Below are 103,805 nucleotides of genomic sequence, written 5' to 3'. Positions count from 1 at the left end.
GGGACCTATCATGCAAAATGCACTTTGATGTCTTTTATACATAAATGTGTCCCCGGTGCGTCGGGGAACTCGCGCAGCGTCAGAAAATAAAACCCTCTTTTCCTCCGTACCCAAATCTTTTAAAAACGGGTGTACAACGAGCGGATACAGATTTCCATCCGCTGTGACGTCATAGCGGCGGCGGACCCACAGAAAATTGCAATCAGAAACAATGCCTGACGTGTTTTGGACGTAATCTCGTCTTTGTTTACATTAGCTAGCCTCGCTAACACTCAGAGCTAACCTGTACTGTAGAGCACGTGTTTAAAAAGCAGGAAATAAAAAGAACTCACCTTGTGATAAACCTGCAAGAGAAAAAGCATTTGAGCTCCATACTATTTCAGAAATAATCCTTGACGTGGTTTAAACAGGATGGCGTTTTATCACAGCAGAATTTAACTTTATCTCCGGTAGAATTCTGATCAGGCATTAGCTCCGCCTCCTCTTCTTTCTTTTTTTCAAGCTAAGGACCCAAAATCCGCGTTTCTCTAATACCCCTTTCACACCAACGCGGTTCCAGGGCCGGTTCGGAGCTGGAGCTTGAAAAGCACCGGTTTTTCCTGTTCACACCGCAGCGGGGCCGCCTCTAAGCTCCGGAATCCGGTTCGTTTCGAGCACCAAAAAGTTGTCCGTCTAGAAGCAAGAACCGCATACGTCACGCTTACGTCGGAGGGGGGCGAGATTAACCTGAGCTAACAGTTAAGGCGAGTACGGCAAATAAAAGTTGTAACAAGCAGTAGTGCTGAGCAAAGTGACTAGAACGCAACCACACACTTGAAAAAAAAAACACGCTTTATAAAGTCAGGCAACACTAACCAGGCTTCTTGTGATTCTGTTTATTTGTACCTTACTTTGACCATCCGTTCGCTGTTATTGATCATTGTGGAGAGCAGGCAGACGTTTTGTTTTGTATTATAGCATGCTATCGGATGGAATCAATACATGGGCTGCACAGGTTGTCATGTCCGACTATCACAAGTAGAATCATAATGAAAAATACGCCGGTAAAATGTGCCTGTAGAAAACGGCTTATTCCACAATAGGATAGCAACAAGTAGTCAAGTTATAGTCAGTTTAACTTCGGTTGCTATGCTAACATCACCCATTTTATATCAGAGACACTTTCATAACAGCGTTGTGATGCCAAACAGCGTCAATTCAGACTGACACACATTCACTTATGGGGAATTGGGGATATGTATCAGCTGCTTGTGTGACAGTCAGACAGTGAACCACGGCACTCTGGAGAAAAGTATAAGGTTGGAGAAGTCGTTATTTAATTTAATCTGGCTTCGTATGATTAAAAGCAACACGATCATCGACCCGACGCAGTCCCCGGCCCGTTGTTGTTGTGAGCTCCGTTGGGGAGAAAATCAGCGACGTAAACTGTGACGTCATGCAGCGGCAGCACCAGTCGGGCTCTGAGCGGTGTGAACAGAGCGGGAGCTGAACCGAAGAACCGGTCCTGAACCAGAAAAGCTCTAGCACGGAGCTAGAACGGGAAAAGCCTTGGTGTGAAAGGGGTATTACAGGGCTGCAAAAGAGGGGTTTGAGCAGTATGAGGCCTCCTTCACACGGGAACGTTTGCGTTTATGCACAGTATGCATATTCAAAAAAGTCTTCCGTTCACATGCATTCGTTTAATTTAACGTGTCTGTTCAAACGAGACCGCTGGAAACGCTGTAGTACATATGCCGGGACTGTAAGTGGCGCTGTAACTTCCGCCAAAATACACCAAAAGCAGCGAAGAAGAGCAGCAATGTTGCCATGGCTACCCTTCTGTTTATGCCCCGCGGTGTATTTAGCAACATGTAGTTCATGTAATTCTCCATGTCCACTTGTTGCTGATGGTTGTGGTAGAGGAGCTGTAGATCTTGCACTAATATCTGTAGCATGGTCAGTAGCAGTAGCACTAGCAGTAGCTACTGACAGGAGGAAGTGTGTGTGGCGATTGCTGGTATTCAGCGGGATATAGTAATTTCCTCAGCATATGGATAAATGCAACGGGGAAGTTAACTGAAAGAAACCGAATCTGTGGATATTGCATCGACCGACCAAGAAGCACGTCTCCGTGGAGAGGACGCGCTCAGAAAGAGAGATATTCTCTACAAACACCGGGTGAGATCGCTCCTCTGGGACACGCCGGTCCTCTGCCTACAAACATTTCTCTTTTTGCCGCCGACGGGCGCAGGAGCAATGAACAATAATGGCCTGGATTAGGCAGTAAAGACAAGTTTGGTGTATCGCAGAGCAGACTGTTTAATTTTGTTTGTGTTGTTTGGCTGGAAAATTGTCAATATAATGGATCAATGCATGAAATCTGACTCTGTTTATTTTGTTTAAGGAGTATATTGGGCGTTAACAATTCTGGTTTGCCTTTTATAATATTATTTCATTCAAGAACCCCTTGTGCGTTTAATTAACACAGCTATTTTTGATAGTTGCTACAGCAGTGAGCAGGAGAGGTGGGGCTATCGTTATTTTTTCAGGAAATATTCGTATAGAGGTGATTACACGGACTCGGTTGACCCCCAGAGCGTTTCGTTTGCAAATCTATCCACCTTGGGACCCGTTATCGTTTGTGGGGTCAGTTTCTATCGGCCTCGTGTAAATAATAGGGCTATACGCACGCGAAACTATGCAGATACAAGCAGTTTTCTCCTCGTGTAAACGGCGCCTGAGGCATGGCTACAATGGGTGATCTGTTTGGTATTTTAAAAAAAAAACGTCACAGACATGTTTTTTTTGGCCCTACAATATATGTTTCAAATATAGTCCCCGACCAGACCTAAACAAATATGGAGTGTGGACTTCTACTTGGAGAGGTCCCAGTTCACCTCCTGCCCTGCCGTGGTGCCCTTGAGCAAGGCACCGGACACCCCCCTTCCCCCCTCACTCCCATTGCTCCCCGGGTGCTGAACAATAGCTGCCCACTGCTCCTAGTACTAGACTCCTGGTACTAGGATGGGTTAAAAGCAGAGGCCACATTTCACTGTGTGTGCTGTGTGCTGTGTGCTCTGCATGTGTGACCATTAAAGAGGGTTTCATCCCTCCCAATTCTATTCTAATTCTTCTAGCATGATAGGTCCACTTTAAAGGGTGGTAGCCCCTTTTTGCTGGAACAATTGGGCACACATTAAAAGCAGTATTTTATGACTTGAAACAAATGTATCAGTTTGCACAACAGCTTATTTCAAATGTCAGTCGTGTACATTTCTATACAGTCAGCTGGCTATATATACCTCAACAGTAAATATCACTACACAAAGAGAGGATGTGAGTAAAACCTTTATTGACTTGAGAGGGATGAATAATTAAAAGGTGGTGAGCCAGGCCTCCTTCACCTGGTTCGGGGGCTTTGCCATCAAAGGCCCTCTCTATATGTGAAAGACAGGTTGCTGGAATTCACCTGTTGCTCCCCCCCTTCCTCCCTTTACCCCTCCCCCTGCTGTGCATACACCCTTGATCTGTGTGGGAATTGCATCCCACTGTGATCACATGACAATGGCTGTATTGTCCAGCTCATCTTATCTGCTCCATGGGCCTGCCTCTCATCCCGCCCCCCCACTTCTTCCTCATAACCTTTTTTTATTCAAGATGTTAATCTCAATCTTGCATATATCTCAAGCTCATATCAAACATGCACAGGAACCCTGAAATAATATTACCAATAGGAGCTGTAGTGAGAACCCAAATGATCCAAATCATTCTCACTGGACATTTTAGATTTACTTGACCCTGCATGCCCGCTCCAATACATCCTATTTTGAACTTGTGTGAATAGAGAAGCTCATTGTCTGGAGAATTATTGCCAAACCATTGTTGATGTTTCTGTTAAGGCTAGTGGGAAAACTCAAGAAAACCAACAGCCAAAGCTAAAGAAGGGGCATGTTCCCAAAGATGCCAGGGAAAAATGTGAACTGTTCCTAAAGGCTGAGGGCTAGATCATCAGACCAATTCAAGGAACGACAAGATAACCATGATATATATGTCCTCCTTCACACTACCAGATGCCACGACCTAAAACACACTGAGCTTTTCCAGTAGTTGAGAGCCTTTCGGACAATGTCATTAAATTAGTGAAATGTAAACTCCAGACAATTTCTGGATTTGACTATCCTAATATTGTCCTGAGTACATTGCTTCAGTTTGTTTTCCCTCAGTCTCTAGTTTATAAGAAAAAGAAAAAGAGGCCTGACGAAGGAACTGGCCACATTCCTGCAGTGTGGCCGTGAAACTTTAATGCTGCTGGAGTGCAGTCAGGTGATCGAGAGAAGAGCTCTCCTTTTAACATAACCGCTAGAGTGTAACCACTTAAGGCCCTCCTCCAGCCACTCCACCCATCTCCTCAGCTCCCTCCCACCTGAAACCTAAGGAGAAACCTGAGTTCAGGCATCTGTGTTTGTTTGCTGGGAGAGAAGGGGGCAGGGAGCACATGATTGAGAGTAAATAAAAAAAGAGAGAGAGGGATCAGGGAAAGGTGAAGGGCCCTTATCAATGAGTGTACAACCACTCTCACTTCTTCTTTGCTTTTCCCACCAGAAATCTGCATTTAAAACCCATGACGCTGAAGCCTCTGATAAGTGGATTGACACCAGCCACTAAATGGCCGCTCAGTTTTTTACAATTACAACAATGCTTCAGGCTTTAAGAGCAAGGTTTATCCCTCAACATTGATTCAGCAGTCATTGCAAAGTGCTTCTATGACGTCTAAAACAACAGGCTGGACTTTGTTGCTTATCAATAAGTCAAAGACTATCATGTGCTGGAAACAGATATCACTACACAGTCACTGTGGTTTTCCAGAATACTTGCAGCACCTCACAGCAAAGGAGGGTTGCTATGTAGATTCTAGTCCTACATTTGATGTGCCTTTTCAAATCGACGGTGGTTGTGGTAGAACTGAAACATTGAAGACAGATGCAAAAAAAAGAAGTCATTTTGGACAGTCCCCCCCCTTTAGGGAAAAAGTAAGTATATTTCAGAATCTAGGCCAGACTGATTGGTTCAAAAGTTTCCCAAATGTAATGGTGGCCGGCCGGGTGCCGCCCCACCTCTTCCCACATTCTAGATTGTCATTAAAAAATACTTACATTTTAATTAATTTTATACTTTTTAAATTATTAACAAGGTACATATTATATAGTTGGTGTCAATAAAATGTATAATCACAGTGTTTATACATGTAGGGCCGGAGTGTAAGCAAAAACAAAATAGTGTGGTGGGTTGACATAATTCACTCACGGAACTATGGGTGGGGGTATTGTTCCGCACGTACATTTTAGTTTACAGGAACTTCCGTTTTCCGGTCAGTCAGTTTCCCCGGGCTTGAGTTTGTTTACATGCTGTTCCATGTTGAATAAAATACCAGCTTTGTATTTTTACACACCGCCTCGGACTCCCGTCTCTCGGAACTTCAATGGCGATCAATATGGAGAAGGAAAATTCAGTTAAATCACTCAAAGAAACCCCTTTTAATGGGAGGACACTGGAGGGAAAACTAAGAGTCAAAAAGCTTGGTCCTGATCAGCCCGACATCGCCATTAGGCAGGAGTCAACGGACAGACGTAAGCATTTTAATCGCTGTTTCTCAAAGAGCTGGTTTATCAAAAAGGCTTGGCTAACTGGCTGTAGCGACACCAGCACTTTATTTTGCTTCCCCTGCCTCCTTTTCCGGACTTCTAGATCAGACGTAGCATGGACTCAGAAAGGTGTTAATGACTTAAAACACCTATCAGAGAAAGCAAAAAAGCATGAACAAAGTAAAATCCACATGGAAAATGCTATGCAACTAGCCATGTTTGGAAGAGTAAACATAGCTGTCCAACTCGACGAAGACTACAGGATAGGCATCCGTAGACATAACGAGGAGGTGGACAAAAACCGGCACATCCTTTCTAAAATAATAGACTGTGTCAAGTTCTGTGGTGCCTTTGAGCTTGCCCTGCGTGGACATGACGAGAGTGAAAGCTCAGAAAATCCTGATATTTTTAGAGGGTTGGTGGATTTTGTTGCATCACTGGATGTGGTTCTAAAAGAGCATCTGCAGACTGCCACTGTGTTTAAGGGAACATCTAAGACAATACAAAATGAACTCCTTGACTGTATGCTATCAGTTTTGAGAGAGTGCATTTTGGAAGAAATCAGGAGTGCAGACTTTGTCTCCATCCAGGTTGATGAAACAATGGACATTTCCACTCAGTGTCAACTCGTCCTTGTGATCCGTTACATTGACAAAGCCCATGATGTGCAAGAGAGGTTTTTCGAGTTTATATTTCTCCAGAGTGCCACAGCTGATTCCATCGCCACCGCACTTCTGGATAGGTTGAGCTCCATTCTCCCTGATGACCAGAAGAGCAAGCTCATTTCCCAGGCATATGATGGTGCAAGTGTCATGAGAGGAACCACAGGTGGTGTGCAGAAGAAGGTTCAAGACGTCTATGTGAATGCACACTATGTCCACTGCTATGCTCACCAACTAAACCTCATCATGCAGCAGGTGACATCTCACATCACCAGAGTGAGACAGTTCTTCTCTGACCTGGGTGGAATCTCTGGTTTCTTTGCTAGATCTCCCAAGAGAACCAACGTGCTCGATAAAGTGGTGGCCCACAGACTCCCAAGAGCATGCACGGTGAGATGGAACTTCCACAGCTGTACTGTGAAGACTGTGTTTGAGCACAAAGATGACCTCCTCCAGTGTTTTGAAACCATCAGGGACTCCGGCGAATTTGATCCTAACACTACGAGAGAAGCTGGAGGCTTTGTGAGAATACTGGAGGATGATACCTTCCGCTTCTTCCTGGAACTGTTCCATCGCATCATGCCACATGTGGATGTTCTCTACAACCAGCTCCAGAAGCGGACCGTCAACTCAGTCTTTGTTCAGGGAATCATGCAGGAGTTCACGGACAACGTTAAAAAGATCAGGTAAATTAATATGTATGTTGTGCTGTTTAATATTCCAGAAATGGTGTAATGTCGATGCTGGAACAACATTATTATGTACAATTTCAATTTTTTTACCTGTCAACTAAAGCTATAACTTTTCTCTTCAGAGATTCCTTCCCTACTTTCTGTGGAGAATACAGCAGCTGTGCATCTCAGCAGCAGCTGGGCAAGAAACGGCGCACACTGGGCCCAGGTGAACTTCAGATGCTCGCTACAGAGGTGAGATAGAAGCTAAATGTGTGGTCTTTTACATTGTTTTCATTTGTATTAGTGCTGCATTGTGCAGAAAAGACATTACACACCTTAAAGTAGGTCCTTTTAATACATTTTCTAACTTACTAATGCAAGATGAAACTACAGAGGTGGGACAAATGAAGTGTCCCCTTTCATAAATTATTTAAAATCTCTACAAAAAAGGCCTGAGTCCAACAGTTAGAATGAAAAACAAACATAGCTAGATGTAACAAAATGACATACAGCCTAAGAGACAGTCACAGACATCACTTAATCAATTGCAAGTTGAATTTAATTGCATTCTTTGTCATGTCAGTTTAAATACTACAATACACTCACAGTATACAAAACATCAGCAACTAACGGCCATAGCATTTTATTCACATCATTATCACACTCGTCAAACTATTTAGTTAGCCCTGGTGCTCAGAAGCTTCTGCATTTGATTTGCTTCTCCACTCTTTTATTCAGGTTTTTCCTTTAATTAGTCTTTTGTACAAATCTCAGTTATATAAAAAAAAACTATATATACTTACCAGTGGTGGTTCTAGACCAATTTGACTGGGGGGGGCCAGGCTGGGGCCAGTTATTTTCTGAGAGGGGCACAATAAATGCAGGACGAAAAAGTCAAAGACAGTATGAAGTAATTGCGCATAAGAAAACAATGCAATACAGTTATTGGTACACATATTTATTTCAGATACTTATAGTTACAGTTTTTACGCTCTAATGGGTCCGACTAGAATGACAAATAACGTTAGTTCCGCCTATTCCGTCAGCCAAGAAACAGTTTAATCATACACTTTTCATTTTCAGGGGGGTCCAAAGTCAGTGTTACAGGGGCACTGGCTCCCCCCTAGAACCGACCCTGATACTTAGCAATCTTGTACATAGTTTACTATACGATATATAAATCCTGAATCTACCAGTATTTACAGCTAAGGTGACCTAATGTTCAAGATATATCGACAGTGCCAGAAACAAGCACTGAAACAACTGTCACTTTTAGAGTGACACTATGGTCATTTGCATGGTTCCTATCAAATGTATGCATTGATCAAATCGTTTTTACAGATTATATTTTGGTATGGTACAACTTGATATATTGTAATATTGACATTTCCATATTGCACTAAATTGGTGCTTTCATTTTGTAGGTCTGTGACACTATCTTGGGCCATACCAAACAGCGGTTCTCCTTCACCAAGCACCTGATCAGTGCTACACTGCTGCAGGGAGACAAATTCCAGCAGTACAACCGCCATTTTCCTGAAGAAGCACTGGACACCACGGTGGAGGCTTACCCACTGCTGAACCAGAGCAAGCTGAAAAACGAACTGTCACTCATCTACAGCAACGATGAGTTTAAGAACTGCAGGGGTGCTGTGGCTCTGTACCAGCTCTTCAAGCAGAACAATCTTCAGGACACCTTTTCAGAGACTGTGGCACTGCTGAAGATCCAGATCACCACTCCCATGACCACGGATGAATCTGAGAGGTGCTTCTCAACACTGAAGAGAATCAAGACCTTCCTCAGGAACACAATGTCCAAGGATCGTCTCAATGCCTTGGCCATGCTTTCTATGGAGAGAAAACTTGTGAAAGACATCCCTGACTTCAACCACAGAGTCATGGACAAATTTGCGTCCCTCAAGGGCAAAATCTATGTACAGAAAATAGGTGCAGTTTTGGTATAGTCCCACCTGGAAAAAGATGCACCAGCCGCCAATGTTCACAATAGTCTCTTTGAGTGAAAAGTCTCGTCATCTATTGGATAGATTTGTACACGCATTCATTTACCATTCAGGATTCATTGCTTAAAGGTCCCATGTCAGGCTAATATGTCCTCAGTGAAATCTTAATTCCTCTGTAGTATTCTTATATCTCAGACAATACCAAGTAGTGAGAGATAGAGGAAGAAAGAAAATGTCAAAGCCTTCTATGCTGTAGGCTTAGCGGTTCCATGTAAAGGAACAGGAAGCAACTCTTGGGTTTCATGTTTCAAGGAATTGACATTGCTCTTTTTACTCTATTCAAAACCACACCATGATCCAAAGAGTGCTATGTTAAATGACAGTGTCTTTACTATGTCAAATTGTACGACTTTAAAAGGCACTGTGTTCCCTTGCCAGTCAGGTATAGAGCTTGTCGAGACTTGGCACAGCCTAGCAACAGGAACAACTCCATTAATCACACTTTTGTACAGAAGTTGTATAACCATGATCAATTAAACTATAAACATCCTTTCATTTATTGTATTATTATGTACAGTAAAGCCATCATGGAATGCATCATCACTTCTGGGACGCTCCTTCAACACACTACATGCGGAACATAAGTCTCCGATAAAGAAATGTAACATTTACCATTCTCATGCACACTTAATCCTGTAATTCAGATAAGGCATTGTCTAATGTTGTTAACCACTATGACTCCAAACAAACCTGTGCCCCTCTCTTCATTTCCAGTATTGGTTGAGGTGAATATGGTAAACACTCAATAGTTTACTTGTAGATATCACCATGAAACCTAACCTAATTTTGATGGAACACCCCTAAAAGATATGTCTTGTACATTTCCATACATTTTGAAAAAGTCCCCAAGTTGATTACTTACATTGTTCTGAAATGTAAATATGCAAATGAGTAGGGGGTCATAAAGGTGGCAGTGGCAGAACACATAGATATAGTTACATGCCACCTTAACCCTCTTTTGCCAAATTGAAAAAGAGTCTATCTATCCACACAGAGAGCTGGCTGCTATTCAAGCACACACTGGGCAAAAGGTCAATAGTTTATCACACTGATAGAAACAAGTGGCATCCACAAAACAGTCTTTTAAAGCATGCTGAGCTTATGCAACCCCAATGTAATCTGTTGAAGGTACAGCAAGCTGAAGGAGCCAGCCTGTGCAGACTGTGAGTTTGGGAGATCCTTTCGCCTGGCAACACCCAGCTGTGCCACTAATCCTCTGGTTTAAAGAGGAACAGACAGACAGAGAGACACACACACACACACACACACACACACACACACACTTGTTGCTAGTGTTGCTTGTTCTTACATTAATAGCCAGTACCGTCATGGTTTTCCAAGAAAGACACAAAGTTCTATGAAAATCAACTTCCCCTCCTTAACCAATACACACATGTTTAGATGTCCTGTCTGTGGGTGAGTGGGAGTCCAATAACTAATATCACAATCAATGTCACCTCTTAATATGACACCAAACACTTCATTTTGCACAGAGCACTGTTAGGGTAGTTTACAATTTGCAGTATATTCATATATAGAGCTGTGGTGTAATTCAGTGTCAGAGCTTAAAGGGATATACTGTTTTATAGTTAAGCTAACCTTTTCATCTATCAGAATTGTACCTGTGGAAGAAACCTTTTAATCGTTTATTTGAACCGGGACAGTGCACATCGATGAACACTTTAAAACAAAACAATGCTTACAAGCGTAAATGAGCCGGATTTTTAGCTTTAAGCTCATTTCCATCCGCAGTCCCCTCACATACAACACACAAGAACATGACATTTATATACATGGCTTATGTGAGTATGTGAGGAGGCTGTGCTTTGCTGAGTTTTTATTAGCACGTCCTTCTATATCAGCCGAGAGCAAGGGCGACATTTGCGAAATGAACACAGAGACCAGGATCAAATAAGAGACACAGGAAGGTGGGAGCGGAGGAGAAAGGATGAAAGAGAGGAGAAGGGGATAGCCGGCAAATCTGCACATCCGGAGAGTAATATGTCAAAGGAAACAAGAGTCATGCATGCATGGGACTCTGTGTTCCTCTGTGTGGAATATTGAAAACAACAGCGGTTAGATACACTGTGTGACTGAAAGCTCTACGTTTCATACACATTTTCACATATAGAAACCCATGTTAAAGTGTGATAAGAAGTCATTTAGTAACTTTTCCTCCATACTCAGTCTATAATTACTTCGACCAGTGGTTTGAAGGAGCAAAGTGAAATGATAAGGATCCTCATATCTGTACCAATGTTTCACATAGTTTCATATTTTTGGGAGCCTGCTCCACTATCCCTTAATCTTGATATAGTGCCCAGGGATCCCCACATCCTGCCTAACTGTTGCTATAATTAGCATGCAGCAAGGATACATGCTAAGTTTAGCACAAAACCTGTTCTATATCAGTTGAACAGAGGACAACTTAGTCCGACACATCTATTTAGGACTCTAGCCACAGCATGCCACATTAAGACAATTAAGAATGGGATTAAGATGCTAGATACAGCTTGTTCCTGTGATTCTGAAGGCAATAAGGAGCCTAATCTCTAAAGAAGTGGTGTGACTTTTTGAGAACTGCACCTATTCCCATATTATTATAAGTGAGGAATGAGCCAGGCTTGCTGTTACACTCTGCTTCCAGGCTTTTTGATAAACTATGCTAATCGCCTATAGTCTAAAATGATCACAAATGTAAGAAATGTGTGTGCACTCCATTGATGTGATTGTTTCCAACACACCTGTATTATTGGCCACATTGAATTATTTTTTCAAATGCCATGGGGCCTGCAGATGAGATTTATAGAAGTTTGTTTTGAGATTTAATGTGAAAATATGACAAATGTGACAAGTACGGAAGAATATTAGTGCCAGGCATTTGCTTTTTGAGAGTAAAGTTACAATTATGAAAAATACATTCCTTAAATTCAGCTCCCCATTATGTCATTTTATTTGCAACTCTAGCTGTTCATAATTCTATGATACTTTTGTTTCCAATTTTCTGTCTCACTTTATTTTTGCCCTTCTGTGGCGGGAGGGAACTTTGAGACGTGGCCTAGTAGAACAAAAACAATTTAAATAATTTCTGACAAGCATTGGGAATATTGTATACATCGATTTCTTCATTTGCTAAGAAATTGACCTCAACAAAATGAACACAAGGTTTTTGATATATTATTGTTCACTCAATAATTGAATAGTCTGAGAACATGGTGATACAGGAGGTGTAATGTTTACCATGTTAATAATTAGCTTATCTGCTCTTAACACAGAGAAAAGCTTAGACGAATGGGAGTGTAAGTAGTTGAGTAGGTATTTGGTCATAAAACAAAGTGAAAAGATAATAAGTATCCCTTCTTGCATATCTTTAATAGCCACCTTTAGATAAACAAACACAGCAGCGTGTCACAGATTGAACACAATGTCCCTGCACTTAAAATACAATGCATGATGTAAAACAGTGATAGTAAGCTTTGTTGTAATTATTTGAATGGTTGCTGAAACTCCATCGGAAATGTCCCAAAAAGGCATCTTACACGCGGAGAATGTTCACTAAAGTTACACTTTTAGTCCACAGTTCTCTTCATACAGCTGAAGTCCGCTCTCGTTTGGACCTCCCAGTATCATTCCTGCTGCAGTCACTGATGGAGGGGAACCCAACCCTCTGCTCCATCCATTGGGCCACACTGAGCAGCTTCCGGTCTTGGAGGGCAGGGCCTATGAGCTGTAAACCAATGGGAAGGCCCCGTCTTGATAAAGCAGTTGGCACAGAAACAGCAGGGAGACCTGGGGTGAAGAAAGAGGTTAGTTTGTAGCGTGATAAAAGGCGGAACATAATTTAAACTCACTCAAAGGTACACTTTAGTCTTCGCCAAAATAATCATGTGTTTCAGATAATAACAAAGAAAAGAGAGAACTGAAATACTCGTTTGCCTTTTTAAAGGGGGCCTATTATGCTCATTTACAGGTTAATTGTTTCCTTTTGCGCCTCTACTGTGACATGTTTACTTCCTTTAATGTTCAAAAAGCTCTTTGTTTTCTCCCTCTGCCTGAAATCAGAACCCAGTCTGCTCTGATTGGTCAACCGCCTACAGATGTTTAGCCTACCGTTATCATGTACATTGTGTTGGAGGTACATAGTTACATAGTGATGGCGTTTCAGGCCCAAAAACCTATATAACACACTACAGGAAAGGGGAAACCCCAAAAAGCACAATAGGGCCAATTTAAACTTCCCTATAAATGATGTGGTTATAATTTATGAGATTAACTAAACTGAAGTGGGTTTTTTAGAGAAAAAATGTTTTTCGGTGTGTGGGAGTATCCATGAATGCATCCTCCCACACTTCCTATGCGTGCTTGAACAGTTCTTCCTGAAGGCCTTGCTGCCTACCTGCCATGTTGACAGGCTGGGTAAAGACGTCTTCCTGCGTGCTGCGTGTGCGGTTGTCTTCCTGTGTGAAGTCAGAGTAGCGGGCCGCATCAGTCAGAGTGGTGGGCGTCAGCAGCACGTCGACACCAGAGCTGAAGACATGCTTAAAGTCTTCTGCGATCAGCCGCCGCACTTGCTGAGCCTTCACAAAGTAGTGCTCGTAGTTCCTGGCAAAATGAGAGTGAGGAGGAGGGAGACAGTTAGTTCTTGATGTTTCAGAAACATTACAGCTCCAGCATACAATATGAAAAAGAGGCCAAAGAGAAAAAGGTTAAATAAAGGTGCAACTGCACTTACTGTTTGAGCAGGAAGTAGTTCCCAGACAGTATCCTTCCTCTCACTACATCGTTAAAGCCCTCATGTCGGCTCGAGGCGTACATGGCCTCCGTCGAGCTATCCACCTCGCTGCGATGGCCTGAAAGGAGAGCCATTTCATAATGTTAGATAGTCAAAGAGATTCCCTGTGTAATCTGAAAGTTAGGTGGCAACTAATGTGAAATGGTCCTCACAAGGGGTGGGTGATATATGTCATATAGTAGATGTATTGCGTCTTGTTCTAAGTGGGATTTAGTAAATTACTATTACATTCAGACAATTCTTTAATTGTCACTTTGTTTTTAAGATACTGGCATGAGATTTGGTTTGGTTTTTCAAAATAAAAGCAACCTTTCAATTAACAGGGTTAGGGTTACACAGTATAAACAGCTGTGTTTTTTGTTTGTTGAAAAAACATGGAAATAAGAAGATATTGCAGCAATGCCTAAAAAAGTTGAGATATGATCTATATGCCATTTCCCCAAGCACTGGTGCACAATGCACAGTTTATATATTGTACTCGGGTTCATACCGTATTCTAGGCCGTCGAAGCGGGCCATGTTAGACGCCACCTCAGTGGTACACAGGACGTGGTAGCACACGATGGAGTACTGGGTGTGGGGGAGAGATACTTGCTTCACCCGCGCCCCCGCCCTCTCAAACATGTCAGCAACACGACTCCACTGTGCTACAGTCTCCTCAGACAGCCCGGGGGCGTGGTACTCCTGACATACGTGAAGAGACAGGAGAGAAAAGCAGCTTTAGAAAATCCATGCATTTGTGTTCACAGATATTTTTTAACCACTTACAAATATCTTAAGCTACACATACAGTTCAAAGAATCTGTCTTGATGATAATGCTGCTAAGACACATACAGTTCAAGTACAGGTCATGGCTTACCTCTAGGTCTTTGACTATTCCAGTTCATTCTAAGGAGAAGATGATTTTAATACGGAGCTAAACTCACCTTAGGAATGCCGACACAGAGGTTCTTGACATCAAATTGTTCTGGTAGCTCTGTCAGTGATGAGGGGGCAGGAATTGTTGTTGAGTCTTTAATATCAAGGCCTTGGAGGATTCCTGTGTGACGTAGTAAAACCAAGGTTAGGTTCATCATTAGATCGCAGTATGAAAAAGAACAATGAATTATACAATGCTGAGGTGCTATATTTTATTATTTGCAATGTCACATATTATTTATATTACATGGTTAGAAGAACTGGAAATGTGGAATCACCATCTTTAAGAGCAAGACATGTTTTTATGTACAGTAGGCCTGGATGAGGTTCATCAAAAGGTTCCTACCTAAGACGATGGCTGCGTCACTCACACTGCGGGTGATGATACCGGGGACGTCCATGGAGTTGACCAGGGGGATGAGACCGTGTCTGGACAGCAGACCATAGGTGGGCTTCAGGGCTACAACACCACACAGTGCCCCAGGGTTACGAGTAGAACCACCTGTGTCTGAACCCAATGCCCTGTACAGTAAAAGTTAATTGTATTCTGTTGTTGAACTTGTTTTCTTTGTAACAGTTATGCAACTCGTAAATATGTTCCCTCACAGATAGCTGGTGAGTGAGGCCACAGCTGCAGCACTTCCTCCTGAACTTCCTCCTGTGATGACCCAGTCAGAGTCTGGTGTTGCCTCTGTCTGCTCTCTGTAGGACGCAGAATAGCTCCAGGGGTTCCTCACCGGACCGAAAGCCCCGTCAGTACTGCCCGCACTGTAAGACAAAGAAACCAATCGATAAATAAATAGGAAAACTGCCAACCAGTTATCAAAAATGTCTCTTTCTGTATGTGTAAAAATCCGTAAAACAGCTTCATCAAGCTATTTATAAAATAATATGGTGTTTGGAAATATCCATTACTGACAGTGAGTACTGAGCCTTTGATAACAATGCCCTTACCCCATAGCAAACTCATCCATGTTGACTTTCCCCATGAGAACAGCCCCTTGGTCAAAAAGTTTCTGGACCACTGTAGCATTGAAGGGTGGAGTGTAGTCTGAAGCACAGGTAACATAATGTTATTTTTCTGGAAAAATGAGACATAATGTATTAAATCATACTATTATACTATCCAAACTTGAAATAAGTCAATTAAGTCTGTAGTGTGTTTCTGTATACTACATAAGCAAGAATGTATGGGTATGAGACCTTAGCCTACTGCACATACTCAATAGCCCCACAATGTATTGCGTCTTGGCCATCAGTCATGTGATATTTTGAGCAAGGCTCGCTTTCACTTTATTACATTTTGATATTTTATCAGGCAATAAAGTAAAACTGTATATTCCCAGAATGTTGTCATTTTTTATCTAAATAACACCTGTTGGTTAAATAATACCAATAGTTGTTAATTTAGTATTTAGTATTCAGTGCATTTTATTAAGTATATAGTGTGCAGTATGCAGAAGGTTTAGGATGCACAGACCTTTAAGCATCCTGGATGCACATGTAGTCTTGATATTTTCTGTGCAGAAGTTATCCTTGACTGCAAAGGGGATTCCATCCAGAGGACCTCTGGGGGTACCTGAAGGAAAAACAAGATCAGTGACCCCAATGCCTTCACTAAGAATGTATAGAAATGCACGCTCGTGTTTCCACACCTTGCAGCAGTCTAGTTTCTGCTTCTTGAGCCTGCTTCAGCGCCAGCTCCTCAGTCACAGTGATGTAGGCATTAAGATGTTGTGTTTTCTTAATGCGGTTCAGACACTTCCTACAAAGCTCTGTTGGGGAGATTCTTCCCTCCCTGAGCGCCAAAGACACCTGGAGAACAATGATGAAGAACAAGTTATGGAATGTGACTCGTTAATTTTACTTAATTTACCATTTTGAGAATAAACACTTTGGGTTGTCAGCTTAGGAATAGCACATTATAGCTCCATTCTATTCAGGTGTCCAAAATTACAAAACAAAGGTCCATAATTATGATGTTACCCAATATTTATTTGAAAAGCCTCACCTTGAAACGTTAAATGTTAAGGTTTATATATTAGTTATAACCCAATCATATATTAATAATAAATAACAATCTGAAACAGACTCTTTTCAGTTCAGGGCTAAACATAAAGATATTTCTTGACAAACTTTATAAAATCAAGACAGGTATCTATACATTCTTAAGTTAATACATTCATAAAATGTTGTAAGGACCAACAATATGTTTAGGCATTTATTAAGTACATTTTCACACATTTTACATTGTTTCACTTCAAGCTGGGTTGATTTGACAGTACACAACGACCAATATGTAATTAACTGTTAAATGCTCTAAACAGACATGGAGAACAGTGAATAGTCGTACTAACCTCCCTTATTGTCAGGCTGAGCATTTTTATTGTATTTGTATGGCAACCTTTCAAAAAGAATTAACAACCTTCGTACAGTGTGGAGCCCCTGCAGGCTGCCATGTTTGTTTGACTAATAAACCTCTAACATCGCTTTCTGTGATTGGACAGCTGTGAGGAAGTCGCTCTCTGATTGGTGGAGAGGCTTTGGAAGACACCGGTAGTAGAAGTGGCATGTTAAGGAAAGCAGAGGACGTTGGTTTGAATTCATCACAATGGAATTGGCTTGACATGTTTATTAAAGAAGGAAATGTTTATATTTAGTTGGCTTGTAAAGGACTTCAATAACGTTACGTGGGTTACTGTAATTTAGCATAGTACCGCTAACGCTACAGCTAGAGTGGATCCTGTATGTAACAGGGAGGTAATTATAGCTGCACTATTTTATTTAATATTTAAGAGTTTGAAATGAGTTCTGTGAGACACTTAATGTACAGTAGGTGGTTGTTTCACTGCAGTACATCACCGAGTGTGAACACATCAGTTTGCTGGCATGGCAGGCAGAAAAGACTGTTCAGTACTACCAAAAGAAGAATGACTATTATGCCTGCCTGGGTTATTGATAAATATGGAGGCAATGATGTGTTGCGGTTCACTAAAAATGCCAGTTTCCCCGTCATCACATACCCCAATGAGGTTATTATCAGAGTGAATGCAGCAGGACTGAACCCTATTGATGTCGGCATGAGAGGTGAGTGACAGCATGTGTGCATCTTCACAATGGGAACAGATTTTAAGTGTTGGGATAATCACAATGATGTTTGTAACGTTTTTTGGAAGCAATACTTAAAAGTGAGGATACAGAGTGTGAGGTTGATGTTTCCTGTGGTTATGATGATAAAATGCATCATGCATCCCGTCATTCTTCTCCCACAAAGCCAGTGTCAGCACTAAGGAGGTGGTGGTTTGGTGCAGGGCTGCAAAGAGAGGGGCAAATGCAATAGCATGTATTGTGGGCGCTCAGTACAAATTAAAGTTTGAGCAGCTTCAGTGCATATTGGAAGGTGTTAATTGGTTGCTGTCTAATATGCATGTGTTCAGTATAGGTATGACTAAATATGACACTTTTCTTACCTGATATCTGTCTTAGCTGCCAAAGCACATTTTTTAAATTGCATATTCAGTAACAAAAAACTAAATCCTAGACTTTTTGATACTGTAGCCGAACTCAAAAACAAACCTCCACTTGTTATTATCTAAGAGGTTTATGGCCACATGTGAAAATTAATTTGAGATCTCTGAGAAACTTTTTTAATCCTTTAAAACTAAATTCACTTTGGTCAGATCTCAAAAATGTTTTTAACTTGTGGCCCTTAACCTCTTCCGTAATTATCCTATGGCCAATGATATATTATATAATCGGCAGGTTTATATTGAAAATAATTCTTAGTTGAAATTAATTTGATAAAATAATCAGCAGTTTAAAATATTTGTTAGCAGCTGCTCAAACTGAATAATCACTTTATTTTAGTTTCCTTGTTAGTTACATTAAGCAACCAAAAGGTCAACATTTCAACATCAAGTTTTCTTTCAAACTTTGTGTTGTTGTTCCAGTGAATGTTCTCAAAATGGTCTCTAATCAGAAACTCCCTGTCAGGTGGCTATGGTGCTTCAAGCCTGTCCATGAAGAGAGACCCTCTGAATTTGAAGCAGAGTGGCATGGAGTTCCCTATCATCCTGGGAAGAGACGTGTCAGGGGTCATCATGGAGTGCGGCCTGGATGTGAAGTACTTCACAGAATGGGACGAGGTAAATGAGGGAGATGTGACCACCTGATACACAGGCAGCCCGCATGTATAAGGAAACAACATGTTCCCGCACACAGTGAGTCATGTATGAATAAAGTATGAGGTAGGGTTGTAGTCATGATGCTGTAAACAAAAACATGTAGCTGCCTTAATAGTGCACAAAAACACCTTGCTTAAACACAGATGATGAATCCTGAAATCGGAGGTAGATACACAATGGTGCCAGCAGCTGGTGGTGTAATAGTGTGAGGCTGCTTTCAAGCAGAGCATCATCATCATCACATTGGAATAACCTACTTCATGCTCTCCTGGCCGCAGTGAACTCTGTCACAACGATCCTTCTACCCAGATTATGCACCGTCATGACATGACTCGCATCTCAGCCCTTTGCAGTAGAAGAGGGTTGTGCAGGAAGATCAGATACTATTTGTCTTATTTAACCAGAGTTGCTAACTGATGGATAACACTGATGATATTATTAAGGAGGATATGCTTACTTTCAGTGCTTTATTTTTCTCATACTGTCTGTGCTGCAGCACCTCTTTTCACCCTCTGTCTGAAACCAGAGCCCAGTCTGCTCTGATTGGTTAGCTGGCCGGCTCTGTTGTGATTGGTCAACCACTTAGAGATGCCCCGGGCCTTAGCCTATCACGTAGAATGTGTTGGAGGACGCTAGCCAATAGAAGCACAGGTGTTACCTAGTGATGTTATTAATTTACAGATGTAAACAAAGGAGTCCAATGGAGGCGTTTCAGTCCCGGGGGGGGTGGGAGAGAAACTCCCTCTGGAGGGAACTTTGGGATTTTAGGCTTTGCAGACCATTTACATGCACAAAAACCTATAGCACACTACAGGAGAGGGAAACAAAGCATAATAGGGCCCATTTAAGAAACAACGCATTGTAGAGTTAAAACTAAATCATTTTTTGATAAATCCGCTGACAAAACTGGTTATTAGTAGTTTGAGCACTTCCTGAAGTCATATTCTGCTTTTTGTGACCACAGAGAGTGACCTACTCTATGACATAAGATGTGCTACTTTTAATTTGATACTCATCTAACCAAAGAAGAACTAACTATAGAAATGCAGACGCACATTTGTTTATGTCAGTTTAATGGGTGTCATGTCGCTGTGTGTCTCCTTCAGGTGTGGGCAGCCATCCCTCCATGGAAGCAGGGCAGCCTGGCTGAGTTTGTGGTGCTGAGTGCCAACGAGGTATACTTCATCAATGTTGTTGGCGCGACAGCAAGTCTATCTCCGTGAGAGATCTCAATGCCTCGGGTATCAGTTCTGGGTTAAGAGTTTCCTCTTTTCTTTGTGGTTTGTGTCAGTCGCCCACTAACAGTTTCGACACCCTCATACGAAAAATGTGTTGTTTTTTCCTTTTAAATTGATTAACCCAGATTTGAGGTTTTTATTTTTTATATATATCTGTTGTAATTTATTGTCTTTTATTGTGATTGTAGTAATGTGTTTTTATTACATGTACAGCACTTTGGCTCGACCAAAAATCGCTTTTAAATGTGCTTTATAAATAAAACTTGATTTGATTAGATTTGAGGTATTTACGTGCACTAAAACCTATAACACAATACAGGAAGGGGAAACTCCAAAAAGCTTAAAAGGGCCCCTTTTAAATGTGATGATCTGGTAAATACTGTGCGTTGGTGATGGCATTCAGATGTTATTTCATAATGACTCAGGACGTGTACTGCTGAAAGGTGATACCCTTTATTACTGCTTTTATTATTTAGAGATGCAAAATATGAATTTTCTTTTTGAGCCGATACCAATTAACGATAATTAGCTGCTTCTCATTGGAAGTACCGATAAGATAAGTGTACATCTTTACATGGTAGATTAAACTCATGCTGCCTCTGAAACTAAAACAGTCCACACTGTTTGCTCGTAAATATGCTGAACTTGTAGCGTACATTTGTGTAATGCAAACCATCTTTGAAGGTGCATACCCCCCCCTACAGTATTGGACTGTTAGGGATTCTGCACACGTCAATGAAAGCATTGTGGCTTTATATTACTGGCTATATTTAATTTAATTATCGGAATAATACATGATAATATAGATTTCCCATTATCTGCCAGATACATTTTGTGAATCCCTAACTCTTGTGTGTTGTGTTCAGATATCCCGCAAACCAAAGTTACTGAGCCACAGAGAGGCAGCAGCCATTCCCTATGTGGCAGCGACGTCCTGGTCTGCACTGGTCAACACGGGGGGGCTCAGCAAGGACAACTGTGCCAAGAAGCGGTGAGGGAGACACACTCACAATGTCCACTCGCTGTTAATCCCTGTCCGCCCCAAAGAAGCTCTCTGTCTTTGATCTGAATCATTATTTCTCTCAGCGCTCCTCCTAAGCTCCCTCGCTCCGTAACGAGCCTCCAGGTGACGAGCCATTGTTCTCCGGCAGCGGCTCACTGCTGCGAACTTGACACGCTGAAGCCGTGAAGTGTATTTGACATGAATCCTAATGTGGGAGACTGTGCAGCAAAAGTGCGTAAACATTGTTGAATGTGTGCTTTTCCTCTTCCCCGCAGGATATTGATCCTTGGAGGATCCGGGGGAGTGGGAACATTTGCTATACAGGTACGGAGGAGGAGGAGGATGATGATGATGATAGCGGAGATGTGAAGTGGACTCGTATCCTGGGAGATATTACACTTAAAATCATATGCAAAATTATTTTTTTTACTTTATTGACTTGACATTTTATTAGGCACTGGTTTTAATATTACTTCTTTATACACTTTATTTTTTTACTCTTCTTCTTCTTTTTTTATGAATATTATATTAATATAGGTCAACTGATTTTACTTAATTGATCTTACTCCTATTGTTATTTTATTTTGCACTGATATTGTTTCCCATACACTACTCTATTGTGTTTTCTTATTCCTATATTGTTGTATTTCTTGAGCAATCTCTTTCCTTTGTAATCAAATAAAGTCCTGTCTTACCTTACCATAGAAAGATAATTCATTATGTAGCATTTTTTAAGTGCCTCAAGCTCAAAACAGCCTGCACTAAATACAACCATATAATCATTCTCTGTGACAATAGCGTAAAAATAGACATCATCAAATAAACAGGGGTGTAATAAAAAGTCTGCCTGGCCTGTCAGGTTTCAGACTGTGCCCCACACCTTGCTTGGTGACCTGAATACTCTATCTCACATTACACAGACGTTGATCTCATTAATGAAACATTGTGAGTCTCTCTCAAACACTGGCTAGCATTCTGCTCTCTACAGTAACCTAAACATGTATTTGTTTTTACCGTTAGATAAAGGATACAAACTCAATCTGATCCTATCGTTTGTGTCCAGATGCTGAAGGCTTGGGGCGCCCATGTGACTGTGACCTGCTCCCAGAATGCAGAGCGTTTTGTGAGGGACCTGGGGGCGGACCATGTGGTTGACTACACCTCCGGGCCTGTTGAGAAGCCACTCAGTGAACTGGAGAAGTACAAAATCCCAAACGAACAACTACAGATATCTATGTCGGTTTTGAATGGGAGTTGGTGCGTGAATGTATCAATGACTTGCCCTTGTTACCGAGACAACCCTGCCCCTCTAGCTACAGTTGACTCATAAGATAAGATTATTGATCCCAATTTGGGAAATGTTTGCGTTGCAGCAGCATAAAAGACAAGGCATTGCACATAAGTAGAAATGTAAATGGTAGAAATAAACAATTCTAAAATGTAAAGATCTCAAAATAGAAATAAAACGGCATTAAAAAAGTTAAAATATACAAGTTTAAATACCAATTTACAGTAAACAAAATAAAAAGCAGCGAGGGAGCTCTTCAATTTTCGGACAAACTTGTCGTCTGTCTTGCACACCTCCAAACTCCTTTTGTTTCGTATGCCTAACCACTGCATGTATCTTTACCCTTTTCTCTTGTTTTTTACCTCAAGATTCGACCTCATCCTGGATACTGTCGGGGGGGACACAGAGCGTTGGGCGCTGACCCTGCTTAAGCCTTGGAGTGGCGCCAAGTATGTGACCCTTGTGACGCCGTTCCTCCAGAACACTGACTTACTGGGCATCGCTGACGGCATGATGCAGACTGCTGCCACGGTGGCCACCAAGGCCCTCAAGGTAATCCTGGTAGATAACAAAGATGCAGCTTGATAAGTTATATATGTATTGGAAATGCACTGGTTGTGCCCTTAAATGCAATTGATCCAATTGCAAAATGTTAATCACATTGGCATATGCGACAGAATGTTGCTAAACGATATGTTGCTTTTTGTATCATCTTGTTACCGTTGATTTGTACCTATGGAGTGCTTCATGGATGACATGTTTTTGTATGCCAAAAACATGTCATCCATGTTTCCCCTTTTCCATTGGCTTTTGGATTACTGAAGGAACAATAAACTCTGTGGCAGACAAACGTTTATGAAAATGAAACCTTTTCCCTGCAATCTTAACAAATGAACTCGACTTTAATGATTTTCAAGCATAAATGTAATCACTCAAAGGAAAAATATATTTTTAGTGTCTAAATGAATTACATCATGGTCGCAATGCTTCAACTTTAACACCCTGAGTCGATGAGTTTCCTCATGTTTGCCCTGATTGCTTTGTCGTCTCATTTAGCCACTTGTGTTAAAATCTCTCAGGCGTCTGTTAACGACAGACCTTATTTAAAGCGTCTAACCAAAATCCAGTTTGAAACTCATTGACTTAGAACCGAGTGTGCCGAAATACTGACACATTTCCAGGTTTAAGGACTCATTACTGCAGTACTCTTTTTCTTCCCATTTTAACGTGTCAGGATATCAGGATTTCGGTTAAACATTTTGCAAACTACGATCAGCTTCCTTGGTCTAAAAATGTCCCTGCAGTAACAGACATCAGAAGATTGAGTTAAGTTAGGCTGTGTTTACGTGCACTACATGGCCAAATGTATGTGTTCATCTTAACAAAGTATGTTGACACGTAGATTATATCCATAGGTGCTTGCTGAACATCTCCTTTCAAAACCATCGGCTGCAAAATCATTTGTATTTGTGCATGGGGGAATTGTTGCACCCTATGTCCCTGTTTGCTGTTGCAATAAGAAATCTTTTTATGGGCACTAAGGGGCCCGGACTGAAGGTCATTTCGCTAACGGAAACTATACCATATTACCATGACTAAGAAAAGACAATGACGAGACAGGACCGTCGTCATTAGACACTTAATTGACATGCAATATTTTTGAGAACATTTTAAATTTGTATTTTTGAAGGAAACAAATGATATTTCTTTCTCTACCAGGTCTACACTGGCAGCACAGTCAGGAGGACTGTAACTAACTGCTTAGCGTGCATTTAGCAACAAAAGCAACAAAGCTTAGGAGAAAGACAAAGTCATATTTATGTTTTATATCTTTGGTGTAATATTTGTGTTCCTTTTTAAAAGGAAGCAGCCCAAAAAGATGACATATATCTTTAAAGTCCTCATGCAATGAACATGTAGATTCTTGTGAGTGGCTTTGTACCTGACAACATATGTTGATTAAAAAGAAATTAGACAAAAACAGAGTTGTTTTTTTTAGATTATCTAATCACAAAATCAAGTAAAACTGTGAAAGACTTCCTCTCAAATAAGATGCTCTCATCGGCCATGATGCAGACTTGTGATATATTTACTATTGCTACAGGTTATTTCACGTATCTGATATTATCTTCCCCGAAATAGAACATCATCATTAGTACATTTGCATTATGTAAAAAATACATGTGGTTTTACTGTCAGGGCAACTTTAGAACATAAGCTTAATTCCCCCCCCCACACACACACACACACACACTCCCTGGAGATCAGTACATCCTGTCAGAGAGTTGTGTGCACCATGCACAGAGCCGGCTTGGTGCAGCTGTGGCTGATGTGTGCATGACACCACCTCTTCTGACTCCAGGCACTAACCACTAACTAACTTCCTTCTTGGTTCAAGGTCTGGTTACACCCAGAGCCAAATGTGTGTTGCTTTATTATCCTGTTGAGGTGTTTAGAATGATGTTTTACATGAATGGCGTTTAGAATAAGTAATTAGATGTTTTGTTTCTAGAAGTTCTGAAAAAGTTCTGGAGATGGAATTGACTGTCTGGGAGTTAAATACGTTTGTAATAAGTGAACATGATGCAATTTCCTTTCCGTTCAGTACCAAGGAAATGTGCTTTGACACATATCTATATGCAGACAGGATGTGTGGTGGAAGAAATCTGTTGAGTATATCAAGCTATTTATTCAAGAAATCATCAATGTGACGCAGATATTGGCACCTGGGAAAGAGAAACAGCATTATCAACACCATATATGATTGACAACAGACACAATTAATAATTTTGTTGAACTGCTTTCATAAATATTTTATATTAAAAGTGGATCAAACCTTTCACAGTAACGGGCACTGGGATATGTCCATTGATACCTTCATGGGAACCTCACTTTACTCACATTTGTGTTTCTAAATGGCCTACCAACCCACACACTGTGAAATATCTCCGTCGGTTTTTCTTAGGTCAGAAAGAATTAGCTTCAACAAGACATTCAGATTTGAGAGAGTTAAGAGAAGACATCTTAAATAAAGTTATTTTAAAATAGTAAAATAATCTTAATCCTCAGAAGATGATAGTGGTTCATCATCATTGCGTTCCTCCAGACTTAATTTCACCTGCAGTTCATTTCCCTAAGCGTGAATAGTCAATACTACTCTAATAGTCTTTGGCACTTCTAATACCATCTTGTCCTATCGCCTACAGATTCATTTTCAGAACCGAGATCAGACTATGCTGCCTGAGTAAGATTTCACATGAACTTTAAACTTAAGGGGAATGTGGAAGGGGCTTTATAAGAGACAGGGACAGCCCCAGAGAAACTTGCCCTTCTCTTCTGTTTTCCTGTTAGCCTTCTGAAGGGAACAGAAGAGGTGCAGAAGGACTTGAAACAGTCTATACTGGTACATCTTAGGATGGGGGTGTTTGATGCTTGTGAAACAATACTATTTAAAAGTAGAAATGAAACTTAAGTAGCAACTGCATATTTGTATACTGTAGTTCTATTTCTTCACTTCCTTTTCAGCATATAAAGAAAGTGCCACATTATTTTCAGATCCTGAACTATTTCCTTCCTGACTCTACTGTGTGTGTCACCTGACAGTCTCATGTAGTGTGACGCCTTAGAAAATGCTATCTCCACTCCACTTCTGTAGAAATAGAAACAAAATGAACAGCCGTACCGCCCACATTAGCCCGCTGGATCCTGAACTGCCTGGTGCTTCAGACAATGTGATATAAGACTGTGAGAGGTGCTCTCCCACAGGGAGGATCTAGTTAACAGCAGCAGTGTCTCTCATTAGCTCTTGTCTTTTTCAGAGTCATACATTTTAAATTAGCCTGAAGTAAACACGTTCATTACTACTTCATTACTTGAACTTCCTGAACACACACACACACACACACACACACACACACACACACACACACACACACACACACACACACACACACACACACACACACACACACACACACACACACACACACACACACACATACACACACACACACACACATACATACAGTATTACACATGTATGTCATGGCTTGGTGCATACACACTTCCCTTTTTTATAATTTAATTGTTTTAATGCTCTTAAGACTTACCCACCCAAATGATAGGTCTCACTTCTGTACACTATTTTATTCTAACACTTATACTTGTGAACCCTTTGCCTCAAGTAAGCTCTACTGTCACTCACAGAAGAACACATCCTCTATTCAGCATTAAATCTGACCGAAGTCAGAAATAAAACTAAAATATGCACATTACCATCATACCAACAGTCTATAGTCTCACCAGATCAAGTGAATTAAAAAAAAAGGAAAGTAAATTATATTTATGAAGACAAATTAGATATTCCAGTCGCAAGGGCTAATGGTTTGTCCTTTATTACAGGACCTAGCAGCACTGAGATCAGCTAGAATGCTGGGAATTAGGAAATCAGTCAATCAAGTAGTATCTCAGCTTCAGACTTGACTTTGGTGCACTGCCATTATCACCAGTAATGTTTCTGCTGTGCTCAGTTCAACAGGATTTAACAATGCTCTATGCCTTTGCTCTCCTTCTGTTTTCTTGTAGCACCTCGTCAAAGGGGTTCACTACCGCTGGGGGTTCTTTGCCCCTAGTGGTCCTGCACTGGATGAAATCAGTGAAATGGTGGATGCAGGACAGGTACATTACCACCTTTTTGTTCTCAAAACTTTTCAGGGATGATAACAAACTGACATGTGTGTTTATAATTATATATTAAATGTAAAAACAAATGTGGAAAGTTCACTCCTTTTGAACTAGAGCATCACAGTTACAGTCACAGCAGCAGGATATATGACCCCTCCCTTCCTCTCCCTTCTCTCTTCAGATCCGGGCAGTGGTGGAGGAGACTTTCAGTTTTTCCCAGGTTCCTCATGCCTTTGAGAAGATGGAGAAAGGCCACGCTCGAGGGAAGACTGTGGTCCAGATCAGCGAAGAGGACTCGTAGCACCGACTCTTGGAGGAATGCTTTGCTGTACTGCTCTACATTTGTGTGGATGACTGTTTTGAAATGAGATAGCTAATATAACAAACTGAGTGTCACAGAAACAAGTTATTAAAATCTTTTATTTTCTAAAAAAGACAAAAGAAAGAAAACGGCATTCTTATTTTCATGTGCGACAGCTTTCTCTCATACATTCACATATTTACAGCAGTGGGCAGCATAGTTGTTGCAGTTCTGCTTTGAAATCTCATCTCAAATATATACACTTGATGCTTATGTACAACTTGATGCAGTAGGGTACAGCTTGTGAAAAGTCCTAACAAGATATCCAAACTCTACAATAGATCTTTTTTAATCTACATTAATACAAAAAGAATACATCTTTGGAGTGTAGTGTGCACGTCAGACTTCACAATGCAGCTCTCAATATACACTATACATTCATATATGCAGACATTATGATCAGAAATAAGACAAAGGAACCAGTAGAAATGTACCATAAAGTAAAGAGAGGTGTGCAGCATTGAACCAGGGCTGAGTCCTCTATAAGCAGTGAAAACAGAGATGTGTGTGCATGGAGTCTTTGGTCTATAGTGTTGTAAATCTAGTGGCAAAGAAATATGTCATATTTGTACACAACTCAATCATTCACTCTACTCTAAGAACATAGTTATATTGTTGATCCAGTCAATGGTTCCCCTCAACAGTCAGAACTCCACACAAAGGTGCAATGATTGATCCGATGCTCCCTCTCTGTGGAGTGGGCCCCACGACGGAGCTGCATCACAGGGTTCGGTGTGAGTGGAGGCTCATCAGATCACAGGATGTCCAAGGTCCACCTTTGGTTCATTTCTCTTTCCTCACATATGTTCAGGACCACCAGGTTCTTGTCATACTGATGTCCACCTAAGACGATAAAACACAAGTCAGTGTGTTTGCACTGTAAACATTTCTGTTGACACAAACTGGTAAGTGGATCATTAAGGGGAGTCACAGGGGAATAAACATCCCCGTGAAACCACCTGTTTTCTGAAAGTTTATTTAAATATGCAAATAACTGGGTGAATTTAGGAGATTTCTACATAGACAAGAAGAGACACGTTCACCAAGTCCACCAACAACAGCGGGTTGCATGGTCTGGTTGGTGTCTAGGTTACATTTCGGCAAACTATATGGTGAATTCTCATTATATTTTTGACATACTATCTTGTAACTTTTTCATGATACTTTGAAAATACTATGAATATTTTAGGTATAGTATGTTGAACATTTTAGTATGTCGAATAAATAAAAAACATGATGGTATAGTAACTATACTCTTTGCAAACATTCAACATACTATACTGTGTAATGTTGTCTTTTCTGAAAAGTTTGACATACTATACTATGACTTTTTTTACTGACCATATTTGTTGACATCTTATACTAACCTCCTTTGGTTTTTATCAACATGTCATAAAAAAATGTCATAGCATAACTGCTATGACATTTTTAGACATACTTTACTATGACTTGTTTCATATATTTTGATATTGTGTTCAATCAATGCACCTCTTCAATACACCAGCAGATGGAGCTGTTGATTTAGGGTTAGGGTCATTGAATTGACTGTAAATCACCTACTTGAACCTTTTTAAATCATTCCTAAAATGTACCTGGACAAATACATGTTTGAAGTTAAGACAAAGCTGTCTGACCTTTGACCTCCAGCACCAGCTGAGGTTTCAGGACGCAGTGCACCAGACCATCAGGGCTGATGTTCCACAGGTGGTTGCCGTTGCCTCGCACCGGGGTGACACACAGCCTGCTGCCCTCCATCACAATAGTGCCTGAGGTCTCCAGGAAACAGTCCTCCACCAGCTGCAGACAGAGAGGCAGGTGAGGATGGATACACATGAATAAAAAACATTTCATTTCAAGTCATTCATTTTGTGTACATGCAAAGAAAAACCTACAATAAGCTACAATCCACTTCTGCTTTTGCTACACAATCCCCTATTTGCAAATGTGATTTTAGAGAGTATTTAAAATCTCTATTTGAATAAGCAATGATAGACAGATAATGTTTTGAGATAAATGTTTAAAGTAAGAACAGTAGCAAAAGCAAAACAAATAAAACATGCAATGTAAAGAAATCCTGGAGGTCTAAACTATAAACACTCCTCATCGTCCCATTGGTTAACTTTCCAACAAACTGCATCCAAACCTGTTGCTAAGTGTGAGATATCCTGTTGACTACCAGACACAACGGAAATAAAAACATCAATTCTTTGGCGGAGACCAATGGAATGAAGTCTCGTGGGAATACATGTTCGTTCCTGCTTTGCATATTGTCCTGATCACACCCATGTTTTCAGAAGATGAACACAACTGTGGCAGAAGGAAGAGGAAGTCCTCACCTTTTAAGTGTTTGTGTAACTATTCATGATTTTAAAATGTTTTTTTTTGTGGAAGTGTGAAAACAGAAACGTTTAACCACAAAACATGTTACTTTTGTTATCTTTTTTCTATATAATGCAATACACACATGCTATATGCAGATTAAAACGCATTGTAAGTGTTTTTATCATTTCTGTACATACATGGGCGCCTTTAAAAATGCTACCAAATATTCAATACAGCCATATTTTAAAATACTAAAACCGTTACTACATAAAACTCTTTGTGTTTCCAATAATATTTAGGGATCATATGTAGCTCATATACTGAAGATAATCAGGCCATAGGTAGTTTCCAGAGGGGGCGTGGTCAGTGTTACAGCTTTATATTGTGTGGTGGGGGTCTGATGTACCTTGCAGCTCATCTGCCCGCCCCGATAGAGCCAGACCTGCTCCAGCCCCCCCGTCTCCTCCACAGCCTGAACCCTCATCAGCTTGATGTCGTCCAGAGTCCCCGTCAGAGACAGCACACTTCCTGTCTCCCTGTTCCTCAGACGGAAGTACATCTGCTTCTGTTGGGGGGGAACATGCAACAACCCAGGGTCACATTTGGTTTATGTAAGACGCCAACAACACGTGTTTTATTCATCTGACTTGACTAATGTGACAATGTGTTTATTTGGTATTTTATGTTCCATACAATACATCCATCAGACTCTAACTTGATGTACAACACTAAGGACAACAACTTTTTTTGATATGATATATAATTATATCAAGGTTACAAGAGTTTTAAAGGTTCAATTGTTATTTTTTATTTATATTTTACTATCAGAGTGTGTTTTGTATGTGCATTCGATTAATTTAGCCTCAGATTATTTTATAAGGGCTTGCTACATGTAGAAGCTACATAAATACAAACATGCATATTTGGAAAAATGTGCAGCAATGTCCAGAATGTTTAATGTGTCATATGTTGAGCAATTGCAGCACAATCTAATAGAATGTCAAGTCATTTATTTTGTTCCAAGTAAGAAAAGTTGACGGAAATTCATGCCGTCTCTTTTTTCAGTATATTGTAGCTAGAGAAAATCTAAAGCTGAAAAACAATTCACCTTGTTTTTATTTGAATGTGTCTTGATTTAAATAAAGGATATTGTTTTTATTTAGTTGCAGTCTACTAACATATTTTGTAAAGCTTTTTTTCCATTTAGTTTGAGTTTGCTGTAATAACCCTGGCTCATATCCCTCCTTCCATACCTGGACTAATGGCCGCAGGGATCCGATTTGCTGCATGCCTCTGGACTTCCATAAATCCAGCACCTCACTCGGCTGCAGAAGAAGCTGTCGACCCCGGAAGTTACTGCCTTCATACAACACCCACCTAGAGAGAGGACAGCCATCGGTGTTAGTTCAGACTCACACATGTGCAGAGAAAGCATGGCACAATGTATTACAAATAAATCACAAATGAACAGTCTTTACATTCCCCCTGTGCTTCCTGATCTACAGCTGTGACATACACCTTGTGGCTTCCTCACATCCTTGATATGTTTACTGCTCCTAATGAGAACTCTAAAAGCTAAGCTAACACCATTTAAGGGAATTTCATGAGTGCTTGTTAAACCTCTCTGAGAAATGAACATTTCAATGTTTTTTCCACTGAACCCTTTTGTGCTCCTCTGCGTTAGAGCATGGGGCGGTATTTAAGGACATGTCAATCAAGTTTATAACAGCTGACTTTGATTGCTTGGGATGCGGTTACTGATTTGTTTCCATCTAGATGACTGACTGTCTCTTTATAAAAACAGAAAAGATAATAGAAGACATTTTAAACATTGACATACATTCCTCCCTCCACCACCAGGGAGCGTGTGCGTGTGTCCAGGCCGGCCTGTTGCAGGTTCAAAGCTTCATGACTCAGGACCACCCTGCGACCCCTGCAGCCCACCTTACTGAACAGCACGATGGAGGGCAGAGAAAACTCCTAAGCAAGGAAGAGAAGAAGATATGTTCATGTATTATTAGTCTAGTCCACAATGATTTACAAATAGTTTTGAATATAAGCAGATACTCACATGTCCCGTGGTCTGTATGGAGCGGACGGTGCAGTCTGAGGACAGGAAGCCCATGGCCTCTGCGTTGGGGTATTCTCCCTCCTCCAACACATACATGTTCTCTGTGAACTGAGCTCCTTCATATAACACCCAGCTGACACAGAGAGACAAACAGTATAGTGAGTATAAGTACACACTTATTATTGTTCTTCAATTGTGACAATAACTCTGCACCATTCAAATCAATTGTTGTAAAACACTGTACATTTATACATTCTAAAGCCTCGTTTGCAAACAGTGTTGGTCGTAAGGAAACACATTTCCTTACAGCTGTGTTTTGCTGTGGACTGGGATATGTGCCTGTAGCATTAGCAAGTCAGATAAAGGACATACAAACCAGCTTGTGGTTTCTTTTAACTATACAATTACACAGTTTGACTCCCAACCTAGTCAAGAAACTATATTGAATCAAGTGCACACAATCTGCCTAAAATAACCTGCAGAAGTGTTGCATATGAGATCATATAGGTTCCTATAGGAATAAATGGACTTCCTGTTCAATTTTCTTTTTTTTTAACGTGTATTAGCGTTTTCTTTCATATCCAACCATTTCATAACCATGTTGAGACGAAAGATGAAACTTGGGTCCCTCAAATGTTGCTCATTGTATTCACTTTGTTTGGAAAGGGCTTGTTAGTTGTCCAATAAGAGAGAGATTCATGTGCAACTTAAACTGAAGGAAAGGTTTTTATCTGGCAAAAGAAAAGTTTTTTATTTGGCGCTAAATAAATAAAAGGGTTTTCCTCAGCCAAGTCCAAATCTCTTACACCCAGAGTGTCCCTGACAGCTCTGGGGGGGGGGGTGTCTGGTTCAGTTCAGCGGTGCCTACCTGCCAGCCAGCACCCTACAGGACCTGGGGGTGAAGTCCTCATCCAGAGCCGCTGTGCTGTCCTCCAGAGACACCAGCCTGCCCTGGAAGTCTGCCTCAGAAAACAGCTGCACCTGTGACACATTGAGAAACACAATTGAGCAACTTAGCCCGAACAGAAAAATGAGCTAATCTGTTATTATAAAGTCTCAGATGAGGGGATGATACCTTGAATTTAGTCGTTCCCATCAGTGGGTCCTATAAAACCGACAGGAAGGAGTTATTAACACAAGCTTTTCACTCACACAGTCCTTATTAAAACAGCTGAACCCAACACTACCCCCCATGTGAAATTAGCCACATCCTGTCGTTAACTGATCCACCACATGATTCCTTACATGGAAGACCGGCTGGATGGAGGAGATCTTGGGGTTCTGGGCCCCCCAGTCCTCAGGGCCTGCGTAGAGGCCCCTCTCCAGGACGTAGAGCTCTCCACTGAAGCCGGGCTGCTCAAAGCACACCCACCTGCAGGGACACAAACACAACATCTCAAATAACTCTGCCTTCATTAGCTCTCTGTTGGACTTATTCAATGATATACTATGCTACATTTCATATATATAAAACATGTGATACTCTCCTATACTGCTGTGCTATTCTATATTACCTTATTCTACATAGTTGCAAATATTAATCGATTAGTTGTCATCCTTTCAAAGAAATTGGAACTATTTTGATAATCGATTATTGGTTTGAGTAATACAAAAAAATATCTGGACATGTAAAGAGAATTGTTTTCAAAGTTGCCTAACACAATAAGAGGGAAACCAAATAATGTGCTCAAAATTCATCCAAATTAAAACAAACTTCCTTCAGTTATTGTGATTACTCTTGTGTATATCTTATTTTCTTTATTTTCTTGTTTTATTTCTATATTAACTATACTTAATGATGTGTCTTTGGACTGCTGTAACACTCTACCTTTCCAATCTAGGGATCATTAATCTTTTTCCTGTCTTATCGTATTGGAGACAGGTGAGACTGTCTCCTCGTAATCTGCCTGTCTCTCTGAATAAATCACTGACTTGGACTGAAGGCTGCCGTCATAAAAACATAAAGTCCTTTCTTCTAAGAGGTTGTAAAACGAATCAGCGGGCGCAAAGCAAACAGCAGAACATTATAAAAGATGTTGATAAAGATTTAACAAATCCACTCGGGTCAAATGTGACAAAAAGCTGCTCCCTAAAAATTGGTTTCAAATATATTATTCACTTAAAATGTGTATATAACCCATTGTGAAATGTTTAGGTACTGATTTAAAAAACGGTGCAGTATGTGCTGTGCCTGAATCAAGTCTCTTTGCTGAAACTTAAAATAAGCTTGTAATTTATATATATTTTTGGCACTCTACTTATTCATATCAGTGTAAATCCTTGCCCTCGAGAGATTGTTATCCTTTGTCAACCACACCCTATCAATTACTCAAATGGATCAGGTTAAAATATTATTCCTAATGATATCCTCCAGTGTGTGTTTGTTTGTGCCTACAGTGACAGAGTGCTGAGTCACGTATGGAAGGTAAGAGGAACACGCCCAAACACTGTGAGGGCGCGGAGTCTAACTATTTCCCTCCTTTTTTATGACTTCTTACTATGGGAGTTTTCCTTCTTTACTTACACTCCACCCATGACGTTGGCAGACTGTGTTTTGCAACCATGGGCGACGTCCTGCATGTTGGGGACAGGTCCCAGCAAGTCCACATTGAGCCCTCGTGCATCAAAGTGCCGGTCCATGAACAGTTTGACGTGAGGGGAGAGGTAATCCTAGGGAACACAATACAGGGAAATGATAAGAAAGGGAACTTTTTCTACTTCTCTCATTTCAAGTCTTTCAGGTTTCCAGTTCATTAAGAATCAACAGGGGCAGAGCGGGAACTGATGAAATGACCAGTGCACTGTGAAAGGTGGATCAATGCAGAAACACCCCAGCAATGAGAAGGAAACAAGATCTTGCAGATGAATGTTTGTATTATATTACAGGTGACACTTACTGTGCACACAGGCCGAAGTGACAGGAGCCCATCCTCAGACCCCCCCCAGTCACTGCAGTGAGGATACTCCCCCTCCTCCAGGATGTACTGCTGCCCCTCAAAGTCCGCCTCTAGATAACCCACCCAGCTGCAAGGACAGAACGGAAATAATTCACAAAAAGTTCACAATTTCTTTCAGCAATCATCTGAAAGTTTACTTTTTTTTTTAAAGAAGAAACTGAGAATATCTACCTAGACAAGTGGTCGGATTACTATCAACGTTTACCATGAATCCTATTATTAGCTTATTGACATGTTTTAATGCTTTGAAGATATCAAACTTTAAAGGGGTGTGGCTTAGCACATAAATAGGCTAAGTCAATCATTACAGAATTGGCAAAATATGTTTCATAACTGATACTATGTGTGACTCTGCACTGTGTATGACCTTGCAGCTGCCTCTTCTTGTGATAGCAGGAGGCAGGGCATTTCAGGTTGTTGATATTTATGAGAAGACACATACTTCTCCTAAATATCTCATTTCTATGAGGCGTGAAGGAAGTACGTGGCGCTTTCCAGAAGACGTCACAGATGACCCCGACACCTTTCCGACACCTGCTGATGATATTAGCCCCACCTCGATTTACGACTTTGTTGTTATCTCCGTATTTTGGACTATATAAGCCTGATGTTTTTTGCTGCTCCGTTGAGCAACCCATGTGTGTGAGTTAACCCATATCCTTTGTATGTGATTTGTGTGTGAGTTAACCCATATCCTTTGTATGTGATTTAACTCTGCTCCTTCTTGCAAGAATAAATTAGAACCTGATTATTGATTCTCAACCTGGTGTCGAGTGATATTTTCCTAACATAATAGTGTTCAACTATTTTGAAACGGCTCCATACGGGGTGCAAACAGTTCCAAAGTGGTGTAGCTCTGGAGCCAATTTAGCCATGAAGCAATGAAAGTGTGTCCAAACATAATAAACTCAGACAGATACTTACAAACCACCAAGTATCTTTATAGAACCCACTGCAGACAGGGTCTTCTTTTTCTCGTCTGGTTTGCCCGTTTTCTCCTCTTCCAGTTCTTCTTGCAAGTTGTACACATCACCCTCAACCTCTATGCACTCTCCGTCAAAGTTGGGCTTCTCAAACACTAAGGCCTGGGGAAAGAAGGAGAAAAAGGAGATGAGAGGTCATTGTAAAGACAGGCCATGGATGTGTATCTGTCTACAGAGTTTGTTCCCCTAGTGTATGGTTTGGCTCATTTCTGTCCTAAAGTATAATGAAAATCATTCTTCAAGTTACAGTGACATCCAGCCTACAATGGAAGCTCTGGCAGGCAATTGGAAAAAAAGTTTTGCAAGGATCCTATGTGAAATAAAGCATTGTTGCAAAAAGAGGTTGAAGTGCACCAATCTATGCACTCTTAATAAAACGTACATATATTGTGTGTCTACAAGTAATGTAATATTACATATATTTTGGCAAGAAAACATGTAATACTTTAATCCTATTTATAACAAGTGGTAGTGGTGCATGTCAGCCTCTTTCTGCCACCACTTTCTGTTCCCCAGCCTGTTTCATAGATTACAAATAAGGAAGGAACTTAATGGATTTATTAGACTTGGTCAAAATTGATCACCAATATCTATATTTTTTGCATTTCGTAGAATACATGAAATACACACACAAAAAAAACAGTTTAGACCGAGTCTTTATTTCTTTGAGTATTGCGTTTGAGCTGTATGTAGGACATTTAGTGTATATTTCCTTTGGGAACAAACACTTTTAGTGGAACCAAGAACGGAATCTAGTTGTTTTCAATGGTTCCAGGGTTAGACAAATACATAAATGAAAAGCTGCTATTGGGTAACTTCTTTCTTAACATGGAAAATAATTAAAAGCTTTGCAGTCAGCTCCCCTAAATATTTCAACTATTATTTTTTATAATGAATTGTTTAGTTTAGAACTGAATTTTCCCTGCTTGTCAACCATTCGTTTCCTCTTAAAAACATTTAATAACTAATGGTTAAAAAAAGGAACATCTAAGACTAGGTGTTGGCACTTCCGTGGTGTCTGTAAACAGCAGATATTTATAGATGAAACAAATGTAACACACCTTTATTTCATGAGGATGCTCCACCTTTATCGCTCCCTGTCATGAAGAGATACACATACATGTCAGACCAAGGCAACTTACAAAAGGACATTATAGTGGAAACACATATTCTATACTTCATATACTGTACCATGCGGAGGGGTCTGAGCGAGCCGATGAAGGGCTGAGGGAAGCCCCAGGTCTCTGGGCAGGGATACTCCCCCACCTGCAGCACTCCCACAAACCCTTCAAACCCTGGATCAGTGTACACCAACCAGCTGGAGACACAGACACAGCATGAACAAGGGGAAAGGGAGGGAAGGGAACTTTCCACTGAGGGCATTTCCCTTCGCAGTGCTCTGAACAGGCAAATCTGTATTATCATATTACACATGAGTAAAAGGACTAAATACTGTACTTCACCTCTAATCTAGTAGAACTATGAAAGTAAGATAACCATCAATCATGAGCAAGAGTTACAACTATGCTTAAAGAATGGCAAGCTCTAGCCTGCAGTGTGCATACCTTCATAGACAGAGTTTGATTTAAAACTACCACACCAACAATGAAACTGAAATATGTTTCCAAAATGCAAAAACCACATTTACATAGACTCCTTGTTACTTTAAATGAGTCGGTTGAACTTACACTCCAGAATGAACCTTAATGGAGCCAGTGGTCTGCGGCATACTGTACGAGCCAATCTCCACAGTCTCGTCATAGTAAGAGGTCATCCTCCCCATCCCATTGACCTCAGGATACAGGTCAATATGGGGAATGCTATAGTCCTGTAAACACAACATAAAAATAAAATATTGTGCATTTGAATTGTATCAGTGCCCATGCATTTAAAAAGAAGCCAGACTTTTCTATTGGTACATTTAAATATAAGAAATCCACATAAAATACAAATATATAGTTAGATCACAAACGGTCTGCTAAAAAAATAAAATACAATACTTACCAATAAATTATTGAGGTACAATATTCAGGACTTTTTTTTAACAAATTCCACAGGGATCATACGTGATTGGAAACAACATAACAGAACAAACAGTTACAATAACAGTATGGAAACAGTGTGAGAGGTTAACGTACTCTAACTGCCAGTCGAATAGAGCCTATGACCATAGGTGCTGTTGGTACAGGCTCACCCATTGCATCTAGTGTGGTCGGGGTCCCTTCCTCTGCCCACATATTCACTATGTGCTCCGTAGGACCTTCCTCCAGGGCGATGATACGACCCTGGAAGCCAGGTTTCTCATAGAGCAGCCAGCTAATGAAAAAGAGAGTTACATTGTCAGTAATCTTGCAGTTTATGGAAGGAGACATTTTACACCTGTAGATCACTCTGTTAGGTAGATGTTTATAAGAACAAGTACCAACATAGACTAAAATATATATCAAATACACTTACCATCCTCTGATGACTCTGACTGAGATGACAGGGGACAGCTTCATCGTGGTGGCATCCTCTACATCACAGTACAGTTCAAACTGCTGCCCTCCAAATTGGTCTTGCTCATGTACGACAATCTGGATTCAAATAGACATTTCATTAGAACATGTAGCAGCAAGCACCATAATATTGACTCAAAACTCTAGGAAAAAAGCAAGTAAATAACATGTAATCATACCTTTCCAGGCCTTTTGTGGAACCCTCTTACTGCAGGTGTCTGAAAGAAAATGTAATCATTTCATCATGAACTTAAACTTAAACTTCAATTGTTATCTTTTTCAGAGCTGAATTATATGTATATATTTATCCCCAAGTGTTGATTTGAATTTTTTAGCAAACTTTGTCTAACATTTATCCACTACTTCTAGCTATGCATTTCATTTTGTTAACCATATTCAATAATGCTTACACGACATTTTTTAAACCAAATGGTAAATTATTTGTTGTCATATAAGTAGAGCCGCACTATAATCTATCCCTGGCAACTGCAGAAATAAAAACCCTTAAGGTACAAGTGTGTTGGAATCATTGAGGGAGAGAATTGAACACATGCCGTGCAGTAAGTAATACACAGACACATGTTTTGCATAGTCTTGCTTTGTTTGCATATAAATGCAAATATGTTGTGACGTGACAGTTCAGCTTTAGCTGATCTTGGCAAATAACCCCTGCCAGATGAGGCCATCCTGCTTTGTCCTGTCTTTACTTGCAATTCATTCAGAACTTTGTTGCAACAGCACCACAAAACAAAAGAACAGGATATGAGACTGAGTCATATTACCATGGAAACAAACTTGAAGAGAGAAAGCTTCTGTTAGGGCATAGCTCAAAACCCATTCAGGCTGTGGGCCACTATACCTTTTTTCTTTCAAAGTTGAATAAAAGGAAAAATGACCTGTATTATAAAAGATCATCATTTAAAGGATTTAAACTCCTACCTTAGGCTTAGGTTTAGTTAGTCCATTCAGGGAAGTCTGCTGGCTGTTCTCGCTGGTTGGAGGCAGTTCTGCGGGGCCCTTCAGGCTCTCTTCGACATTTGGTACTTCTATTGGGGTCTGGTCCATTGTCGCACCCTTAGGACCTAGTTCAGTTTTAGTCATATGTGTAGAGCCGCTGGAGGCCTCAGACTCTGATTTGTTCTTCTTGAGGTACTTCTCTAAATGAACAGGCTGCTTTAACTCTGAGAATGACGGGAGAGCAGGAGGAGGTGGAGAGGAGGGATTGACTGCTGACTCACTAACTGCACCTATACCACCACCCACAAGTGGGCCTTGGTCTCTACCTTTCACACCCTTCTTATCTGCAGGCAGAGGTGAATCAAACACTCCTTTCTTTCCAAGCCAGAGCAGGTCCTGTTGTGGAGTAGAAAGCGTGCTATTTGTGTCAGAGGCAACTTCCTCTTTGGCCTTCCTGGAGGGCCGAGGGGAATTCATTAAGCTGGAGAGGATGGACATCCTCCCAAGTCGTGACGTCAGCTTCCCTGTCTCTTGTCCATTGTTATTTCCCTCTTCTTGTCCATTTTCAGTATTATCCCCCTCTTTGACTCCATCTTTGCCTTCCACCTCGTCAAGTGAATTCAGTTGGCCTCTAGATGTGTGATTGGCATTATCCTGTTCTCGTTCCAGAAACCGCCGTTCCCTACTAGCTGCTTTCTGTTTCATCACCATAGATAATAGGGGAGGGTCCTTAAAACTTGCGCCATTTTTCCCTAGGCCGAACTGGAATTGCTCTGGATCAAATGGTTCAAAATTGTCCTCAATGATAGGCGACAAACCAAGAGGTGGAGACGGGGACTTTTTAGGAATATGCCTCTTGGGAGGCAGTGAGAAAGGAATGCTGCCCTCCTTAATGCTCCTGATTAACTCGTCATAGTCATCAGGATCAAGAGATTCATCCTCACTTGCCGAGGCCTTTAGTCTTCTTTTATGTGCCTTCTTCTGCTTCGGATGCTCTAAATCTAACCAAGTAGATGGAGATTCCTTCTTTAGCTGGGGACTTTGAGATGTTGCGGGTGCTTCCGCTGTGGCAGCAAGAGACAAACTGCCGTTGAGTGATGGGCTTGCAGGCTTCTGTGGATCATTGAGGTTTCTGGTTTTCTCTTTTTCTGAAGTCTGCTGCTCCCGTTTGAAACCACTGCCTGTTTTAGTTTTTTCTTTGGTGTCTTCATCCTTCTTCTGAGTATCAGTGCTATAACGTCCCGTCTCTGGAACAACAGTGAGCTTGTCTTTTTGTTCTGCACCACTTATTTTGCTAGATGCATCTTTCACAGAAATGCTTTCTGACTCTTGGTGAGCATCTAACTTTGATGCCTTCTGCTGATTTTCCTGCTTTGTTACTTTATTTGATATTTCAACGCCTTCTTTCCTTTCTTTCATTTTCTTTTGTTTCTCATCATTCTTGTTGGCTGCTTTAAAATCTGTGGATTGACCAGTGACATTCTCTGGTTTATTAATCCTTAAAGGTTCATCTCTGACAACTGAGGGCTTCTGCTCCTTTTCTGTGCTATCTTCAAAGTTAGCATTCTCAATAACAATCTCATTCACCAAACTCGTCATTGGTAAATCCTTTGTTTCAGTCTTTTCTTTAGTTCCTTCTACCCTCTGAGTTTTAGTGCATTCATCCTTCAGTTCTTGAATTTGGCCTTCTGATTTCTTCTCTTGCGCTTTTTTTTTCAGGTCAGCCTTTGGGCATTTGCTTGTATCTGCTTTGGTAATGTTCTGATGTTGAACTTCAACAATTACAGACTTCTGATCCTGTTGGTTGCTAACTTCATGGTTAACTTCCGAATTCACCGTCTCATTCAGCAAACCCTCTACTGATGTCCCCATTGTTTCAGTATTCTCTTTAGCTCCACCAGCACTTTGGGTTTTTGTGCTTACAACCTTTGGATCTTGAATTTTTCTTTCTGATTTCTTCTCTGGCGTTTCTGCTTTCATCACTTCCTGTTTCGCATCAGTACTTGGAGGCTTGGATTCTGTCGATTTGCTTGTATCTGGTTTGGTTATGTCCTCATGACGATCTTCAACAATTACAGACTTCTGATCCTGTTGGTTGCTAACTTCACTGCTAGCGTTCACAGTTGACGTCTCACTCACCAAGCTCTTTACTGATGAATCCTTTGTTTCAGTCTTCTCTTTAGCTACACTAGCACTCAACGTTTTTGTGCTTGCAAGCTTTGGTTCTTGAGTTTGGTTTTCTGATTTCTTCTTTGGTGCTTCTGATTTTTGCACTTCCTGTATCACGTCAGTACTTGGAGGTTTGGATACTGTTGATTTATTTGTATCTGGTTTGGTTATGTCCTCATGTTGATCTTTAGCAATTACAGTCTTCTGATCCTTTGTTGATGAATCCTTTGTTTCAGTCTTCTTTTTAGCTCCCTCAACACTCTGACTTTTGGTGGTTGCAACCTTTAGTTCTTGACTGTTGCTTTCTGATACCTTTGGAGTTTCTAATGTCTTTGCTACCTTACCTCCGACACTCTTGACTGATGAATCTTTTGTTTCTGTCTTTCCTTTGATACCAGATGCACTTTGAGTTTCAGTGCCTACAACCTTTAGATCTTTCATTCGGCTTTCTGATTTCTTCTCTGGAGCTTCTGTTTGTACCGCTTCCTGTTTCAGGTCAGCCTTGGGGCAATTGGATTCTGTCGATTTGCTGGTATCGGGTTTGGTTATGTCCTCATGTTGATTTTTAACAATTACATTCTTCTGATCCTGCTGGTTGATAACTTCAAAGTTAGCGTTTGCAGTTGATGTCTTACTCACCAAGTTCTTTCCTGATGAATCCATTGTTTCAGTCTTCTCTTTAGGTCCACCAGCGCTCAAGGTTTTTGTGCTTACAACCTTTGGATCTTGAATTTGTCCTCCTGATTTCTTTTCTGGCGTTTCTGCTTTCATCACTTCCTGTTTCGCATCAGTACTTGGAGTTTTGGATACTGTTGATTTATTGGTATCTGGTTTGGTTATTTCCTCATGATGATCTTCAACAATTACAGACTTCTGATCCTGTTGGTTGCTAACTTCACTGCTAGCGTTCACAGTTGACGTCTCACTCACCAAACTCTTTACTGATGAATCCTTTGTTTCAGTCTTCTCTTTAGCTACACTAGCACTCAACGTTGTTGTGCTTGCAAGCTTTGGTTCTTGAGTTTGGTTTTCTGATTTCTTCTTTGGTGCTTCTGATTTTTGCACTTCCTGTATCACGTCAGTACTTGGAGGTTTGGATACTGTTGATTTATTTGTATCTGGTTTGGTTATGTCCTCATGTTGATCTTTAGCAATTACAGTCTTCTGATCCTGTCGCTTGCTAACGTCATAGTTAGCATTCCCAGTTGACGTCTCATTCACCAAAAGCTTTGTTGATGAATCCTTTGTTTCAGTCTTCTTTTTAGCTCCCTCAACACTCTGACTTTTGGGGCTTACAACCTTTAGTTCTTGACTTTGGCTTTCTGATACCTTTGGAGTTTCTAATGTCTTTGCTACCTTACCTCCGACACTCTTGACTGATGAATCTTTTGTTTCTGTCTTTCCTTTGATACCAGATGCACTTTGAGTTTCAGTGCCTACAACCTTTAGATCTTTCATTCGGCTTTCTGATTTCTTCTCTGGAGCTTCTGTTTGTACCACTTCCTGTTTCAGGTCAGCCTTGGGGCAATTGGATTCTGTCGATTTGCTGGTATCGGGTTTGGTTATGTCCTCATGTTGATTTTTAACAATTACATTCTTCTGATCCTGCTGGTTGATAACTTCAAAGTTAGCGTTTGCAGTTGACGTCTTACTCACCAAGTTCTTTACTGATGAATCCATTGTTTCAGTCTTCTCTTTAGGTCCACCAGCACTCAAGGTTTTTGTGCTTACAACCTTTGGATCTTGAATTTGTCCTCCTGATTTCTTCTCTGGCGTTTCTGCTTTCATCACTTCCTGTTTCGCATCAGTACTTGGAGTTTTGGATACTGTTGATTTATTGGTATCTGGTTTGGTTATTTCCTCATGATGATCTTCAACAATTACAGACTTCTGATCCTGTTGGTTGCTAACTTCACTGCTAGCTTTCACAGTTGACGTCTCACTCACCAAGCTCTTTCCTGATGAATCCTTTGTTTCAGTCTTCTCTTTAGCTACACTATCACTCAACGTTTTTGTGCTTGCAAGCTTTGGTTCTTGAGTTTGGTTTTCTGATTTCTTCTTTGGTGCTTCTGATTTTTGCACTTCCTGTATCACGTCAGTACTTGGAGGTTTGGATACTGTTGATTTATTTGTATCTGGTTTGGTTATGTCCTCATGTTGATCTTCAACAATTACAGTCTTCTGATCCTTTGTTGATGAATCCTTTGTTTCAGTCTTCTTTTTAGCTCCCTCAACACTCTGACTTTTGGTGGTTGCAACCTTTAGTTCTTGACTGTTGCTTTCTGATACCTTTGGAGTTTCTAATGTCTTTGCTACCTCACCTCCGACACTCTTGACTGATGAATCTTTTGTTTCTGTCTTTCCTTTGATACCAGATGCACTTTGAGTTTCAGTGCCTACAACCTTCAGATCTTTAATTCGGTTTTCTGATTTCTTCTCTGGAGCTTCTGATTGTACCGCTTCTGCTTCCTGTTTCAGGTCAGTTTTTGTACAATCTTCATTGTACATAGGTCGGAGTTCTTGAGTTGTATCGCTTTGTGAAATCTGTTCCTCCAGTAGTTTCTTTTGAACTTGAGTTTTGTCTGTCTGTGGTTGCTGTTGCAGGTTCGATTTTGGATGTTTGGATTTTATGAATTGGTTTTTCTCTGGTCTTGTAATGTCTTCATCTTGCTCTCTCACAAGTGTGGACATCTGGTCTTTCTGTTTGCTTACTTCAGCATTTACAATTGGAGTCTCATTCACCAAACTTTTGATTGGTGAATCTTTTGTTTCAGTCTTGTCTTTAGTACCTTGAGCACTCTGGGTTTCACTGTTTACTGCTTTTAGTTCTTGAGTTGTATCCATTTGTGAAAAATGGCTTTTTGTTGTCTTCTTTGGAACTGTTTCTGTTGCAGGTTGCTGTTCTAGGTTAGCATTTGAACCATTGGATTTTGCTGATCCATTAGCATTCTCCTCTGCTTTATCCCCATCTTGATTTCCAGCTTTTAACGTCTTCTGTTCCTTTTGGTTCCTAACTTCAGAATTCTCATTTGGTAAATTCTGCATTGATACTTCCTTTGTTTTACTCTTAGTAGTTGTAGTGCTTATTTTCTCAGCAACGTCAACTTGTTTGTCCCCCTGTTTTTCCTCCTTATCCCCGATCTTCTTATCTTTGGTAAGAATTACTTTTGGTTCCTGTTCATTTTCCTGATCACCACTCTCTTCAATTTCCTTTAAGAGGATCTCACATTGCTTCTTTGTGTCAACCAAACCGGCTGTATTGTCCTGGAGTGCACTTTTTGCTTGCTCAGACTTCTTCTCTTCCAGGGCATCTGTAACTACCGTCTGTATTCCGTCCTCTGAGACAGGCTGTGAACATTTCTTTCCTGATGAAAGATCTGTTGGCTTCTGTGGTTTTGTAAGGTCTTTTCTTTCTTCATCCTCAACAGTTACACGCTTCAGCTCCTTTTTGCAACTGCTCTGTGAGTCAGCGCTTTCCACCACAGTATCATTTAGCTTTTTATTTGGTTTTGAGTCTTTCTCATCTCTTTCACATTCTCCTGGCAGTAAAAGAGGCTCTTTGTCCATCTGATTTTCAACATTCTTTTGCAATTCACAAACAGTCACAGCCTCTGTTTGAATGTCCAAACCCTCTGCTGGTTTCTTGCCAACCTCCTCCATAATGTTCTCTTTAAAATCATCTGATAAATCTCTGCTCGATGTGGGAAATCTATCATTTTTAAGAATTTGATCCTTCAATAACTCATTTTGCTGCTCTGTTCTGGCCAGGTCAACACCAGTATCAATGGAAGTGCTTGCTAATACAGCTTTTGGTTCAGCATCTTGGTCTTTAGCAGGAAGACTATTTCTGCCATTATATTCCTTAGAAGGGACCTTATTTGTTTCTTTAAAGGAAACACTCCCTGGTAAAACATGATCCAGATCAGAACGTGTCATTTTGTCACCGTGAGTGCTGCCAACCACAACAGGTTTTGCTGACATATCACTTACATCCTCATAGGCGGGTATTGTGTCCTTCGCCAAAACGCCAGAGTTTGGCTCTGGAAGGCCTCTATCTTTGATTGAATCTGGTTTTCTGTTACCTATTAGCTGCGTTGTCTCTGAATTGTCTTTCTCTTTCAGTTCTTCTGGACAAATCTTTGGTGCTGTTTCCTGTTCCTGCTTGGTGTTTTCACTTTGAATGTGAGCTGTAGTGGGTTGCGAACCGAGTTTTGCACCAGTAACTACATCAGAAATAGGCGTCTGAGATGGACTTGCCTTGGCAGCATCACTGCTTAGCAATGCCTCAGCCCCTGAGCCTTTTAGTGGTGTAACTATTATTTGAGCCTTTTCTGGAATAATTGCATCATTGTTTTGTATTTGTTGGATGTTTGAAATATCCTCTGTTGCAGGACTGGTTATGCTCTCCTCTAATTCTTTTGACCCTTTTCCTTTTGTTTTGTTTTCACCTATACTGTCTGTGAGTTTTATTGCATGCTCTTTTCCTTCTTTTGATAGAGAATTGAATACAAATATGTCACCAATGGAATTGTCTTTCACTTGATCTGCTTTGACACTCTCAGACGCTTTGTTCTGATTTGAGTCCTCCTGTTTAGACGTGGATGTGCTCACAGAATTCTCAGTTGGTGAAGGTTTTCTGGATCTTACTTTGTTGGGGCTTCTCTCACCTCTTGTAGGAAGCTTGCTTACAGGCGATGGGACTGGACTTTTTGGGCATTTTAAGTCGCTGGGTTTGGAGAGCCTTGAAGAGAAGGGTTTCTCTTGCTTGGTGGGAGGTGGAGAGATACTAGTTGTGCGTGTGTCACTGTCTTCTTGGTTGATGCTTCTTTTAGTGGGGCGATTGGATGATCTTGGTGACAGCATACCTCCTGGTTGTGACACAAACAAATAGTTGTATGACAAACAAGAATACAAATCAATCTTATGCATTCTTGTCAAGTTAGGTGAAAAGATGTGTGGTAAATAGGAAGCTGGAGCAAGGAGATAAGCTTAGCTTAGAATAAAAACAGAAAAGCAGCACATCTAAAGGTAACAAAATAAAAATAAATAAAAGTATATTTACTCTAAAGCTTAATAGTTGTCATATTAAAGGTAGGGTAGGTAAGAATGGAGAAACCAGCTCGAGTGCGCTAGAATTTGAAAGTACACAACCGAAAATAATCTGCCCCTTCAGACTTCCTTACAGAGCCCCTCCTCCAACACACACGAATGCACACATGACCAATGAGGGATGGAAGGCTGACAGGCAGGTAGGCCATCCAGTTATCGGCTGCGGGCCGAGTCAGATAATTGGACGTGCTTTTTACAGCGCCACGGCCTCCACAGATGAAATATTTGTATATATTTATTGTCAAAGCATTTAATGTATTCATTGCTATCGGGATGTTAAGAGCATTCCATGGAATATAACAAAAAGTGTTTCTGAAGTGAATTACCTACCCTACCTTTAAAGCTCTTTGCGAAATGTAAAAACATTCATAATGAGTTTTCCACCAATATCGATCTGCTGGTTGTTTGTTGGTTTTTGTACTTGTACAAATTCATCTGTTCTATATTTCCAACTAAACCCTGCAACTTGATTGGATGCTGTCAGAGTGTTTAAAACAAGGTGGATTCTGGAAATGAAAAGCCAACTATGTGGGAATGAATTGCTAATTATTAAGTCATTGTAATTTAATTCCAAGTTGAGTTTCAATTTTCTTTTCTTTTTCAAGTCGATTCTAAATTCATCATTTTTTTTTATTGGTGTCTGACTCGAGTTTAAGTCATGTAACACAAGTCCACACCTTTGCTGTCAGCTACGGTCAAATGATTCTGAAATAATGACAGTATACATATGTTTTGTTTGTACTTACCTTTCTTGGGACTTTCAGGCAGTGGAGGTGGTGATGCACTACCGGGCCTCTCATCAGGAATGACTTCTTGCTGCTTTGGCTTCTGTTCTGTCTTGGATATGTCTGAATCGGTCTGATCATGTGTCATTCTTTTGAAGTCGGTGCCACTTGTTAGAGTTGTATCAACATTCTTCTTTCTTGTAGGAGATGAAATGGGTAATCGGCTCTTTAATGCCGAGGAGGCATTACTCTCCTGACGGGTTTGGCTTTGTTTTTTTACATCCAAGCCCTCCCTGTCCGTTTGGTGTCCTGCTTTAATAATACTCTCCTCGTGGTCATTCTCCAGGCCATTTACCAGCTTTATAGAGTCACTGACCTCATTTGGCTTTTCTTTAATAAGCTTTGTTCCTGTCTTGTTTGTTGTTTTTGTAGGAGAAATGTTCCCTGACAGAGCTCGGCCTCCCTTGGCTTCTTCAAAACTTTGTTTCCTGACAGCTCTGGTTGGACTCACCGGAGATTTCAAGGCCTCAGTGAACACTGACCCGGAAGCATCAGCCACTGGCATTTTATCTGGTGTCACTGGTGATTTCACATCAGCATCCGATCCTAACCTTTTGGGGATTTTAGACTTTGAAGCAGTTGGACTTAAGGGACCACTGGTGATTTGGTCTTTTAATGTTGGTAACATAGAAGCTGTTTTATCATTGCTAGGTTCCCTCTGTGCTGGAATATCACTGGAAGTTCCCACTTCTGTGCTCTCTGTGGAGGCTTTAGCCTTTGTTATCACAGGTTTGTCCTTGCTGGCAGCTGCTGATGACGGGGTCTTTGCTCCACTTGCTGTGGTATGCCGACTTTCTGCTGCTGCTTTAACCCCTCGTTTAGAGGGCTGAGCCTGAGCAGTTCCTTGGCCTTTTAACCCAGACCCAGGCGCTTGTGACTTTGCTCTGAACATGTCTGAGTTTGCAGAGATATCAGCAAAATCAGTGGCCTCAGACTCTGTTTTTTCTATAACTAGGGGTTCAGGAGTGTTTGTTTCAGAGTGTGTTGTGACGTCTGTTATTGGAAATGGCTCAAGGTTGGCATCCTTGAGTTCCACATTGTTGTTGTCCTGGAGGCTTGGCAGTCTGAAAGGAAAGAGAGTGAGAGAGACATAAGCATAGATATTTTAGAGTAACATTAGCAACCACTCACTGAATGAGTCATTAAAAAGGTACAATGAAAAGTGCATTCCTTTTTACTCTGCTGGGAAACGGTAAATAATCTGCATGCAAGTAAAATAACTTAAGCGGTAGTTGCGTTAGTGTCACTCTGGCAAAAGAATAATGTTAACTGTATTCCCTCACAGCTACATTAAAAAAAGATGTAATCAAATTACTGGTACATTATTATGCCACTTTCATTCTTTTTTTTAAATGCAGACACCTTATTTGATACTTAATATCTGAGTTTCTTATTTTCTAAAGTAGCTTTTTTCGGTTGTCTTACATAAAATACTTAAGTAAAAAACATCCTATTGATATTTATTTCTTCTTGTATTTCTTCGCATTGCATTTGATATTGAGGTCAACCAAAAATAACAGAAAGTTATCAGGTTAAATTACTTTCATATTGTGATACTTAGATTTAGTTACTTATTACATTTACAGGTTAATTCTTGAAGTAACCCTCCCAACCATGTTCATAAAAATGGCAGCTATGTTAGAGCATAGTTGTGAGACTATAAATCAGTCTTCAGGTATGTGTCAGGCAGGACCATTTGTAGCCTGCAGTGCTCGGTAACTCACAAATGTACAGGGTCTTGTCACACCACTATTCATCCCTTTTCTTTTGAGAGCCGTATCCTTACGTATGCAATGCCTTTTCTATATATGTGGCTCAGTGTAACCATGTAACCCTAAAGTCAAACAAAAGTGTTCACGCTGTAGTCGCCAGTTGCTCGTCCAGTATCCTAATGACTAACTTACAGTGAACACACACACCATAGGTAAACACATCAAAGGTGACCTTCATTTAAATGAAGCATAAACCTGACACGTATATCTAAGAAAGCAACAAATGCATTACATTTGTAAGGTAGTCTATAGCAGAGTTTTTCTATGATTGGATGTACTGTACATGAATATTTCAGTGCAGGTCTGTATTGTTTTCCTCTGGTACAATAGAGCTTGGGAACTCAGATCTCAGGTTGCACGCATGCTTAGCTCTCTAAAGCTCCCAAGCCTTGCCCCAGGATCAAAGGGACTATTAAACAGTAACCACAGAAAAATTATAACAAACTCACAGTTTCACTTGTGTTGCGTCTGAAGTCTTTGTAGTTGAATCTCTGCTGAGCTCCTCTTCCGCTGCTTCGTCCCCATCCAAACTTGTCTCGGGGCTGACGCGCACCTTGTGGGCAAACACTTTGTGCTTGGAAGGCAGATTCACAGACTTGCGCGAAACGCGGTGTTCTCTCACCCTTCGTTTCTCCTGAAGTGAACTTTGCTTTGAGCCTGTGCCAGTGCCAGGCTCCTCCGGCTGTGGTACTGTTGTTTGAAACTCCCCTGTAGTCGGTGCCAAGGAGATGTCTGATTCTGGCAGGCTTCCACCGGACGGCAGAGTCTCAGAGGGGGTGGAGGGGCGGTCTGCCGCGCTCTGGGGGAGAGAGTCGTCCTCAGGAATGACTGTGACAGGTATAGCCAGCACGGGAGGAGAGTCTGCTCTGAAGCCTTCCTCCTCTTGTTTCATTATATCCTTCTCTTTCTCCCCCTCCCTCCCCACGTCCTCCTCTGGTCCCAGGTGTGTTTCCACCCATAATGCTTTGTAGAAGACAGGAGAACCCCCTTCAGGCACTTTCTCTTTTTCAGGTGATGGGCTCCAATCCGAGGCTTCAGTGTCCCAAGAGAATACCTGACCCCTCCTCTTGTCTTCCCTCGCTAAGTACGGAGAGTCTCCGCCCTCCTTTTGGGTTGTGGCGGGGCGCGAGGTAGACGAACGAGAGCCTAAAGTTATTCCTTTCAAGGCGGTGCTGTGCCCCTTCTCTCCAATTTTCACTGACGTTTTCTTTGTTCCCAAGCTTATAGAGGTTAAGTTTGGTGACTTTGGGCCCTCAGCTGCATTGGAAAGGGAGATTTTAAATGTGGAGCTCTTATTCTCTGTATTTTTCACAGTATTTCCATCCAAACTGCTCAGCCTCCTGCTTACTTCCTCCGCCACCAACTCTGCAAAGCCTACGTCTGACTCAGCACTTGGTTGAGTTGTGGTAGCGAGATCCAGAGTGGTTGGAGTCACATTCCCAGACTTCCTCTCCGTGCTGGCTGTGCTGATCCTGCACATATGAACCTCCCTCACACTGCCACTGCCACTGCTGTTATTGTCTGCAAACGGGAGGTCTCCATCCACTGTCAACAGAGAGATGACGCTGGAGCCGCTGGGACTCGAGCTTTGGCTGAGTGTCTCGCCATACTCAATGTGTTTTCGAGATGGAGTTGGCGTCTTCAGCTCATCCTCCTCTAGGGGCAGGGGTGAAGATGGGGACAGGGGGGATGTTGGGGTGGTTCCATCGCTGGAGGCGTCTGAGCGATGCCTAGTGCTCTTCTTTTTCTTGTTGAAGAAGTGGGAGAGGCGATCCATCATTCCCCTCTTCTCCTCCGAACCCTGAAGGAGGACAGACATAAAGATAAAGAATGAGTTGGAGAGAGCAGCTGGCAAACTCTTTCATTTCTAGCGTTGCTATTGATAGAAAGGAAGAAAATAAAATAGGGAACGAAAACTAAAAAGATATGCTCTTCAACGGATACCACAGCTAGAAAAAATAGACATCATTTGCCAAATATTTTCTTTGAGGAACTGCAGTATTTACTTCATAGATTACCACACCTTAAAAACGGTAACGTAATTAATGTTAAAATGTAAAGCACAGGCACAATATAGAGTATTAGAGTATAAAACTACTGCATTCAGTTTCTGAAAAGAAATGCATGGAAAATACAGATGCACTTTTTGATCACACAGACGGATAAATATCTAGTATAATATAACTAATATATTTTTAATTACATAACAATTGCATGCATCTGTGTGGCAGAACCATGTCTTATTTTGTTTTTGCTTAAGAAATCGTAGGAAAAGATTACTACATCATTTGAATCATAGGAATTTACAATTAGTTTTACTTGATATAACACCAAAATTAGTGTTGTTCTGAAAATATACATATTTACTTCCAGTTATAAGCTTTGGAATGTCATTTTGGTTAAAGAAATTGTGGCTTCATTATGAAAAACACTGGGCCTGATCTTATGTAGTACAATTATTATGTCTTAAGAAAATATTTTGTATTGTATGTTAAAATTACCAATTCTTATTTTAACAAAACTAGAAAAATGTTTGACTATTTGTTATTCTTTTATTAGCATGTGTGTTTTCATAAAAGTTCACCTTCAATTTGTCAAACATATTGTCTTTTCAGGTTAAAGTTTAAAGGTCCCATGTCATGGGATACTAAAATAGATTTATATTGTGCAATTTTCCAAACTCACATTGGTTTCTCATACAGCATCTCTGTATAGTATGTGTATTCACTCTCTGTCCTAAACGGCTTGTTGGAGCTCCTGCCCCCCCCTCCCTGTGAGCCCAGTGGCCGTCTGCGAGACAGCAAGACACAGCGAAACCCAGCCCGAAACACACACACACCCGCAGCCTGGCTGGGAGTTTGTGTGTGTGCCCAGGCTGAATTCCGTGGTGTCTCGCTGTCTCGCCGACCCCACACCAGTGAGCCAGCTCACAGTGTCCCGCTCCTCGCAGCAGCGAGCCTCGCAACGTCCCGCCGAGTGTGTGTGTGTGTGAGGAAGTCTGCGGATTGGTCCAAACGTAACGGCTCCGCGGACGTAACGTTACGTTACGTCACTATACCCAAGAAGTAAACAATGGAAAAAGAGAAATCTCCAACGAGGCGTTCTGGGGCAGCATCGACAGGTCTTTTCTGTGTTAGAGTTTTACTCGCTACAGGGTGTACTTTGAGGGTTTGTAACTCTGCAGACCGTTTACATGCATAAAAAGCTACATAGCACACAAGGGGACGGGTAATAACCAGAAAAGCATGACATGGGACCTTTAAGGTAGGGTAGGTAAGTTTGAGAAACCGGCTCGAGATACACTTTTTGTTATATTCCATGGAATGCTCTTAACATCCCGATAGCAATGAATATCTTAAGTGCTTTGACAAAAAATCCATAAAAAAATGTAATCTGTGGAAGCCGTAATACTGTAAAAAGCACGACCAATCATTTTAGCCGGCCCGGCTAAAATAACTGGATGGCCTACCTGCCTGTCAGCCTTCCATCTGTGCACAAACTTATCTCGTGCCCTCATTGGTCATGTGCGCGTTCGTGTGTGTTGGAGGAGGGGCTCTGTAAGGAAGTGGCAGATTTTCTCCGGTTGTGTATTTTCAAATTCTAGCGATCTCGAGCCGGTTTCTCAAATGTACCTACCCTACCTTTAACTAAAGGATTACAGATTAAATGAAAGAGCCCATCAATTATATTTAGGTTGTTTACTTCAATACTCTTTCATCTAATGCCTATTAAAAGAAAAACTATTTACAGAGCCTATTCAAATATGTAAATCAGGCTGAAAAGATTAAATACAGACACCCTGGTGCACATAAGGACAAGGTGGTAAAACAGGAGTTTGTTTGCTAATGACTGACTAGACAGATGAAAAACTTCTTTGATGCTCCGTTCAAGGTTCACTTCAGTTATCACAGCTAGCGAGATTGAAATCAAACCACACAGGCTTACGACCAACAAGAGCCTCATAATCAATCAGAACAATATTATTATTTAATGTAAAATATGGGAACAGAGTGAGCCAGCAGCAGATACTTGTGTAGAAGTTTTAATTCATATTTTTAGGCTGCTTTGGCGCTTTTTAACAGGATTTCTGTCACAGTAAAGAAGACCGAATACAAAGTGAAAAATGCTCTGCCGGCGTGAAACATAACTTGCGTAACCTGGAAAACTACAGACCCTGCATAAAGAGCACACGTCAGGACAAGAAGCATGAACCACAGTGTGAAAAAGCAACAGTTACATACCATTTTGACTTCCTGGAGGCTAAAGTGTGGAATTATTTTCGAGTTCTCAAAGAAAGTTAATACTTAAGATTATGATCCGTAAAAAAAGTCTTACATTAAATACAAAAGCCAGTATCCTACTTCTGTAGCAGATTACATAGAAAATAGAATAGTCCTCTCTGATGAACACACAAGCAGTACTGGCTGCAGGGAGTTGTGTGTGTCAACGGTTAAAAGTCCCAGCGCTGAACAAAGTGACTCCAGGGCATTAGCATCATGACTAGAGTATAACAAAGATATTGCGAAAGATGTCACATGGCAAACAGGGAAAAAAAAGGAATTTACAATCCAGTGATATTGAAAGGGTGTGGAGAAAACCCCACCCTTCCTCTTTCTAAAGCGGTGCAAATCAAGAGGACATGTGTTATCTGCTGTGTTTTTGGGAGGTTTTATGATAAAAACCGGTTTTGTCCTCTTCTCCAGTGTTGTCAAACAGTAATTCCCTGAGCAAACAGAGCGTAAAGACAGCCTGTGGCCAAGTTTTCCAGCTCTTTTCTAGAATAAAACACAAAAACCTAACTGAATAGCCTCTCTCGGATCAAGGATTTTAGTAATAATAATAAAAAGTTGAAAAAAAAAGTGAAGAATGATACAGTACCTCCGGGTCGCTGGAACTCGTTCACAAATCCACGCGCCGAAGCAGTATAAACACTAAAAACAGCGTACGTAAAGTATCCTGTGTTCAGTGTATGTTTAAGCGTTGTATGGCTACCTGCCGTCCCTCTAAGCAAAGCTTCTACTTTTAGCTCTGCGCTAAGCATTCCTCTTGTATTTACTCACAGCAATGACAAATGTCAGGTAGGTGGAGATATAGAACCATATCTGTGTGCATTATGCTCTACTTCCTTATCTGCCAGCCAACGCTCTGCTTCATGCTCTGATCTCAGCAGCCGATAATAATCAATAATAAAGGCACACACAGGAACAATAGTGTTGATCCTAAGTACAGCAGGGTATTGGATCTTTCAGACTCCATGCCAAAGTGTAAACAAGGCGGGATGGCTGTCATATTAAACCTGGGAACATTCACCACTTCCCGACTCCCACCGACACAAATATATCCAGGAGCAGGTTTGACGGGTTTGATGATAATAGCACACAGACAATGAGATCCCATAGGACTATTGTCATCTTATCTTAAAGTGGAGGCACACTTTCACTATCACTAAATATCTACTTTAAATCAGATATGACATGCTGTCTGTCACTTAGCATTAAGCTTTGTTCCCTGGAGGCAGACGTGAGAGGAAGCAGTGTGAAAGTCAGAATTTGGAGAATGATCTGGAATGGGAAGCTTAAATAAGAAACCTCGGAAAAGTCAAAACAGCTACAAAAAAGCTATAATATTTTCACTTAGTAATACTACAGAAGACATAGTTTAAGTTCTTAAAGGAATATGTAACTATTCCTTTAAGAACAGTTACAGGAATATGTAACTATTTTTACCTTAAAATACCAGCATCAAAATCCTTTTAATGCTACGTTGACTCGAAGTAATGAGAATTAATTCCTCAGTCCAACTGTTCGCCACAATCTCTTTTTTTTGCAATACGTAAATGTAGTTAAGTTGAAGAAGTGCCTAATACTTTATGGGACTACGTTGATTTTGTTGAAACTCCATCATATTTTAAGGAGAAATTGTATTTTCAGGTATGTTGCTAACAGTAGCTGATATCAGCTAGTGAGCGGTTAGCTGAGATGGCTGTGCTGCAAGGACATCATCTTACTTTAACCTAAATATAAATAGATAAAAGTACTTAAAATATCAAATGTACTGTAAAATAACATATGAAGAAAATAATAATGAAGAAATTGCCCCTCTAAGACGCATTATTTTATATATTATTGAATTATTATTGCAGATGCATTCATTTGAATGAATACATTTCTCTAGTAGTTAGTTAATGCGACCCAAACTTTATTGCAAAACAGTGCATGATATTTTAAAGGGGCCCTGTTGTGCTCATTTCGGGCTTCATATATATATATATTAGTGTCTCTACTGGGACATGATTACATGCTTTAATGTTCACAAAGCTCTTAATTTTTTTTTCTCTTTTCACCCTCTGTCTGAAACCAGAGCCCAGTCTGCTCTGATTGGTTAGCTGTCCGGCTCTGTTGTGATTGGTCAACTTAGAGATGTCCCGCCCCTTAGTCTATCAAGTTCAATGTGTAAGACCGTTAGCCAAAATAAGCGTGAGTATTACATAGTGTTCTCACTATGGGTGTTTCTCAATCTCGAGTAAAGCTGCTCCAGAGCCACTATTTCAAGCATACTACGTCATCGAGTGCCGCCGAAGTACTGTTCCAATGTCCAGCATACTTGGAATTCTACCGAGCCCGGCATACTTCGTTTGGAGAAATGTTGAGGCTGCACATGTTAGGGCTGCTCGATTAAGGCAAAAATCATAATCTCGATTATTTGGGTCAATAATTGATATCACGATTATTAAAAACGATTATCCATTTACTTTGAAAACATCAATTTATTGGAGAAAAACTATTTGAACAGTATGTTTTTAACAGTTGATTAGCCTGAACTTTAAGTATAATTCAACTGAAAAACCAAAAAAAAAAAAAATGTAATTTGAAAAAAAAAAAAAAAGTAATAATAATAATAAAAAAATAATCGTTTTATTTCGATTACGTTGTTTTCGTAATCGTTGCAAGCCATAATCGTAATTGCGATTAAAATACGATTAATTGAGCAGCCCTAGCACATGTGTAGACTCCGCGGTCTTAAAATCCCCACAATGCTTTGCGCACGGACCAATTTCCCCAAATCTGTGGCGGAAGATGTAAGGCGGGGCCTCTCATATGACGCACACCTGCACACTTGCTAGCCTGTTCCACTCTTTGTTTTGCGAATGCCAGGAAGTATTCTTGCCTCGCTTCTGAAGCAAGTGACTTGGAAGACATGTGCTACCAAGCAAGCGTACTCGCGATTGAGAAACACCCCCTGTGTCAGGTAAGTAAACAAAGGAGTCCAATGGAGGCCTTTCAGTCAGGGGGAACTTTGGGATTTTAGCCTTTACAGATCATTTATATGCAAAAAAAACCTATATAACAAACTACAGGAGCAAATAAGGGACAACCCTAAAAGCATAAGAGGGCCTCTTTAAATTATCATCATATGTTTTGCATAAAGAATATTATGCATTTAACTAGTAACTGAAAGAAATGCTGTTAAAATAATGTAGTAAAGAGTACAATATTTCCATTTGAGATTTAGTGGAGCAGAAGTTTAAGTAGCAAAAGCAAAAATACCAACAAGTACCTCAAAATGTTCTTTAAAAGTACTTGAGTACTATTAAGTAGAAGAAAGTCAAAACATACTCAACATTACTATTTATTTCTAATTTTACATTCCTTATTTATTTGCCTTACAAAAGTGTGTTAGTTTCTCAGAAACAATTGCTGGTTGTCAATATAGTTCCTACCTCTGTTTTATACAACAAAAGCAACAGAACTATTATATCTGTTAGATTATTGCAAGAAGAAAAAAGACAAATAGAAATATGAGGTTGAAGTCATGAAATCAATGCTTTTCTCAAGATTGTTTTAAAGCATTTTACAGCTGCTGTAACAACTATTATAAGACTGCAGACACAGCACTTTTGAAATATGCACACACACACACACACACACACAAACTGATCCAAAACAGTTTCGTTTTTTTACTCCAACACCGATTATACATGTGTGAATAAAACCAACCTTGACGAATTTGGAGGATGAGGAAGGGTGGTGTGGCTGGTTCATGTCAAAGCTGATCATGGAGGAGGACTCAGGGTCCCAGTCCGACTCTGTGCAAACACTGATCTGGTCGAAGCTCCTGGTGGAGAGAGGCAGGAAACAGAGAGAGGGGGGGGGGGGGGGGGGGGGGTGTTATGTCATTGGTCTTTGTTTCTGCTCTCATGAAGAGTGCTGTTGTTTTTACAGTCACTTCATCAAAGTCCCTGTCCTGACATTTTGTACGGTAACTGATTTCTCAAGGACAAACTGTTATTGTTACAATTTCAATGTGACTTCAAGATACAATTGAAAAAAAACATGTGATAGACAAACACAACATTGTTAATGACTGATAATAACATAAAGAGATGCTTATGGTAGGAATAATATAAAATATAATATTCTATAAGTAACAAAAGAAATATAGTGTTAATAACAAAATAGAACAATATTGAAAGTAGGAATAAAACGAGATATCTAATAGTCAAAATCAGATCAGAAATCCTTTATTAGTCCCACAGCGGGGACATTTACATTGTTACAGCAAAAGTGGCATAGCAGTTAAAAAAGGCATGCAATAACACAGATGCTTTAACATATTCATATATAGAAGAAAAGCACACATTAGTTATACTAGAATACAAATAAAGACCAATAAGTGGGTAAGTACACATCCATGGGTAAAAATGATGAGCAGCAACTTCAGAACTGTGTGACATATGTAATGTAAGGTGTTGAGACATTATACAAATTACATTTTTTTTTAAATGTTGGGACAATCATTACAATTAGTCTATAAATAACAAAATAAAATCTTCTGAAAATAAAAATAAGTTAAGTAGGGATAATATAATATATTAGAAGATTAAATATACTAATAATACGATGAAATAAATACATGTTAACTGAGGGATAATATAATATAACTTATCTTCTATAAATAACTAAATAAAATCTATTGATAATAAAAAATAAAGAGATGTTAATAGCAAAGATAATATAAGATATGTAATATTCTATAATTAACTAAATAAAATCTACTGAAAATAAAAAGAAACAGAGATATTGAAAGTAGGGATAATAGAATATAAAAAGATTAAATCAATTTTTTATTAAAAAAAATACATATATCAACTGAGGGACTAAAAAAAGAAAAGCTGATGACAACTAAATATTATAATTAAAGAATAAAAAGTTGGTGGAAATTAAAATAATGGTTAGTAGTACCGGTACTTTTTTTGATTAAATGTAACATAATGTCTAGTCCAACAAGTAACATATGATTATGGGCCGTCCCCTGTCAGCTGCACTGGCACCTCTTAGTGTTTTCAACTGCGGTGACACTTTCCACTTAGCATTGGGTTGGAAAACAGGGTTGGAGACAGACAATATGACACTTGAAAGGCAACATTCACTCCCCAGCGGCAAAACATACACTCTCAGTAATTAGAGTGCAGCGGAGGATTGTAGGACACGTGCGAGGCATGAAGAGGTGCATCTATTTCAGGGAGGAGTGGCTTTTCTGCAGCTCAAGTATTTACAGAAGGATCACACCCAGTCTGGAGCTAGAGAGCAGCAAGATAAGAGAATGACAGACAGCGTTCCACCTCATTTCAACAGGAGAGGAGCCACAGCTGCTGTCCTGTATTGTGTCTACGGGATAGTACTGTCATATGACACGATCCTGGGTTCACAAACATGGCTGCCTCCAGGTGTGATGTCAGAAATTCTCCAATAAGAACAACATATCCAAATGTCACTTAGGTGAGGACATTAATCCAAGGCTTGAGTGTACTGTAGAATATTGTTTGACAAGATAACATTAAAGCAGTATATTCTGAACCGATCCAGACATTGTTTCACATTTACATTTCAACCAGAATGCTTGTAAAACTGATATCCACCCCTCAGTGCAATATAAAACCAGTGTATATATAAGAGGTCAATTTATTTAGGGGTAAATAACTTTTTAGACCACATAATAGAGTTGTACGTGTTCGTATTAAATAAGTCTTAGAGTATAGAGTACAAGCACATGCATTTATTTCATGTTGAAACAAATACAAACTAATATTTAATAGAAATGAATGTAAATAAAGAAATGGGAAATAACCGAAGACTTCCTTGATTACTTGCAGTTAACACAAAAGTAGAGAATACATCTTAAGACTTAAGTTTTAGACCTTAGTTTCATGACAGTAGAATGTAAGACTTTTAAGGACCCACTAAAACCCTGTTATTTTTACCTTAAAGGTGGGGTATGTAATTTATTTCAGAAACACTTTTTGTTATATTCCATGGAATGCTCTTAACATCCCGATAGCAACGAATATATTAAATGCTTTGACAATAAATACATAAAATAATTTCATCTGTGGAAGCCGTAGTACTGTAAAAAGCACGACCAATCATCTGAGCCGGCCCGGCTAAAATAACTGGATGGCCTACCTGCCTGTCAGCCTTCCATCTGTGCACAAACTTATCTCGTGCCCTCATTGGTCATGTGCGCGTTCGTGTGTGTTGGAGGAGGGGCTCTGTAAGGAAGTCTGAAGGAAGAGGCAGATTTTTTTCGGCTGCGTAGTTTCAAATTCCAGCGCACTCGAGCTGGTTTCTCCAAAATTACATACCCCACCTTTAACAATCCTTATTGTATCCGAAGAAGTAAAAAAAAGCTTTTAAATTCAGATTGGAATAAGTTATCTGTAAATACAATATGTCCCTACCTATTTAAGAATGATTTGCTTTAAACCATTAATCATGTCTATTACTGTTTCTTTATTTAGATTCTTTATTTGTATTGACCGTCTACTGTGGTTGTAGATTCTTTCTGAGTGTGTGTTTGGAGCAGCTTATGATGCTCTCGCGGGGTGTGTCCTGAAATAAGACAGCATAATGTTGCCACCTGCGGCAGTAGCTCCCTTTTTTCCACGGCCACAATAACCAGGACGAGTCTCTGCAGTGCAGTGTTTCCCCACAAGGGGGCAGAGCTAGATCAGCTTTTCAGATATCTGGCAGAAAGACAATTCAGTTGACATGAATGACTGTTCTGAAGCCTTTGTCTGTGTTCAAATGTGGGAAGACGAGAGGTCTGACTGGTTTACCGACTGAGAAAGAAATACGGAAAACAGTTAATAATAGCAATTACCAATAGCAGTTAAATTATGAATTAGAGCGCTAGATCTAGGGCTTGTGCCTTCTGATTGTAAAGTGTTTACATTCTTGTGCAAGCTGAGCTGCGGGATGAGTGGGCCACGCCTCACCTGGTGTGACCCTCAGTAACTTTACTCTTGTTAAAACAGACTGAATGTGTACTTTGCTGGAGCTATTGAAACCTCATGATGATATTGACATGATCTAATAGAGATATGAACAGTTATATCACCATCTTGTTCATGGGTTCACTTTGATGTAATCATTGTTCTTTTTTTTAAATTACATTTTTGTTATCGACAGATACAAAGACCTTCAGTGAAACAAGAATGAAATGACACAGAGGATGAGGGATTTTTCTGCATGATGTGTTTGTGTGCGTGAAGAAGATGTTTTGTGAGTTATTGTTCAGAGTGATTGAACAACACTTCTGACTCCCTCACCCCACTTGAATCCAAACTGCAATGTTAACGAAAGTGAAACACAACTTGTTTTTCTGGCCTGTGTTTCAGATCAGCGCCAAACATGTACTTTCTGTTGCTTCACACTATCATCAAAGTATTCTGTCAGTAGCTTTTCCATATTCCAGCTGATAAACAGACAAACTGAGCCAAAACCACAACCCACTAATATTAATAATAAATTACATTCAGTGTAATTACAATAGTGTAGAAGTGTTTTAATATTATTTAAAGAGGACATTATGCTCATCTTCAGGTTGATGTTTGTGTTGTGTGTCTCTACTGTGACATGTTTCTATGCTTGAATGTTTAAAAATCTCATACTGCCTGTGCTGCAGCACCTCTTTTCACCCTCTGTCTGAAACCAGAGCCCAGTCTGCTCTGACTGGTTAGCTGGCCAGCTCTGTTGTAATTGGTCAACCGCTTAGAGATGTCCCGTCTCGTTAGCCCATCACGTACAATGTGTTGGAGCGCTAGCCAATAGAAGCATGTATGTCACTGATGGCACTTGTCTCAATAGCCTGTTTTAAATTGAAGTTGTCTGAGGTCCTTACCACCAGCTGCTCTTGCAGTAATAAGTAGTGTACCTTTCTTACTGTCCTAATGTGCACAATGTAGTGACTGCTTTTCCTCTTTTTGTTTACTTAGTTGTGTTCTCTGTATTTTATATGTCTGTGTTATGTGTAATACAAATGTGTAACGTTGCTGCCTTCTTGGCCAGGTCAGCATTGTAAATGAGATTTTATCTCAATGCTTTTATCTGGTTAAATAAAAAATAAATAAAAAAAGTATGTAATTTAGTGATGTCACTATGTTACAGAAGCAAACAAAGGAGTCCAATCGGGCATTTCAGGCAGTGTGGGAGAGAAACTCACAAACACACTACAGGAAAGGGAAAAACCCAACAAGAACAAAGGGCCCCTTTAAGATCCGATATGCTTCACCCTGTCTGACTACATTTCTTATGATTCCTTAAATGCTTCTCAACATCCTCCAGGGAGCAACACGCAGGAACATGTTGCTTTGAATGAAATATGGTCATATGGATATATTGTAACCGCAGAATCTGATCAAGCTGACGCATGTAGATGAAGACAGCTCTTAACGAGGATTATAGCTCCTGCAGCAGGAGATGCAGGGGAGCCGTTGCTGCCTCCAGCATGTGAACTGATTTATAGTATGTCATTGACATCATCAGGCTGCGTCCTGTATTCAGTCTAAGTTAGTGTTATCTAAAACCAGGACTTGCTTAAAGTCTTTGTGATAAAGGTTTCCTGGTAGCAAAGGAACCAGGCACAAACCAGCTCCGACTTGTTTGAACCTTCTCTCTGTTGCAACAGACAAAGGCTCCACAGCGCACAGTTTATTAGATTTTAACAAGGAAGTTAAGTGTTAAACCATGGCATCTCTCAACAACTTCTGGGGGTACAAATGTTTTTTTTCTTAAGGGAACCTTCGCTGTCACCTTGTCCTTATTTGTGTCACTGTGAGAATGATTTTATTATTATATATTTAATGTGACGTTGCCCACAATGACCTAACACAACATTAAAGCAATATATTCCATTGTTAAAGGTGCTTCAGGGATGTTACAATACCAAACATGCCACTAAAATAAATGGTGGTATTTTTATTATTACGTCATGATCATCTCTTTATTATGTATTGTATATTACTGGGGAAAACATAATCTTTAAACCTCAGTTTTCAAGTATATCGCCAAAAACTAATTTCACCTCATTGCTTGTTTGTGTCTACTGCAAAAAGATACAACTTTAAAAACGCTTTGTTAAAAGAAATAGGTTGTTTTTCTCAACTTTGGAAACTGTATTTTGACCACTAGTGTTAACATGCTTGACATGTTTTGTCCTGTAAAAAGCAAGATGGGTAACATTCCTCCCTTCCCTTGTCTTTGGGCTTTAGTTTAGAAACTTTGCAAGTCTGTGTCCGAAAAAGGTAAAACAGCCAATCTGGAAGGTTCCAATGATATGTTACCTTTGTATCCATGGGCAGTATGTTAGCCGACCCGGAGGTCGACACCACACTAATACAACATGCCGTTGCCAGGAAAACCTTATTAACACAAACACATCTTTCCTTGCTCCAGAACAAACAGGCAAATATAACAAAGAGATTTCAGTGAGCCTGCAGACCTGTGTGAGCTACTGAAAACACTCAAACAAGGGATGGAAAGGATTCAAAAAGTGACTCACTCTGTGTTGGGTATATGAGGAGTATAATGACTCACTTGAGGCTGTTGATGGAATATAACTTGCTGTAATATAAGGGCACTGGATTTCACTGCTGCACACACGATGAACAGCCTGTGATCCAAACATGTGAAGGCCTGTGCCAAGGTCCAGTCGCCCAATAGGAAACTGGATCTGATGTATCAATGCAGCAAAAAGGCTGATGCTCTGTAATTGGTCTATTTTTTATTTCCGCATGCTCAGATAACAACCAAGGGTTCGGTGTTATGCTTAGCACTTATAGCCAAATCAACACAATGAAGTGCTAATGATATGATATAAATAGGCCCTAAAGTGGCTTCACACTATGAGTCAAAAACAGCCCTTGTTTGTAAGAGTTACTGTGAATTGGGGAGTGCCTGGAACAACTGCTGCTGGGACGAGTGTTTGCCAGATGCTGGGCGGGTCTGCGGCTACCAGTAGGCTGCAGCCACTACACTGCCACATGGACTCATAGCTGGGGTGCTTGTGTGCAATGGACACCATTTCAATATGGTTTTGAAAATGTCATGCAGTCATGATCATGCATCTTTGGCAGCTAAACTATATTTTACTCGCAGTACAGAAACCAAATGCATGTGCGCTCTATCCTGCAGAAGTGAGTGCAGAGGGAGTAATAAAATGCATACAGTGTATCTTTGTTACTATAATCTTGGGAAAGAGAGTTGTGATGTAATCTCAACTACAAGGTGATGACTGTGTTACAAAAGCTGTTCATAATGCTGGCTGACATGTTGACTTTGGAAGGGGAGGCAGACACAAACACACACTGGCACCTTCCATTGTTTCTCCTGCTTTTTCCCAAATTTCACAAGCGGCTATTATTGCCAGGGAAGCTAGTTTCTTGTCAGGACAACATAAACATTTTAATAATGATACATACAAATACTCATGGTAAGTGAATATTATGAGATCTCAAGTTTCGCTCCTACATATATAGATACTCTATTTCACAAGATTTGTAGATAAAAATCAAATGATTAGTAAGTAAGGGTTTTCCCGGGATATTTCATAATTTTGACTGACCATAAGTATGTTTATTTTTCTCATCCCTAATATTTAAGAGCTTTATGACACCAAACGTTGACACATTCAGAATGCATAAATTGTATCCTCAAGTCCACAAATCATAAAAATAACCAATATGTTTAAGGATAGTACGGTGCCAATGCTTCTTAATCGTAAATGTGATGCCTCCTATTCCTTTTATTGTATATATAAAATAATCCTTTATTATTTATTTTAACATGTTCACATTTTGACAGACAAGATAATGAAACAGTGAGGTTGATACTAAAAACTTGACTAGTTACATCTATTCCACACAGAAAAGGATCAGGAATTGAGATGATAATCAGAATTTATAACAGCCTTGGTATCAATGAAATTGTATTTAATCCAATCCCTGTCTTATTTCACCATTTAATTCAGAAATACAAATTCTAAGTGAGAAGAAATGTAAAACTTTGATGCACAGAATTTCCAAACAGCAGGGCGGATATCTGTGTCGAAACACATTTGGCTCCTGTGCTCAGTGTGCTGCAATAATGATAATCAGCTCCAAGATTAGAGATCCTTTCACAATAAGAACTTTATTTTCCATTGCAAAACTTGAGTCAGCCCACAGTTCTTACCTAATCCCAATTGGATCGTGAGAAGCACTTCTTTTTTTGGGTGTGTGATTCTGCATGAAAGTGTGAATTGTGCACACAAGCAGTTTGTTGTATAGGCTATTAGCTTCTTAATTTAAAGGTAAAATAAGTCAAATTCCCTCTTCAAAATGTCTGAAAAAAACTAGACCTATATTTTATATGTTGTTAAGTTGTGAACCTACTTGGTCTTTTTCAATTTACATTTATCGGATAAAGGAATTTAGAACAGGGTTGCCAACTCTCACGCATCTGGCGTGTGACACACGCTTTCACTCTCAATCTCACGCTCTCACGCTGCCCAAACTATTCTCACGCCAAAAACAAGATGAACCGGCGATCGTTTTTGGTTGGTTATTTACAATGTTGAGTTGACAGCTGCTCAAGCTGTCGATCCGCCCCCACCACTCTTAACAACGTTAACAGACAGCAGAGCAGTGGGAGCCGGTTGGTCAATCCCCGACCCGTATTGCGCATGCGCAGATGATCTAAGATCCAGCAGAAAGGATAAAAAAGTAAAAGTCTGCTGCTTATTGTTCTACTAGGTCAAAATAGAGTCAAAGAGTATGAGAGTGAGAGTGTGTTAATTAATATATTTGGCAGTTTGGAGTAAGTCTGTAGATTTGTTTGTGTGTGTGTGTTTGGCCTCTCACGATAATTAATTTTGTTGGATACATTTTCCCGGAAATTATTGCGATAAACGATAATATTGTCGGCACCGTTGTAAGACCATTTTAGACCACTGACATAATGATAATATATAATAATAATTCAAGTACATCCTTTCAAACTGCTAGTCACATCCTCATGTAAATGGCATTTTATCGAGTTCATTTTTATTTATCGTACGATAAGGCAATTATTTGCGTATCGCAACAGGCACACAATAAAACAGTGGAAACAAACATGTGTTTGACTTTCATTAATGAATGAAACGTTGTGCCCTTTATAGTCTGTGTCCATTATTGTGTATTTGTATATATTGTATATATATCCTATATATATGCTAAGGTCCCGCTACTGACACGATAGCAGTTATTTAGTGCGCATATGTGTAATTAAACCCATGATATCAAAATCTCACTCCAGCCAGGTACCCAAAGTTGGCAAGCCTGATTTAGAAGGACGTCTGGATTCAAATGTATTAGAGAAACAAGCTAAGCTAACCTTTGCGGTGGCTAGGCCTCTTGCCTAGGAAATCAAATAGTTTGAACCTAAAATGGCTTTATTCAGAGTTTTTACCAGGTTGTATCACATGATCCGTTTGATTTGGCAAGGAGGAGACTGGGAATCATTTATATCCCTTTAAAAAACCTCATGAAAGTCTCAATTCAGAAGGATTATGTCAAAGGAACAGATTTGCAAATGTTAGCGGTTAGCCTGTATTTAGCCCATCCGTCATGTGTCCCTGTTCACCCTGAATTAAAACATGAAACTTCTTTAACAACTGTGTTTACAGGTTTTAAACACATGATGTGTTTGTTTTGAAGAGGAGGAACAGATCGTTTATCTCCCGGAGTAACAACCTCCTGAACTACATAGAATGACAGTGACAACAACAACAAGAAGCTGACTGTCTGACAATGACAAATGCCAACAACGCCACCAAACTCCATCCTCTGTCTTTCATTTGATTTACCTCTAGTGACAATAAACTACATCTACGTGTTTAAACCCACCAATTAATAGATGCACACAGGTTCAACAACAGTGTTAGTTTGAGGACCAAAGCCAGGGCATGTTTACTTTAGTTATACCTGCCTATTTGCTGCTCCCTCACCTTTTCACATGTGAATGGATGTGTTTTTGTTTGAGGGCCTATTGCAATACAGAAGTGCAACAAAAGGGTGTTTGTGCTGGAGTTAACACGCAGCCACTATCACATGTCAAAATCTATCCAGCATGCTAATATTGACAGAAAGACAAATGTACAGTTATGCAACATATAACTATAACTATATGCAGACATGTGCATGTTTCTGTAACATTATTCAACTTGTGCATTCCACTTTCATTATTTAGTTTAATGAAAGTAAAAATGAAAACACTGCCTTATACAGAATAATAGCAAACGGTCATTAATATCCTGCACAACTTGAATGACTAAACAATCTCAATGGCTAACGAGGCCAACAGAGTACAGTATTAAACTGGCTCCACGTAGACCTGGCTTATCCAATAGCTATACTTAGGAGTAACACTTATGTAATACCTTTGTCATTGGACCTGTTTAAAGTAAAGGCTGATCGAACGTGTCCAGTGATTCATTAGTTTCTTTCAGACCTGTTGAATCAAACAGCCCAATGTAAACAATTGAGTTATTTGGGTTCAGGTAATTAATCGGATGCTACATTTGCAGGCTCAGTGTATATCTAATTATAAACCAAACTCTAGTTCTAGTAAATAATAGTCAGAGTTCAGCTTTTCAGAACAGTTTTCTCCATGACAGGTGGCTTCAAAGACACTATGGCCAACCTTTTAAGCCTTAACAGTATTTGTTAATATTAGTGCAAAGATTTCAAATAAACTCTTAGCAGTTCCTGTTTGCAATGAGGCCCTAATGCACTTCCATATAGGCCTGATGTTTTGTGTCATGTTTTTATTATATTGAAGTTACATTCTGTATAGACCTAAAAATATATGCTTTTCATGCCTGTGTGTTTCGATTTGACTGAATAATGATTCTGTGATCAAAAAAATGTATTTGACACAAATATGGCAATTGGGTGTTTTAAAATTCTTTCACCCATTATGCCTTGGTGAATTTTTTCAGATTTTAAGAACTGATTTTACATTTACCATTTAGGTGCTTTGGATATATGATAAGCTACACGCACAAAATGCATACGAACATTTACTCATAAGTAAACTCTAATTTAGTTTAATTGCCTTCCTCTGAAGAAAACAAGCTGTTCAGACGCTGTGGTTTGGTTATTTTAAACGGATTTTTTAATTAAAGATGAATTCTGTATTGTTATATATACCGTTACCGTGATGTCAAATTACATAAACCGTAATATAAGCTTTTGGCCATATTGGCAATCCCATCTCATATTCCTGTTGACCGAGGCCTGCAATACAAAAATCTAAACATGTTTGAGTGAGGAATTCTTTGAGAGGCTTTAGAGACTGCAGGTCTACGCTAGCAATGTAGTCTATGACAGGTATGATGAAATGCCTTCTCATATCGCTGAGAACAGATCTGTCAGTTACAATAAAGAGGGAGGAAGAAGAGATTAGAACATTATTATTTAGATGCAACTGTCAATCACTCTGTAGGGTGACAGAAGGACAATCCACATTCCTCAGTAATAAGGATAAAACCTTTGCAAATCTAAGTCGTTTGGCCAGTTTTGTAGGAGATGTGTGAGCATCAAAACATAACTTCACAGATGCAGATTTTATCTACATTTTCTGTAAAGAGATAAGACACTTCTTAACCCCACCCAAAGCCGTTTCAAAAATATCTCTCCAAACAGTTCAAACAAACAGCACATTTTACAGCCTGCTCGCTGAAGCGACATCCTTTACACGTGAGTGAACTCATTTGTTTTCTCTCCCAACCCTCCCTGCAGCACACACCTTCTTTACCGTGCCTGCGTGCCTCCTTCCCCCAGCAATATCTCTCAAACTCATATTTGATATAGACGGCACTCAACAGGCTAATATTTACCAGCTACGACAGCATGTGGCTAGTATCCTTTTCAATATTGTGTTATTGTCATCATGGCAAAATGTGACCCTGGATATACCCACTGCAGCTGCAACCACAACAAATGCAGTTTGTGGAACTTTGCCAGGTATATTGCTATCTGTGGACAGATTCTGTCAACACAACAGCATCACAACAGTGCAAGATGCAGTCACGAACATTATAGATAGGTATTTGAGTTAAAAATGAAAGAGATTGGTGTGGTCCATGATTATCGCACTACCACAAGTTCATTTTCATTCAATTAGAACGATTTGTTCTACCTCTTTTTTGGAGAGAAAAGAAAACTGATTCCAGAGACATTTGTTTCCTGCAGTTGCAACATTTTTTGATTACCCATAACACATTTAAACAACTGTAAACGTGGCTGGTTGGTTGAACATGTGACTACAGTTCCCTGCTTTAAAGGCCACGTGTTCTTTTCTCAGGAAGTTGAACCTGTTGTTTAAGCATTTGCCATAAACTGCAACTGTCAAACAGTAAATCTTTATTTATCATCTGATCCTCCATGAAATGTAACCGGTCAAACGTACTGCTGGCTGACTGCATTCCCGTGAAGATACTGTAAGTAGAGCAAAGAACAGTAGCAGAGCACAGGTAGGGTAATGAACTAGATCTCAATCAAACAAAAGAACATAAGAAGTGCACTGCTCATCAACTCTTTCCAATTCTTTATGTTTTGCAAAATTGCAAACACAATCACTCTTTCTCCCTCTGTTGACCCCACACACACACACACACACACACACACACACACACACACACACACACACACACACACACACACACACACACACACACACACACACACACACACACACACACACACACACACACACACACCACACACACACACACACACACACACACACCACCACACACACACAGTTGTTTTCACCCTTACAGTGTAAACCCATCCGTAGCGTTATTAGTCGCTCAGACCAAGTGGTCCAGGAGTGTGGGGATGTAGTACTAAGACGGAAAAAACCTAGACCAAGTCGAGTTTTTTAGTTTTAGAATTAAAAACGTTAACCAATCATTTACTGCGAGCCAGTTGAGCACCATTGTAAAGCATAATATTTTCATAGGTCTACACAATGCATTGGAAAGTCAAGGGGGTCCTGACAAAGCATCCATATGTGATGAGATGACGAGAATGGGTTGACACACTGGGCACTGAACTACTCACCAAAGCAGTTAAGCTAGTCTTATATAAACCTATGTATGTGGATTGCACTCAAACCAGGCCTTGGCCATTTTAACACATAAGTACTGTTTGTGGCATGGTGCTTAAAACTTTTTCTTTATCTAATCTCATTAATGTGGAACATTGGAGAATGTGTGTCAATGTTTTTCTCAAGTCGATGATATTACGTTCCATTACATAAGTTACTTATGGTTGCATTTGCTTATACAAGTATTCCCATTGCCTGGAGGAAATCAACAGTAAAGCTCTCAGCCTGGTCCATGTGGCTCCCAATGCTCTGAGACCTGGTGCCTGTACTACGAAACCGGATTTTCCTAACCTGGATATGTTTGAGTTAGCCGGTTGGCCCAATCCAAAACATACGCGCTCTAGCTAAGCTGTACTACGACGCTGGTTATCAAGTGGATCGCTCAAGCCAGCCGTGTCCTATCTAGTTAGGTGCGCGTTCACATGAAAGGGGTGGTATTTGGAGCATTCGACCAATCTCAAACATGGACAATCGTACTGACAGCACAGCGTCATACTTCCTGAATGAAAAGTGAACTTTAATATTAGTCAAATATGAAGAAGTTAAACTTTAAACATCCATGACTTAAACACTTTATCCAGGATAAAAGCCACATAGAATAGTGAATACAGCTGGTAAAAGAAAAAGCGTTTGAATGCGTACATTAACAGGTTTATGATATCACTGCCCCGTCCAAGACACGAGTGGATCTGACTTTAATTACATTTGACTCGAGTGTTTCGTCAACTTAATGTGTTGCTTAAAATAATACTTCTGCATACAGTATGTGACACTGTGAGTGTTGCACGGCCAGATACGGCTCAAGAAGCTGACTCAGATAAGGAAATATATGATACATTATGATGTGATATGATATGAATGATAATGGGACACATCTACGTCTGCACTCACAGTGCCGCGGACTGTACTTAATGTTACTCTGATCCGGTTACTAATGTCGTGGCAGATATTTAAGTAAGCTTTCTTAACGCTAATGTTATAATAGTCAGATTGCTCTGAAGATGGGAGGGGATATTCTATTAATTTTCACGTTCACACAGTCAGTTGATTTTTGCCGGCCGTCTTTCCTGCAACGGCAGTTTTTCTGTATTTCCTCTATCCTGTAATATGACTTGATAGCTTTAAACTCCGCACACGGAGCTCTGATTGGTCAGCAGGCAGTGCTTTCACTGAGTTGATCTCTTAGCCTGCAACCTAACCTCCTCCCGAGGAGGTTAGCCGCTCAGCATAAGTTACCATGGAGATCTAGCCCGCTAAAAAGAGAACCAGCGTCGTAGGACCGGAAAGCCCGAGTTTTCCCTGAAGTCAGCCGGCAAAGGGAAAATCCGGCTTCGTAGTACAGGCCTCTGGTGTCTAGTGTTTGTTTGCATGTGAATGAGCAGGTGAGAACAGGTGTGCATACTGTATATATCAGGGAGTCACAGCGCATTTCAGTCAGTCCATGGCTTCTCTCAACATGTCATGCACTAGGGATGTCTTGAGAACTGATTAATTGTATCAACTCAAGCCAAATTTCTGAAAAACACTGTGGTGGTAGAATCATCAGAGCTAACTAAAGACGTTGTGCCCTGGGGACGATAGGAGTTGATCTTATCAAATACACACAGACTACAGGTGGTATCATTGAGTTGCTCTGCGTGGGTTTACACCTAACGGCCCCGTTTTTTAATTAAACCAATGGAAGGATGACACATGGTTTACATTTTCCAACTGATCCAGTTTGAGTTTCCAAAGGCAAACAGAAATTGTAAATAAAATAAAATGCGGTGGATGTTGGATTTCTGTATGACTCAACAGTGTCGGAAAGGATGTGCTTTTCCGAGGTTTGAAAATAGTCAGTGGAAAAAGCGTATTCAAAAATGTTACTCATATAGCTGCTGGCCAGTTAGCTATCTAATTCCTATATACTACACTGGTGAAAGAGAATGGGCCAGATCCATCGATCCAACGATCCATCGATCAGTATCATCGATGCAAAGTGAAACGATGATAAACAGACTTATTAATGAATGGTTCAGGCCACTAAATGTTGCAGAGTGTTTGGTCAATATAGAAAGCGAGTGTGACAGTGACTGGTATAGTAGTTAGTGGTTTATTTGTTAGTGATGAACAATACAACACATGTTTACATTTACTTCGACTTTATCAGTTGCAGGCCCCTGAATTGAACCAAATAGAAATCAGACGGGTATTTCGGCAAACACAGTGCTATTGTCTAAATAATAGATGTTTTAAACGTAGCGTGATTAAACTTTAGATTTTCAGTGGGAAAGTGTCGCAAAGAAAAGAAAGAAATAGAAAGAATAATCTTAGCAGATATTAATTTAGAGTGGCCAAAGATCATCTTGATTAAACAAGGTATGAATGATTGCATTATTGATGTGGGACCACAGCCACAAAAATGTTGACTTGTTCCTTTTTGCTTTTAAACTCCACACCCTCACCTTAGGGATTGTCTAGGAAAGGCAGGAATCTGTAGCCTCTGCTCAAAGGGTGGGACAGGTATATCTGTCTGCTAGATAAGGTATTTTGGAAGACTGCAAGAGCTTTCATCTACACTTTGTTTGGAAGTCATCTAGTGAAGCTATTGGCTTTTCTTTTTTTCGCAGACAGACTTTTTAAAAATATTGCTGCAAAAGAGAGAAACAAAGCATGTACCCTAGCACCAATCGGACCACAAACACAGACTCTCAGAACTGTTTCTAATCCCTCAGTGTTATCAGTGAGTTTGAACAGGCTGTACTTTCTCTCAGGTGTTCCCTCAGTACTTGAAATACTTCAGGTGTTATACTGGTCAGATTCCAACAAGTCACAGGCCCGGAAATTCTAAAGAGCTGTGATGGGAGGCGTGTGGCGCAGTGGATAGAGCGTTGGTGTTCGGATCAAGGGAGCACAGGTTCAAACCCCACTGCAGTCAGCATGTCGTTGTGTCCCTGGGAAAGACACTTCACCCCAAATTGCTCCTGTGGGGATTGCCCACAGTATTGAGTATGTAAGTCGCTTTGGATAAAAGCATCTAACAAGTAGCATGTAATGTAATGATATCATACATTTCTTTCAATGATAACGTGACAGCTGAAACCTGCCTCAAACTGAATGATTTCATCCTCTTGCAAACAGTGACAAGGTATAGCGTGATGATGTATCCGTTTTCAGTTTACACAATATAGGGAATATACCTGAATCCACCAGGTGTGTATGTTTGCTTAATACTGTTTAAACTGACTCAGCAGGTGATGAAACGCTGGAACAGAGAACACATAGAGAGGTTTACGGTCTTGAAGTTGCATAATGAAAAAGTTGACAGTTTGTTGAGATGCATAAATAAAATGCACACTTTGGTTTTACAGTAAGTGTGAATAAAGTGTGTCACTGATTCTCCTTGAATGAATACTTGAATGACAGGTGAAAAACTAACCCTGTTTCCTCTATTTCATATGCAGTTGAGTTTATGTTACTGAACTACTAGCTTAAATAAACACCACAGGCTAAAGATGTGGAAAGACTGGAGTATCAGCTACAGAATTGCACACCGATATGTTGCATTTTGTATTAAGTCATTATAGAGACCTCAAATATTAAGGGAACAATACAACATTTAAAACTAACACACCCTTCCTGTTTGTGGCAAGATGTTGGTATCAGTTTTTAGTCTGTGTAGTATAAAGGTAAACCGTACACGAAACACGGAATTTGCTGGATTCCAGTTTTAAAAATGTGCTTTAAAACGTTCTACTTTCTCCAATCAAACAAAGATAAAACTGAGGAAATGGTTTTTGGAGCCAAGGCAGAACGTATAAAAGTTAGCGCTGAGCTTCAGTCTGCAATGTTCAAAACAACAGATAGAGCCAGAAATCTAGGTGTAGTCATGGACTCTGACCTGAGTTTCAACAGTCACATTAAAACAGTTACTACATCAGCCTACTATCACCTAAAGAACATATCTAGGATTAAAAGATTACACACCTTCTTTACCGTGCCTGCGTGCCTCCTTCCCCCAGCAATATCTCTCAAACTCATATTTGATATAGACGGCACTCAACAGGCTAATATTTACCAGCTACGACAGCATGTGGCTAGTATCCTTTTCAATATTCTGTTATTGTCATCATGGCAAAATGTGACCCTGGATATACCCACTGCAGCTGCAACCACAACAAATGCAGTTTGTGGAACTTTGCCAGGTATATTGCTATCTGTGGACAGATTCTGTCAACACAACAGCATCACAACAGTGCAAGATGCAGTCACGAACATTATAGATAGGTATTTGAGTTAAAAATGAAAGAGATTGGTGTGGTCCATGATTATCGCACTACCACAAGTTCATTTTCATTCAATTAGAACGATTTGTTCTACCTCTTTTTTGGAGAGAAAAGAAAACTGATTCCAGAGACATTTGTTTCCTGCAGTTGCAACATTTTTTGATTACCCATAACACATTTAAACAACTGTAAACGTGGCTGGTTGGTTGAACATTTAGCCAAGCCCCAAAACTGACAAAGATAGACTGTTTTTTTTCACCCTTACAGTGTAAACCCATCCGTAGCGTTATTAGTCGCTCAGACCAAGTGGTCCAGGAGTGTGGGGATGTAGTAAGACGGAGAAAACTTAGACCAAGTCGAGTATTTTGGTTAACCAATCATTTACTGCGAGCCAGTTGAGCACCATTGTAAAGCATAATATTTTCATAGGTCTACACAATGCATTGGAAAGTCAAGGGGGGTCCTGACAAAGCATCCATATGTGATGAGATGACGAGAATGGGTTGACACACTGGGCACTGAACTACTCACCAAAGCAGTTAAGCTAGTCTTATATAAACCTATGTATGTGGATTGCACTCAAACCAGGCCTTGGCCATTTTAACACATAAGTACTGTTTGTGGCACGGTGCTTAAAACTTTTTCTTTATCTAATCTCATTAATGTGGAACATTGGGGAATGTGTGTCAATGTTTTTCTCAAGTCGATGATATTACGTTCCATTACATAAGTTACTTATGGTTGCATTTGCTTATACAAGTATTCCCATTGCCTGGAGGAAATCAACAGTAAAGCTCTCAGCCTGGTCCATGTGGCTCCCAATGCTCTGAGACCTGGTGTCTAGTGTTTGTTTGCATGTGAATGAGCAGGTGAGAACAGGTGTGCATACTGTATATATCAGGGAGTCACAGCGCATTTCAGTCAGTCCATGGCTTCTCTCAACATGTCATGCACTAGGGATGTCTTGAGAACTGATTAATTGTATCAACTCAAGCCAAATTTCTGAAAAACACTGTGGTGGTAGAATCATCAGAGCTAACTAAAGACGTTGTGCCCTGGGGACGATAGGAGTTGAGCTTATCAAATACACACAGACTACAGGTGGTATCATTGAGTTGCTCTGCGTGGGTTCACACCTAACGGCCCAGTTTTTTAATTAAACCAATGGAAGGATGACACATGGTTTACATTTTCCAACTGATCCAGTTTGAGTTTCCAAAGGCAAACAGAAATTGTAAATAAAATAAAATGCGGTGGATGTTGGATTTCTGTATGACTCAACAGTGTCGGAAAGGATGTGCTTTTCCGAGGTTTGAAAATAGTCAGTGGAAAAAGCTTATTCAAAAATGTTACTCATATAGCTGCTGGCCAGTTAGCTATCTAATTCCTATATACTACACTGGTGAAAGAGAATGGGCCAGATCGCACCAGGGGGTTAAAACACTCCAGGGTTCAGTTCAACCTGGTTAACTCAGGCGGATGTGAACTACAGTAGGTGGGGTGTAACGATCCATCGATCAGTATCATCGATGCAAAGTGAAACGATGATAAACAGACTTATTAATGAATGGTTCAGGCCACTAAATGTTGCAGAGTGTTTGGTCAATATAGAAAGCGAGTGTGACAGTGACTGGTATAGTAGTTAGTGGTTTATTTGATAGTGATGAACAATACAACACATGTTTACATTTACTTCGACTTTATCAGTTGCAGGCCCCTGAATTGAACCAAATAGAAATCGTACAGTGGCAGACGGGTATTTCGGCAAACACAGTGCTATTGTCTAAATAATAGATGTTTTAAACGTAGCGTGATTAAACTTTAGATTTTCAGTGGGAAAGTGTCGCAAAGAAAAGAAAGAAATAGAAAGAATAATCTTAGCAGATATTAATTTAGAGTGGCCAAAGATCATCTTGATTAAACAAGGTATGAATGATTGCATTATTGATGTGGGACCACAGCCACAAAAATGTTGACTTGTTCCTTTTTGCTTTTAAACTCCACACCCTCACCTTAGGGATTGTCTAGGAAAGGCAGGAATCTGTAGCCTCTGCTCAAAGGGTGGGACAGGTATATCTGTCTGCTGGATAAGGTATTTTGGAAGACTGCAAGAGCTTTCATCTACACTTTGTTTGGAAGTCATCGAGTGAAGCTATTGGCTTTTCTTTTTTTTCGCAGACAGACTTTTTAAAAATATTGCTGCAAAAGAGAGAAACAAAGCATGTACCCTAGCACCAATCGGACCACAAACACAGACTCTCAGAACTGTTTCTAATCCCTCAGTGTTACTAAAATATTGCTGCTGGTTTATAAAGCTTTGAATGGTTTAGGCCCAAAATACATGTCTGACCTACTGCTAAATTATGAACCATCCAGAACTCTCAGGTCTTCAGGGACTGGTCAGCTTTCTGTCCCCAGAGTCAGAACTAAACATGGAGAAGCAGCATTCAGTTATTATGCTCCAAATATCTGGAACAAACTCCCAGAAACCTGCAGGTTTCAAAATCATTGAAAACAAATACTTTTTCAATGATTTTACCTAGAAATGGCAGGTTTGATATGGGCCTGTAGTTGTTCATTTCTGAAGCATCTAGATTATTCTTTTTTAAGAGCGGTTTAATGACTGCAGTTTTCAGGGCCTGTGGAAAAACACCTGAGTAAAGAGACTTGTTTACTATGTGAAGTAGATCTGAGGCCATGCAATGAAAAACATCTTTGAAAAACCCTGTTGGAATAATATCAAGGCAGCAGGAGGAGGATTTCAGAAGTTGATTAATGTCCTCTAGGTTTTTATCATTAATCTGATGGAATTGTGTCATGGTGTTTGAATTGATTTTAGGTGGACACAGGGACAACACATTTGCTGTACCTGATGCAGAGGCACTGACTGCTTGTCTAATTATCTGAATTTTGTCTGAAGAAGGAGGCAAAATCATTGCATGCCCTGGTGGATAGAAATTCAGAGGCTACTGACACTGGGGGGTTAGTTAGTCTGTCGACGGTAGCAAACAAGGCACGTGCGTTGTTTTTGTTTTTGGCAATGATGTCAGAGAAGAAAGACTATCGTGCAAGTCTTTCTTGCACGACAGTGCACCCTAACCCTAAAATATTTCCCCCAAGATTACTAGGTTAGTTAGTTTAATGTGTGAATTAGTTCCCCCTCCACTTAGCAAGCAGTGTAAACAAGGAAGACAAACAAAGAGAGATGTCTGTTGGACCTAGGAGAACTCTTCAGAAAGTGGACAAAGCTTACATGGTTGTTTTAGAAATAACTACATTGGCTGTGGTCTTTTATGATCTACTCTATGTTGTAATACTTGTTTGTGTGATTAAGAAGTTGTCTGGCTGATAATACAATACAATCCTCTGTGTCGTGGAAGTTGATGTTGGTCTCTCCAGTCTTTCTGCGTTTTTTACACTTCTTCTAATAATAGATCAAATGTGTATAGTGCCTTTCAAGGGACCCAAGGCCGCTTTACATGGTGAACAAACAAACAAAAGGGGCAAATAATAAAGTAAACATTAAATAGCAGTAGGAGTGGAAGCAGGGGGACTGTGATGGGTTAGGGGTCAAAGGCCATGGTGAACAGGTGAGCCCTAACAGCCTTAGCCACCACAGCAAGTCGTCTTTTACCCTGATGCATGTGACTGATGAGTTCAGGGAACATTCATGTGATGCACCAAGGCTCTCACAACACAAAACAAGTATTATTCAGAATCAAGCTGATAGGAGAAGACATATCATTGTCATGAGGGAGTCAGTTATCTTTTTCTGATGCGTCACATGTCCTGTTTCCTGAAGTCATATTTACTCTGATGATCCAGACAAGATTACAACACCAACTTCAATGAGTCAGATATAAATGGACAGAAGAAGGACTAACTAACACCTGCAGGGCTGGTTTTTCATTTCACCATTGAATGTTATGCAATGCTTGCTCTTCTCATATCATAATAGCATCTGTCACTGTACGTTAGCCCGACCGCCTGTGAGAAAAACACCTGAGTCAGAGGCAACAGATCTCATCAACAAACTGGTTTGGGTGCACGTTGATCTTATGGAAGAGAAATGGGGCCAGGGATAAGGGGAAATGACAGAATTAAGTCAAACTACATTTGTTGAAAGTAGAAGTCACACAAACGCAAGGATATTCACAATTTGGCATGCGTTTAGTCGCTCCTTTTACCTTATTCAATGGAGCAAGGCAGTTGATTTCCCTCTCGATATTTTAACTTTATGTTGAATATTTTAACCAACAATAATTTGATCTCAGCGTTAGAGTAGAAAATGTGCTTCTCTGATTTACTTTTTTACACTCTAATAATCTTCATAAATAGAGGTAGAAGGGATAGATAGATCAAAAATAAAAAAGGACTGGAAATATCTGGTATAAATAAAGTCCTTAAGATGTGAATGTCTATCATTATTGTGACCGCTTGAGGTTAACCAATCTTTTAGTTTGAATCTTTGATTCATCCAGGGGAAGAGTGACTCAGAGTGAATATTTACTTCTTATCCATGTTCCCATCAAGGATCTGCCACAGTCTTTCACTGTCGGCCATAGATGATTGAACGGTTATCAGTCAAATGCCTCACCCAAGAGCACCAGAATGGGGTCAGTTGGTGTTTCACAAACACTTTCTACAACTTCCCACGGAGTGAAGCCCAAACATGTAAAAATGCAAGGAACACAACAGCATCTCGTGTCCTGCGTGACAGTTCAGCTGCACGCCCTCCTCGCTGTAACTGTTTACCGCTCTCTGCAATTTTCAAACTTGACTAAACTAGCTGCAGCCACAGCTCACTGCCACGGTGGTTGATTTGGTGCCAGGGGGGAAACGGTTGCTATGTGAGATGTTTTTACCCACACAATTCAGATCTTCCCTCAGTTCCTACAGCTTTTTATCTACTAGGATGGGTTCAATGCAGAGAACAAATGTCACTGTGTGTGCTGTGTGCTCTGCATGTGTGACCATTAAAGAGGGTTTCATCCCTCCGATTCCATCTATCTCTATTTGGTGCTCTGGTATCCAAAGCAGGACCTAAAGGACTGCAAGGGGGGCAATGTGGGAGTTTCAGGGGGGGGGGGCATTAGCATTAGAGAATGTATGATTTTGTTTTGCACTTGTGTCCCTCAGCTCCCAGAGTCAACAGTGATTATGGTCAAATGATAAAGTAATTATATTTGACAACATGTTTTATGATCAGGGGTCTTGTTTAAAATTGTAAAAGCAACGTTCTGTCTGTATTATTTTTTGTGCTATTTTTGCAGGGACATTTTATTTAAAGAATAAAAACAATTAAGACAGTTGATGTTTATTTTTTTCTGTCAATCAACTTAATGATTAGTCGACTAATCGTGCAGCTCTATGATATGGTTATCATATTTACATATCAGTTTATTATCAACTTAAACGCCAATCCATAGCATCAAAACATGAAACAAAAAATGTAATACAAATAAACTAGTTTGTCTCTTACTTGTTGCTTTGGAAGCTGTCCAGTTCACCAGTGAAGAACACATCTCCTCCTGCTTCTTCTTTCTGCTTGGATTTCTTTCGTTTAATCTTAAACGACAACAGCCTCTTTGGCTTCTTTTCTTTCGGGGAAATGGGTAAAACATCCCCGGGCAGAGTGACGCTGTCTCCCGGGCTTAAGGGACCGAGGTTTGACGGCAGAGTGTCCGACCTGTCCCGGGGGCTGGACGCTGCTACATCTTTGAGGGAAGCGGACTGTTTCCGCTCCTTGCTTTCTTTATCAGGTGATTTGATTTTAAATAAGTTCTTTACTTTCAGGGAGCTAGACTTACTCATGGTGGCTGTTATTCAGAAAGCGCGAGAAGGAAAACATAACCACGAGGAGAGCTGTCCTACTTATAGCTGCTGAAGGAGTGATTCACCGGGATAACCTGCAGAGCAAGTTGCCGCGAGGCAGCAGGGGACATGCCCACACCGGTCGCGCGCTCCATCAGGTAAGATAAAAGTGCAGTAGAATTAGAAATAAAACACTTCCGACTATTAACTTCAAAATAAAATGATTCAAACACTGTTATCGATTTTTTTTATCATTATGATACTAAAATACCTGATTTAATCAAAAACAGTTGCTGATTGATTATCTGTCGATTCATATAAATCGAATGTTTCTACTTATAGCTCTCCTCAGGAAATACCCAGAGCCAGAGTTTGATTGTAAAGTGTAGTCTAGCTTGCCCTACTTGTTATAATATTCCATTTTTACATTGATGTAATTACTTATGGTAATTACTCAATCAGAACAATGCAACCAAGTTATTGACTCCCTCAGCATGAACACCTTATGCTTCACTTGTAAAAAGTTCTGATGTCATTAGAAGAGAAACATTTCCAATTCATAAAAATGCAAAGAAATAATCTACATGAAGGTCCTTATAGAGGCATGATAGAATGCGTAATATCGCCTTGAATATGCAGTTAAACTTGTTTGAGATAAAGAAGTGCTTCTTTTAAAGGAGCTGGGTGTGAGCTACAGGCATAATGAGGTTCAAAATAGAGACAAAGATCAAAGCAGGAGGAAATAGTTAGAAAGGCATGGCTATAGTGACCCACTAGGGGCCACAAATGGGTCCCCAGTGCTGGTTCTAAGTAGTTTCCGCTATCATACAACAACACCTATATTTAAACATGAATTAAAAATGCTTTACCCGGGGATTGTTGGAATCAATTTGACTTATTTTGGATAAACATATGATCAGTGCTGGGGGTGATGGGAACACGTAATAACTAATTTAAACAAAAAGGTAACCCAAGTAGTTAAGTTGGTGTTTGAGCATGTCTTTTACAACCCTAAATGTTAAGCAAGTGACAATTTAGTGTTTGTGTGTTTAAGGTGAGAGACTTGATGTTTAGCATCCACGCATTACAAGTATACAGCACACTACATGATGTTATACAGTATACTGTATATGTTTAATGATGATTTACATAAAAAGCTTTTATTTTGAAAGCAAACGTTTTACAACCAGATTATTGCTTGATGCAGCAGGCTCTTAAATATTTCAACACAAGCTTTGCAGTTAAGTCTAACAACGATGGAAACCTGCACTTTGGTTTAATGACATCTTAACCCTCTGTGTGATTATGGTGCCTTTATATGGGTGTGGATGTAAGTGTTTTTCTCTAAATGTAAGAGAGTGATACAAGTTCAACCACATGGTTTTCAAGATTGAATTTATGATAATAAGGGTTTCAACCCAGTTTGAACATACAGTTACCGCCCAGGGGCCACTTTTGTAAGTGTAACAGGAAGCCAGTGGCCAGTTAATAAAAAACCCATATCCATTGTCTATTTGTATTCCTTGTATGCACTCTGGGTTCTCATTCACTTTAAAAGTACAGATTATGAAAATGTTTTCTTATAAATCAATTTATTTTCATTTTGAATCAGTAAATGGTGGGGAATCCAGCGTTCTAACCCAAGCTACGAAGTCTCGCTGCCGTTCTGCCATATTATCTGTTTTACTTTAAGAAAAGCATTTGTTTTTCTTTTTATCCTTAAAATCCCTAGAATCAGTGACATTGATTGTACCTGAATACCACATGAAGCTCATTAAACTGAGGCCAAAAAGACGATAAGTTCCATAAATAATAGCTCTGTTCAGATCCTCTATGCCTGAGAATGAGAACTTGAAAAAAGTTATCAGATCTAGCATCCTGTCAATATAAACATATTATGGGTAGTTGTGATGTGACTTTTTACAACAGAATGGAAGTTAATGATATACTATCTCCTGAAATAATAGCTCTACCTGCTGGTCATGTTGTGGAAAAGCACCTAATATTTTACTGTAATACATATTTACTTCATGTCAAACACATAACAAGTAAATGCTACAAAAATAATAACATTGACTTTTTGTAAAGGATTCATCAGGCTCAATCAGGGTTTGCAAAAATACGTAAAACTGACAAAATTGGAGCAAGCACAACAAACTATAAGAAAATACAGAAATAATACGTAGGCAAAAACAAAATATGGATGTTTTATAACAAAATAACTGTCTAGCGAAGGGGAAGCACATTCTCCGAAAAACCTACAGGTTTGAGGGCATGAGAGAAGAAAGAGAGTTTCTGTGTGCAGGATGTTGGCAGGAGTTTACACCTGTGATCAAAGACAGAGTGTGAGAGTAAGGGAGGGCAGCCAACTTTTATTCAGTAGTTTGTAAAACTCTATTAAAAATGTAATTGATGAAGTGAAAACAAAAATCTAAAGTAGTCGTTAAACAATTCTGTCCTTAACTTCAAGGCTGGACCTGTTGCGACTCTGAGCAGTCGGTGTGAATTGAGCGCTGCCTGGAAGCAACAGAAACAGATCTGCTGAGCGTGCAGGTGGAATGTCCCTATATGTGTGACTTCAGAAAGGAGGAAGATCGCTGATGCACTTTACTCACACTGCAGCAGAGCCTGTGAGAACGCAGCTTTGCCTATATCCTTCTTCTTTGATATTTAAAGCGCACATTATTAGTGACATACAGCCCACCCACTGATCTTTGTTCAGAAGCAGCCTGGACACAGGTGAAGCTCCGGGAGGAAGATTTGTCTCACTCTTTCACTCTGCTCAACCCAGAGAATAAATCATCTTTCTGCAAGGTAAGTCTGATCAGAATAGAAAATAACTTGATATAGAAGAAGTAAATATGAATCATTATTTGGTTTATTTGGTCACATTAGCCAGTTTGGTAACTGCTTAATGTATTTTCACCAGTGGTGGACAGTAACTCAATAAATGTACTATATTACTGTGCTTAGGTACAATTCTTAGATACATATATTTGACTTAAAGGTACTTTTTAATGCTGCTTTATTCTTCTACTCCACTACAATTTAGAAGCAAATGTTATTTGGTTTCCATTACATTTATTTGCCAAAAATGAAGGTGATTAATACACCTTTTTTTTTTTAAAGATCCCCCTTTACTAGCTGCAACATTAAAGTGACACTAATGCATCAATAGTTTTAGTTCATTACAATGCAATACTTTTGTACTTTGAAATAAGGGATATTTTGAATGCAGGACATTTATCTGTAGTAAAGTATTTATACACTGTGGTTTAACAACTTTTAATTACATAAAATATTGTAGTACTTCCTCAAACTCTTATTTTAGGGTTTCTAAATGTGTTAATCCTTTAGTATAAACGTAAGTGTAAAAGTGTAAGGTCATGGTTTGTCCTTGACATAGTGTGTCTGAAGAATTACGAAGCCTGAAACTGCACTGATTGATTGCTCACTTACAACATGTATAATGTTTTTATTGAATCAAGTTTCACATAGGACAGACTTTTACAGAACTGTTAGTTCTGTAAAAAATGGAAACGATATATGCAGAGCTCTTGAAGTTCTCATACTGAGTTTCTAAACAAAAGGCTAATCTTTTCTCGTTCAATTATCTACTGTTAGTGTAAAACCATCCCTTCCTCATTGACCCGTGCTACTGTGCGTTACTATGTATAATCTACTGTAGGAATTTTTGAGAAGTGAGAGTCCTGAAATGAGAGATATCATCACATTGTCATGTCTGTTCCTTATCAGGCTTTTAAAGAAGTAAGTGGAAGCACGCAACAGGTTTCTCACACGCTTCTATTTACATAAAGGAGAAATCCTGTGTTGGTGTGTGTAATTTTTTTTTTTTTTGTACATGTTACTTGTTAGACGCTTTTATCCAAAGCGACTTACATACTCAATACTGTGGGCAATCCCCACAGGAGCAATTTGGGGTGAAGTGTCTTGCCCAGGGACACAACGACATGCTGACTGCAGTGGGGTTTGAACCTGTGCTCCCTTGATCCGAACACCAACGCTCTATCCACTGCGCCACACGCCTCCCATCAAAAAACATTTTATTATTTATTTCAAATAAAATTAGGTTTGCTAGGCTCCAGTGGTAGACAGGAAGTACATTTGCTCAGATTTTTTACTTATTATATTACATGTTCACAATTCTTGAAATATTGTGCCTTTTACTCCACTTCATTGTTTGACAGATTTAGCTGTTTTGAAGATTCAGAATATAAATGCATGATGTAATCAAGAAATACATTATTATGTACTATTATAAATTAAGACATTATGTACAATATTTGAGTAAATGTATTAAGTTATTTTCCACCACTGATTATAATTCTTCAAACTTTAAATGCAGGATTCTTCAAAAACATTTTGTGTGTTTTTACTTTATTTAAACTTGGGTATAGGCAACATTGGAGAAGACAGCACGAGTAAACTAATTTTTTTTTAATTAAAAAACAAAAACAAAGAAACGGTCATTTCCTGTGAGAATCGTCAGAAAAAAAATCAAAGATCTGTGCACCTCTCTTGTGAACCTGCTACATGTTAGTGACCTCTGTACACTGACTGATGCTCAGAGACACATCTCAGATCCTTCACGATACAGATCTTATCAGCTTCTGGGATCAGACAAAGCACAAAGCAACAACTCACTGCCTCCAATTGTGTGCATTCACTTTTTGAAATAAGGTCATTCACACCCAGAGGTAGAGCTGAACTAGAACGCCGGCTTTTTTCCTGTAAACAGAAGAAAAACCGGTGATGTGACTCATACCCAGTCCAAGTAATGCACACCTTGCAAATAAACTAGATTTGTGGTGGTACCGCTTTCCAGCTGAAGTCTTTCTTAGGGCACATTACTCATCAGTTTAAGAATAAATACATTTGTTATACCTTTTAGTAAAGTCATATGTTATGATTAATAATACATTTAGTTGCCTAGTGGATGGAGAATTCAGATATTTTTGCTTGGTTAGAGTACAAAATAGTCTAAAAATACTCAATTACAAATACAAGTTCTGCATTGAAAATGTTACTGGCAATATTCAAAGTGCGTTATTACAATTTGTACCACAACATCTTATCTTCTTATTGTAACTATTAAAATGTGACACCGAAATTTGTTTTAATTATCACTAATTATGAGGTGACTGCTATAAAATGTCCAACATTTTTATAGCAGTCACCTCATAATTAGTTGTTGGTGTAAATTGCAATTTCTTTTCTTCTCCAGATCTAAAACATGGAGACATCAGACTACGAAGACTTCACTCTAGACTACGGAAACTTCACCGAAGTGGTTGCGCCCTGCAACCTGAACCCCAACCCTGTGGACGTCCTCACCGAGACGTACATCCACTCCATCATCTGTGCCTCCGGTCTGATGGGCAACACCCTGGTAATCGCCACCTACATGTTCTACAAGAGAGCCAAGACCATGACGGACGTCTACCTCTTCAACGTGGCCGTGGCAGACCTGATCTTCGTGTTGGCTCTGCCGCTCATCATCTACAACGAGCGGAACAGCTGGGCAATGGGCTCCGTGGCCTGCAAGGTGCTGAGGTCAGCCTACAGCATCAACCTATACAGCGGCATGCTCCTGCTGGCGTGCGTTAGCTGCGACCGCTACGTTGCTATAGTTCAAGCTAGAAGGTCCTTCGGTGCTCGCTCTCGTGCTCTGATCTACAGCCGCCTCATCTGCTCAGCTGTCTGGGTGTTAGCTGTGGCGCTAACTCTGCCCACGCTGCTCTACACCAAGCACTTTGAAGAGTTCAAACTACATCCAGACGATCCCGTCTCTGTGATCTGTCAACTGTCTTTCGACAAGAGTGAAACGGCAAAGCTGATAAAGGTGGTGGTTCCCACCCTTCAGGTGGCCATCGGCTTCCTTCTGCCTCTGCTGGTGATGGTGTTCTGCTACTCCTGCATCGTGGGCACCTTGCTGAGGGCGCAGAGCAGCCAGAGGCACAAGGCAGTGCGCGTGGTTTTGGCGGTTGTTGTGGTTTTCATCATTTGCCACCTTCCCTACAATGCTGCTCTGCTGAACCACACCCTGTCTCTTTTTACGGAGAGGAGGTGTGAATTGGAGAAGATTAAACTCAAAGTTCTGGCCATTTCCAGGAGCGTAGCGTACCTCCACTGCTGCCTCAACCCCATCCTGTACGCCTTCATCGGGGTGAAGTTCAGGAGCCACTTCCGGCAGATAATGATGGACCTGTGGTGCTTTAGCAAGAAGTACATCTACCCCGCACGCAATTCACGCGCAACGTCCGATATCTTCATTTCAGGGCGCGTCTCTTCAGAGGGATCCAACCACTTCACATCATTCAGTGCATGACACTGCAGTTTTACACAGCTTTCTAGTAATGCAAATGATCACGCTGCACTTCTTTCCAAAGCTGCTGCTCTGCGTAGCTGTACAAAGGTAGAATCATCTGTGTGCTTAGATACAAATATAACATGATCAAGATGGGTTCTCAAGCTAATAAACCCTCAACCTGTTGCTCTCTTGCATTCCTATGTATGATGTTGAAAAAGTATTTTTATTAAAAAAAACATTTTAAAAGTGTTATTCCTACATATTTTCCAGAACCATATTAGCTTTTCTGTTTACTATTTTGTGTTTCTGATTGCATTATTCTGTAAGAATTTCTGATTAAACACTGTCTGAAAAAAAACATAAATTGTCACTTAATTTGATTTAGATGTTGAGTCCTCTCTCATAAAGCACTGCAAACATAGTCTAATTTGATATCACTGATATAATCTCTTATCCATTACATGAATAATGTTTTGTGGCATTAAATAAAGTTTGATGTGCATGATACTGACAAACAAGACATTTCATTAACATGTATGTTTGTTAACCTCCTCTCTTGGAAACATTGTTGGTTAACACATTCAGCCACCATCTGTTCTTAAAGAAAATGAAAGAATACAAACAAAGAATATAAAAAATCCACTTCATCGCTCCCTTTAACTTAAGCTGATAAACTTGTCTTAAAAAGTGCATTTGCTCTTTATGGGGCAAAGACCCAGATTTCGAAATCCATCTGTACCCATGAAAGTCATTTCCTGTAGTTTTATGTGAGTTGTGTTAAATGCCACCACTTTGAAGCTGTGAAAGGCTTCTGGGGCACTGACCACAGACAGAAAGCCACAGAGGTCCTAAAAGAGACAGTATGGTGCACATGAACAATACCATGGAAGGCATTGATGCTCCAGTCTACCGCCGACCAGCTACAGATAACAGCATTGTTCACAACTGAGTATTTAATGACAAAAAAGAACTAAAATAGTGGAAGCTAAAACTTCCCATGTCAGTTATCTTGAACCACTGTTGTGTTTCAACATCCTTATTAGTGGTGTTAGTGTCCCATCACTTTAATATATTTACTAAAGAAGTATTTTATTGGGTCCATTTTCTTATTTCGGCAATAGCAACATTGTGTACGGGTCATGGCCAGTATTGTATGCCCAATGAGGGATTCTCTGTAGTAAGTCTTCATGATACTTTTATTCTTTTTACTGGGTTTGGGAACATTTAGATATTTTTGAGCCAAGAATTTGACATTATAATAGAACATTTAGAGGCAAGCAGAAATGATATGGAACTTAGCTCAGATGAACCTCATATGCAAATAAAACCAACCTGGTCTCACCAGAATGCGTGACTCCACCACGACTCCTTAACACCGCAGTACTGGTGGAGTCACGCACTCTGCTACATTTACGTGTCGGCACCACGCAAACAACCCTAATGTAAAGTGAATGAGGCTCCTTTGTCGTGGTGCACTCACGCATTTCTACAACGTCCCGCAGTGAGCTTTTATTCTATAAAACGTTTTTAAAATCTACTTTATAGCTTGTAGTAACTCACGGGAGGCTTCTTTTATTTTATTTGTATTCATAATCATTTTTGTTCTCCAAAAACAGTGCATTGTGTGTAATACAACTGTGATTTTTATTAAATTAGTTAGTTTTTAAGGAAGGCCAGAGCTTCAGCTGTGTCAAATAGATTGTTCCCTTTAGTTAACGTTATTTAAAAGATAATTATATTCCTATTTGATCATGTCCCCTTTATTGTATTACGGACGCAAAGAGCAATGTGAGCGTCCATTCCCATTGGATAACGGAGGATTTTACACCCGGAAGTAAGTATTCTCCTTACTGTCGATTGATTTTACAGTGATATCTGCACTACTCATCAACTCAAAAACACCAGATTATCCTTGTTAATTACACAACATTGATTGGTTTAAATTGTGTATAATGCTTTTGTATTTTCCCCTTTCGATTCGGAGAAACAAATATTTTTTCGGAGTTTTTGGATGGCAGAAGACACTACACTACCCAGAATCCTCAGCTATCGTTTGGGACTACACCATGGCCGTTTCTCAATCGCGAGGATATTGGCTTCCAAGCCAATATTTCAAGGATGCTACGTCATCGAGTGCCGCCGAAGGACTGTTCCAATCTCCAGCATACTTGGAATTCCACAGAGGCTGTGTCCTTGGTTTGGGGGAAATTTCGAGGCTGCACATGGGTAGACTTCGCGTCCTTAAAATCCCCACAATGCTTTGCGCATGGACCAATTTCTCCAAATCTGTGGCGGAAGATGTAAGGCGGGGCCTCTCATATGACGCACACCTGCAGACTTGCTAGCCTGTTCCACTCTTCGTTTTCCGAATGCCAGGAAGTATTCTTGCCTTGCTTCTGAAGCAAGATGCTCGGCTCGGCTGTGCTACCAAGCCAGCATCCTCGCGATTGAGAAACGGCCCGTGTGCTTAGCTTGACAAACCCCGTGATCAGTCCTCAAGCTCTGTGATTGGATGTTGGAGTGGCAGTGCGCAAAGTTTACACGGAGCGTCAAAAAGCACTTTGAAATGGAATGAAACCCATCGACGGCACACTATCCAAATCAAGACTCGAACGTGTCCTACCCTAATCCTGAGGGCTTTCTTTAAAGGGCCCATGTCATGGCCATTTCCACTGATCATAATTACATTGTTGAGGTATACTAAAATAGATTTATACTGTGCAATTTTCCAAACTCACATTGGTTTCGCATACAGCATCTCTGTCAAGCATGTGTATTCAGCAGTATTCACTTTCTCCACTAAACGACTCGTTGGAGCTCTTGCCCCCCCCCTCCCTGTGAGCCTAGTGTGCTCCGATTGGTCAGCTCGGCCACTCGTTCTGATTAGTCAACCACCAGAGAGGCTGCGCCCATGTCAGTGCTTTTCCCGGCTGCTCTCAGCGTAACATCAGTCTTATCATGGCGTCGGTACAGCGGTATATTTTATATACATATATATTTTTAACTGTTGTTATAGAAGAGTGTGACGGCCCCAGGGCCTTTGTCTTACGATGGGGTGGAGCTGAAGAGGCTAATCAGCACGATCACGGACACCTCCGGACACGACGGCCCCAGTCTCTCTCCAAAGCGGCTGCAGGAAGACTAACTCTGCGATCCTCTCAACCACCTATCTCTGCATTTACCACAATAAATGTGCCGTGGTTTTGTAAACTCGTGTATGTCTCCTTGTCTTTCCGTTGTGGCCTACGAGCCACTCTCATAACAAAGAGTAAGTTATTTTTACCCGTTATAAACTACTACTGTTTGATGAGAAATCAAATCATGGTTTGCTATATATGAATTCAGGGAAGAAAGGATAGGCCTACTAAGTATTTCCATTAAACTTTATTTTTAGAAATGTACAAAATGAACATAAATATACATATATACACACGGTATATCATCCATTCCTCCTCCTCGCATCTTGCCTGCGCACAGTCGGTGCGGTGCCTTTTAGCACGAGGCCTCAGTCGAAGTCCCTTCCCCGTCATGGATTGTCCGCCAGGATCTGGCTGGACGAAATCAAATGCAAATCACAAAATATTAGAGAAACTTAGTTGTTTTAGATTCGTTAGTAGTAGTTGTGTAATGAACAGCTTGCCTGCTAATATGCTAACCTAGCTTTGTTTACCTTGGTAGCTAACACGATATGAACGTTAGCTTGGAGGAAAGGCAACTATAATGCAGTGTAATAAAACTACTATGAACAAAAGCTAGTGGTTCATATTAGGCTAGCAATAACGTGTTTATAATTGCAATCGTATACGGGTATTCTGCTACCATACAATGTAACTTGCATGAATACATTGTTTTGCGCTAGCATACAGCTAGCCTCGTTAGCTACATGCAGTATATGTACGGTCACAATGTACGGTAAATCACAGTACAGTATACTGTATGAGTATTCCGTGTGTGTGACTGCAGACATTCTCCTGCCATGACAAACATGTAAGGCCATCTGCTGACATTGTAGTTGATATATTTAAACGCTAGCAACGTAGCATCACAAAAATGTTTTTCCGACCAAAACTAGCTCTAGCTCCGTGTGTTAGATCGCTACGCCAGCTATAATGTAATTACGTTTCGCGACTGACCGGCAAATCACCCGGAGTATACTGTCAATAGGTATTTTGTGTGTGAATGCAGACATTCTCCTGCTATGAGATACATGTATGCAAGGCCATCTGCTGATATTAGAGTTGATATATGGAAACTCTAGCAACTTAGTTAGCACAGTTAGCACTGTGTCAATGGCTTAGCAGTCCAACACAGTTTACACATTTAAACAGTCTTGTTTGATAAATACACAAATAACAATGCAAACTTACAGGTTGTATACCCAGATCTTCCTCTGCTCCAAACGGTCCAAACAAGCTGTGCATATCCGGCCTCAAACTGGGCAATGTTTTGGAAGCTTTCGTCTGTGAAATGCCGGTTCTTCGAACCTCTGGAGGAGGAACACGCCGCTGCTGGTGTGGCCATAGCTCTTCGGGATTGGTCCATTTCGTTCCGGGTACCGCATGACATCAGGCGGTACCCGGAAGAATCAAATGGGCAGTGACGTATCTCCAACGAGGCGTTTTGGGGAGGTATTTTCTGTGTTAGAGTTTTACTCGCTACAGGGTGTACTTTGAGGGTTTTGACTCTGCACACCGTTTACATGCATAAAAACCTTCATAACACACAAGGGGACGGGTAATAACCGGAAAAGCATGACATGGGAGCTTTAAGGTTAACCTGGTATTTTTACTCCACTACATTTATTTTAGTTACTTTACAGATTTGGATTAATGATGTGAAATATAAACAACCCTTAAATCAGACTTTAGTTACACCTGAGTCAAATTCAGTGAAGGTGATTGTCAAGTGCCAACAATCAGGCGAGATATTTGGTAGTGGGTGCTTGAGAAGACTAAATATTTATCTGCAGATCTCTATAAAGCATATTCATTACTCGTTATTCTCTAATCGTTCATTAAAGACTGTATATAATGGCTATTTTGCACATCCCTTTCAAGATTTCAAGATTTTCTAAGGTTTATTGACATACCATATACACAACTACGGTGTAGTTATGCAATGAATGAAACACTTGGGTCACAGGTTCCTCAACAGTGCATTACAAGACATCTATCAATATGTGTGTATACTTCCACCATTAAACTGTCGTATTCTGCACATTTCTTATACTATCTACATACATCTTATAAGAGTATAATAAATATGTATAATATCGGTTAAAATAAGTGCTTCAACATAGTTAACATTGCAGGAAAGTTGATTGTCAAGTTCCAAAACAAACCATGCAATATATTAGACGTTAAGTACTTTGTCAGGCTTAATATTTATCTGTAGATAGATACCCCCAAAGCTTTTTTCTTATTTAAAAGAAGACCTTAACCTAAAGTATTCTTTAATGTTTAAATAAAGCCTTATTAGTTTGTCTGTTTTGCACATCCTCCTATCAGGCACTAAACTGTTTTATTGTAGATATTATTTACAGTATCTTCTTGATATTTTCTATTCTATATTTAGATCATTGACCTTCTACTTTCCCACTATTTTGTATGTACTCTTAATATTTAAATGTTTTCATCAAATATAACACATTCAAAAGTGCTTTACAAAAATGAAAGACATTAAGAAAAAGGCATTTTAAAACAGTCATTAAAAAGCAACACAATCTACCTGCATTGCAATTACTCTAAACGTGTAATAACGTGCTTTAACCAGTAGGTGGTTTGGGTTAAAAAGCTGTCAAGTTTAGTGTTAACAAAATAAAATATACTGCTGTTTCTGGTTTAGTTTACGATGGATATATTTTGTTATTGTTTTGATATTTGTAACACAAAAGCGATATAAAAAACCCACAGCAACACAGAAAAGATGGTCTTAACATGACCCAGCGGTCTAGTAGTTAATAAAAAACAATAATATCAAAACAAATTACTAACTTTATTGTGAAATTAAAACAGAACGGTAAAAGAATAGTTTCCGGTCTATTCTGATGACCGATCTCTGTAAATAAATAAAGAACTACGACAGATGTGTAATATTTAATACAGCCAAACCATTTATTACAATGCATTCATGTAATGACTTTCAAAGAGTAAAGCAAGCACTGCTGAATAAAGTATGATTTTATCTTTTACGAAACGTTTTTTTTCCATATGGAATGCAGTTGGAGGTCAACCAATCACAGAGCTTGAGGACTGATCACGGGGTTTGTCCATGGATGTATAATAAGAACGGGTTTGTCAAGCGAAGCACATGGTGTAGTCCCAAACGATAGCTGAGGATTCTGGGTAATGTAGTGTCTTCTGCCATCCAAAAACTCCGAAAAAATATTTGTTTCTCCGAATCGAAAGGGGAAAATACAAAAGCATTGTACACAATTTAAACCATTCAATGTTGTGTAATTAACAAGGATAATCTGGTGTTTTTGAGTTGATGAGTAGTGCAGATATCACTGTGTAATCATTTGACAGTGAGGAGAATACTTCTGGTTTTATTATGAAAACTTCGAGACCGGAAATACTGTTTTCACCCCGTGAGGGTTAACGCTAACTTTACATGGAAGGTGCCGCATATACACGTTCTCCTGGCGAGACCTCAAATCATCTTCGTAATATCTATCAAACTATAGATCCTACACATCGACTGGACGTGGATTATAAAAGTACAATATACACTTCTCGCTAGAAATCTAATCAAAAAGCATTTTAATGGCCAAACTATTCCACAATTTAGGATTTTCCAGAGAGGGTTATTTGTGAATAAAAGAATCTCCGTAGCGTTTGCAATCAACGGGAGCATGTTGTTTCTTACACGACCACTAGAGGTGCTACACTTTATAACGTGACTCTGGGTCGTATTAAGCTGCTGAACAATCGACCTATATGGTCGTTTTTTGTAGGAGGACAGGCTGATCCTGACATAACGTCAATATAGGACGAGTTGGGACTTGGGAGTGAGAATGTGTTGTTATATTGTGATTCTCTCTCTCTCGCTCTCGCTCTCTCTCGCTCTCTCTCGCTCTCTCTCGCGCTCTCTCGCGCGCGCGCTCTCGCGCGCTCTCTCTCGCGCGCTCTCTCGCTCTCGCGCTCTCTCGCGCTCTCTCTCGCTCTCTCTCGCTCTCTCTCTCTCGCGCTCTCTCTCGCTCTCTCTCGCTCTCTCTCTCTCGCGCTCTCTCTCGCTCTCTCTCGCTCTCTCTCTCTCGCGCTCTCTCGCGCTCTCTCGCGCTCTCTCGCGCTCTCTCTCGCTCTCTCTCGCTCTCGCGCTCTCTCTCGCTCTCTCTCGCTCTCTCTCTCTCGCGCTCTCTCGCGCTCTCTCTCGCTCTCTCTCGCTCTCGCGCTCTGTCTCGCTCTCGCTCTCTCTCTCGCTCTCTCTCTCTCGCGCTCTCGCTCTCTCGCTCCCTCGCGCTCTCTCTCTCTCGCGCTCTGTCTCTCGCTCTCTCGCTCGCTCTCTCTCGCTCTCTCGCTCACTCCCTCGCTCTCTCGCGCTCTCTCGCTCTCTCGCTCTCTCTCGCTCCCTCGCTCCCTCGCGCTCTCTCGCTCTCTCTCGCTCGCTCGCTCCCTCGCGCTCGCTCGCTCCCTCGCTCCCTCGCTCCCTCGCGCTCGCTCGCTCCCTCGCTCCCTCGCGCTCTCGCTCCCTCGCTCCCTCTCGCTCGCTCGCTCCCTCGCTCTCTCGCGCTCTCTCGCTCGCTCGCTCCCTCGCTCGCTCTCGCTCTCTCGCTCCCTCGCTCCCTCGCTCTCTCGCTCCCTCGCTCCCTCGCTCCCTCGCTCTCTCGCTCCCTCGCTCCCTCGCTCCCTCGCTCCCTCGCTCCCTCGCTCCCTCGCTCTCTCGCTCTCTCGCTCGCTCTCTCGCTCTCTCTCTCGCTCTCTCGCTCTCTCTCTCTCTCTCTCTCTCGCTCTCTCGCTCTCTCGCTCTCTCTCTCTCTCTCTCGCTCTCTCGCTCTCTCGCTCTCTCTCTCGCTCTCTCGCTCTCTCTCTCGCTCTCTCGCTCTCTCGCTCTCTCGCTCTCTCGCTCTCTCTCGCTCTCTCGCTCTCTCGCTCTCTCTCTCGCTCTCTCGCTCTCTCGCTCTCTCGCTCTCTCGCTCTCTCGCTCTCTCGCTCTCGCTCTCTCTCTCGCTCTCTCGCTCTCGCTCTCGCTCTCACAGACCTTTTCAATGAGCAAGTGCATGTTTTTACAGAAATGTTTAGATACATTTTTTTTTTTTATCACCACTTCCCTTAAAAGTTGAGCGTTACTCAACTTTGTAAAACCTATGATGTTCCCGGTCAAAAATGACGCATGATGCGAGAAATGATTGGGTAACATTATGTTCATCAGATAGGACACACACAAATCAATTACAACATTTTTGGAAACATTTTCAGTGTCTGGTCTTTGTATATTCGCTACTTTGTTAAACAGCAGTGAGACATTGTTTTCAGCTTTAAAGGGTGTTTTTTTGATGATGATTAATGTTTTTTATTTTGCAGTTAAAACGAACACCACAGGGGGAGTTAAAAAGGAAACCGAGCTGAGAGGACAGTGTAACTACTGGGTGTTGTTGTATTTATTTAGTCTAAATTCTGTCCTTTAGCCCACCACTATATCAAATAAAATCAACAACCTGCATTTGCATATCATTTTACGAATATGCATTGAACATATTCCAAGTGGAATACTTTTTTTTTTTTTTATAGGCTACAGGCATATTAAACCTGCATGTGCATAAAGACCTCACCTCGCTCACTTGCCACACACTCGCTCACCTCGCTCATTTGCCACACACTCTCATTTCCCTCCCTTGCCACACACTCGCTCACTTCCCTCCCTTACACACGAAAAGACAGACATAAAATACTGAAGTAAAAGGAGCAGAGGGAGCTTGACATTTTTTTTAAAACTATAGTTTAAATGTCAAGCTTCCTCCCATTGATGTAGGCAATTATAATTTTTTTGGATAGTATCAATGAACTTTGAGCAGCAGCGGGATTCATTCTGGGTGTTTTGACGGATAGTGAAGCTACAGTTTCAGACGCTCAATATATCCATTTAATCTCAAAAGCCTCATAGATCTACAGGAATTCAGTTAAGATGTGTTTTCTCGCTATGCCTCTTCCTCTGCTCCTGGTTTCTGCCCTGGTTTTTTTGCAGTTTGCATATGAATGCTTTACTGAGCCCGACTGTGGTGTAATGAGGGGTTTCGATATGAAAGATAGATAGATAGATGGATAGATCATTGTATGTACAAAGACCTTTGAGGCTAATGGCACTGGAGCAAACCTGCCTGAGGTCGTCTTTTAGAAAAAACTAGACCGGCCTCTGTGCATGCTCACTTTTCACTTGTGAATAAAATGGACGTGTACCAATCAGAGGGTCAGTTGTTCGATTCCCAGTCCCTGTTGTCAACATGTACTTGGGCAAGATACTTGATAAAAAAACATTAAAATACATTCAATCTTACCCAACACGACAAATCCGTCGGGAAGAACGAAGGAGTCCCCAGTTCATGTTATGTCCCTGGTCTCGGGGAAACTAACAGAAATGCAGCTGCCCACTTTCCCCACTCCAAAGAAAGATCTGCGACACAATATAAAAATCAAATTAGCAGTTTGGCTTAACTTCGGACTTGAGCAATGTCAAAACAAAAAAACTGAAACAAATCTGAAGCCCTCAACTTACCTAACAAAAAACAAAACCTCTGACCTAAGCTCCTACAATCTTGAGTAAACACATACACAAGGGCTTCTCACTTCTACGACTGCTTTTAGTGCTTCAAAATACCAAATGTAAACTTGCCAAAAGCCTACAACACTAACACAGATCACAGAACATTCAAAGCAGAGTGATTGCCTTGCTGCTGTTCAAAAAGTGCCGATGTCATCAGGTGGACCAATCAGGAGTCAGGCAGCCAATCAGCAGAATGAGCAGCACCTGCACACTCACACAGCAGTATGTATTTGTTACATTTTTACTAAGATTAAATTAAAGTAACAAGGCCTGATGTTGCCTTACAATTATTGTTGAAGAATAATAACAGTCTCTTCCACACCGTGAGGCATACAACTTATTAAAAAACACAGGTATCTGAAAAAGTCAGATGGGTGTATCTTACTGTGGCTCCATACCTGCTTATTGTCACAGCACATGTTTATTTACCCTTATACCACATACTCCCAGCTGTTGACATGACCTTTTACGCACCTGGTACCTTATCTTTTTCGGGTTTTGGCTGTTCTCTTGCCTCTCGTACAGTTTGAGTGTGGCTTTGAGCCAGTTGCTAACAGAGGTTCACTGAAAGGAATTTCAGAACTTGACATTACACAATGTAAATCACTCAATCAAATTGATATTTCACTCAAGACCCATTTTAGACACATTCGAATGCCAGATGTGAACTACGGTTTAAACCCAACTGGATCTGGGCACAGTGTGGACACATCTGGACTCAGGATCTGTCTGAGCAGGGCGGAGAGGATCAGACCCAGCTGCAGGTGTGTTGGCACACCACCTGTCCACTAGGTGTCCTCAGTGAGCTGTCTCTGCCTCCACATGACATACTCTGTATGCTGTGAGTCATGACTCTGCAGCTGTTCCTTTTTAGGATAGTTTACAGCAGGAGCGTGCAAAAGGAAAACATATTTTTTGGGAAATAGCTAATAATTGATAGTGTGAAACCAAATAATATCAACATGTCATCCAGGCTGTGTGGCTCAGTGGGTGAAGGGAGCACTGGTTCCATCCCCACTGCAGTCAGCATGCCGCTGTGTCCCTGGGCAAGACACTTCACACCCAATTGCTCCAGTGGGGACTGCCCACAGTATTGAGTGTATGTTAGTTGCTTTGAGTAAAAGTGTCCAACAAGTGACTGACATGTAATGTAAAATCCAAACTTTTACTTTTTTTTTGGAGGTTTTTGCATGCAGGTTTGGTGTACATTACATTGTTAATGTACTGTACACCTACATTACATTGTTAATGTACTGCACACCTACATGTACACCAACAATCTCACAGCACACTGCAGAACTCAAAAACACAGATGTCCCGTTTTTCATGCTGTATGAATTAAAATGCCAGAATGTGTGGTTAAGTAGTGAAGGACAGGTGTTAGTGATAACATTAATGATGGCTCTGTTCCAGTGAGATGTCCTGGTAATATGTTATGCAAGTTGTAAGTGTGCATACTTTAACACCAGAGCCATGACACACACAAGTGGAATGCACATGTGTAATGTTTTTAATGATACATGTATTTGAAAAGGAAAATGTTGCAATGAGAAAGTTGTATTACTAATTGATGTGTTTACTGGTTTGAAAGCCTTCTGCATGGTACATCCACACAGGAGATTTCACTTTTGTTGGTTTGCTGAGTATGTATTTGACATACACATTCATCTGATGCACCAGTTACACCTTCATCATTATTTCATTGGCATGGAGTCAAGTGATCACACAGAATGCCAGTGTAGCTCTGCCCAGGGGAGGAGAGGTGTTCAGGGGTTAATTTAACGTTCACATTTCTCACATAGTTACTATCACTTTTCTGTCGATTGGAACCAGTCACCTGGAGCATGTGATTATGTCTTTAGGTGATATATGACCATCCATTTATCTTCTGAGAAACAACACCTTGTAAAAGACCATTTTACTGTGAGGATTTAGAGGCCCTTAAGCCTAGGGCTCATTCCAGATAACTCTCCTTAGTCTCACTGTAAGGACGGACATGCTTTAACAAGGAAGCACTGGATGCCATCTTTGGCGCCGCAGTGACTATGAGGGGTTCAGATTCAAGAGGGGTCTTTTATAACCAAGCTTGTATGCTCATCTAAACATCTGGAATTTGATAATGAAGCCACTCCTTTGACTCCGTAGCTTGCGATCACTGCTGAAGGGTTTTATTGCAGCATCCTCGTATAGTTTCTTGTTAGACCCTTTATACAGTATGGGATTCCAACTGGGCAGGGATTACTGCACTAAATGTGTTTGTGTTTACAGGGTTCCTGCAGGTTTCACCAACTCAAATGTAAGACTTTTAAAGACCTTTTTAAGATCACTTTGAATAGAATTTAAGACCTATTTCACGGCAAGAAAGTATGAAGGAAAATTGCTATGAAAGAAGAAATACGTCCCATAATGACTTTCAAAGTAAATGTATTCACGTTCAACATAAGAACAATGACTGAACACAACAGCACACAGAACTGTGTTAGCCAAAAACTAGAAAAAAAATAACTGCCTAACCGTGAAAGTGTGTTTGTCTGTGTGCGTGCGTGTGTGTGCGTGCGTGCGTGCGTGCGTGCGTGTGTGTGTGTGTCTCTGTGTCTCTATGTCTCTGTGAATGTATGTCTGACGAGAGCTAACTTCTGAGCTCTGCTCCCTTGGCTACAATCGTTCATCGTTGCTGTTGTAGGATTGGTGTTTAGCTACGGCATTTAGCGTCCACAGCACCTCCACTTTTAGGGTTGAGGTAGACCCAAATGTCGCCCGGAGGGAGTGGTTGCGTTAACCGAATATTTTGTATCAATGACGGAAAAATCTGAAAGCAGTCTGTCATTTTGACAGATTAGAACAAACTCGGAACAGCGCAAATGTTTCCCCGCAGCGAGGCTCCGGTGTTATGCCGTGTTATGCATGCCCTCCAAAAAGGAAATGATATAGTTTCCAAACCGTACTTTGCCGTACAAATCATTGAAATGTCTGGGCACTCTCGGCGGGCATGCATAACACCGGCGCAACGGTTCACGAGCGTGCTCTCGCTAGCTGAAGTTTGGTTGCTAGGTTACTAGCCGGGTGTTCTCCGATAAAGGGCCGGGGGAAACAAAGATTACTGGTTCCATGTTGATTTATTTCAATATAAATTGTTTGGGGGAACTGAAAGGCATTCAAAGTGAATGGGAAGCCGCATGGACGTACCGTTAGCGCCGGTGTAACGGCCCGTCCACACGGCGGCGTGCGTTGCAGCTTCAACGCTTCTTCCCATTCACTCTGAATGGGGTGACGTCACGCTTTGCCGAACTGCATTGTGGTTCCATCGCTTCGCATTACTCGCTTCAAAAGTTGAGAAAAGTTAAACTTTTGAAGCTTCGACAGAAGCATCAGCCAATCAAATCATATGCCAGTACAAGCTCCAGCCAATCAAACCGCGTGCTTGTGTGTCCGGGGCGGGAGATTCATGTGATTGGTTGTTGGTCGAGTTTCAGACACGCCCGCTGGCAAGCTTCAACGCACGCTGCCGTGTGGACGCTGCGTAACGGTACGTCCACACGGCTGCGTTGCATGCTTCAAAGGAGATCTGGTCACGCACCAGACATGCCCACCGGCAAGCTTCAACTTGCACAGCGACGCTGCCGTGTGGAAGTTACGTTATGCCATGTTATGCATGCCCACTGCACCTTGCGGGAGCGCGCACAGCGTAAAGCAAAAACTCCCAGACATTTCAATGATTTGTACGGCAAAGTTAGGTTTGGAAACAATATCATTTCCTTTTTGGCGGGCATGCATAACACGGCATAACACCGGAGCCTCGCTGCGGGGAAGCTTTGGCGCTGTTCCGAACTTCCGAGTTTGTTCTAATCTGTCAAAATGACGGACTGCTTTCAGATTTTTCAGTCATAGTTAAAAGAAAATCGTCATAGACGGAACATTTTCGGTTAACGCAACCTCTGGTCTGATGTGTGACTTCTCCAGACTCTCCACCTTTGTTCTGAGGAAGAAAACATCAGAGCCATGTTTTTCAGCTTACATTACTCATTTCCTCCTTAGCCGACAGAAGTAATGCTAATTGTAGATTTGCCTAGCTGGAAGTGTTTAATGTAGACTTGACACCCAATGAGAAATGACAGAAATTAAGAAGACACTGATCGTTTAGCACTTTTCCTACAAGAATATTGTGAGTAAGTATTCAGTTACATTCCCCTTTAGCTCCTTGTCCAATGGAAGTAGCTAGCAGCATTAGCTTCACAAATCGCCCCATAGCAAAGTCGCTCAATTGGAAACAAATACAGCCGCTTCATAGCTTTAAGTAAAGTTAATGCATTCATGTAAAAGGGGTTTCATGCTTACCTCATCGTTATACGATTCTACAACAGGTCGCTATAGCCTAGCTTATTAACTAACCTATACGCATGTACCTGTAAGCATTTATGTAGCATTAGCTACTAGCCATAAACATAGAACAGGGGCAAACAGCAGTCCTCAAAGATTATAATTTGTAGCACGTCACTCCTCAGAGATGTTTTACATTGAAAGAACACATGCTAAGGTGAAGCTAATAGCTAAGGAACCCCGAACCCAGAGTGAGGATGTTGTGAGTGCGCCGCCGCCGACTCCGAAGCAGCACAAATTAGAATTTGGAGGACCGGTAACCAAAGCAAAGATAGACAGGCTTGTAGCATCCTTCATAGTAGAGGTAATGTTGCCCATTTGCACAGTGGAATCACCATCGCATTGTTCAGAGATATACTGCGCAAAATACAGATAGCAGGAGACAGAGGACAGCCATAGTCAGAGCTATCTGGATCAGTCTTATGCGACAATGGAAACTGAACTAAAGAGAACATTTGAAACTTTAGCAGTCTGCGTGATCTGCCTGTAGGGCATGTGTAGGGAGGGGCGGGCCGGCCCTGCGAGTAAAGTAACGAGTAAAGTAACGAGTAAAGTAACGACTGTATGTATGTAGAGAGTAACGAGGTAGTGTAATATATTACTTTTTTTTAAAGTAATATGTAATATGTAATATATTACTTTTTTTTAGTAACGACCCCATCTCTGCCTATACCCTTAGTGGCTAGGCCAAGTAGAATATTGTCTATGATATCTTTCATTTGATTTCAAACCTTTATTTATGCAGGTGAATCCCATTGAGATCATTGATCTCTTTTTCAAGGGTGACCTGCTGCAAGTAGGTTCCACATGAATACATATAAACATAACAGAAAAAAAAAGGACATCATACAGCATATTTACAGCGACTACAGTTTACATAGCTAGTAACATTTACAGGTTCCAACAGTTTCCGCTTGGATAGCATCTATCCTTGCTTTAAAAACATTTAGTGGAACCAAATTGCTCAGACTGTTCCAAGTTAGCGGAGCTGCGCATCTAAAAGCTATCTTCCCTAAGACAGTCCTAGCAGTTTGCACATTTAATAAAACCACAGCATGCGATCTCAGGCAGTAGCCACTTACAATTCGCCGTGAGATCAGGGAGCAGATGTAGGATGGAAGTTTCCCTAACATGGCTTTGTATATAAAATGTACCAGTGACTGAGCCTCCGTACAGTTAGTGAAAGCAAACCTGCCCTTGCATACAGAGTACAGTGATGGGTTAATACTTTACAGTTTGTCACAAATCTCAGTGCACTGTGATAGGCGGCATCTAACTTGATTCATTGAGGAAGATATGGATGTTTTGCTGTTTTTGGCACCGCAGTGGGTGTGCATGTGTTTGAGTGTGGACATACATTCCTTTTGTGCGTCAGGTTGGCTTCCCCCATTAGCTAGCACATTTCAGGGCCAAAGCAGAGCTGATTAGGGGTCCTGGCAGCAAGGGGATTATCACGCTGGGTCAGACTGTACCCTGCTGGTGTCCACTGAGGAATGCAGGCAAATCAACCCTATCAGTCCGCCAGTCAGTCGGCCACGCAGAGAGTCATCCCATCTGCCAGTCATCTGCCAGCAAGGCACTCAGCCAGTCTTCACATGAGATTAGTTTAGCTTTCTATCAGCAACCATTATTTATTAGGAACTTTGTGTTCTCCTGAACTCACTGCCTGGCTCTCACACACATATCCAACATGATCATATCTTTGCTGGATGGCATAGAAGAAACCCTACCTCTTCTTATCTGCTTACCTGTTTTGTCTATTTTTCAGCAAACAGTCCCTTCTGTTTGGTTAATAGACCTCACGGCATTTCGTGTTATGGTCACGACATTTAATCTATTGATTCGTGTTCACCAACACGATTTCCCCCTTTTTTTCGTGTCACACAGAACGATTTTAAAATCGTTATTTTATTTTGAAATTCAGTTCCTGACGGACGCCAAAAAAGCCCGGGATTATAGAATTAAACAAATAAATAAAAACAAGGATAATTGTGTGTTATTGTTGAGTAAATAACAGTGTGTTATTTAGAAAAGAATAACAAATTAGAAGGAAAAAAATATTTAAAAAATACAGATTTCAGTATTCTGAGGCTCTGAGGCCCATTTATTTTCCTCGTGGACGGCAAAAAAGGTCAGACATTATACAATTTAAAATAAAAACAATAATCGTGGCTTGATATTGAGTAAGAACATGTTTTTATGAACTACACAGCTTCCGGTCTTCCAAGACCCGACTGGACAAAAAGACGTGTTGCAGGCACGAAACATACTACCAATAGAAATACATTGCTTTTAACATCGTTCTGTGTGACACGAAAAAAAGGTGAAAATCGTGTTGGTGAACACGAATCAATAGATTAAATGTCGTGACTATAAGACGAAATGCCATGAGACTGGGTTGCCTGGTTATAGCAGTAAATCGAATTAGTGTAACTGAAACGTTGCAAGTTGGAAACAACAAAAGCTGAGAATGACATCAGGGAAGTAAGAAGAAAGAGGAACACAAGCGGGGAGGTGCCCAGTTACACAGTAATGCATCAACACACACAGTTACACACTGAGACATTCACACACACAGTCACACACTTCTATACCCTTAGTCACTAGGCAAATACTGTCGTACATGTCATCTGTCATACATATCATCAATCAAAAATGGCAATCATAGCAAGATGTCAATAGTACTTAAAGCTGTTTTAGGAATTGGACGGCACTTTAGAAGTGAGTCACTTGCTACCCAAAGGCACAGTAACACGACCCTGTATTTAAAACAAAACAAAAATGATGGTTCATTTTAAACAAACTATACATGTCATCCCATCAGCCAGTCTGGGTGAGTAAAGCAGTAGAATGCTGCATGGAGGCCGGTGCAATGGTAACTTATTTTTTTATATATGTTGGGGCAGACCTCTCAAACCAGAGTTGGTGATTTTTGGAACATTGGTATGACTAACAAAGACCGTTTGATGAGTTTTTTATGAGTTTGAGTTAGATGACATGATTAACAAAACAGCAAGGTCACATAATGTCAATAAAGTCTGCTGTTTTTGAGGAGAGATAACACATTTTAGGTTTTGGGAAATAAATAAATAATTATAATTGTCCAAATCCCTGTTGATATTATATATTTTATTTATATTCACTTCTACACCTTCACATAGCACTGCATTGGAAAAGGGGCAAAATGTGTTCAAGTGTCATGTTTCTGTTACTGTCGGAATAAAGGCAGATAGTATTATTTCCCACTATAGATCAATCCAGAACTTTGGGGGTATTAGTGGGTTTGTTATCCTGTAGGAAAGGGGCTTAAGGGTCTACAACCTTTATGTTATGTAAAGTGTCTCTTATGCTAAAAGAACAGCTACCTATTGCTGGAAATGAAGTTGATGAGAGCAATGGGGTGAACCAAGAAAGTATATTTGTTGCCAGAAAACCAAAACAAATAGCTAAAAGACTCTAAAACACAAATCAGAGGAAAACAGGAGAGCCAGAACAATTAAAGCATTGGCATTCAAGGGTCAGAATGAACCTTTCCTCTTGTACCACCATCTGGACAAACTTTATACTGTCCTTAAATACCGCTTCATCAATTATTTACAAACTCTCAAAGCGCTTTACATACTACATGTCCTCATTCATCCAGAGCAGTTTCATACAGCGTTGGCCATGCCATCGCAAGCAGCTAGGGGTTAAGTATCTTGCCCAGGGATACATCGACAT

General features: G+C 40.5%; 5 protein-coding genes across 7 annotated transcripts; 3 read left to right on the top strand and 2 right to left on the bottom strand.

Moving 5' to 3' along the window:
* The first annotated feature begins 5,350 nt into the window (after positions 1–5,350).
* Positions 5,351–9,473, top strand: LOC117479258 (zinc finger MYM-type protein 1-like). Its single transcript, XM_034126275.1, has 3 exons — positions 5,351–6,969; positions 7,098–7,209; positions 8,382–9,473. The coding sequence occupies exons 1-3, from the start codon at positions 5,459–5,461 to the stop codon at positions 8,919–8,921; spliced, it is 2,163 nt and encodes a 720-aa protein (XP_033982166.1). The 5' UTR covers positions 5,351–5,458; the 3' UTR covers positions 8,922–9,473.
* A 2,860-nt stretch (positions 9,474–12,333) lies between these two features.
* Positions 12,334–17,158, bottom strand: qrsl1 (glutaminyl-tRNA amidotransferase subunit QRSL1). Its single transcript, XM_034126276.1, has 11 exons — positions 17,046–17,158; positions 16,344–16,503; positions 16,169–16,267; positions 15,643–15,739; positions 15,295–15,456; positions 15,035–15,210; positions 14,697–14,809; positions 14,261–14,453; positions 13,711–13,828; positions 13,375–13,580; positions 12,334–12,767 (listed from the first exon to the last, which is right to left on the bottom strand). Exons 1-11 carry the CDS (start codon positions 17,067–17,069, stop codon positions 12,565–12,567), a joined length of 1,551 nt encoding a protein of 516 aa, XP_033982167.1. The 5' UTR covers positions 17,070–17,158; the 3' UTR covers positions 12,334–12,564.
* A 70-nt stretch (positions 17,159–17,228) lies between these two features.
* Positions 17,229–27,520, top strand: rtn4ip1 (reticulon 4 interacting protein 1). 2 transcript variants are annotated; one of them, XM_034126279.1, is made up of 10 exons: positions 17,233–17,448; positions 17,525–17,775; positions 18,682–18,833; positions 19,979–20,047; positions 20,977–21,101; positions 21,389–21,437; positions 22,177–22,313; positions 22,770–22,953; positions 26,986–27,078; positions 27,266–27,520. In XM_034126279.1, exons 2-10 carry the CDS (start codon positions 17,619–17,621, stop codon positions 27,383–27,385), a joined length of 1,086 nt encoding a protein of 361 aa, XP_033982170.1. In that variant the 5' UTR covers positions 17,233–17,448; positions 17,525–17,618; the 3' UTR covers positions 27,386–27,520. The 2 variants fall into 2 exon arrangements, with proteins under 2 accessions (XP_033982169.1, XP_033982170.1); XM_034126278.1 differs by having other exon boundaries at positions 17,229–17,775.
* crybg1a (crystallin beta-gamma domain containing 1a) lies at positions 27,487–79,690 on the bottom strand. Of its 2 annotated transcripts, XM_034126274.1 has the most exons (24): positions 79,287–79,690; positions 57,066–57,183; positions 49,518–50,869; positions 47,258–48,360; positions 42,548–46,270; positions 39,216–41,587; positions 38,456–38,494; positions 38,236–38,354; positions 37,917–38,094; positions 37,467–37,606; positions 36,970–37,096; positions 36,840–36,875; positions 35,720–35,880; positions 34,736–34,862; positions 34,363–34,508; positions 33,084–33,210; positions 32,914–32,943; positions 32,707–32,819; positions 31,839–31,971; positions 31,608–31,747; positions 31,021–31,144; positions 30,174–30,332; positions 29,080–29,242; positions 27,487–28,288 (listed from the first exon to the last, which is right to left on the bottom strand). In XM_034126274.1, exons 1-24 carry the CDS (start codon positions 79,616–79,618, stop codon positions 28,200–28,202), a joined length of 11,151 nt encoding a protein of 3,716 aa, XP_033982165.1. In that variant the 5' UTR covers positions 79,619–79,690; the 3' UTR covers positions 27,487–28,199. The 2 variants fall into 2 exon arrangements, with proteins under 2 accessions (XP_033982165.1, XP_033982158.1); XM_034126267.1 differs by having other exon boundaries at positions 39,216–46,270; positions 79,287–79,689.
* Positions 79,691–82,112: 2,422 nt separating this feature from the next.
* Positions 82,113–86,454, top strand: ccr6b (chemokine (C-C motif) receptor 6b). The gene is made up of 2 exons (XM_034126280.1): positions 82,113–82,432; positions 84,864–86,454. Exon 2 carries the CDS (start codon positions 84,873–84,875, stop codon positions 85,965–85,967), a length of 1,095 nt encoding a protein of 364 aa, XP_033982171.1. The 5' UTR covers positions 82,113–82,432; positions 84,864–84,872; the 3' UTR covers positions 85,968–86,454.
* Positions 86,455–103,805: the final 17,351 nt, after the last annotated feature.

This window comes from Trematomus bernacchii, unplaced genomic scaffold (assembly GCF_902827165.1).
Source record: "Trematomus bernacchii unplaced genomic scaffold, fTreBer1.1, whole genome shotgun sequence".
Classification (NCBI taxonomy): Eukaryota; Metazoa; Chordata; class Actinopteri; order Perciformes; family Nototheniidae; genus Trematomus; species Trematomus bernacchii.
Note: the sequence above shows the minus strand (reverse complement) of the source record. Positions and strands in the feature narration are given on the sequence as shown.

Bases quoted from the DNA above. Each gene is read 5' to 3' on its own strand.
- crybg1a (XM_034126267.1), bottom strand. From the start codon at position 79,618: ATGAGTAAGTCTAGCTCCCTGAAAGTAAAGAACTTATTTAAAATCAAA. The intron at 48,361-49,517 runs GTGAGTTTGTTA...CTTTCCTTTCAG, and splicing joins GACGCAACACAAGTGAAACT to ACTGCCAAGCCTCCAGGACA. The intron at 37,607-37,916 runs GTACGTTAACCT...TTGTGTTTACAG, and splicing joins CTATTCGACTGGCAGTTAGA to GACTATAGCATTCCCCATAT.
- ccr6b (XM_034126280.1), top strand. From the start codon at position 84,873: ATGGAGACATCAGACTACGAAGACTTCACTCTAGACTACGGAAACTTC.
- LOC117479258 (XM_034126275.1), top strand. From the start codon at position 5,459: ATGGCGATCAATATGGAGAAGGAAAATTCAGTTAAATCACTCAAAGAA. The intron at 6,970-7,097 runs GTAAATTAATAT...TTTTCTCTTCAG, and splicing joins GACAACGTTAAAAAGATCAG to AGATTCCTTCCCTACTTTCT. The intron at 7,210-8,381 runs GTGAGATAGAAG...TTCATTTTGTAG, and splicing joins TTCAGATGCTCGCTACAGAG to GTCTGTGACACTATCTTGGG.
- rtn4ip1 (XM_034126278.1), top strand. From the start codon at position 17,493: ATGAGTTCTGTGAGACACTTAATGTACAGTAGGTGGTTGTTTCACTGC. The intron at 21,102-21,388 runs GTGAGGGAGACA...TCTTCCCCGCAG, and splicing joins GACAACTGTGCCAAGAAGCG to GATATTGATCCTTGGAGGAT. The intron at 21,438-22,176 runs GTACGGAGGAGG...GTTTGTGTCCAG, and splicing joins TGGGAACATTTGCTATACAG to ATGCTGAAGGCTTGGGGCGC.
- qrsl1 (XM_034126276.1), bottom strand. From the start codon at position 17,069: ATGCTCAGCCTGACAATAAGGGAG. The intron at 15,211-15,294 runs GTGAGGGAACAT...TTTACTGTACAG, and splicing joins GCCTCACTCACCAGCTATCT to GGCATTGGGTTCAGACACAG. The intron at 14,454-14,696 runs GTGAGTTTAGCT...CACGTATGTCAG, and splicing joins TCTGTGTCGGCATTCCTAAG to GAGTACCACGCCCCCGGGCT.